The 144,179-nt window shown below is 41.2% G+C and overlaps 1 protein-coding gene across 4 annotated transcripts; it reads left to right on the top strand.

The window, feature by feature from the left end:
• The first annotated feature begins 36,271 nt into the window (after positions 1 to 36,271).
• On the top strand, positions 36,272 to 120,671 carry LOC134220555 (non-canonical poly(A) RNA polymerase protein Trf4-1-like). Of its 4 annotated transcripts, none has more exons than XM_062699642.1 (8): positions 36,272 to 36,735; positions 63,821 to 64,960; positions 76,599 to 76,622; positions 115,179 to 115,357; positions 115,433 to 115,882; positions 115,946 to 116,083; positions 116,143 to 116,768; positions 118,781 to 120,671. In XM_062699642.1, the coding sequence occupies exons 2-8, from the start codon at positions 64,422 to 64,424 to the stop codon at positions 119,333 to 119,335; spliced, it is 2,511 nt and encodes an 836-aa protein (XP_062555626.1). In that variant the 5' UTR covers positions 36,272 to 36,735; positions 63,821 to 64,421; the 3' UTR covers positions 119,336 to 120,671. The 4 variants fall into 4 exon arrangements, with proteins under 4 accessions (XP_062555626.1, XP_062555625.1, XP_062555629.1 ...); XM_062699641.1 differs by having other exon boundaries at positions 63,818 to 64,960; XM_062699644.1 differs by lacking the exon at positions 36,272 to 36,735 and adding an exon at positions 48,228 to 48,392.
• Positions 120,672 to 144,179: the final 23,508 nt, after the last annotated feature.

The raw sequence follows: 144,179 nt of genomic DNA, 5'->3' as shown, positions 1-144,179 counted from the left end.
ATTACGCAAAGATATTAGAATTTTACTGGAGTGTTGTAGGGGTGAATTTATTTCTTTTCAAAGGCAAAAGAAACGAAATTTGCTCAAACCCCACTGCAGAGAAATGCTAATAACTTAGCCGGGCAAACTCGAATCTTCTCGCGGTTTTCTGCATAACATTCTGTATTAAATTCTCCAAGATCTGAATGAGTATCGTAGTTCTTCATCGTAAGTTGTGTAGTCCAGCTGCAATTTACTGTTTTTATATGTTTCTGCATACATTTTTCCATATAAACTTCCAACGAGTTTAGCACTGGCCAAACGTTGACCGATTTGGCTGAAATTTTGTCCAGAGCATCAGGGCATCAAATAGAACCGAATAAGGGGGCGGCCTATCACAAAAATTGAACAAAGTTTTTCCCATACTAATTTGGGCCACCCTAATCCAGATGGTAGCTAAAGCTGGAAGGGTACGATGGGCAGGGCATGTTGCAAGAATACCGGACAGCAACCATGCAAATATAGTGTTCGTTTCCGGTCTGGCAGGTACGAGACGGCGTGGAGCGCAGCGAGCGAGGTGGGCTGACCAGGTGCAAAACCACTTGGCGAGCGTGGGGCGTATTCGAGGATGGAGAGATGCGGCCTCGAACCGTGTATTGTGGCGTCAAATTGTTGATTCAGTGTTATCTGTTTATATGTAGATTACATAAATGAATGAAACGGGAGACTGAAGGAATGACTGATCATAAAAGTACTTTATGGCAGGCAGAGAACAAAAAGACGTGTTGCGGCTGCAACTAGGACTTTCTTATTTTTGCTTAGCCAGCTAAAGTCTCGCAGCTTACAGACACGGACAAAACTAGCTCTGTAAACTTCGCTGATTCGTTCAGTCGTACAGGGCGTACGGCCATGAAGCATGGACGTTAAAAGACGCAGACTAACGAATTCTCGGAAGTTTTGAGCGGAAAATACTGCGTTCAATACTTGGTGGCGTGGTAGAAAATGGTGAATGGCACCCAAGTGTACAAAAATGCAGACATCACCAGACAGATAAAACACGGCAGATTACAGTGGGCTGAACAAGTAATCCGTATGCCGGAAACTAAACCAACAAAATTCATGCTTAGCTGAGAACCTCGCTGGCTGTGTGCAGTCGAGGAATATGCGCTTGCGCAGGAAGACTGGCAACTGGCCGCCCAAAATCGAGCGAATATGACATTACATTCGGTTTTGCTCCGGATAACACGAAGTGTACGACCATCATACACGTATATTTATGTAGGTCTTGACCCTTCACCAGCTTCGAGTTTATCGATACACCTCTAGCAAGTTTCTAGCAAGCAAATCCAGAGTCGAAGCCGGGTTTTAGTGCTGTCAAGAATTCCTTGGAAATTAACGTCTGGAATTTATTTCGTAAATTTTTTAAATATGTAATTCCTTAGGAAATATTTACACGATTTTTCCAGAATAATTTCAGAAATTGTTACAGGAACTCTTTTACAGTTATTTCAGGACGAATTTATTAGCACACCAACGCAAATTACTTCGGAGATAAATCCAAAAACTCTTCGTGACATTCATTTGAAAATTCAAAGAAAATTTCTAAAATTTCTTCAAAGAGTCTTTTAGAAATTCCTTAGAAATCTCCTGCAGTTCCCCCTTTTTTCAACTTAAAATATCCTGAGAATTTAACGGAAGAATATCTCTAGGAGATTTCGAAGGAATTCTTTGCCCAGAGAAATTCAAGAATATCGGAAGTTTCTTCGGAAATTACTTAAGGAATTTGTTCAGAAATTTCTGAAGGAAATTCCGGAGGAATTACGGGAGCCAAGGAAATGTCAAGAAAAGTTAATGGTATTTCTGATGGAACGCCTGAAAGATTTTTTGAAAATATTACTAAAGAAATTCTTGAAGGAAATTCCGGAAGATCCTCTAAAATAATTCTTAGACAAATTGTTTGAAGAAATGTTCTAAAGAATTCTAAAGAAATTTTTAAATGAATTTCTGGAGGAATTTCTAAAGGATTGCATAGAGAAATTTACGATGGACGGATGAATTCCTAAGGTATGCCTGAAAGAATTTCAGAATGGCTAGCCGCCATAATTTCTGGGATTATTTTTCTACGTAAAAATGTCTGGATGATTTTCCAAGTGAACTTTTGGATAAACACATACAATATCACCTACATGAATACTTTAAGAAATTTTCAAAGCAACTTCCGGAGCAAATTTACAACGAATTCCTTAAAATATCCGAAGAAGTATGATGATGGATCAATTGCAATCCCGATATTTTGATTTTTTGATGCAAGGCACAAAATTTTAATTCCAGATTCAAAACAGGGATTTTTTTATATGTACTGTCCGGATTTTCGAAAGCATTCCCGGATAAATCCCGAAGGATCCTGAAGTTATTTCCGAAGGAATTTATGTAGAAATATAAAAAAAATTGAATCTCTGATAGGTATTTGTTTGGAAAGTCCACTGGAAATTCTTTCGTGGATTCCTTTCATAATTATTTAGGAAATTCCTTAAATAAATCCCTTAGGAATTTATGTTTTTCTTTTTTAAATCTTTTCAGGTTGTTTTTCGATTTTTTTTTTCAAGAATTCATTTTGAAATTTCTCCCGAAATACATTTAGAAATACCTCCAGGATTTTTTTCTAAAATTTCTTCAGAAAATCCTCCAAAAATTCTTTTGGGAACTCCTCTAGGAATAATTTATAAAATTCCCACAGTAGTTCCTTTGAATATTCTTTCCAGGATTCATTTGGAAAACATGCATAAATTCTTTTACTGAAACTAATAAATTTTGAAAGAAATTTCTAAAGAGATTCAGGAAGGAATTCCCAAATTAAATTTCTGATGGATTCTGATGAGACTCCCAAAAGAATGCTCAAAAGAAATTTCAAACGGAATCTCCCAAGGTGTGTAGAAATTTCTGGAAGAGTTGCTTAAAAACCGAAGGAATTACTAAAAGAACTTTCAAAAGAACTTCTGGAGGAAGTTCTGAAGAAATTCTTGAGGGAAATTTCGAAGGAATTCAAAGAATTTCTTCCTACAGTCTTCGAAGGGATTTCTTGAAAGAAGAATGGAAGTCGAGTCAAGTACGAGACACTGATGACGGCCTTACTGTAGAGGTCGAAATACGTATCTGTCAAAGGTACAATAAAGTAGTGGAATTAAATGGAATAGTACAAACTCGTCTTTTAACAAGTAAATGTATTCCATTAAAAGCTTAGAATAATTTTCATATAAGAATATGAAATTGTTTTAAGATAAATACATTCCGAAATTCCTAAAGGAAAAACTCATAGATAAACTTTTCTTATTCCTTCTTTAAGTTTTCGAAGGAAAAGCTTGACGAAATTATTTCCGCAGGATTTTCTGCAGAAATTCCTGGAGGAAATTCCGAAAGAATCCATGGAGGAATGTCAGAAGAAATTCTTGCAGAAATTTAAGAGTATCGGAAATTCCTTTAGTATTTAGTTTGAAAGTTCCTTTCGGAAATTCCTTTGCGAACTTTTCTAGGAATTACTTTGATTTTTTTTTCGGAAATACCTATGGAAAATCCTTCGAAAATTCCTTCAGGAACACATACGGAAAAGTTTAAGGAATATCTTCAGAACTTCCTTCAGGAGAAATCTCTCAGAATTTTATTAGAAATTTCTTTTGGAAATTCCTTCAGGAATTCCTGTAATTGGCCCTACCCCACCTGTCGGAGATTATGGTTTGCGTGGGTGTGCCATCGACGTTTGAATCTTTGTTTACCAAATCACATACATCCTTTTGAATAAGTACCCGAGATGTATGGTTTTATTGGAAGGAAAAGGAAGTTCCGAATGAATTTCTGGAAGAATTTTCAAAGGCCTTTCCAGATGATCTTCCGAAGGAATTCCCTAAGGATTGTCGAAATTTTCTAAGTTATTCCTGAAGGATTTCCAGGCAGACTCTTAATATGGGGCACACACTTGTGGTATTTGTACCATGGTACAAGGCGACAAGAAAATAATTTCAAGGCTATCTTTAATGAAGACAATAATTCTAGAGTGCTTTGAAAATAGGTCGTATGTGCAAAAGAGAGTCTCTCTTTGGATCTATTCTCTTTCAATTATTACAAAACTTTACATAAGTTTACTTCGAATTTCTCGGCAGATATCCAAAGACAATAGCTTTGTCTATCATGCTGAAGTGGAAATGTTGCAAAACATGCAAAACTAGCCGATATATTAGCGAAAGAGAGCGTGATCAAAGAGAATTTCTCGTTTGCACATACGACCTATTCTCAAAGCAATTGGTATGGCACTCATTTCAAGATTTTTGTACCATGGTATGAATACCACAAGTGTGTCCCCCATATAAGGTGAGGGGAGAGAGTTCTAAAAAGTCTACGTTAGTCTACGAAAGGGGACGGAGGGCAATACCAAAAGTCTACGTGGACTTTTTTGTTTTATATATATTTTTTTGAAAATAATTTTACAGCAGCTTAGTGCGAAGTTCACTTGTTTGATTTTTTAAAAGGATTTTTCCGATTTTTTCTTTGCAAGACTTCGCCGAAAAAATCTTCTTATTTTCTCCAGAAAAATCTGATGAATTTAACTGAAGTTATAGTCTGAACTACAACTTAAAACTATCATGGATTTTAATAGGAAATTCTTTTGTGTTGAAAATTCTTCGAAGTATTCTATTAAAACTATCGAAAAACTTTCTAAAAAAATGGTTGAAAATTTCCACGAGAAATTATATAAATTCCCACCAAAAACTCTTTGGGTTATCACCAAAAAAATAATTTGCAATTTCTGTAAGAAAGCCTTTGTAAATTTTATGAAAATTTATTCGATTTTTTTTACGAGAAATTCACCGAAATTTCAACTGAAAATTTTTCATAATTTCCACCGAAAATTATTCGCAAATTGCTTTGCAATATCCATAGGAATATTTGTTTTTATTTAGGTACTCAGAAAATTGCTCAAATTTTGCAAAACAACTAAAAAAATATCGAGGGAAACGAATCTAAAATTCCACGGGAAATATTTCGGAATGTCCACTTAAACTTAAAATTTCCTACATTTTGCTGAATTATTTTGGGTAAGTGTTCGAAAAGTGTATCGCTCAACTTATTTTTCAAAAGGACCTCAGTAACATTTTTTCATGAATTAATTTGAATATTGCAATCAATAGACCAATTAAATGTTACTTAGGTCCTTTTGAAAAATTATGCGACTATTCTCTGCGTCGCTTAATATATGAAATAGTTTGATAGACACGACATCAAAATTTTCCTAAGGCAAGTTCATCTATTGCATCATGGTTTGTCGAGCCATGCAATGTGGCACGATAATATGGAATCTGATTGTTCTCTGCAGCAACACAATCCATTAGCAAGAATGATCATGTGGAGCTAATTAGATTGTTCACTTTTGGTAGGGGAAACTGGACACACATGGTCCCCACTTTTTGTTTCAGATGTTTCTAGATTACAATTAATTGCATATTATTCGGCAACTCGGCCGTACGAAAACCATTTTTTTGTTAAATATCATGGCTGTGCATATGCACAGCACATGTTTCAAAATGGACAAATTGATATGAAATTTGCGAAAAAGTATCCACGTGTGATAACCCCTACACAATAAGACCACTTACGTTTACACAGGATTTTGTTTTTATACGATTTTTTTTTCGCTCGTATTTTTGTTCGTGTGACTTCAATTTGCCACCAAAAGCTTTGCAACATGTTTCAAAAAATCCTAAATAATTCAAAGAAAAATCACATGGTAATTAATATGCGTTAAGCATTTAGGATGGGCGAAAAATTAAGAAAGTGTAAATCGTGTAAAAACAAAATCCAGTGTACTCTGCACACGTGACCTTTAATTGGTCTTGTTGTGTGATTCCTAGAAGAACTTCTGTTGAGATACCCGAAAGAATGCTCGAAAGATATTTCAATAGGAATTTCCGAAGGTCTGTAGAAATTTCTGGAAGAGTTGTTAAAACAAAACTTCCGGAGGAATGACCGAAGGAATTCCTAAAAGAACTCCTGTAGGAAGTTCTGAAGAAATTCTTGAGGGTAATTTCGAAGGAATTCAAAAAATTTCTTTCTACAGTCTACGAAGGGATTTCTTGAAAGAAGAATGTAAGAATTCCTAAATGATAGGGTAAGTGTACCGGCTTTGGCCACCTTAGTGCCTAATTTGGGAGACTCCAGTAGCCTTGTGAGCAAAGGAGTGGGATTACCAATCCGGAGATGGCGAGTTTGATTATCTGTCCGGTCTAGTATATTTTCAGGTTGGAAACTTTCTCGACACCCTGCGCATAGTGTATCCATTTTACTTGCCACACAAGATACATATTCATGCAATAGCGGGCATAGAAAAGCTTTCAATTAATATCTGAGGAAATGCCAATGGAATACTAAGTTGAAAAGCAGGCCAAGTTCCAGTTGGGATGTAGAGCCATAGAAGAAGAATAAAAAGAAGTGCCTAATCTGGCCAACCCTGAAAAATGCATATTTTCCAAAATATATCTATCAGTTTCAACAGTGAAGAAGCATGAGGGATATATCTCCTGTTAGAGCTAATAAAATCCTGGAAAATTGCTTTATTTTTGAAGTTATGCGAGAAACTGGTCAAATTAGGAACATGGCCAAAACTGGTACAGTCCCCCTATTCCGAAGAAATTCCCAAAGGATTTTCTGAAGAATTTCGTAAAAAAAACTTGTAAATAAAAATTTCGTATAATTGTTTCTTTAAGTTTACGAAGGCATATCTTGAGGAATTTCTCGATGATTTATCTGCAAAGTAAATACCGGATGACAGCGCCGTAGCGTGCGGTTGGCCAGGTTAGCCCCCATCAAGGGCGCCAGGCTTTAGGGGGCGCCGAAATCAAGGAAATCACTGATTACGCTATAAGAAAAAGACACATTTATTTAGTTTAGGGCCATTTAAGTAATAACTCAACTGACTATGAGTTGTTTCAATGGTAGAGATATGTTGAATAACAGAGCTTTCAACAAATATTGCTTTATTTCCACATCAACATGTTATATGGCTTGGTTTCAGTTTTGACTGCTATTCCAATTTCTCAAAGGCTACCGAAATCGGTTACAAGAGGTCAGTTGAATAAAGAAAAACCAAAAATATCGTATTCTACATAGTGTTATTTGAAAATCATGGATTTTGATACCAACATTGTGTGAATCGGATTATTTCAAATTTCAGCTATTACATATTAGGGTCACCGAGCGATTTCCGGAACCATAATGTTTGATAGCAGTGTGTACAATTTACACTCTAATTCATTGGTTTGAATTTATTCAGCTTTTTTTAAGGGGATATCTAGTGTCTCCAAACCATCGACAGACACAGTCCATTGTTAAATTTTCTTTGATCCGATTTCACTAATCAATCTACTTACTATAAAGTTATTGACCAATTAGTTACTTCAAACCATCGTCCAAGCCATCCCAGGTTTGCTTTTTTCTTGATACGTCAGATAACGATTTTGAACATCGATCAACCAACCGCGGTTGCAACCGTTAGAATTTGATTTAATTTGTCCCAACTGGATCCAGTTGTTCAAGCTTTCGAAAGACCCACTCCAAAGTTGAATTTTACTTGATCCTAATAGGTTCAATGGCAATTCCTGGCCATCACTCCAAAATATGCTTTTCCCCGATTCAACTAGATCTGATAGAGACTCTGACCTTGGACCATCTCACTTCAGAGTGGAACTTTATTAACCCAATTAGGTGCAGAAGTGGTTTCAAGGCAGAATTTGATTTCCCTTGACCAGAATAGGTCCGATAACGATTATGATCATCGACCGATGCATTTCACAGCTGGATTCTATTGAACCAACTAGACCTAGCAGTGCATAGGCTCTGCAAAAAAAAACCTCACCATTTTTAATGAACTTCCAGCACGGCTCTGGAACTGCCGTAATCTGAAAAAGTGACGTAAGCGCAAAATTACAGCATGGTTTTTTTTTCATTTTTCCGTTGAAGAGCTCGATGAGCACAACGCGTTAACACCATTTTTGCAAAATGGCATATACGCCACTTTTTAAGATTACGACAGAGAAGGTCCCTTACATAATGTGGATCACCAAATTTAAAACATCTCAGGAGAATATTCTGCAATCCACGTGAACTTCAGGAACTGATGATCGCAGAATGTGAAACCACTGAACCTACTAAATTCTAAATGTTAAATTTTTGCATTTTTTTTCTCATTTGTAAGAGAGGGGCACCAAATCATGGTTTCGCCAAGGACGCTGACAGTCCACGCTACGACTCTGCCGGAGGATACTCTGAAGAAATTCCTGGAGGAAATTCCGAATGAATTCATGGAGGAATGTTTGAAGAAATTTTTGCACAAATTAAAGAGTGTCGATAATTCATTTAGTATTTAGTTTTGAAGTTGGAAAATCCTTCGAAAATTCCTTAAGGAATACCTACGGAAAAATTCCTTCGGACATTCCTCCGGGAATTTATTAAGAAATCCCCTAAGACTTGCGGAGATTCCTTTAGAAATTCTTCTGGAATCTCTTCAGCATTTTTTTTAGTATTATTCAGAATTAACTCCTTTAGGATATTTCATCTGGAAATTCCTTTGATATTTCCGTTAGAAACTCTTACGAAAATTCCTTCAGGATTTCATATTTCATTCTTTAATAAAATTCCGGAAAAATCTTCCAACAAATTTTTCGGAACAATTCCTACAGGATATAATGTATGGTTTTGGTAAGTAAGTTCCGACGGAATTTCCGGATGAATTTATAAAGGCCTTTCCAGAGGATTTTTCGAGGGGATCGAGAAGATTTTCAAAAGAAATTACCGGATAAAAATCCTCGATAAATTTTAGAAATTCTCGAAGAAATTTCCAAAGAAAATCTGAGAGATTTTTAAATAGTACTCTGTGCAACTAATCGCAAAAGCATGATTTTTTTCAGCTCGAGTAATATGTTTATCCAAACAGGCTTGTCGAGTTGGACACACGCTATTTTTTGCAATAACGAAAAATGAACTAAAATATGATAAATCTGTACCAAAATTGTACAGTCTAATTTACTCCACATGATCATTCTTATCAATAAATATGTTTCTGTAGAGAGCTGGGTAATGATGGGTAAATTGTCTTCTGACCATATGAAAACCCCACGATAATAGTTAATTTCGAAATAAGCCCAAATTCAACTCCATAAGCCAAGGGTGAACATTTTATGAATTTGTGATACAATATATGAAATCGATAGTTGATTTTGTTATCTTTGAATATGCATTGAGTTTGAAATGATTCAATAACAAATTTGAAGAATATTCCAAAGATATCATACCGTCGTGCGGGGCTTTATTTGACAAATCGGGGGCTACTATGGACATTTTGAAATAAGAATTATAACGTATATTACTATCAAATTACCATTATCACCATTCAGGTGCATTGCAGATTGCTAGATGGCAACTTTCTGTTTAAAATTTTGTATTTATTTAGTTTATTTTTTTCAGAAAAAAGAAAAAAGAAAAGAAAAAAAAATATAGTAGCCTCCGCAATCAAAAGAAGCCCCGCACGGTACTTCAAATGTATATACAGTGAACTCTCCCTTACTTGATATTGAAGGTACCATCGAGTTAGGGAGGTATCGAGATAGGGAACACATTTACGTTTGATTAAATGCCGTTTAGCCGAACAGTTAAAATTTGTATCCTTATTAAGTGAAGTGAGAAGTGGGATGTTCGAAGCGAATGGTGAGCAGCGAGAACTAAGAAGTGAGATGAGATTTTCGAAATTAGTATAGAGTAGTGAGAAGTGAGTTCTGAGAAACGGAAGTGAGTATTTAGTAGTGAGATGTATGCAGTAACATGTGAGAAATGAGAAGTGAGAAGAAAGTTATGAGATGTGAGATGGGGTAGTTGCGAACAAGTTGTGAACAAGGATGTGAGTAGTGAGAAAAACAGAAGCAAGGGGTAAGATGGAGAGTTGATAATTATGAGGTGAGAAGCGAGATGTTGAGTAGTGAGAAGTAAGTGGAGTGATATAATACTGGAGAAGAAAGATGGAAGAAGGAAGATGAAAAAAAAATAATCTCTTTTCTTATTGTTGTCCCTCGGTCCTCACTTCTCACTTCTTACTACTCCATTCTCACAACTTATTTTTCACTCCTCATTTCTCACTTTGCAATCATTACTTACTTCTTACTTCTCACTTCACACATCTCGTTTAACACCTCCCTTTTCTCACTACTCACATAGCACTTCTCACTTCTAACTATTAATTTCTCACCTCTCACTTCGTTCATCTCATTTCTCACTTCTCATTTTTCACTTATAACTTCTTATATTTCACTTCTGACGCCTCATTTCTCTCTCATCACGTTTCACTTCTCACTTTTCTTCTTACTTTTCACTTCTCACTATTCGCTTTGAACTTCTTACTTCTCACCTCTCATATCTCACTTCTCACTACTCGCCTATCACTTCGAATTTCTAACTTCTCATTTTTAACTTCTCATTTCTAACTTCTCATTTCTAACTTCTCATTTCTAATTTTTAATTTCTCACTTCGCAATTCACATATCTCTCTCACTTCGTATTCCTCACTTTTAATTTTTCACTGTTCACTTTTCACTGATAACTTCTTACATCTCACTTCTGACTTCTCATTTCTCACTTATCACATTTCCCTTCCAACTTCTAACTTTTTACTTCTATCTGCATACTTTTCACTTCTCATTACTCTCTTCGCACTTCGAATGTCTCACTTCTCACTTCGTATTTTTCACTTCCTACTACTTATTTCTCACTTCTTACTTCGCACCTCTCATTTCTCACTTCTCACTTTCCACTTTTTCACTTTCCACTTCTCACTTAGAATTTCTCACTTCTAACTTTTTCTTTTTCACTTTTAATTTCTCACTTCTAACTTCTTATTTCTCACTTCTTATTTCTCACATCTCATTTCTCACATCTCATTTCTCACTTCTCGCTTATCACTTTTTATTTCTAACTTCTAACTATATCGTGCATGTACTGTTTCTGAAAACATCGAGTTAGCGAGGTGAAAATGCATTGAAAAATCACTTCGACTTAGAGAAAATCGAGTAAGGGGGATATCGACTTACGGAGGGAGCGCAGTATGCTAGAGTAAGGGAAAATATCGAGTTACAGAATATCGAGTTAGAGAGAGTTCAGTGTATTATCAATGGTATAAAAAAATAGTTTTCATGCTAACTTCAAAGGACCTGTTTTATTATGTATTTTATATTTAAAATATTTAAAAAATAAAATAAATTGTTTTAAAGAATGACCTTTTGACGCAGGGAATACAATATTTGAACACGTACCCAAGCTAATTTATTTCGTTGGTATGGAAAAGTGGGCCGAATAATTCGTTATTGTAATTATTGTAAACCAGGTATTATTGTACCGCGCATAAAAAATACTGCGGAGAAATTATGCAGATCTACGAGAGCCTTGGAAAATGACCACAAAGGTTTTTTTTTTTTTTTTTTTTTTTTTTTTTTTTTTATGCGACCCTCCACTCTCCCCCACACCAAAAGGCTCTACGATTGAGCCTCCTGGAAATGGACGCATCTATGTTCTCAGCAAATTGGCAACACAAAAAAAACTAACAATTAGACTAATTGCTGAGAACTAAAATTAACAAAAATAATAAGGGCAGTGGAGCAAAAGGACATGAAAACTGCCATTGTGTTTTCAGTGGACATTAGTCCTTTTAAGAAAACACATTACTTAATTTAATACAAATATTTAAACAAAAATGAATCTTTGGAGGGTTAATATATTGCCTTGGTAATTTATATCAAAAGTGTACTAATGTTATTTTTCAAATAATGCCTGACACTATTTTTAAAGGTGTATCTATTTGTTATGCGCTGCAAGTCTTGGGGAAGACTGTTAAACTTTGATGGGCCAATAATTGAAAATCGTTTCTGACCAAAACTGGAGATTGCTCGAATTTGTACAAGATTATTTACTCGCCTTGTGTTATGAATTCGTGAAGTTGTTTGTAATACAAAATTATGATGGATAGTTGTGTTATTGATAACATCATGAACAAGCATAAGAGCTTGTAGTTCACATACTCCAATTAGTGGTAGTATTTTATGAGGTAGGTTCGAATATAGGTTCACTGTAGGATAAAGTATGGGTAGCTTGAATATGGTTTTTATGCATCTATTCTGTAAAGTTTGTAACCTTTTGAGTTTCGATTTACATGCACGGCCCCAATTCAAAATCAAATAGCTCAATATTGAGTGAATATGTGCATTATAGAATTGTAGAAGTTTTTTTGAGGGACAAAACTACTGACACGTCTTAAAACTCCACACAATGATGATACTTTATTACAAACATGTTTTATATGGACATCCCAAGAAAGAATATTGTCCAAATGAACGCCCAGATATTTGAAAACTGAGACACATTCAATTTTATGAGGCCCAAGTATTGGATCCTCTAGTTGCAGCAAAAGATCTTCTTGACGAATGGAATATCATGTACTTTGTTTTACCAATATTTAGTGATAACAGGTTGCTAGACAAATATTTTTGTAGTTTCTCTAAATCGTGATTGATATGCGAAACTATACTTTGGGGATTACTATTGGGGTAAAAAAGAGCAGTGTCATCTGCAAAAAGTCTAGGGATTCCTTTCAGACCAATTTTGTATAAATCATTAACATAAATTAAGAAAAGTAACGGTCCAATATTACTTCCTTGTGGTACACCCGTGTTGATTAATTTGAAAGAGCTTTCACCATCTAATGATACGAACTGCTGACGATTATGTAAATAGCTACAGATTAAGTCATTAGCTCTATCTCTGATACCATAACGATCAAGCTTCTTAAGTAAGATTTCATGATTCAATGTATCAAAAGCCTTCTTCAAATCGAGAAACAGAGCGCCTACGTGTTTTTTTTTGAGTCGATATCAGATATCAAACTATCAACTAACTCAGTAATGGCTATAGTTGTACTACAGCCTTTTCTAAAGCCATATTGCATACTATAAAGTACGTTATTCCGTTCAATGAATGTTAACAGATGGTTGACTAAAAGCTTTTCAAGAATTTTGTTAAAACTGATAGCGTGGATATGGGCCGGTAATTATCCGGTTTGCAAGGATCACCATTTTAAAAATAGGCACTATTCTGGCTAATTTGAGACACTGTGGATAGCACCCAGTTTCTACTATTTTATTGAAGCAATCAGATAAAATTTTGGCAAATAAGTCAACATTGTTTTTTACTATACTAGATGGAATGTTATCCGGTCCAGGACTTTTATTATTTTTTAAATCCCTAATTAAAATTATAAGCTCATTAATGCTAGCTGGTTGAATGAAAATAGATTCCGTGATGGAATCCACTACTCTCAAAGGGTCTTCTCCATTAATTGGAATCGTGCTGGCTAATGCAGACCCAATACTTGCAAAGTGGTTATTTAGAACTTCACAATCTTCTACTTTCGACGTTGTTTGAATTCCATTTAATATTAAATTTGGTGGTGAAGTTTTTTTCGGAGAACCAAAAAGAGCGTTGATATTCTTCCAAAGTTTAGAATGACATGTGTTGGTTAGCAGATTTTCATAGTACTGTTTCTTTACTTTCTTTTTAAGAATTTCTACTTTTTTTGAAACGTGTTTTAGTAACTCTAAAGTATTCTCATCTGACGGATTTCTACGGTGTCTCTTCAAATAATTGTTTATGATTTTAATTAGGGACCAGATTTCAAAATTCATCCAAGGACAATGTGTGCCTTTCAGTTTTGCAGCTCTAGTTACCGTAACAGTGCAATTTGCAAGAAGCTCGTTATACTTATCTATCAAATTTTCAATGCATGAATCGACATTTTCCACTTCCCTAATGCTTTGCAAATATGCTCTAAATTCATTATGCAGAGTATTATGATCGACAATGTTCCTCGAGAATGTTACATGATTGGTATCGACAGTTAATTTAAACTCGGACAACACTATCAAATGGTCACTAACCATCGAAAAAATTGTATGATTACGAATACGAGATGCATCTTCAATTTTACAAATAACGTGGTCTAAGATATTAGAACTCGCCGGTCTTGTTACAAAGGTATTAGCACAAATAAAGTTGTATGATTGTAATAACAGCTTATATCTTTCAACGACATTATTATTGACTAAGTTGATTGGAATATTCATGTCTCCAAACATAAAACAAGAGCGGTTGCTCTTGTGGACGATAAACACCATGGATGTCGTAAACAATTTTATTCATATTCAATTGAACATGAATATGATGCATTCCATTTTCAACAATATTAACAATTGCCTTATATGCTAGAGCATTTCTCAAGTAAACTGTTAAGCCTCCATTGGATGTTTCTCTACAAGAAAAAATACATGAAAAACCTGGAATGATATACAACGCAGTATTCCCTTCTTTTATCCATGTCTCACCCACAACTATAATGTCTAAATGCACTTTCACTTCATCCAAAGTTAGTAAAATAGTATCAAACTTTTGAAGATCATTCATTCCTCGTATGTTCCACTGTAGAATTCGTAAATATTTACTTCTAAGTTCTATATTATTATTAAAATCATCAATATTATCATGAAAATAATTTATGAAATTAGCCATTGGTTATTTTTTTCCTCAAAACAAAAAAACAATTTTTAATTTGATTACTTATTAAAGATTCTCACTTAACTGGATATACACGAAGCACTACTTAGTTTGTTGACTAACAAATTAAAATCATTTTTTGTTTTAATTAAAATAGGTATCGATTCATAATCTTCTTTAACAAGTATAGCACCGTTTCTTCCAGGCCACACATATCTAATTTTATATTTGGACTGCAGTTCTCTTATTTTATTAAGAAGATTCAAAGCAAGTGGCGTTAACTCATCACGAATAATGACATTCGTATTGTTTGGATCAGGTTTCTGTATGATTTGGGCAGTTTTAACAGTACCAAAGAATTTCTTTTTGGCGAAAAGCAATTCTTTATCGCATAACCTCTTAAAAACAAGCCTGATAGGTCCAGTTGCATTGACTTTATGGTTAGTTTTTACCCTTGTTGCGGATACCAATGACTCTGGGTTTAGATTCACACCAATATGCGAAGCGGTCTTGCAAACTATATCAGTTAGATTTTCGTTTTTCGTAGAGGGAATTCCTAAAATTATGGCATTATTAGATATATCCTTCAGTTCCGATTTATTTATTTTCTCCTCCATATCGTTTACAGTGCTTTCGAGTACTGATAGCGATTTTTCCATTATATTAATATGTTGTTTAAGAGTTTCGTTTTCTTTTTTCAACTGTTTGTATCCCTCCAGAATGTCATCGAATTTCGATGACATAAAGGTTGTCATTTTGTTGCAATGCACATTATGATCCGGAATTTCAAAAAGAACTTATTTAGAAATAATCGAAGATTGCTCTCAGCTGAAAAATGGTAAACGAAAGGCATAAACCTCTCTAAATCATAGCAAGCTATGGAAACAAGTTAATCGCAACCTGATACAAATGCGAAAAAGCAGAATTTGAGAAGCAGTCCCCACCGACGAGCTATGATAAAACGATACGATCTCGTTGCATATCGACCATGGGTCGAGGTAATGAGATTCGTAATCTGCTAGTATTACAGCTTGCAATAAGCTTCTTTCACGATATGTTTCACATCGTGAGAGTATTCAGAGATGAAAAAATATACATTTTTATCCTTTTCTTAGGATTCAATCCCCAACTATAATTGTAGCGTTTTTAAGAGAGGTTTTTAAAATTTGAATACGATGCTGAAGCATGCGTTCATTAAACGATACACCTTGAACTAACGAAAACTTAACGTTGTTAATCAGTAAGGCCATTATCATCCTCAACGCAACTAATTCTGATGTCCGCGCGGTGATGATCCGTTATCGTTCCGATGATAACGGACAATTCAAAGGAATACATAAACCACACAGTAAACAAACCCCTCCAAATTTCACGCGGCATCCTTGTATCAACAATTTCAAAACTTATCAGGAGTATTCATGGAGGAACCCCACCTATAGTTTATAGACGCCTCTCTATAGACTAGTACCTATGTTAACTCGAAACTATTAATGAAATTATGAATGTTTGTCTATACTATACCTACTGCTATACTTCTTCTTCTTCTTCTTGGCATTACATCCCCGCACTGGGACAGAGCCGCCTCGCAGCTTAGTGTTCATTAAGCACTTCCACTGTTATTAACTGCGAGGTTTCTAAGCCATGTTACCATTTTTGCATTCGTATATCATGAGGCTAACACGATGATACTTTTATTGTAGATCCAGTTGAAAACCGAACTGAGCTCTCGCGTCGCGACAATCGCATTTTCTCCCGTTTCCGGATGTCGCAACTGCATCGCGAATGGTGCGCATGTATGTCATAGCCGTGCGCCATCATGCGCACCACTCGCGATGCAGTTGCGACATTTGGAAATGGGAGAAAATGCAATTGTCGCGAGAGCTCAGTTCGGTTTTCAAGTGAATCTACAATATGCCCAGGGAAGTCGAGACAATTTCCAATCCGAAAATTGCCTAGACCGGCACCGGGAATCGAACCCAGCCACCCTCAGCATGGTCTTGCTTTGTAGCCGCGCGTCTTACCACACGGCTAAGGAGGGCTCCTCCTACTGCTATACTACTGCGGGATAATCTTATATTTGGTCAACGAATTGGCTGCTCACATTGATATGATTGACGCATGCTTCAAGAACTAACATAATAATATTCTTACAACGATAACACGCAGTTGATTGTGAATAGGTAGGTACTAGTGATGATTAGAGCATTTTGATTAAAATTACTTCGACAGTTTGTTTGAACTTCCTTTTCTGAGTGCCAGTATTCAGTAATTCCCTCATCCAAAAAATAGTCGTTATCGTAGTACATTATCTCCTGTCCATTTCCTATTTACTATTCATGTCAATTTTGAACAATTCGCTGATGAATATGCTATTTAGCAAAAAATATGCATTCATACCTATATTACATTAGTTACACAAAATCAGCAGCCAAATCATGATCTAATATTAGTTCTGATCTCTTCCGGAAATCAGTGCAAGGCACTCTTCAGATCATAACTGCAGAACGTGTTTTTCAGCATGGAAGCAAGCAGAACCAACAGAAACAGCAACAGAGAAGGACTGTTTCGGGAATCCCAACCATCTACGCTACCTACCTACGTAGCAATATAATACTCCCGGGCGGTTTTCCGTTCGCACGTGGCGCAACGACAGCCAGTTTCGTTTCGGCAAAGCTGGTTGGTCCAACTCAAACACACCCACCACCGGTCTCACAGTCATGGATTCCAATAGAGCTTGCTCATGGAACTTTCAAATAGGAACGAACAATGTAATTTGGGTAAAAATAATTCCCATTAGACAGGTCTGTTGTACAGTACCGGTTCAATTTTGGCAGCATGATCTCATTGCAGCCGTAACGGAAAAGATGCGAAACTGCATTTTGAACGGTTTTCTTCTTCAATGACATTACATACTTACCCCACTTGGACATTGTCGCCTCGCATCCCGAGCAGGAGCGACTACCTCGATACCACACTCTGCTATGAACTAGCCTTGCTAGCCAAAAAAATAATACCAAAAATTAATATGCAGAATACTTTAGGCATAACATGCTTAGGTATTTCAATATCAAACGAAAAATAAATGAAATTAAATTTAATAACTTAGTATGTTATGGCTTAAGTATTGTGCCTATTAGTTGTTGGTAGTATTCCTTTGGTATTTTACCTCAGGTGCAGGTCTAGTTCATAACAAAGTATGGTATCAGTAACAGAATTAGGCATTATTGAGCCAATTTCTCTTGCTCGGGAACAGAGTATGTTATACCTGAAGTATTGTGTACATTAATTTTTATTATTGTTTTTTGGTATTATGCAAGGCTGGTTCATAACAGAGTAAGGTATCCATAACAGAATGAAGTATCATTGAGGTAATTTTTCCTGCTCGGGATCTTAGCTTGTTAAGCGCTTCCACAGCTATCAACCGCGATGTTTCCAAGCCAAGTTAGTATTTTGCATTTTGTATACCATGAAACCCACACGATTATATTCTGATGATGAAAAATTATATGGGCTGGGAATCAAACCCAGCCACTTTCAGCATGGACTTGCTGTTGAAGAGTGACTAATTTCAAATCCTACGTGCCGGTAGGTAATCGGATCACCTAGTCGAATCAAGAATAACCCTACTTTGGAGTGGACTGAAAAGACCTTCTGAATCACCATTAGACTTATTGATGAAGAAAAATATTTGAGGTTATGGCTTTCAAACTTCTAATGCTCAAAAACAGGTTTTTCGTTTTTATCCGACGTTTTGGTTACATATATTGTACCTTTATCAAGGAGTAAAGTAAGTCCCGTTTTAATGTTACATTAAAACGGGGCTTAGTTAACTCCTTGATAAAGGTACAATATATGTAACCGAAACGTCGGATAAAAACGTAAAACCCGTTTTTAAGCATAAGAAGACTGAAAGCCATAACCTCAAATATCACCATCATAGTCGATCTCTCCTAGAAAGATGAAGAAAAATCCATCCCTAAAGTGGCTTGGTCGGTGGTTTGAAAGAACTACTGTAGAAGTCAATATTAACTAAATATATAACTTTGTAATACTCAACTTTGGAGTGAATTTGGTAGAAGGTAGGAATATCGATTGGACCAAGTCGTATAGAAAACCTACGGGGTTGGTCTGTCGTTAGTTTGGTGACACTGGTTAATTTGGTTAGACCAATAAATTTTAATTTAAAGAAGGTCAGATCATTACTAAAATCTCTCGATGCAGATTCTCGTATTCACCATGCCGTTAGGTGAGAGTCATCATTTCAAATACTCATCCTCGTTTAAAGTTCTATATACTAGATTATACAAGCCCAATAGAAAAGATTAAATTCAAATTATCATTGCTCATCGAATATTCAACGTGTGTGGTGTGTGTAATGGAATCGGAAATGTCACTGAATCAAACTGGATCGTAATGACCCGTTTACGGACCTCAAATAGGTTGCCTACCTAAAAGAAGAGAAATTATATCAAATCCACACAAACTCTTTATCACTATTTCTATTATTTGAAAACAGTTTTGATCTATTAGTCGCGTTTCGTCTTTGGCATAATGAAATCCTCATCTAGGGATTCTTCCCCAATATTCTTACCATTTGCATATCCTGCTCTTTTCTATTTTTTACTTCCTTCTCCGTCATGTAAATGATGAAAAAGACAGTAGAGGCAATGACACAAATCTCCCAAATTATGGAGAACATATGCTTTCTGAGCAGACGTTGTAAGACCTTTATCAGTTATTGATAGAAAAGGGCTTTTCGAAAGGGCTTTTGATTGCGAATGAAATACTTTGAATTTGTGAATTTGAGAATAATTTGTCATTATTTCATATAGCGCAATTCAGAATTTTGGCGCCCCTCTAAGAGCTGGCGCCCTTGGCGGGGGCAAACCCGGCCAACCACACGCTACGGTGCTGAATGTATCCATACCTCAATTACATGGGCACAATTTGTCCATTGTATTTGTCACATAAGATACATATTACATAGTCATCCAATTGATCGCCATGGAAAAGTTTTCGATCAATAACTACGGAAATACTAATAAAATACTAATTTGAGAATCATTGAAGAAAAAGAATAAGACAGATGCGGAGGGTGCTTGTAACAGGAGCGAACACTTGGTCCTAAAACTGTGATGGCAGAAACTTTTTGCAATGAATCTTGCTTCAAAACTGATACCTTTCATATCAAAGTCACGCTTTATCTTAAAAAGTCATATGGAACCTTGGAATCGACCGGTTTTCGTCCCTGTAGTAGAATTTTAGTTATTTTTAGACTAAGGTTGGAGTGGCCTGTGCAGTGTATAAAAGTCTCCTCCATTCTGCTTGGTCCATGGCTGCACGTCGCCAGCCATGCAATCTGCGGAGATTCCGCAAATCGTCTTCCACAATGGATCCACCTTGCTCGCTGTGCCACTCGCCTTCATGTCCCCGTCGGATCGCTGTCGAGAGTTATTTCCACCGGATTGCGGTCCGACATTCTGGCAACGTGCTCGCCCTACCGCAGTCGTCCGATGATTGCGGTGTGCACGATTGATGGTTTTCCCAACAGTTGATGCAACTCGTGATTCATTCGCCTCCTCTACTTTCCGTCCGCCATCTGCACCCCACCCCATTTGAAAACTCCAAGTGCGCGTTGGTCCTCCAGGAGCATCGTCCAGGTCTCGTGACCATGGAGGACTACCGGTCTAATGAGCGTTTTGTTGATAGTCCGTTTGGTACGGCGGCAAACACTATCCGATCTGAGCATCTTACGGAGTCCGGAGGACGACGATTTCCTGCCACGATTCATCTTCGAATTTCTCTGTAGGTATCGTTATAGCAGGTCACCAGAATTTATCTAGCCCAAGTACACGAATTCTTTAACCACCTCGATTTCGTCACCACCGATACACACTCGTGGTGGTGGATGGCTAACATTGTCCTCTCTTGAGACTATTCATATCATGTCCGATCCACTTTTTAGTCACCATTTTAGTCTGATGTAGGTTTCAAAGTTACGTGCCGTAATATCAATGTCGTCGGCAAAACCAAATAGGTGAACTGACTTCGTAAAAATTGTACCACTCGTATCAATATCTGCTCTTTGTATTAAGGCTCCCCCAGACCTAAGTGATTTTATCGCCGCGACGGCGACAACTAGTCGCCGCGATTTTATCGTTGGGTCGCTGCAGGCAATGTTCTATTTACGCTTCCATACCAACGGCGACAGAATCGCTGTCGCCAAGCGCTAGAATCGCGTCGCGAATGTCGCATCGCGTGTGTTTATTATTATTTATTATTTAATCAGACTAAGGCCGAAGTGGCCTGTGCGGTATAAAAGAGTCTTCTCCATTCGGCTCGGTCCATGGCTACACGTCGCCAACCACGCAGTCTACGGAGGGTCCGCAAGTCATCTTCCACCTGATCGATCCACCTTGCCCGCTGCGCACCTCGCCTTCTTGTGCCCGTCGGATCGTTGTCGAGAACCATTTTCACCGGGTTACTGTCCGACATTCTGGCTACGTGCCCGGCCCATCGCAGTCGTCCGATTTTCGCGGTGTGAACAATGGATGGTTCTCCCAACAGCTGATGCAATTCGTGGTTCATTCGCCTCCTCCACGTACCGTCCGCCATCTGCACCCCACCATAGATGGTACGCAGCACTTTCCTTTCGAAAACTCCAAGTGCGCGTTGGTCCTCCACGAGCATCGTCCAGGTCTCGTGTCCGTAGAGGACTACCGGTCTAATTAGCGTTTTGTAGATTGTCAGTTTGGTACGGCGGCGAACTCTATTCGATCGGAGCGTCTTGCGGAGTCCAAAGTACGTACGATTTCCAGCCACTATGCGTCTCCGAATTTCTCTGCTGGTGTCATTTTCGGCTGTCACCAGTGAGCCCAAGTACACAAATTCTTCTACCACCTCGATTTCGTCACCACCGATGCAAACTCGCGGTGGGTGGCTCACATTGTCTTCTCTTGAACCTCTTCCTATCATGTACTTCGTCTTCGACGTGTTGATGACTAGTCCGATCCGCTTAGCTTCCCTCTTCAGTCTGATGTAGGCTTCCTCCATCTTCTCAAAGTTACGTGCCATAATATCTATGTCGTCGGCGAAACCAAATAGCTGGACGGACTTATTGAAAATTGTACCACTCGTGTTAATCCCTGCTCTTCGTATTACCCCTTCCAAAGCGATGTTGAATAGCAAACACGAAAGACCATCACCTTGCCGTAACCCTCTGCGGGTTTCGAAGGGACTCGAGAATGCCCCTGAAACTCGAACTACGCACATCACCCGATCCATCGTCGCTTTGATCAACCGTGTCAGTTTATCCGGAAAACCGTGTTCGTGCATTAGCTGCCATAGCTGGTCCCGATCGATTGTATCATATGCGGCTTTGAAGTCGATGAATAGATGATGTGTGGGCACGTTGTATTCGCGGCATTTCTGCAGTACTTGGCGAATGGCGAACACCTGGTCCGTGGTGGAGCGTTCGCCCATAAAACCCGCCTGGTACTGCCCCACGAACTCCCTTGCAGTTGGTGCTAGTCGACGGCATAAAATTTGGGAGAGTACCTTGTAGGCGGCGTTCAGCAATGTGATTGCGCGGTAGTTGCTACAATCCAGCTTATCGCCCTTTTTGTAGATGGGACACACGACACCTTCCATCCATTCCTGCGGCAAAACTTCCTCCTCCCAAATCTTGGTAATGACCCAGTGCAGCGCTCTAGCCAGTGCCTCACCACCGTGTTTAAAAAGCTCTCCTGGTAGTTGGTCAACCCCAGGGGCTTTGTTGTTCTTCAGCCGGCCAATCTCCTCCTGGATTTCCTGGAGATCCGGAGCCGGTAGAATTATGTCCTGCGCGCGTGCTCCCAGGTCCATCACCATACCGCCATCAGGGCAGCAGGGACTATGTCCAAGGGCTTTACGACCCCTCCTCACTGCGAGTTAGGGGACCTGCCTAGGATGTGGTGGGGTTTGACAGTGGGCTCTGTTAAACTTCTACAAAAAGCTGCATGTATCCGTAAGCAGGTCCTATCAAAGCGACCGTGCGCCGCTCAAAGCACACTAGCCCAACCCAGTGGCATCGACAACGGCAACGTCAACGGACACGAGCGGAAATCGAGATATACAACGAATCTAGGGCTGACAGTTGTGTCATTCCACTCCTTGAGTAAAGCCAGGTGACACCGTCTTGAAATGGCGGGTGGGCTAATGCCACAGCTGCCTTCCGTCCCGTAAAACCGTGGCAGGCCTTGGGGCACGCCGTCCCAATCCAGCCGTCTGGCTTAACCAACCAGATGGGAGTAGGACCAGTTGATTCCTTCCTGGCTTACGCCGATCCGGCTCTGAACACCGAGGTGTCAACCCTCGCATGGCATCACTGCATCAGCAAAGATAACCATGGGATCAAGAAGGCGACTATTTTAGTTCGAGGGCAGCGTTAAGGGGAACCCAACAAACATGAATAAAGCTAAAGTAAACAAACAAGCATCGGAAGTGAACCCTTCGCAAGGAGAGGTTTGGAGAGATCTCCACCCAACGCATCGGGTGCGAGAGAAATGGAGACGAAGGACACGAGTAGCGAAGTAGTCGTCGTGGAGAGCGATAACGATACGCCAATAGTCGATAAGCAGCAGCACAATGCAGTGGAGATAGGGTCGAGTGGCATCCTGCCGAGCTTGACCGTCGTCATGGTGCAACTCGATGACATTATCGACTTCACCAATGAACGGGGCAATATGTCGAGGGAGCTGAAGCTGAAATTGCTTAAGCTTCGCAATTTGGTTCTTGCTGCCAAGCAAGAACAGGAAGTGCTTGCGGCCAGGCTGGAAGGCTGTGGTAAAGCGGAGAAGAGTGCACAGACTGCTCCCTTCTCCTTCCATAGTACCACAACCATGGCACAGGAGGCGTTAGATTTTGCCCTCAGAGACAGAGCGGTAGAGAGGAGAACAGATAAGCGAGCCAGGGACTCGCCTGGCATTAAGCGCTTTAAACAGAACGCAAAAAGGCGTCGGGAGAGCGCAAATCAGAAGAGCGGGCCCACGGAAGTTGCAAACATGGGAGAACGGCGTAAGAAGAAAGCGAGGACGAAACGAGCCAGTCGGCCACCGGAGGAGGGAAGCCAACCCGACCAAGACAACCTGCGGTCGGACGGTCCCTGGCAAACGGTAGTAAATAAACCGAAGGTGAAAGCGGCAATCACGCGCCCGGCGAGAGCCAGACAGAAGGGTGAAGCACTTCTCATTAAAACAGAGAAAGAGCGCTACGCCGACGTGCTCAAGGCGATGCGCAGCGCCGAGAAACTGGCGGACCTTGGTAAAGAGGTTTGTAGCATAAGGCGGACGAGAGCGGGCGAGATGATCCTTGTCTTAAGGAAGGGCTCACAGACGAACGGTACCTCATATGGAGCGCTAGCCCAGGAAGTCCTAGGCGAGAGCGTAGAAGTGAGGGCTCTACACGACGAAGTGACTCTCCAATGCAAGCAGCTGGACGAGGTCACGACATCGGAAGAGATCGCCTCGGCCATCAAGGACCAAGGTGGAGTGGTGGTAGCAAATGCGTCCATCCGTCTGCGAAGAGGACCGCAGGGGACGCAGATTGCCACGGTGAAGTTACCGACCATCGACGCTAACAAGGTGATCAAAGTTGGTAAGCTGAAAGTTGGCTGGTCAGTATGTCCAGTCAGCCTCTACCAACCACCGGTAGTCGACAAGTGCTTCCGCTGCCTCGAACCGGGACACAAATCGTGGGCGTGCAAAGGGCCGGATAGGAGTAACCTATGTAGGCGATGCGGCGAAGAGGGCCATAAGGCGCACACGTGCGAGAAAGCACCATCGTGTACGCTATGCGCGAGCAGGAAGCAGGAACATAACCACGCTATGGGTGGACCTGTGTGCCCGTTGAGTGGTTATACGAGGAAGCCGTGCAAGTAACGCAGCTCAACCTCAACCATTGTGCGGCCGCCCAGCAGTTGCTGTGGCAGTCGGTAGTAGAAGCGAGAACGGACGTCGCTATCTTGTCGGACCCGTACCGCATCCCCGCGGATAATGGGAACTGGGTAGCGGATAGATCCAAATCAGCGGCGATTTGTACGACGGGAAGATACCCGATCCAGGAAGTGCTGAACACAAGAGCGGAGGGTACTGTTATAGCGAAAATAAATGGAGTGTACTACTGCAGCTGCTACGCCCCACCAAGGTGGCCGATAGAACAATTCACCGAGATGGTCGATCGGCTAACATCAGACCTAGTGGGTAGCAAGCCAGTAGTAATTGCAGGAGACTTCAATGCGTGGGCGATAGAATGGGGAAGTCGCTTTACTAACCGGAGAGGGCAAACGCTGCTAGAGGCTTTCGCCAAGCTGGATGTCGTGCTGTGCAACGAAGGCTCCAAAAGTACCTTCCAGCGAAACGGAGTGGAATCGATAATAGACGTAACGTTCTGCAGTCCAAGTTTGGTCGGTGATATGCAGTGGATGGTCGACGACGGTTACACCCACAGTGACCATCTAGCTATCCGGTACAGGATAGGCAGCGAGGCAAGAAGAGAAAGCCGGAGAGCTACTCCCACAACCCGGTCGTGGAAGGTCGCCCACTTCGACGGTGGGACCTTCAGTGAAGCTATGGGTCTGGAAGAAAACACGGGAAGTTTAAGCGGCGACAAACTGGTTGCGGTCCTGTCTCGAGCTTGTGACGCGACCATGCCGAGGAAGGTGCGACCACGGAACTGCAGGCCACAGGTATACTGGTGGAGCGATGAAATTGCAGCCCTTCGAGCAGCCTGTCTCCGGGCTAGAAGAAAACGCAAAGGACACGCTTGGCGGAAGTGAGGGAGGAACGCATCGAGCAATTCAAAGCAGCGAGACTGGCTCTAAACAAGGCCATCAAAGAAAGCAAGAAAGCCTGCTTCGACAGACTGTGCCAGAGCGCCAACTCGAACCCATGGGGAGACGCCTATCGGGTGGTGATGGCCAAAACAAGAGGAGCACTGGCTCCTCCCGAGCGATGTCCAACGAGGCTGAAGACTATAATCGAGGCACTATTCCCGCACCACGGCCCAACCCACTGGCCGCCAGCAGCGAGGGTAGCAAATGATGAAGCGGTGGAGAGGGTGACGGTAGAAGAGATATTGACGGTGGCAAAGTCCCTCGACCCGAGTAAAGCACCTGGTCCGGACGGGATCCCGAATATGGCATTGAAGGCAGCCATAACGACTAACCCGAACATGTTTAGGTTGGCCATGCAGAAGTGTCTGGACGAGAGGACATTCCCGGATATATGGAAGAGACAGCGTTTGGTCCTGTTACCGAAACCTGGCAAGCCACCAGGAGACCCCTCAGCGTACAGACCAATCTGTCTTATAGACACGGTAGGGAAGCTACTGGAGAAGTTGATCCTGAACAGACTGTCGCCGTACGTCGAGGAGGTAGGAGGATTATCGAGCGAGCAATTCGGCTTTCGGAGAGGAAGGTCCACTCTGGGTGCCATTAAATCGGTGGTTGACACTGCAAAGGTCGCCATCGAATGCAAGCGGCGCGGTATACGTTACTGCGCAGTAATAACACTCGACGTGCGGAATGCATTCAACAGTGCGTGCTGGATGGAGATCGCGAACTCGTTGCTTCGGCTGGGAGTACCGGTAGGGCTGTATAAGATTCTGGGAAGCTACTTTCAGAATCGATTATTGATATACGAGACAGACGAAGGCTTGGCTACCGCCCCTATCACGGCAGGTGTCCCACAGGGATCAATTTTGGGTCCATTGCTGTGGAACGTGATGTACGATGGCGTGCTGCGGTTGAAGCTCCCGCCAGGAGTCAAGTTAGTGGGATTCGCCGATGACGTAACCATGACCGTGTACGGAGAATCCGTCGAAGAGGTCGAATTGAATGCAGCCTATTCGATCAGCCTAGTGGAGGAATGGTTGCGCAGCAAGAAGCTACAGTTGGCGCATCATAAAACGGAGATGATAGTCGTTAACAATCGGAAATCGGTTCAGGAGACGACAATTAGAGTCGGCGGCTGTGACATCACCTCCAAGAGATCTCTGAAACAATTGGGGGTGATGCTCGACGATAAGTTGAGCTTTAAAAGTCATGTCGACTACGCCTGCCAGCGCGCGTCGACGGCGATAGCGGCACTATCGAGGATGATGGCGAACAACTCTAGGGTGTGCTCCAGCAAGCGCAAGCTGCTGGAAAGCGTGGCGGTTTCAATACTACGATACGGAGGACCAGCTTGGGTGTCAGCGTTGAGCGTAAACTGCAACGTGCGAAAACTGGAGAGTACTCATAGGCTAATGTGCCTGAGAGTTATCAGCGCATATCGCACCGTATCTCGCGAAGCGGTATGTGTACTCGCGGGCATGATGCCTATCAAACTGGTGGTAGAGGAAGACGAGGAGTGCTACGCCCTCAGGGGCACCGATAACGCTCGAAGGAATATAAAGGCAGCAACGGTAGCCAAATGGCAGACAGAGTGGGACAACTCGCCTAAAGGAAGGTGGACCCATCGCTTAGTCCCAAGTGTGTCGGCATGGATTAGCAGACCTCATGGGGAGCTAAACTTTGGCTTGACCCAGTTCTTAACAGGCCATGGATGCTTCAAGTGGTACCTACACAGGTTTGGTCACGCGGCTTCTCCCACCTGTCCGCAATGCCCAGACGTGACAGAAACGGCTGAACACATCCTGTTCACATGTCCTCGGTTCGAAACGGAGAGGAGTGCGATGTTGGGGGCATGCGGAACGGACACCAACACCGATAACATCGTCATAAAATGTGCCAGAACCCAGAACAGTGGAGAGCGGTTGCAAGAGCGACGTCCAGGATAGCCGACATCCTGCAACGAAGTTGGCGCATAGAGCAGCAGCAGGCAGCCGTTACGGATAGCGGACCATGAGTCGTGGAAGTCGTGAATATATATGTCGATAATGGATGGGAACGACAGCGTCGCAACTGTATTCAGCTTGCGGCGAGCGCGTAGCCGCAGAACGTGGCGAAACGGCCGGGTTCGGAGGAGCTCCCGCTTTCGGGGAACTTCTCGTCGGAGTAGGTTAGATCCGCCGTCGGGGACTATCCGAGTCGTTCGCGATCGCGACCGAGGCGGGAGCTAAATGGCTCAATGAATAAGGTGAGAGCTGAATGGCTCAAGGCAAATGAAACTCGGTTATCGGAGTAGGCTAGGTCCACCGCCGGGGATCAGCTGAGTAGACCGTGGCGTGCGAATGTACCGGCTTCGGGTCGTCGGGCACCATTGAACTGGAAGTTATCTCCACCGGAATCTTTGGATTGACCTCGGCACTCGCCCGGTCACCCGTTGAGACGGGTCGTCGGTTACGGGGAGCTTCCGACGTCGGGGAACTCCCTGTCGGAGTAGGATTGATCCACCGCCGGGGACTATCCGAGTAGTCCGCGACCAAGGTGAGAGCTGAATGGCTCATCGGTTAAGCAAGAAGCTGAAAGGCGCAGTTCATGGGAAATCGGTTAATCGGGTAGGCTGGGTCCACCGCCGGGGACCAGTTGAGTAGATCGTGCCGCGTGAATGCACCTGCTTCGGGTCGTCGGGGCACCACTGAACCGGAAGCTATCTCCACCCGGAATCTCTGGCCTGACCTCGGCACTCGTCCGGTCACCCGTTGAAGTGAGAATGTGCGTAGGACTTGAGCGGATCTATGAACATGCATACCAGGTGAATGTGTAGTGTTGGTAATGTAACAGCCATCCACGAATGCGGGTCGTCGGTATCGGGGAGCTTCCGCCGCCGGGGACTCCCCGTCGGAGTAGGGTAGATCCGCCGCCGGGGAACTATCAGAGTAGCTGGCGAGCACGTTGAGAGCTAAATGGCTCTAAAAATAAAGAGGAAAGTAGATGCGTTGCTGAATGGCACAAGGAAAAAAAAGTAAAGGGCTTAAGGGCCCACGCTTTTGTGTGCTTGCTGGCACCAATAAGGGAGCCAAAGGGCTCAGACGTATGACAAAACATCGAAGAGAGGCACTGTGAAAGGTGTTGTTTTGGGAGGAGTACTTTTAGTACTGCTTTTCCCCACAGAAGTAATACTGAAAGGTAGTCCCGGGGGGAATTGTGCATTAGAAGAGAGGGTAACTCAAGTAACCTTCTGTTGCTTGGGTGGGTTTAGTGGGTCCGGCGGTCTGGCCTTCTGCCAACCGCGCCAACCCCACTCCCTGAGTGATAATTTCAGGTGTCTGTATGCAGATTTGCCTTCATCCCTCTATAAAAAAAAAAAAAAAAAATACCGCCATCTTCGTCTGCCACATCGCCATTCAGGTGTTCTTCGTAGTGCTGCCGCCACCTTTGGATCACCTCACGCTCGTTCGTAAGAAGGTTCCCGTTTATGTCCTTACACATATCAGGCTGTGGCACGTGGCCCTTACGTGAACGGTTTAACTTCTCATAGAACTTTCGTGTGTTATTAGCGCGGTACAGTTGCTCCGTTTCTTCACGGTCTCGATCTTCCTGCTGGCGCTTTTTCCTCCGGAAAATCGAGTTTTGTCTGTTCCGCGCCTGTTTATATCGTGCCTCTTTCGCCCTCGTGCGGTGTTGCAGCAATCTCGCCATGCTGCATTCTTCTCTTCTACTAACTGCTCACATTCGCCGTCATACCAGTCGTTTCTCTGATCCGGGGCACCGTGCCAAGTGCAGCGGTTGCGGTGCTACCAATGGCGGATCGAATATCTCTCCAGCCATCTTCAAGAGACGCTGCGCCTAGCTGCTCTTCCGTTGGGAGTGCCACTTCCAGCTGCTGCGCGTATTCTTGGGCTAGTCTACCATCTTGTAGCCGCCCAATGTTAAGCCGCGGCGTCCGACTTCGACGCGTGTTGTACACCGTCGAGAGTTTTGAGCGCAGGCATACTGCAACGAGGTAGTGGTCGGATTCAATATTCGCACTGCGGTAAGTGCGGACGTTCGTGATGTCGGAGAACGTCGATTAGAACGTGGTCGATTTGGTTTTCCGTTTCTTGGTTAGGTGATCTCCATGTGGCCTTGTGGATATTTTTGCGGGGAAAGAAGGCGCTTCGGACTACCATTCCGCGGGAGGCTGCGAAGTTTATGCATCGTTGGCCGTTGTCATTCGATACGGTGTGCAGACTATCCGGTCCGATGACCGGTCTATACATTTCCTCCCTTCCTACCTGTGCGTTCATGTCACCGATGACGATTTTAACGTCCCGCAGTGGGCATCCATCGTATATCTGCTCCAGCTGTGCGTAGAACGCTTCTTTCTCGTCGTCGGGTCTCCCTTCGTGTGGGCAGTGCACGTTGATGATGCTATAGTTGAAGAAACGGCCTTTAATCCTCAGCTTGCACATCCTTGCGTTGATTGGCTGCCACCCAATCACGCGTTGGCGCATCTTACCCAGCACTATGAAGCCGGTTCCCAGCTCGTTGGTGGTGCCACAGCTTTGGTAGAAGGTAGCCGCTCGATGCCCGCTTTTCCACACTTTCTGTCCTGTCCAGCAAATCTCCTGCAGCGCCACGACGTCGAAGTTGCGGGGATGTAATTCATCGTAGATCATCCTGTCGCAACCTGCGAAACCTAGCGACTTGCAATTCCATGTTCCAAGCTTCCAATCGTGATCCTGTATTCGTCGCCCAGGTCTTTGCCGATTATATCGAGTCGCATTATCTCTTATATTGTTCGTAATGATTGGTTTTCTAGGCGGCTTATTGGGCCAGCGCAAACCTCCTGTCTCGTCGGAGGGCCGTCGTGTCAGGGCTGTTTAGCGTCCCACCTAACACCAGGACTTGGGCTTGTGCGCTTTGAGCGGCACACGGTCGCTTTGGTGGGGCCTACTTGCGGATACATGCAGCTTTTTATAGAGGTTTAACAGGGCCCACTGTCAAACCCCACCACATCCTAGGCAAGCCCCACAACTCGCAGATGGCCTGGGGAGGGATCGTCAAGCCCTTGGACATAGTCCCTGCTGCCCGTAAAATCGCGTGTGTTTGGGGGAACCTTTAAGGCCAATAATTCATTGCAACTTTTTCATGAGTTTTTCATGTGTGCTGCAAACAACAAAACGATTGACAGTTTAACCGAGAAGAAAAGCAACCCGAGCGAGATCGGGCAGGTTTTTCAAGTATGTTATATTTGTTACTATGTCCATGTTATATTTGTTACTGTACGAAGAATGGTAAAAGATTATGCGTAGTTGATGTCGTTACCCATTAGCATTAAATACTTCTTCTTATTCTACTTCAATGGCTCTACATTCCAACTGTAACTTGGCCTGCCTTTCAACTTAGTGTTCTATTAGCATTTCCTCATTTATTAAATTGAAAGCTTTTTTATGCCCGCCATTGCTTGAGTATGTATCTTGTGTGGTAAGTACAATGGATACACTATGCCGAGGGTGCTGAGAAAGTTTCCAACCTTAAAACATCCTAGACTGGACCGTGAATCGAATTCCCCATCTCCGGATTGGGAATCCTACGCCTTTGCTCGCAAGGCTACTGGAGACCGCGTACAATACATATCTATGGTAACACAATTCACTCAATCTTAATCAATGAGGTTTACGGTCTACGAATCATAATCATTATAATACTGATAAAATATTTCGCTTTAAAATATACGATGAAAATCTTTTTTTCTTAGGTCAACATTCTTAACAATCCGTTGCTCATACAGTCCGGGCTACGAAAACCGTAGCCACTATATGCTGCCGTAATTTGGCAAAGTGACGTATGCGATGTCCCAGGTACCCCAATTCAGGCGCTTCACGAAAAGTTTTCCCCTTACCGGGGCAGGACTCGAACCCACACTCCACAGCACATGCGCCTAAACATCTGACGTCGCTAGCGGCCACGAAGATCAAAGTAATATAACAGTGCGTTACCGTTGGTGTAAATCCGGTCATATCGCCAGGCTCGGTACAACACTAAAGTTGACAATATGACGTCCCTAACCCGAATCCCAAGGTATCAGGCGATCCGTGCCTAGGGAATGGCCGGGGGGTGAAACAATTAGCCAGGCAGTTAACAGAGCCTGTAATGCTGAGTAGACACCTTTTCGTGGTGCATTACAGAGCAAGATCTACCACACTGTGCTTTAGTTCTTACTATTCTTGTTAATACTTGTTAATGAGTGATGGTCGGAAGAGTATGGAACGTCTATAATTTGCTTTTAGATGACCCACCTTTTGCTCCTTTTGGATAGAGTCAATGGAGTAAATTATAAAAAAAGTAACTCAATCTTTGACTGGTTTCGAAGCTGACGACATGATTCTTCAAGCTCCAGAGCGCTGAGGAAAGAAGCGGATACGAATTTGGTGGATCTGCTGAATCCTCTGACTGATTAGAGCTCTGTGTAAAGGTGAAATTCAAAACGAATTCGGAACTCATCAGAAAAAGCAAAAACATATTTGAACTTCAGTACCGATGCATGGTCAAAATCAATATTATCCCATTTATTGTTGAGCCGAAACTGATTGATGGGCGCGCTTTGAGAGTTGGTACAGTGGCGTAGCCAGAAAATTGGTCTGGGGGGAGGGGGGTTTCTGACCTTTTTTTCGAAAAAAAAAAAAATTACTCTGACAAATTTGTCTCTGGAGGGTGTTTTATGTCCAAAACCACCCCCGCGGCTACGCCACTGACTTGGTATAAGCCAGGGCTGCCCAACTTACGGCCCGCGGGCCGGATGCGGCACTTGGCTACATTTTTTTGTGGCCCGCGGCATATTAGAAAAAATACCTCAAAACGACCCGAAAGCGTTTCTGTCTGGCTAAGGAATACCTTCCTATTTTTAATTAATAATAATGTTGTTACTAATTAAAAAATTTAATCTGAGCACGCACGAAGTCGAAGATGAAGGAGCTTCAACTCTTCTTTGAAAACTTAAGGCCTAACAACTGATAGAGCACCGGCAATGACACGGGCGTTGTGACAGTTGAAAATCAAGGCAATTATGTTTATCTGTTAATTGATTGGTTGGACGAATCCGCCATTGAATGGCGGTGCGACATTCCGTTTCTAAAATCGTCAATAAACTGACGGTACACCTCTCGTTGAAGCGATACTCAATCTCGCCTGCTCTGATCTCACCCACACCAACTCTCCCACATCGGGTTCGACGCAGCACATATTCAAACAAAAGTGCTGTCCAATGAGCAGCTCGAAGTAGCTCGAAGTTGTTCCTGTCACGCTCATGCCCGTTTGTTGACAAAAAAGAACGAGCAGGACGGGAACAACTTCGAGCTACTTCGAGCTGCTCATTGGACAGCATTAAAATCATCCTCATCATATATCGCATGAACAAGTTTGCGATACGTCTCTTACTTTCTTTTACCCCCGTTACTCAATCTTGAACGCATACTTTCGTAGTAGTGTATGGTGTGTTGTGTATGTTCGACAATAGACCTGTGCAGCGGTTCAATAAATTCACTCATCCGATGGATTTTGACATTTGAGCGGGTCGTCTTCTCGAACAAAAGTTCATTTTGCGTTCATTATGCGACCCGCTCAAACGTCATAATTTCTTGGGGGAGTTCATTTTGCGTTAGTCTATACAAGTCAGGCGGGTGCTAAGGTGTCAAATATTTGTTGCCTCAAATTAAGCGAATGCCGACGGCACTAACACTACGTCGTAGTCTATGAAAAATAAACACTGCAGTGAGTGAGAATGTTCTGAAACGCACAAAGTTTGGATAATTCCAGAAACAACTGTTTCTGCTCAGCACAGAGTTTTTTCTACCAACATACTTATTTATCTGCATATTTCGCGTACGGAATAAAGTGAAAACACTACATTTTTTCAGATTTGGTGTATTTTTGTTCGTTGCAATCTTTAATTTAATATGTGCTTTCGACACCACTCTCTCTTGTAAAAATGGTAAACAATACAAATTTTCACAAATACCACGACAATTTATGTAAGTATATGAGCATTTTGACATTGGAGTATAAATTTATCAGGCGGGTGCTAAGGTGTCAAATATTTGTTGCCTCAAATTAAGCGAATGCCGACGGCACTAACACTACGTCGTAGTCTATGAAAAATAAACACTGCAGTGAGTGAGAATGTTCTGAAACGCACAAAGTTTGGATAATTCCAGAAACAACTGTTTCTGCTCAGCACAGAGTTTTTTCTACCAACATACTTATTTATCTGCATATTTCGCGTACGGAATAAAGTGAAAACACTACATTTTTTCAGATTTGGTGTATTTTTGTTCGTTGCAATCTTTAATTTAATATGTGCTTTCGACACCACTCTCTCTTGTAAAAATGGTAAACAATACAAATTTTCACAAATACCACGACAATTTATGTAAGTATATGAGCATTTTGACATTGGAGTATAAATTTATGCGCCAAATAAGAGGGTACTGTCATACTTGCCAAACTCCATATGAAAAAAAAATCGTTGTCCCCCCTCTGAAATTTATGCGCCAAATAAGAGGGTACTGTCATACTTGCCAAACTCCATATGAAAAAAAAATCGTTGTCCCCCCTCTGATACAAGTACAAGATTTTACGGTAAATTGGGGCTTCCGAATCATAACACTCTTATAGGAACAGATAAGGTAATAAAGGAAATTACGAATAATTTCCAAAAGGTTTAACATTAACTCCGAATACTACAGATTAATCACAAAAGTTAATTTTTTGTCTTTATTTTAGAGGTCAATATTCGTTATGTAGCGACAAAAATCAACCCTTCAAATTATTAAAAAGAGAGATCGACTGGAAGATTTGTTCGGGATTTTTTTTTGGCTTTCTCAGTCTTATGTATTCAACATGATGAGTTTTGTTTTGCCCGACGTTTCGGCCTCGGAAAAGGCCAAAATAAGACTGACATAAGACATAAGACTGAGAAAGCCAAAAAAATCCTCCAAAAAATGTTGACTAAAATGAAATCAGAATACCAATGCGCAAGCTGCATGATCCTGAATGATTGAGTGGCCTTTATAGTAGATGTCACCAAACATCTCAATGAATTGAACATAAAGCTGCAAATTAGGGATCATCACGATGAACTTTTATTATCCTACATGCAAACTATTGAAACAATTTCCCACAATTGATTGTCGAAAACTAGTACATTTCTTTAATCCTGTAGAAAACAGTCGATACCTTGCAACAGAAATATTCAAACCTATTCGCTAATTTTTGTGAACACAGTTACGCAACATCGTTTATTGATGTGAATAATATATTTGGAATGTTTTAAATGGAGATAACTGACCACCAACGGGGGGTCAATTTGAAATTTCAGAAAGACATATCTTTCGTAAGATATTTTCTCTTCCCAGAAGTACATATCTGTGTGAACAACTCTCATGAATAATGAAAGCAGATAAAAGTAATTGTTGATCTTCATTATCTGCTTGCGAAATATGATCACCGATTGCGAAATCAATATGCGTTGAGTATTGGAACAATTCCATGTCCTGTTACGTAAAAAGAGAAAGAAAATAACACACACAAAAGAACGCAATGAATTGTGCTCAGTTTTTCTTCAATTTAAGCCATTCTGTAAAACTAAATGCCATTCTAAAAAAAAGTATTTTACTTTGGTTGTTTTGAAAATATATAAAACATATGTACCGAATATTTTCTGGCCCGCCAGCAAGTGGCCATTTTAAAAATTGGCTCGTGGCTTGCAAAGGTTGGGCAGGGTTGGTATAAGCCATTTCTCGAAGGGTATAAATAGCAGTATCTTAATCTAAAGAGGCCTTACATTAAGTTTGAGTAATCTTCTTCTTCTTCTTCTATATACATAAAAATGAATTTCTGTCTGTCTGAACCTTATAGACTCGGAAACTACTGAACCGATCGGCGTGAAAATTTGCATGCAGAGGTTTTTGGGGCCAGGGAAGGTTCTTGAGATGGTTCGAGACTCCTCCCCTCTTTGGGAAGGGGGGCTCCCATACAAACGGAACAGTATTTTCTTCATAACTCGAGAATTAATCACAGGAATTAAACTAAATCTGGCATGTGGGGGTTTTGGAAGGGAAGATATGTTTCTGTGGTAGTTCGAAACCCCTCCCCCTTATGACAAGGGGGGCTCCCATACGAATGAAACAGAAATTTCTGTATAACTCGAGAGCTAATCAGGGAATAAATCAATTTTAGGCGAAACGAAGTTTGTCGGGTCTGCTAGTATCTGAATAAAAAACGACTACTTCATTTCTTCTCAATAGAAATGGAGCAAAAAGACATGCACTAAACAAATGAAACGGGTATACTACAAAAGTTCAATGAAATGGATGCAGTGGTTCATCCCGAAAAAACTGTGAGTAAGTGCACCGGTGGTGATTGTTTGTCAATCTCATAAATATTTGAATTTGCAGTTCAACAGGTGAACTGTGATACATTTAGGAAGGCAATGTTTGTTTGTCTGTGGTATAAATTGAAACAGCCATTTCAAACAGCAACACAACAGCTGCACAAAATGCATTCACAAACACACAGTTGACTGTGTTTTACTTTCATGCTCCCAGCACCAGGTGCCACTGCAATCGCAAACCTTTTAAAGTTCATGAAAAGCACGTCGTCTTTTTTCCACTTTCTTACAGTATGGATGTGTCAGAAGGAGAGCCATTTTTATCTATTTCCCTTTGGATGTGCCTGAGTGCATCAGATGCGTTATGTTGCTGTGCTTCTCACTCCTTCACAGGTTGTCCGCTGAGTCGCAGCGCAGTCGGAGAATCCCAAATCCATTCATTCGTTTCGTGCGTGTTTCTCGCGCTCGACGGTCGGTGTGCATTTTTCTGATTTGTCGCCATCATTGTATTGTGCCGAGAAGTGCAATATTTCTGGTGTCTTTTTCTCTCGCGATCGGAGGTGGAAAATTTCCTTTCTGCGGATCAAATCGCTGTTCACGTTGTCGTCGGTCGGGATATCCGCGTTCCGTGGCTAGCAAGATTCTGAGGAATCGCGTGTGAAATATTTTGGTTGATTTCTAGCCAAATAAGTGCGTGCCGTCTGAACGTAGTATTCGTCGCGGTGCACACCATCTTTCTTTTCGCGAGTGTGGCGGAAGAAATTTCACATTCCGCGGGCGTGTAACGTGAGATTTTTTTTTGTGGATCATTCCGGACACTGGCTGCTGGATTATAGCCATCCGGGTTGGTGGTGAAAACATTCGAGTGGAAATATAGCTGCAGTTCAAAGTGAAGCAAGTAAATCCTTAAAAATCACAAGGCTGAAATTAAAAAGATTTTTTTTCCTTTTGTTCATTTTGTGAGCACAGAGCAGAGGAGTTTCTTGGTGTGTGGAAGGTGAAGAAACAGAAAAAGAAGAGTTTGGCGCGGGTGAGAGCCAGGGATATGGTTCTGTCTTCTTCACACACCTCGCATCAAAGCAGAACATGTGTGAGTGCATCATGTGCACTTGCTATGCATGTGTGAGTGTTACGAACAGTGGAAGGAAAAGTGTCAAAAATCTGAGGTGTGTGTTTGTGGATTGCGGAATCGAAACGTAAATTTGCAGTGTTGCTTGTTTGAACGGTTTGAACAGAGTCGTTTATGTATAATATAATATTATTATTCTGTTGTATTTCCTCCCATTCAACTCTGCAGCAGGATGCATTTATGGGGGGGTGTTCTGACCTCTGACTTGTCAATATCACCAACTCACCCATCTTGGATTTTTGTATGGAATTTATACTCGTTTGTTTACGTTTTGCACTGAAAATTAATGCCCCCCCCCTTTTCTGACAAAGTCGAATAACCTAAACATAAAAAAAAATTGTTCTGCAGTTTGATCATTGCAATGAAACTAGGAACTGAGTTGTGATATAGGTAGTATATTTTTTGGTAATCCTTGCGTACAATTCTGAGTCCTAGGGAATGAATGCTAGTAATGAACACCGACTGAAATTTACTTCTGTCTCTTGACAAATTTTTGTAGTTTTACTGCAACAAATGACAAGCTAAAGGTATCCGCAACGTGTTTCGAACATCAAACTCACCAAAAAAATATTTTTTACTAAAGCAAGCATTTTAAAATTATGTCGCTAGTATGCCTATTATGGCTACCCCCGGGTCCATAATACGCAACGTCGAGTTTGTTTATGTATACGTATTAAATATGTCCCTCCCTTTTGATTTATATGTTCCACTAGCAGACCCGACGAACTTCGTTTCGCCTAAAATTGATGTTTTCTCTGCTTGATTCTCGTGTTATGAAGGAATTGATTTCTATGGGAGCCCCTCTTTGCAAAGGAGGGAGGGGTCTCGAACCATCTTAAGAACCTTCCCCGGCCCCAAAAACCTCTGCATACAAATTTTCACGCCGATCGGTTCTGTAGTTTCTGAGTCTATAAGGTTCAGACAGACAAAAATTCATTTTTATGTATATAGAAGTCCCTTGTGGCTATTATGAACCCCCCTTTCTATTATGTTCAAGTTATGGACTTTTTAGCGTATTTATGTACGTTTACAAATGAGTTAATATCTTGTTTAACATGTGAAAAGGGCATACATCCATAACGTAAACATTGAGAAAATGCTGTTCGAAAAAAAGCATCACAATTTCAATTCCCATTTCGCAAGTTTATGATATTTTGAGAAGCATAAACTTCTATAAGCACATAATCACATTCATAAAATTGCATACAAAATAAACAAAATAATAATAATAATGAATGGACGAAAGAAAAATTTAAGTCTATTTTAATTTTTTTCTCCGGAATAGGGTAAAGTGCCCAATAGTGGACCCCCAACCAATAGTGGACCTTCCAGTCGTTTTTGCATTATTACATCACAATGTGAATATTTTGTTATGAAATTCCATCGGGAGAACAAACCTTACAGTCCTATGATTTGATTACATGCATCGCAAATGCTATGGAAAGTAAAATTAGATGATTTTTTCCAATTCTTTATAAAATAAACACAAGAGTGTCCATTAAAGGAATATTTTGGGGGGTCCACAATAAGGAAGAAGAACGAACTATAGGGCGAACTCGGTCAGAATTTAAAATGTTAATTTCAACGAATAACGCCGTGTATTCGAGCGTTTTATGTATGTATCGTGAAGAGGATACGCAGAATTTGTTATTAGATATAAAACAGAATTATGATGTTGAAAATTTCTACTCCTTATGACAGGAAGAACAAAACTCCGCAAAACTCAGGGCAGCAGGGACTATGTCCAAGGGCTTGACGATCCCTCCCCAGGCCATCTGCGAGTTGTGGGGCTTGCCTAGGATGTGGTGGGGTTTGACAGTGGGCCCTGTTAAACCTCTATAAGTCTGATTAAATAATAATAAATAAAACAAAACTCCGCTACTATTTATTTATTTATCATCAGACTAAGGCCGGAGTGGCCTGTGCTGCACATAAAAGAATTCTCCATTCAGCTCGGTTCATGGCTGCACTTCGCCAACCACGCAGTCTGCGGAGGGTCTGCAAGTCGTCCTCCACCTGATCGATCCACCTTGCCCGCTGTGCACCTTGTCTTCTCGTTCCCGTCGGATCGTTGTCGAGAGCAATTTTCACCGGATTACTGTCCGACAATCTGGCTACGTACCCGGCCTACCGAAGTATTCAGATTTTCACGGTGTGAACGATGGATGGTTCTCCCAACAGCTGATGCAACTCGTGGTTCGCCTCCTCCACGTACCGTCCGCCATCTGCACCCCACCATAGATGGTACGCAACACTTTCCTTTCGAAAACTCCCAGTGCGCGTTGGTCCTCCACGAGCATCGTCCAGGTCTCGTGTTCGTAGAGAACTACCGGTCTTATAAGCGTTTTGTAGATAGTCAGTTTGGTACGGCGGCGAACTCTATTCGATCGGAGCGTCTTGCGGAGTCCAAAGTACGTACGATTTCCAGCCACTATGCGTCTCCGAATTTCTCTGCTGGTATCGTTATCGGCGGTCACCAGTGAGCCCAAGTACACGAATTCTTCAACCACCTCGATTTCGTCACCACCGATAGAAACTCTTGGTGCGTGGCTCATATTGACCTCTCTTGAGCCTCTTCCTATCATGTACTTCGTCTTCGACGTGTTGATGACTAGTCCAATCCGTTTAACTTCGCTTTCCAGTCTGATGTAGGCTTCCTCCATCCTCTCAAAGTTACGTGCCATGATATCAATGTCGTCGGCGAAACCAAATAACTGGACGGACTTCGTGAAAATCGTACCACTCGTGTCAATCCCTGCCCTTCGTATTACTCCCTCCAAAGCGATGTTGAATAGCAGACACGAAAGGCCATCACCTTGCCGTAACCCTCTACGGGTTTCGAAGGGACTCGAGAATGCCCCTGAAACTCGAACTACGCACATCACTCGATCCATCGTCGCCTTGATCAACCGTATCAGTTTATCCGGAAATCCGTTTTCGTGCATTAGCTGCCATAGCTGGTCCCGATCGATTGTATCATATGCGGCTTTGAAGTCGATAAATAGATGATGTGTGGGCACGTTGTATTCGCGGCATTTCTGCAATACCTGACGTATGGCGAACACCTGGTCTGTGGTAGAGCGTTCACCCATAAATCCCGCCTGGTACTGCCCCACGAACTCTCTTGCAATTGGTGTTAGTCGACGGCATAAAATTTGGGAGAGTACCTTGTAGGCGGCGTTCAGCAATGTGATTGCGCGGTAGTTGCTACAATCCAGCTTATCGCCCTTTTTGTAGATGGGACACACGACACCTTCCATCCACTCCTGCGGCAGAACCTCATCCTCCCAAACCTTGGTAATCACCCAGTGCAGCGCTCTAGCCAGTGCTTCACCAACGTGTTTAAACAGCTCTCCTGGTAGTTGGTCAACTCCAGGGGCTTTGTTGTTTTTCAGCCGGCCGATCTCCTCCTGGATTTCCTGGAGATTCGGAGCCGGAAGTCGCATGTCCTGCGCGCGTGCTCCTAGGTTCATTACCATACCGCCACCATTGTCTGCCATATCGCCATTCAGGTGCTCTTCGTAGTGCTGCCGCCATCTTTGGATCACCTAACACTCGTTCGTAAGAAGGTTCCCGTTTATGTCCTTACACATATCGGGCTGTGGCACGTGGCCCTTACGTGAACGGTTCAACTTCTCATAGAACTTTCGTGCGTTATTAGCGCGGTACAGTTCCTCCGTCTCTTCACGGTCTCGATCTTCCTGCTGGCGCTTTTTCCTCCGGAAAATCGAGTTTTGTCTGTTCCGCGCCCGTTTGTATCGTGCCTCGTTCGCCCTCGTGCGGTGTTGCAGCAATCTCGCCCATGCTACATTCTTCTCCTCAACTAACTGCTCACATTCGCCGTCATACCAGTCGTTCCTCTGATCCGGTGCCACCGTGCCTAGTGCAGCGGTTGCGGTGCTTCCAATGGCGGATCGAATATCTCTCCAGCCATCTTCAAGACATGCTGCGCCTAGCTGCTCTTCCGTTGGGAGTGCCACTTCCAGCTGCTGCGCATATTCTTGGGCTGGTCTACCGTCTTGTAGTCGCCCAATGTTAAGCCGCGGCGTCCGACTTCGACGCGTGTTGTACACCGTCGAGAGTTTTGAGCGCAGGCATACTGCAACGAGGTAGTGGTCGGATTCAATATTCGCACTGCGGTAAGTGCGGACGTTCGTGATGTCGGAGAAGAATTTACCGTCGATTATAACGTGGTCGATTTGGTTTTCCGTTACTTGATTAGGTGATCTCCATGTGGCCTTGTGGATATTCTTACGGGGGAAGAAAGTGCTTCGGACTACCGTTCCGCGGGAGGCTGCAAAGTTTATGCATCGTTGGCCGTTGTCGTTCGATACGGTATGCAGACTATCCGGTCCGATGACCGGTCTATACATTTCCTCCCTTCCTACCTGAGCGTTCATGTCACCGATGACGATTTTGACGTCCCGCAGTGGGCATCCATCGTATGTCTGCTCCAGCTGCGCATAGAACGCTTCTTTCTCGTCGTCGGATCTCCCTTCGTGTGGGCAGTGCACGTTGATGATGCTATAGTTGAAGAAACGGCCTTTTATCCTCAGCTTGCACATCCTTGCGTTGATTGGCTGCCACCCAATCACGCGTTGGCGCATCTTTCCCAGCACTATGAAGCCGGTTCCCAGCTCGTTGGTGGTGCCACAGCTTTGGTAGAAGGTAGCCGCTTGATGCCCGCTTTTCCACACTTTCTGTCCTGTCCAGCAGAGTTCCTGCAGCGCTACGACATCGAAGTTGCGGGGATGTAATTCATCGTAGATTATCCTGTCGCAACCTGCGAAGCCTAGCGACTTGCAGTTCCATGTTCCAAGCTTCCAATCGTGATCCTTTATTCGACGCCTAGGTCGTTGCCGATTGTATCGAGTCGTATTATCTTCTATGTCGTTCGTAATAGTTGTTTTTAAAGGCGGTTTATTGGGCCTGCGCAAACCTCCTGTCTCGTCGGAGGGCCGTCGTGTCAGGGCTGTTTAGCGTCCCACCTAACACCAGGACTTGGGCTTGTGCGCTTTAAGCGGCACACGGTCGCTTTGGCGGAGCCTACTTGCGGATACATGCAGCTTTTTATAGAGGTTTAACAGGGCCCACTGTCAAACCCCACCACATCCTAGGCAGGCGCCACAACTCGCAGATGGCCTGGGGAGGGATCGTCAAGCCCTTGGACATAGTTCCTGCTGCCCTCGTCTAGGGCGCTACTAGGGGGTCCACTATTGGGCATTTTACCCTAGGCCTTTTTGATAAGTCACACTGTTGTGTCATTTATAGACCATTTATGGCATTTTTCAAACGTAAACATGGAATAAGGCTTTTCGGGAGAGAGAATCTCCGAGCTCGGGCCGATGTCGATTCAAAAAAAAAAAATTTTTTATTAGAAGATGCTATCGAAGGGTATGAAAATTGAATTTGTTTACTTTTTATTTTAGCCCCTATCAATTATAAAGCGAGATATAACTAAATCCCTGTTTCCCAGTGCATTACAATTGTACGGAACTGTTTTCCTGATATATGAAGCAGGAAATCGCCGATTTCAGCGTTTGATTTGGGTGTAGTATGTATATGAGATAGGGTGAATAAAAGTTCGTTTGTAATAGTACTTAAAAATTAAAATGAAAAAATATTTATATGAAACATTTTAATGAAATTTTTGAAAACATTGTCAATAAAAACTGCTCAGTTGCATACGAGTTCTAAGAGCAATATAGCTGTACTGCATACGAACCTCCAACTGAAAATATACATCGAACGATTAACAGCGATGACCACATCGCTAACGTTACATGCTCTTGCAGAACGACAGCGCTTGCATGATAGCGAATTAGTCACTTTTTCGACGGATGCGGAACGCGACGACGACTGCTCCGCTCTATTGGCCTGAGCGTGGGAGCCGCCTGGAGGACCAGCTCCGCTTCGATCCGGGTAAGCGGGTGGCACCGCCCCTGGAAGTCGAAGCGTGGGAGCCGCCTGGAGGACCAGCTCCGCTTCGATCCGGGTAAGCGGGTGGCACCGCCCCTGGCAATCACAATAGCTCCCGTGGCTCCCGTGGGAGCCGTCTGGAGGACCAGCTCCGCTTCGATCCGGGTAAGCGGGTGACACCGCTCCTGGCAATCGAAGCGTGGGAGCCATCTGGAGGACCAGCTCCGCTTCCATCCGGATGATCGGGTGGTACCAAGCCGGCCATTGAAGCATGGGAGCCGCGTCGGTATACGGTATACTACGCGAGTATGAGGTAGCCAAGCTCCTCGCTAGTCGAAGCGAAGGGCGTCAGATCACGACATTGGGGTTGTTCAATCTCGGATTTTTTTTGCTGTGATTTTGAAAGATTATATTAGGGGAAGTGTACCGGTTTTGGCCCTATCGATCAGTTTCCACAGCGAAAAAGTGTAAGGTATATATCTCCTGTTAAAGCTGATAAAACCCTCGGAAATTGCTTTATTTTCGGAATTCTGCGAGAAACTGGCCAAATTAGAAACATGGCCAAAACTGGTACAGTTGCCTGGTACATTTCAAAGATAGTAACAATTAGACTACTTGAGTTGTTGCTATTAAACCGTTTTTTTTTTTCATTTGTCGATCTGCGTGTTCATTTCATTCATTTATTTAGTTAACATCTAAACAGATAACACTGAATCAACAATTTGACGCCACAATGCACGGTTCGAGGCCGCATCTCTCCATCCTCGGATACGCCCCACGCTCGCCAAGTCGTTCTGCACCTGTCTGCCCATCTCGCTCGCTGCGCTCCACGCCGTCTCGTACCTGCCGGATCGGAAGCGAACACCATCTTTGCAGGGTTGCTGTCCGGCATTCTTGCAACATGTCCTGCCCATCGTACCCTTCCGGCTTTAGCTACATTCTGGATACTGGGTTCGCCGTAGAGTTGGGCGAGCTCATGGTTCATTCTTCGCCGCCACACACCGTCTTCTTGCACACCGCCAAAGATGGTCCTAAGCACCCGTCTCTCGAATACTCCGAGTGCTTGCAAGTCCTCCTCGAGCATTGTCCATGTTTCATGTCCGTAGAGGACTACCGGCCTTATTAACGTCTTGTACATGACACATTTGGTGCGGTGGCGAATCTTTTTCGACCGCAGTTTCTTCTGGAGCCCGTAGTAGGCCCGACTTCCACAGATGATGCGCCTTCGTATTTCACGACTAACGTTGTTGTCAGCCGTTAGCAAGGATCCGAGGTAGACGAATTCCTCGATCTGCGTGTTCAGTTCCCCGTGAATTGATCTTATTTTGATTTTTCGAATTATTTTGCTGAGGAACGTCCTCGTATTCGTAATTAAGTCCATATCATCCGCGAAACAAATAAATTGACTAGATCTGTTCAAAATCGTACCCCGGCTTACCGCATTACATCTTCTTGCGCAATATTGAACAACAGAGACGAAAGGTACCTTGTTGTAGTTCCAAGCGGAATTCGAACGAACTGGAGTGTTCGCCCGAAATCTTGATACAATTTTACATTGCATGCACCGTTGCTTCGATCAGTCTCGTAAGCTTCCCGGGACACCTGTTCTCGTCCATGATTTTCCATAGCTATACACGTTCTATTCCAAGATGAATACATACAGGTATTCCAATCTGTCAAATTCATTTGGATCTTGGATTTTTGTATGGGGTAGCCAGCGAGTTTACATTTTGCACTGACAATAATTTTTCAGCCCCGCGCTCATCTTTTTCATCTACTGACGAAGTGATTGAACCTTGTTGTTAGAACCTTGGTCTATACTATCGTATAGATGGAAATCGATAAACAGATGTAGCGTTGGAACCTGATATTCACGGCATTTTTGAAGGATTTGCCGTACATTAAAGATCTGGTCCGTCTCCGAGCGGCCATCAACGATGCCGGCTTGATAACTTGTCACGAACTCGTTCACTATTGGCGTCTTGTACATGACACATTTGGTGCGGTGGCGAATCTTTTTTGACCGCAGTTTCTTCTGGAGCCCGTAGTAGGCTCGACTCCCACAGATGATACGCCTTCGTATTTCACGACAAACATTGTTATCAGATGTTAGCAAGGATCCTAGGTAGACGAATCCCTCGATCACCTCGAAGTTATCCCCGTCTATCATAACACTGCTTCCCAGGCGGGCCCTGTCGCGCTCGGTTCCGCCCACAAGCATGTACTTTGTCTTTGACGCATTCACCACCAGTCCAACTTTTGTTGCTTCACGTTTCAGGCGGGTGAACAGTTCTGCCACCTTTGCAAATGTTCGGCCGACAATGTCCATGTCATCCGCGAAACAAATAAATTGACTGGATCTGTACCCCGGCTGTTAAACCCGGCTCTCCGCATGACACCTTCTAGCGCAATGTTGAACATCAGTTCATCACTATATTGGACTAAGAGGAAAGGAATATATTTTAAGAATATTTCCTTCGGGTCCATCCTTGGGGGTCCCGCCTAATTCTGCATAAACCTATTTAGTTTAATCCATTAAAACTAGTTTGTAATAACAATTTTAAAAATTCAAGGAAAAACCTATTCACAATTTTAAATTTTTACCACTGAATAGAAAGCAAGTCAGTCTATTGCTTTGGTCCTTCAATCCCCCAGTAGAAACGGCCTGTGTACGGTCTCGTTTCGTGCTGAAAACTCCCTAGAATCCCTAGTTCCCTTGACAAAACGGAAGAACTTTAGCGGGTAGATTTCTGATTCACTTTCTTCTGACGTTTGAGTTGAATAACTTCTTAGATAGCGAGCGTTAAGATGGCGTTGAGTTGCAATGTTGGTTCCTCGTTGTGCTGTTGGGATTGATTTGGTTTCATTTTCCTTGGAAAATACTGCCGAGGGTTTTGGTTGCGTGCCAGTATAGGCCGGGAGGTAAACTCCATTTCGGCTTGTACAGTTCCAGAGCTGGGAGATTCTTGTAGCAGGGGCAAGTGCGACTCGAGACACTGGTCGATGGTTTCATAAGCTTTGCAGAAAGTATCGGAAGGGCAAGAACGGTCCTCGGAAATTCCATGTTGGCCTGAGCATTTCCCACACGGCCGCAAGCTAAGGTTTTTTTTGGACCTGGTTTTGGTGTGCCTTGCTTCATTAAAAGCTCCTTCAATTTTTCCGGCGAATGCTTCAATCGACTTCCTGGTGAGGAAAGGGAGATTCGGTAGTGAAGTATCGTTTTTGCCGGACAGTCGTAGAAGATAGAGATCACCGTAATTCTTATCGGGATTCATATAAGAAGGTAAATTAGGTCCGACGAAGAAACCGTCAATAGATCGCATGTTCCAATTCTGAGTACTATTTCTCGGGTACTTTTTCAAAACGACGTATGTCGCAAATTGTAAACAAACCCGTTTTCAACAGCATATGGTATAAAATTCATATAAAAATGTGTATATCTTCAAAGCTAGATAAAAATGTGTTATTAAAAATGTAAATCAATTTTTTGCAAAACGGTGTAACATCATTGTTGAAAATATTGCACATACACCGCTTAGCAGAAAATGTACTTTAAAAAGTTTTTTCGAACAACTAAATAGTTTAAAACGTGCGTCTGTTTGTACTTTTTCATCACTGATTTCAAAATTAAGCTTGTTGCTGGTATATTCCGATTTTCGTTAAGAAAAACATTTTACGTTGTTGTTCTGCATCAAATGTTGTTACGTCGTGTTGTAAGTGTTGCAACTTTTTTGTCGCATGTACGTGAAACGTTTCAACTTGACGCAACATTTCGACGTATCAACAATGCAGCTGACGGAGCAGCGTAACATTTCGACGAAAGTAGCATGACCTCGGTCATGCTGACTTATCAAAACGACGTATGTGATTTATCTGCTGCAGAACGTTGTAACATAATTTTTTATCAAAATAACTGAAATGTTCACACGCAGTGCAAATGTCAGAGTCAGTGACGGTGAACCTTTTCATAATGTATCGTAGGGGTGAATTCAATTGCAATTAAAATGTTTAGTCTCTAAATAGGAATAAAAATAAAATCTGAAAACTTCCAAGCCCATTTTCTCAGCTTGATCAAAATGTTACATACTCCGATTTGAAAAAGTACCCGAGATTTCATCTGGATGCGTTGCTGAAATGATTTTCGTTTCCATACACTCATGGTAAGCAAATATATTCCCAGAGGGTTCGCCTCTCGAAGTATTACACGAAAGAGCCAGGAAAAAAGGACACTCAACATCCTTCATTCGATCATGTAAGCAAACCCGACAGTTGTTGGACCCGGCTGGTAGATTGTAGCCCTCCAATGAATCGCCTGCTTTGAGCGTGCTTACAGCGGCACACTAGGAGTTAACTTTCTAAAATCAGTATGGCGAAAGGCATCTAAGGTTCGATTTCTCAAAATTAAGCACCTACATCGAAAAAATATTTGGTAGGCGTAGTAGCAGACACCTTCCTACATAACCGATACCAAATAGTTTTTCATGAAAAGTTTCTATTTTAGAGAAAACCCGCGTTAGATGCCTTTCACCATACAAATTTCTGGGGGTTAACTCATGCTGGCTATTTGCGCATATACGGTAGCGCCTGGATGTGGAAGCGGCGAGTAGAAAATCAGCCACTGCCAATAATTCATTGATGGTAATGAAATCCAAATCGACCTCAGCAGCGGTGACGGGCGTTCTCTAACACCTCTTTTTTGTGAGGCTCTCCAAAAGAGATGGCCAGCTAACTTTGTGAACCGAGCTCGTAATCGGGCTCTTCCTACCGTCCGCTTTGCGCGGGAATTCCGATCGCGTTTTATCTTCCCTTACTCCGCTGAGCCACCGGATGAGATTTTCAGATCTATCTCACCCTCAATCTGAATTCTGAACAAAAATAGATGAACATTGATTAACATTTAATAATTACATCGAAATTTCCAAAACTGGCATCCCTGCGCCGCACACGAACACTGAAAAACTGCCCATTTCTGTGATTGGGGATCCCTCTGGGGTTGGGTAGGTGGTTTATGGGGACCTCCACCATCTGTCAAAGTCTGACTGTTCCGATGGTTCCGATCCGTTGCAGGCAGACAGCCATCATCATCAGCACCGTTGCGGACACGGCCGATTGCTGCCTCTTTGAGTCTGCGAATAAAGAGACGGAAAAATTACGTGAGGTGTAGCCGAAAACTCGTTCCGCAAAAAAATCTCACTCGCTCGGTGGTTGTGCAGTGCGGTGGTGATTAATCCATGTGTACCTCTCACAAAATCGAGAACCTGGACCATTCGCGAAGTGTGGTGGGGCCGAACGGAATCATTGTGTGCGTGTATAATTAGCTACCAGTCTCGTCCAATTTAAAGGGCATTTTTATTTCGCTCGTCGATTATCTTTTCGGTCTGACATGGTGTGAAATTGCTTATTGTGTCGAGTGCGACCTCCGATAAAACTCGTCATATCATCTGGTGCTCCTGGTTCAGTGTCGGGGTTACTCGGCATTGAAAGTGGCTTAAAATTTTCCTCCTGCGGTAAGACACAAGTAAGGGAATTAGAAAAAGGAAAATGAAGACCAAGTGAAGAAAGAAAAATACCCATCTCGGAAGAGAAATAAAAAGAGTTAATTTCGCATACACCATTGGGTGGTATGGGAGAAAATTGGCGATGGTGAACTTGAACGGTGGAGCACATTGGTGTTCCTATGGGGTGATACACAGTGGGGAAGTGTGTGACGTCGTTGGGAAACGCAATAAAAAAAATTCAACCAATTCTCAAAGTGATAGTAAATTAATATGTGCACATGTGCTCGCGATCGAAGTACCGAGCCGTGTCGACCGACAGCAGGAGAGAAAGGGATCGTACAAACCGGATCAAGTGGCCGGCACATGGCCGAACGAAAGAGATGGACTAAATTGGAAGTAGTGCACACATGCTGCTAGTGCGGCTAGGCGAACGTCCACGGGTACTGCTGCACTGTGGGAGGTATTCGATGTGAATTGGCCAAATGTAGCAATAACGCATCATCATGCATCACTGCTGTGGATGCATGTATTCGGAGGTTGAATCACTATAATTATACGGATAAAACATGCATAAAATCCATTGGAGATTTATGGAATGCTTCCAGCAATATGAACGGATGATCAGAATTTACTTTTGGAATTCGTCGCTTTTAGAGAGTTTACATTTAGCAAATGTTTTGATTTTAGAAGTAAATACCATTATGCAGGACGTAGGTATATGCTACATCAAGCTTCACAATTGATTTTCTGACCTTAAATTTTGTACATTGAAAACCAGATAATTGTACTTATATTCGGCCTTATGTCCATTTCAGCCAAATGACATTTTCAGCTAAGTGATCCTTTCGTTCAGGTAGATTTCAGCCTAATGGTTTATCCGGTTCAATGATATTTCGGCCTGAAGACCATTCGTTCGAATGCTACTTGGTGGAAAACATATTAAACCGAAAGTGATCTAGTCACCTTCTATTTGGCCGAAACGGTTATTAGGTCGAACATGCTTTGATCGAAAATATCATTTGGCTAAAGGCTACTTAAGCCGGAACTGGAAATTTGACAGAGAGTGTCGTTTGCCCTTACTCAACTGAACTGCCCTCATCCGCTGAACAGGTAAAAAATGTCGACTTGTTCGGCCGAATGGTTCTTCCTGCCAAATGATCATTTCGGCGAGGCGGCGTTTTCGACCAAATGACTTATTAAGCCAAACGAATCTTTCAGCAAAAAAATTTGGGCAAAAGAATGAAAAGCAATCGAGAAAGTAGAAAAGTTTTACGGAAAAAGTCAATAAAAATTCCTTTTTTCTCGGCTTCAGCATCATTTAGCAGTTTATTAACGTTTAGCACAAATACAACTTTTACTGGGCTGATACAACAGTCGCGGATTTCGTGATTTTTGCGGATTTTCCCTCTCAGTCGCAAAAATCGCGTTTCTTCTAAATTTTGTCGCGGGTTTTTCGAGTTTTTTTTTTCATATTTGTTATTGGATCGAATACAAATTTTAATGTTTTTCCTGTTATATAAGTTTGTGGAGAATAAGCAAAGCGTTGGAATCCAGAAACGTTGCATATCCGAATAAACATTTAGTTATCGTGTTGTTGGTGTTGGTTTGGTTGTTATTTACACGATAATGTTTGAGCTATCAGACTGATCCTATTTCATTTATGGATTGGCGGAACGCTGTTTATGGTTGAAGGCTCGACGATATAGTCGGATCAAACAAATTGAAATTTTCACCTACGACCGCCATTATCGGTTAAGGTGGCCTCGCACCTCGGGCAAATTTTCCGCCGGATTTTGGAATTTATTTACTTTAAAATGGTGCCGGATCTTCGGTTTAGTTTTATTGCTTCGTGATAGGTAACGAACAAATTCCACGTACACAACTTCTCTTCGATAAGACTCCTGCGCAGTGATATTGAAATATTTTTTGACAGCGCGGATAGAACACCATATCGCCTAACTTGTTGTACAATTCGCAGACCTTACAGACGTTTCTGTCCGTCACTGGTATTATTTAGTCAGAACGTGTTGCAAGCACATTTTAGTTGTTGATCTTGATTTTCGGACCTACACTGGCCGGCATAATAAAGTGCCCACTTGCCGTTTTTCATACAAAATGGTCAACTTTGGAGCTCTAGATCTTGGGTTCCCGTGAACCGATTTGGCTGAAAATTTTACCAGAGCTCAGATATAACTTGAATTTTAACATATCTAAGTTTCGACCATATTGATTCACAGGTTAAAAAATTATTGCGGTATTACCAAAGTGAATTTTTTGGCAAAAATTTATTTTTAAATATCTTGAATTCTATAGGTTGTAGACTGATGACATATTCAGCAAAAACGCGTATTTTGCCAATACAAAAAGTTTGCTATATATACCTGTACACTTAGAGATGTAGTTTTCGAGGTATTTGAAAAACAATTTTTGCCAAAAATTCACGTTGGTATTACCGCAATAATTTTTAACCCTGTGAGTCAATATGCTCGAAACATAGATATGTTAAAATTCAAGTTATATCTGAGCTCTGGTAAAATTTTCAGCCAAATCGGTTCACGGGAACCCAAGATCTAGAGCTCCAAAGTTGACCATTTTGTATGAAAAACGGCAAGTGGGCACTTTATTATGCCGGCCAGTGTATACACAAATTGTACAAAGTTTGAAGCATCGAGTTCTTAAAGAATCTAGTTCTCTCAATCCTCTTCCGAAATACCACAAAAATCAATTCTAGCTACCCATTCCCGGATGGATAAAAGTATACAATACGATGACCGATCGGTTGATAGCCGATCGTTTTTTTTCTTTCTCGTTCAACAAAGTTGTACCGATAGGTTATAAGATCACTCCAAAAACGAATATTTGATAGGAGGCCCGGAGACCCATAGTGTTATAAACCGATCGACTCAGCTAGGCGAACTGAGGTGATGTATGTATGTGTGTATACAAAATTTTACGACACAGTTTTTGGCTAGCTATAGGATCACTAAAAAAACAACTTTTGATAGAATGCTCGGAGACCCATAGTGTTATATATCGGTCGACTCAGTTCGACGAACCGAGTGGATGTCTGTATGTGTGTGTATGTGTACAAATTTTGTAAACATACTTTTTGGAATTTAGCATTACCCGATTTACTCGTAACAAGTTGCATTCGACGGGGAATGCGGTCCCATAGTTTGCTATTGAAAATTAGCCCGATCCGACATTTAATTTCAGAATTATACAGGGGATGGACAAAATAATTAGGATAGGCAAATTTTAGGTAAAATTAGTTGTGTTGTAACTACCTAAGTTATCATCCGATTTTGACAATTCAGGCATGCCTGAACTAGAAAATTAATGCAGTTTGACGGTATGTCCATGGAACCGACTATGGCCACCGGATTCCGGAGATATTCCGGGTTTTTCGGAGGTAGGTTCTAAACCGTAAATTTGAGGTGGATATTAGGAGAAGTTGTAGATAAAATTTGAGTAATATTAGTACACACAAATGAAGTAGGGCTCTTGCTGATTGGAACCATATATTGAGATTTGGAATCGGGTCAGAATCGAGTGAGATATGGCCATTTCTTTAAAATCGGTTCCGATCGATACTTATCAAAGGGGTCAGGCCACAACTTCATTTGAATCTCGCTTTTGATAGATCGTCCACTATGATTTTATTCTAGAAGGGCTAATGTGTCCAGAATGAAAAACCAATTGAATAAACGAATCCTGGAGTCGCTGGGATGTCCCCGGGGAACCTGTGAATGGGGACATTTAAGTTTTAGCACCAAAATCAGTCATTCGACGGCTCTTTTTTCATGGTTTTCGATCAGGAAGCGAAGTATGAATAGAAAATGATCCATTGATGGCTCTGACCGCTTCCAGGATCTACGGATTGGCCTCGGGGAACCTGGGGAAGGGGACATTTTAGTTTTACCAAAAAAAAAACAGTCGTTCGACGGTTCTGTTTTCATGGTTTTCGATCAGGAAGCGAACTATGAATATAAAATGGTCAATTTACGGTTCTGACCGCTTCCAGGACCTACGGATTGGCCCCGGGGAACCTGTGGAAGGGGACATTTTAGTTTTACCACCAAAACCAGTCATTCGACGGCACTTTTTTCATGGTTTTCGATCAGGAAGCGAAGTACGAATATAAAATGGTCCATTGATGGCTCTGACCGCTTCCAGGATCTACGGATTGGCCCCGGGGAACCTGTGGAAGGGGACATTTTAGTTTTACCACCAAAACCAGTCATTCGCCGGCTCTTTTTATGGTTTTCGATCAGGAAGCGAAGTATGAATATAAAGTGGTCCATTGACGGCTCTGATTGCTTCCAGGACCTACTGGTTGCCTCAGAGGAACCTGTGGAAGAGGACATTTAATTTTTGGCACCAAAACCAGTCATTCGACGGCTCTTTTTTCATGGTTTTCGATCAGAAAGCAAAGCATGAATATAAAATGGTCCATTGTCGGCTCTGACCTCTTCCAGGACCTACGGATTGGACCCCGGGGAACCTGTTGAAGGGGATATTTTAGTTTTAGCATCAAACCCAGTCATTCGAAGGCTCTTTTTTCATGGATTTCGACCAGGAAGCGAAATATGAATTAAAAATGACCATTGACGGCTCTAACCGCTTCCAGGACCTACTGATTGCCTTCGAGGATTCTGTGAATGAGGACATTTTAGTTTTAGCACTAAAACCAGTCATTCGATTTTTGATCAGGAAGCGAAGTATGAATATAAAATGGTCCATTGACGGCTCTGACTGCTTCCAAGACCCACGGATTGCTCCTGGAGAATCTGTGTAAGGGGACATTTTATTTTAAGCATCATAACCAGTCATTCCACGTCTCTTTTCTAGTGGTTTCGATTAGGAATCGAGAAATGAAAATAAAAGGGACCATTAAGGGCTCTGACCGCTTTCTGGACCTACAGATTGGCCCAGGAAACCTGTGGAAGGGGGCACCAAAACTAGTCATACAACGGTTCTGTTTTCATGGCTTTGGATCAGGAAACGAAGTATGAAGTAGGCAGGTTCCCCGTGAGCTATCCGTAGGTCCAGAAAACGGTCAGAGCCGTCAATGGTCCATTTCTTGTTCATACTTCACATTCTGATTGAAATCCATGAAGAAAGAACCGTCCATTGTTTGTTTTTTTGTGCTGAAACTAAAATGCCCCCTTCCACAGTTCCCCCGGGGGCAATCCGTAAGTCCAGGAAGCGGTCAGATCCATTAATGATCCAATTTATACTCATACTTCGCTTTCTGATCAAAAATCACGAAAAAAAAGCCGTCGATATATTGGTTTTGGTGCTGCAACTTAAATGTTCCTTTCTACTGGTTTTCCGGGGGGAATCTGTAGGTCCTGGAAGCGGTCAGAGTCATCAATGGTCAATTTTATATTAATACTTTGCTTATATTATAGAAGAGCTGTCGAATGATTGATTTTGGTGTAAAAACTAAAATGTCCCCTTCCATAGGTTCGTCGTGGGCAACCAGTAGGTCCTGGAAGCGGTCAAAGCTGTCAATGGTCCTTTTATATTTATACTTTGCTTCCTGATCGAAAACCTATGAAGAGCCGTCGAATAACTGATTTTAGTGCTAAAACTTATATGTTACCTTCCACAGGTTCCCCGGGGGCAATCCTTGGGTCCTGGAAGCGGTCAGAGCCGTCAATGATCCATTTTATTTTCGTACTTCGCTTCCTGATCAATAACCATGAATGAAGAGCTGTCGAATGGCTGGTTTTGGTGCTAAAACTAAAATGTCCCCTTCCACAGGTTCCTCGGGGCCAAATCGTAGATCCTGGAATCGGTCAGAGCCGACAATGGACCATTTTATATTCATACTTCGCTTCCTGATCGAAAACCATGAAAAAAGAGCCGTCGAACGACCGGTTTTGGTGGTAAAACTAAAACGTCCCCTTCCACAGGTTTCCCGTGGCCAATCCGTTGATCCTGGAAGCGGTCAGAGCCGACAATGGACCATTTTATATTCATACTTCGCTTCCTGATCGAAATCATGAAAAAAGAGCCGACGAACGACTGGTTTTGGTGGTAAAACTAAAATGTCCCCTTCCACAGGTTCTCCGGGGCCAATACGTAGATCCTGGAAGTGGTCATAGCCGTCAATGGACCATTTTAAATTCATACTTCGCTTCCTGATCGAAAACCATAAAAAAAGAGCCGTCGAACGACCGGTTTTGGTGGTAAAACTAAAATGTCCCCTTCCACAGGTTCCCCGGGGGCAATCCTTGGGTCCTGGAAGCGGTCAGAGCCGTCAATGATCCATTTTATTTTCGTACTTCGCTTCCTGATCGAAAACCATGAAAAAAGAGCCGTCGAACGACTGGTTTTGGTGGTAAAACTAAAATGTCCCCTTCCACGGGTTCCCCGGGGCCAATCCGTAGGTCCTGGAAGCGGTCAGAACCGTAAATTGACCTTTTTTTATTCATACTTCGCTTCCCGATCGAAAACCATGAAAAAAGAGCCGTCGAACGACTGGTTTTGGTGCTAAAACTAAAATGTCCCCTTCCACAGGTTCCCCGGGGGCTATCCGTAGATCCTGGAAGCGGTCAGACCCGTCAATGGACCATTTTATATTCATACTTCGCTTCCTGATCGAAAACCATGAAAAAAGAGCCGTCGAATGTCTGATTTTGGTGCTAAAACTTAAATGTCCCCATTCACAGGTTCCCCGGGGACATCCCAGCGGCTCCAGGATTCGTTTATTCAATTGGTTTTTCATTCTGGACACATTAGAGCCCTTCTAGAATAAAATCATAGTGGCTGATCTATCAAAAAGCGAGATTCAAATGAAGTTGTGGCCTGACCCCATTGATAAGTATCGATCGGAACCGATTTTAAAAAAATGGCCATATCTCACTTGATTCTGGTCCGATTCTAGATCTCAATATATGGTTCCAATCAGCAAGAGCCCTACTTAATTTGTGGTTACTAATATTATTCAATTCTTAACCACAACTTCTCCTAATATCCACCTCAAATTTACGGTTTTGAATCTACCTCCGAAAAACCCGGAATATCTCCGGAATCCGGTGGCCATAGTCGGTTCCATGGACATACCGTCAAACTGCATTAATTTTCTAGTTCGGGCATGCCTGAATTGTCAAAATCGGATGATAACTAAGATAGTTACAACACATCTAATTTTACCCAAAATTTGCCTATCCTAATTATTTTGTCCATCCCCTGTAGAAATCATTGTTTTTTCCCATCAAATTTTCACGGTCATCATTCAATGTCTAGCCTAATGACCATGATTTTTTTTGTCTTTCTCGTATACTAAGTATACGTAAAGGCTATATGATCACTCCAAAACCAAACTTTTGATAGAAGGCTCGGAGACCCATAGTGTTATATACCAATCGACTCAGCTCGACGAATTGAGGTGATGTCTGTTTGTGTGTATGTATGTATGTGTGTGTATTTGTACAAAATTTAAATTTAGCATTAGCCGAATTACTCGCAACAAGTTGTATTTTACTGAGAATCCTGTTCCATTGTTTGCTATTGAAAATTGGCCAGATTGGACTATGGGATCAGAAGTTATCACCAGGATACTATTTTCTATGCGCAAAACACGCTCAAAAGCACTCATTCTTATTTTTTAGTATTTTGTTTTTTGCACGAGAAAGGCACCAACACCGCTAGGTGGACTAATCAGAGTTTTAGCGAGACTTTCAGCCCAAGGCTGGCTCGTACCGTGACATTTATGAAAAATCTATGGAAGACCCATTTAAATTTCTGTATTTTTGTCGATAGAAATTGCTCCGCATTTTAACTCATCAGGGCAAACAGAAATGCGTGGAGCGGGGCAAGTTGAATCAACGATTCAAAACGTAACCCTCGGAATTAAAATTAATATTGTTTCCAGAATTCAACATGGTCCGCAAATATATTCGGAAAGGGTTCTTTCACAAATTACGTCGACGTCCACTCTCCCCTTCGTAACACTTTTTGTATGGAAGCACAAAACAGATAGGTATCATAGAACAAACTGCAAATTTCAAAGAAGGCTTTTTGTGTAGCAACAATCGACGAACGGCACTCCCGTATATCCAAGGCGAAAGATAGAGACAGCAAAGCATGCGATGCTAAAGCTTGCTTCAGATAGAATTGGAACAAAAACAATTGCCCGTATTTCAGTTAATTATTATTGAATTCAAGATCTTTTTTTTTATACAAATGTAGCGTTTTCTTCATACTTTTAAGAAAAATTACGGATTAAATTATTAGTCACGGTTTCGAAGGAATTCTCGAATTTTTCCTGTATCACGGCTCATTAGGCGGCGCACACCTTCTTCGTCCATCGTTTTAGCTATCTTATTCCACCAGGTCTTCATCTGACTGATGTCTTTGACAACCTCTACCTTTGCCTTGAGTCTCCTCTTCATGATTGCCCAGTATTTCTCAATAGGGCGGAACTGGGGGCAGTTGGGTGGGTTAAGGTTTTTCGGGACAACCTGGACTCCTTTCTCTGCATACCATTCTTGGACGACTTTGCTGTAATGACAGCTTGCCAAATCTGGCCAAAACATTACGGGATGGTCGTGGGATCGAATGAACGGCAAAATTCGTTTTTGGAGACACTCTTTTTGGTATAGTTCCGACGTCATTGTCTTATTTGTAACGAAAACTTTCGTTTTTTTGCCACAGCTGCAAATGCCCTGCCAAATCATAAATTTTCGTGCTAATTTGTCGGCAAAAACAAATTTCAATTTCGCTGGAACATCCCCCCGAGCCGTTGCCAAGTAAAATTTTTGACCTGGGATTTGCCCGAAGTCAGCCTTGACATAGGTTTCATCGTCCATCAGAAGACACCCGTCGAACTTTGTCAGTACCTGGTCGTATAGCTTCCGAGCACGGATTTTGGCCACACTATTCTGTTTTATGGTCCGATTTGGCTGTTTGCTAGCTCGATACGACTTGATTCCTTCCCGGAGTCGAATTCTCCTCACGGTACTATGGGCAGCACCGAATTTTCTGGCCAAATCACGGTCCGACAGATTGGGATTCCTCTTAATCGTCTTCAAAATCTTACCACGCAGTTTCCGGTCGACAGTTCCACTCCGACGATTGGCTTGAGGCTTCCGAATTGTCGTCAATGTTTCCTTATACCGTTTGATAACGTAACATACGGTATTTCTGGGTAATTTCAGCTGTTTAGCTAGCCTAGATGCACAATGACCACAATGGATTTTCCAAATAACTGTGCACAATTTTTTCCCTTCTTTCGGCTTCCATGTTGATTGTTTACAAAGTACAGTCAATTTGCGGAATGTCAAAAATACATACGTGAAGCTGACAAAATTCCCGACACGTGGGCGTCAAGAACTTCCAAATCCGTCCACCAGGAGCGCCACAATATGAGCAAAAGTTTGTTCCAATTCTAAATGAAGCAAGCTTTACTCTGTCTTATGCGCGTTTTTCAACGCGCTTTACTTCCTTCCTTCTGCTTGACTTCCACCGCTAGGTTCGCTAGCGTTCCAAAATCATGGAAGGACCACAATCCACAGCAAAGATGCCTATATGTTATGTGATGGAAGTTTACATTTTTGCCTTTCTCGTACACTTAGTGTACCAAAAGGCTATATGTTCGCTCCAAAAACAAACTTTTTATAGAAGGCCCGTAGACCTATAGTGTAGGTGTATGTATGTGTGTGTATGTATGTGCGCAAAAAACTCACTCATTTTTTAGGTAGAGTAGACTGGGACAAGAGTACGCGTGGGGTAAGAGTACGTTTTCGATTTTTTGAAGTTATAAAAAAAGGTTAACTAGCATCACTGCATCAGTTTGACAGGTATTCTGACCAACTATTGTCATGTGTAATTGTAAAAGATTTGGATAAACAACAAGGGAGATATGAAGTCTCGCTTAACTTTTCTAAAGGTCCTAAGTAACATTTTTTCATGAATTAATTTGAATAGCGCAATCAACAGAAAAACATGAAAGCTTTTGATTGCAGTATTCAAATTAAATCATGAAAAAAATGTTACTTAGGTCCTTTTGAAAAGTTAAGCGAGAAGTAAGATAATTTTTTGGTCATTTTGCTAAAAATAATTGTGTTTCCGCAACTAGTATTCCATTACCATATATATGTTCAATCAGGTGAACACTATACCATTTCGATAACCTATTGTATAGGGTATTTTATGGTGCAGAACATCAATTGGGTTGGTTTTCCAAGAGGTCAAAAATCAAAATCATTGACTGTATAAATTTTGGGGCTGTGGGGTAAAAGTACGCAGGAACGTGTGGGACAAGAGTACGCATATTAATCTTCAAGTTCTGATGCCGAACCCGTATCTTCGGCCGAAATAAGACTACTTCCGAAGCGTAAAGATCCACAACAATGAAAAAGGGATAGAAAAATTATTAATTAAGTTCTCCTTCTAAGGATAAGCTGAAGTCATTTGGTGCTAGAAGCGACTAAGCGAACAAAGCGCTGAAGCGAAATCATGAAATTGTATTAGTTATTGTTTTACATCTAAACATAGTCTGAAAACACAATTTCATCTGTATGATTATTTCATTTTATCAAAAGCAACATCAAAAAATTACGCAACGCTTAGGAGAGTGTGGATGGGAGAGGGAGGGGGGCATTGCGAGATGTATGACGATTTATATGCAATTTTTTAGAGGATTCATTCAAAAATTGTAAGATATGGAGAGGGGTGATGAAATGGTCAAATTTTGCGTTAATACGTCTTTAAGGAAAATTTCTTTGTTTACACCACGCGAAACCTGATATATTTTTACCTCCATAGTTTTTTGGTATTAAAAAAACACAACGTTTTTATTTTTTTTCTTTCTTCTTCCCCTCGGATATGTTACCTTGCCGCGGTGGGTCGGCTTACGCCATTAGCACTGATATGGCAACCAAAGACATATCCTGTCGGGGTGGTATCACATGTTGACTATTTTTGTTTGGTGCCGCTTTACATATCTGGCATTGACGCACTAATTTACGGCATTTGCATGTGATCCAACGGACATCGTGTCTTGGAGCCTTGAATGGTAGTGCAGTCAGGCAGAGGCCTTTTTTATCAGTGATAATGATGTGAGTTCTCTTCTTTTCGACAATACTTTTCTGATGCGTTCCCTGTGACGATGAGTCGTAGCCACGCTTATACTTAGCTAGCTAGGCATTTATTGATACACAATGTATTCAAGACATTCGTAGGGAAATGACTACTGGATTCACTGAGTATAAGTTTTTGCCTTTCTCGTATACAAAGTATACGTAAAGGCTATATGTTCGCTCCAAAAACGAACTTTTGATTGGAGTCCCGGAGACCCATAGTGTTATATACCGATCGACTCAGCTCGACGAATTGAGGTGATGTCTGTGTGTATGTGTGTGTGTATGTGTGTGCGTATGTGTGTGTGTATGTGTGTGTGGATGTGTGTGTGTATGTGTGTGTGTATGTGTGTGCGCAAAATAATCTCACTCATTTTTCAGGCACTTATCCTTAACCGCTTAATTTGCTCGCAACAAGTTGCATTCAACGTAGAATCTTGTCCCATTGTTTCGTATTGAAAATTGGCCCAATCGGACTATGGGCTTCGGAATTATGGCCAAAATATATTTATGTATTAGAAAAATTCTCACTCACTTTTTAGGCACTTACTCTAAGCTGATTTTCTCGCAACAAGTTTCATTCGACGTAGAATCTTGCCCAATTGTTTCGTATTGAAAATTGGCCCAATCGGACTATGGGCTTCGAAGTTGTGTCCAAAATTCATTTTTGTACATAAGAACACGTACAAAATTCTCACTCATTTTTCAGGTACTTATCTTTAACGGATTTTCTCGCAACAAGTTGCATTCGACGCAGAATCTTGTCCCATTGTTTCCTATTGCAAAATTGGCGGAATCGGACTATGGGATTCGGAGTTATGGCCAAAATATATTTTTTATAAGAAAAATTCTCACTCACTTTTTAGGCACTTACTCTTAGCTGATTTACTCGCAACAAGTTTCATTCGACGTAGAATATTGTCCAATTGTTTCGTATTGAAAATTGGCCCAATCGGACCATGGGTTTCGAAGCTATGGCCAAAATTATTTTTTTTACATAAGAAACACGTACAAAATTCTCACTCATTTTTCAGGCACTTATCTTTAACTGATTTTCTCGCAACAAGTTGCATTCGACGCGAAATCTTGTCCCATTATTTCGTATTGAAAATTGGCGGAATCGAACTATGGGATTCGGAATTATGGCCAAAATATATTTTTTATAAGAAAAATTCTCACTCACTTTTTAGGCACTTACTCTTAGCTGATTCACTCGCAACAAGTTTCATTCGACGTAGAATATTGTCCAATTGTTTCGTATTGAAAATTGGCTCAATCGGACTATGGGTTTTGAAGTTACGGCCAAAAAAATTTTTTTTTTTCATGAGAAACACGTACAAAATTCTCACTCACATCAGGCACTTATCTTTAACGGATTTTCTCGCAACAAGTTGCATTCGACGCGGAATCTTGTCCCATTGTTTCGTATTGAAAATTGGCGGAAACGGACTATGGAGTTATGGCCAAAATACATTTTTCAAAATCTCACTTATTTTAGTCACATATGTACCCTCAGCCGATTTGCTCGCAAGAAGTTGCATTCGATGCAGAATCCGGTCCCATTGTTTTCTGTTGAAAATTGGCCGGATCGGACTATAGGCTCAGAAGTTATGGTCAAAATACTTTTTTTTCACCAAAAGTGCGTAGATATTACTCACTCGAAAGAAACGAGAAAGGCACCATCACCGCTAGGTGGATTAATCTGGGTTTTTTTTAACTAGGAACGTAGTGCCAGTCTATATAAAAAATACTACACATTATAATGATGGTATATGAGCAATCTTATGACGGCTTCATTCTTGATAATTTTTACTAATAGTAGGGAATAGGCGTGATGAAGCTTTACTTTGCCACCGAAAAGTGAATCCTATAGCTGACTTATAACTGATCATTAGTACATAATAGATAATGACAGTTAGTTTGGAAACGATCAAGCTACTTTTTAGAACATGATAATAGTAATACCTTGACAAAGGAATAACAATAGAATAGACTAAATGCACGAACAGTTCCCACTCTTTGTGTTTGATAGTATTGACACAGGATGAACCAATAACATAGGCAAACAAAGTAATTCAAGGAACGCATACTTCATACCTTCTGGCCATAAAGACAATAATGACATCGTACAGATCAATCTATATGATTAGGAATGAGCTAATGGGAGAGAGTATCTATTAGAGTTGTACACACTCAGTTCAGCTCGGCATTTTTTGATTCTTTTACCGAGATCCACACAGCCGAGTGCTTGGTTCCTGACTTTCTGCTGATATTTCAGCTGAAAAAGTAGTTTGTTTACTGCGGCACTCGAAGAAGCCGCCGTAATCCATTCAGCTGATATTTCAGCAAAAGAACTTAAACCGAGAATCGCACAGCCGAGATCGGTGAAAAAATTTAAGTGTGATAAATGTAATGTCTTTTGAGCCAGTTCAACAGTGTCTTAATGGACGACATAATCCTTTTACGGCTGGAAAACTGCTTCAAAAGTTATTAACTTGTCATTTTTTATTAATCGGGGATTGAACACTTTCTTATACTTGACAAAAAAAAACTTTCGGCTCAGTTTTTACGATGAAGCATTGGGTAACATATTCCATGTGTGTCGGATAAACTGCTTCGGTCGATTTTGAGCGCGTACAATGACAATAGACGTATAAATAGCATAAAAACTGGCTAAATAATTTGACTCTGACAAGAAAATGACAAAAATGACTTTAAACTATTACGATGTTAGTTAGCATGAGACCTCTCCGACTATTTATGAACGTAAATCCCTCTGATTCAGTTGCAACAGCGTCTTCTTGAACGACATGTTCTGTGTACGGCAGGCAAACTGCTTCGAATGGGATTATGCTACGGTATCATCAAAGGCCTGGTGCAGAGGTTTCTACTCTATTCAGAGTCCCGCCAGTAAACCTTCATAAAAAAACAACATTTTTTCGTTTGAAAGTTCACGTTCCAAGGACCCCCTTCCTCTTTCAGAGTTACGTAATTTTTAAATATTCCACAATATACTTTCAGTAAACTACAATTAAATGTTATTAAATTCTTTTTGTGTTAATAAATACTTAAAACCCATGATTGGAAAAGTGCGTACTCTTACCCCACCCAGGGGAGGGAAGAATATCACCTTCATACGGGAGTTTGGCAGAAGGAAGGTCGTGCGATATATGCCATCACAAATATTGCCCTCCGCTCGCTTTCAAATCAACTTCTATAAAAACATTCTTCATGCCTGCCGTATCCTAACGGAACTATCAATTTTATACTTTCGCCTCTAATTCTATCATTAACATGTACGTCTAAGTTTGGAAGATGATATTAGCATTTGCATATCATTGTTAATCGTTTTACTTCACGTAGAAGTAATACACTCAAATCATTAATTAGAGTATTATTGAGTTAATTTCTCATGTTCATGGCGTGTCTCACATTTTCGATTTGTATCGATTGGTTCGATAACACTTTGGGTCTCCGAGCCTTCTATAAAACGTTTGGTTTTGAAGTGATCCTGTAGTATTTAAGCAAGCATTCTCACTTTTGTTCCACCACCATTAGTGAGGAGTCGCTAATAGTGTTGATCACACTAGATACTAGAGCAGCCTGTAGTTGACTGGGCTAGGAACTAGGAATGCAAGAACCCATTTATTTAAAAACCATTAAATTAGTTCTGCTTTACCAATCATTACATTATTGCAACAGTAACGTAGAAAACAAAATAAAATTTCAAGTTACTTTTTTTACTTCGGGCGTAGTTTTTGTTTGTCGCGGTTTTGTTTTGCAGTCGCGAATTTTGCGGAATGGAATTTGCTTAGTTTGGGGTCAATCGGGTCAACACTGTTGTACTAACTGAGAATTTCCTTGTTCTTTTTCAATTAGGCATAGAGAAGTTGTAATAGTTTATTGAATCGAGCACGCAAACCTTTTACAATATTTGCATCAGTTCAGTAGGGTCAAGGAAGGATGTTCAATCTAAACGGTTCTTTTTCCACAATTATTCCACAACATTTCCATTTTGACCACTTTTGCACAACGCTCGCCTGAATGTGCTGCCCAGTGTCGTGCATGTGCGCAGCACCCATCCGTCCCCGTGATATGCTGCTGGTGCTGCGGGGTGATATTTACACTCGTACATACGGCCCCGCACGAATCACGGCAGCGCCAGTCTGCGCCGTACTACGTTGCTTGCCTATCACCGCCGAGCCGAACCGACAACGGCGACGCACGGCCACTGGCTCGCACACTCACACTTGATTCGTCTCTGCTCTGTGCGATCAATCGTGTATATTCCTTTTGCCTTAACCAACCAACCAACTTTGAAATCCCTCTCATCTCTTCAAGCAGCAGTAGCAGCAAGGAAAGGTGGTGCGACGAATCACGGTGCTTTCAGTGTTAAACTTTCCTGAAGAAAGTAGAAAGGACTTTATTGAAGAGCTCGCCGGGAGAAGCAGTGTCTTGTGAAAGTGTTGCACTCTTCCGAGTTGACAGGAATGGACATTAGTGGAACATTTTAGTGTGTGCATTTTTTCGTTGATAACTCACGACGCAAATAGCGCGACGCGTAGCAGCGGAAGAGGAAGAAGCATACGCAGAAAAAGAGGACCTGAAGCATGGATGTGTGAGTGAAGTCCCGACGATTCGGAAACAATCGAACTTGAATAGTACGACGGCGGTGTGGTTAGCGAAGGTCTTGTCTTGTTTGAGAACTGACCTGTAGTGTGGTATCTGCATTGGGCGGAAGTCAATCAATCGAACAGCGAAAAAGTTTCCATTGGGTGGGTGTTGGGTTTACAGAACAGTGCATTTTGGTGATTGATCTGTCGGTGTGAAGAACAAGAAGAAAGAAGAAAAAGTGAGTGAGTTGTTGGTGCGGTCTTGGAACCACCAACAACAACAACCGGCCGAGTCAAGCCCGCAAATCCAGACGCGAGTGTTATTTCGTGAGATGGATCCGGCGGTTGCTTGGTATCAGGAAGAGCAAGAAGGACCAGCCAAGTATCAGTGGATGAAAATCTGGGAGACTATGTCTGAGTTAAATCCTCCATTGACCGCTCCGGTTGAGAACCAAAAGCCTCAACGAGCCGGAACGGAGAAACCGAACCGTGGAATCGAGAATCGACTCATCGTTGCCGCAGGAGGTGGCGTGGGCGGTGGTGGGGGTGGCGACGATCATCATCACCACCATCATCATCTTCATCACACTAATGCGCTTAGTGAGAACAATAACAATAATAACAACAGTAACAGCAACAACAATAACAACAATGGAAACAACACACCGACCGGGGGTGGGAATGGCGGCGGCACTATTCTAGTCAACAACAACGAGAAGAACTACAATCCGACCAGGAAGAAAGCCGGCAGCACGGTGGACAACAAAGCCAGTACTTACAACATGAACAAGCAGCCCATGCGATTGATTGGAGTGCACGGCGGGTGCCCGTGGCGTCCAACCAATTACAAGTACGGACGAGGAATCCTTGGGTAAGTACCAATCAACCGATTCGCTACCTTTCTGTTTCCATTGAGCAATTTCACCAATAAATACGACGTAATTTCGGCGGGTCGCTGACTGACTGATAAGAATGACAAATTGCACCACCACGAGGGGGGTAACTTTTCATGAGCTGATGCAGATGCTGGCATATTTTGCCACGACACGACCCCGTCAGGTGGACGTGCTTGCCGTAGTGTAACACAGCTGTTGATGATTGTCGAGACCATATATTAGAGAGTGCAGCAAACGAGCTGTTCGACGCGTGAAAAACAACCTGATTACGATAGATGTGTGATTGGTGTGATTTAATGGGTAGTATTTTCCTCTATCATGTTTGCTCGATGGTGTGTATTTGTTTGCTTTCTCGGACGTAGACTTGGTTGTGGCTGATATTTTGGCATAGATAATTTAATCATTTGTTTTATCGAATTCAACAATAATAGATTTTATAAAGTTATGTACCGTTATCCGGGGGAACATTGATCATTTTTTTAATTGTTTTGTGAATATTTCCCCCGTAAATGAAATCATAGATTTTTTCATATTTTTAAAACGAGTACTGCTACATGTAGAACATATTAGGCTGTTGTTCTTGATTATTTGCTATTTTTAAACTTGTTTTAAAAATGTTTTTTGTTGAGGTTTTTAGTTTTTCAATTTGGGGTAACTTTGATCAATCATTTATCTATAGAGAAAGCGTATGCAAACACCTTAAGGTAGGCGATTACAGTTGGAATCTCTTACGCTGAAGCGAAATACATCGATTGTTTCGAGAAAGACATCATCACCGCTAGTGGAATTATCTGGTTTTTCAACAATATAAATCAAAATTTCGAAACAAAAACTATGGACTAATCAAGAAAATAAGATTGCTTATCACATAACTATAGGTACAAGCTTATTTTTTTGTTATTATACTTGTTAGTGCTTTTTTTGGCAGCTTGCTGTACGTTCAAAACATATTGTTGATTTTATTGTTCAAATTTTGGCGAAAAATAAATGCAAAAAAAAAAATCATTCAGCAGCAAATTTAATCAAGATTAAGATACCTAATTCACAATAAGAATTTGTGATAACAGGAAATAATATTTTATTCATTTCTTGAAAAAAACTGGTGAAACTGATCAATGTTCCCCCGGACTACGGTATTGTAAAAACATGCCGCTTCGGAAGACTTGTTTCTATTATCGTCTAAGGGATCGTAATTACGTAAGCATTTTTCTTGGTTTTTCGGATCCCCCTCCCCTCCTTGTAAGATTTTTCTCATACAAATTTTTTTTTGTTTATATGAAGAGTAAGAAAATGACAGACCCCCTCCCCCCATATGTGCTTACGTAATTATTGAACGACCCCTAACTTGAAAAACGATTGTATCATCTGAATAACTTTAGGGTTAGCGGATTTTCAATCTCACTAAAATCGAAACGACACGTCGGGACGTTTCTCAGGGATTTAAAAATGTGCTTTACGAGAGACGGTGCATGTTTAAATCCCTAAGGAAGGCCAAAACCAAAGGACGAAACCTAGGACACTAAGCCAAGGTGTCGTTTCGATTTTTGTGAGACTGAAAAGCCGCTAATCTATTACCGTCAATGAGTTTTCTAATATTTCTTGTGCTCAAATTAAAAAACAAAATATTCTTTGAAATTCGACCAATCTAAACGGCCTGGGAGGGAAGTAGAATAGTTTTTTTTATATACAGATGCGGGTGTACTCGCAAGCTTAAAATTATTACTTAAAGTTGTTACTAGCAGACCCGACGAACTTCGTTTCGCCTAAAATTGATTCATTCTCTGATTTGATGAAGCAATTCGGGTTTCATTTGTATGGGAGCCCCCCTTTCCAAAGCGGGGAGGCGTCTCAAACCATCTTAAAAACCTTCCCCGGCCCCAAATTGTCATGCCGATCGGTTCAGTAGTTTTCGAGTCTATAAGGTTCAGACAGACAGGAATTCATTTTTATGTATATAGATTTTATCATTATGATAGACTTTAGTAGCCTAAAATAAACGACATTTTAAACTGTTTTTCATTTTTTTCCTACCAATCGATTATAAATTTTCGTAAAAATCGATTTTTTTTATCCTTTGGTTTATTTGAAAGGCTCAATCATATTGTAATACAATTTCCCATGGTTGTCCTGACCTAAGATGTTAGTAACAATGCTTCCAATTATTTGAAGTTACGAAAACGTGTTCCATTAAATGGGGCCACAAATTCTATAGTGACCCCATAGATAGTAAGAACGGTGGGTATCTGTTTGTTAATGTAAAAATTAAATGACCTGTGTTAGTATCCGTATAACCTAAGAATGGCTGGATGAATTTGCTTCACTGCATCAGTAAATCTGTTCGTTATAATCACCGACGGGTCAAATTGTCAAAATCACGAGTAAAATTGAGAAAATATCAAAAAGCGACTCAGCACAAATTTTGCTTGCTTTTGATATTCATAAATAGAATCATTTACCATTACGATCGAATCGAGCATGGAATGTGAATTCTTACTCAATAACAATAATAACTTGACATGACGACGAAATTATTCCCGAGCACGTGGCACTGTTTGTAAACAAAAAGCCTCGCAACATAAGCTTCCAAGATTTTTTTGCCTTTCCTCATGCTGCTGCATTAATTGTCTACAAACTGAACTTGTTATCATCTGATTAACGAGTCTAATCAACATGATAGTAAACTAGCGCCAGAATTTAATACTACACAGATCTTAAACGAAATGTTTTCAAACCACGAACAACTAACCACAAATATGCTAGCGCTGCAATGCGAATGAATTACAAACTAAATTCTAAATCTTCATATTGTATAAATTGTATCTTCATATTTTATAAAAAAAAAATTAAAAAAAAGGATCATCGAAGTATTCCAACCGGAATCCAGAAGAATTCAATATTTCGTTAAATTGTTTCGGAACTCCTCCGGAGTCGTTAGATTGTAACGGAATCGTTTGGAGATTTAATTCGGAATTCCTTGACGATTTGTTTCAGAATACTTCGACGATTTGCTTCAGAATCCCTTGAATATTTTATCCGGAGTCTTTCGACGTTTTGCCTCGAAATCCCACAATGTTCTGCTTTGGAATTCCTCGACGAATTGCTTCGGAATTATTCGATGATTCGCTTGGGAATACAACGACGGTTTGCTTCGGAATTCCTCAAAGATTTAGTTCGGACTCTCTCGACGATTCACTTCGGAATCATTCGATGAATTGCTTCGGAATCCCTCGAAGATTTGCTTCGAAATCCCTCAACGAGTTGCTTCAACATCCCCGGAGAATTTCCTTCGGAATCGTAGAAGGATTCTTTACGGAATCTCTGGAGGATTAATTCGCAGTCCCTCGACGATTTGCTTTGGTATCCATCGACAAATTGCTTCGGAATCCTTCGACGATTTGCTTCTATATCCCTGGAACATTGCCTTCGAAATCCCTGAACATTCACGTTGGAATTCCTGGAGGATTTCCGATGGAATCTCTGCAACATTCCCTTCTGGAATATTCCCGTCGGAATTTCTGGAGGATGGAGGATATCTAAATGACATCCTACTTATTGGTCGAATCTTTGTCGCCACGAGCCCCTGGGTCTGCCTATGCTGCGATGTTCTGTTAGATCACAGTTCAACACTTGCTAGCAGATTTCTTCTTTGCTCTTCCGTAAAGTGTTGCCAGAACAATGACTTTTTCTTATTTCCTTCCGGAAAACGACTCCTTCTCTCTTTATTCTTTATTTACCTTATTTTCTTTAATTTTTAACATATTTTATACTTAATTATTTGATATTAATTGCTGAGGCTTGGTGATCCTTTCAGCAGTAGTATTACAATTGGATTTAATTTGTAATTTCAAAAAGGAAAATTTACAAAAAAAAAACTTTGCCAGTAGATAAATAGAAAAGATACGCTTAATTAAATATTACAGAACAGGCTAAAACATAGTTTGCTATATGGGATTCCAGGAGGTGAAACAACTATTACGAAACTTGACAGTAGACGCCAATTTCTGCAATTCTGTTCTGTGAGATTATCTGAAGGGCAGAAGGAATCGAGGTCCACCATCATTTTTAGTAATACGATTACTTTATTATTATTTAGTATACCAGGCCTGGTAGCGGGTCACTTTTTAGTGACTTAGTCACTTTTTTCGGCTCAGTCACTAAAAAGTCTCTTTTTTCGGCCTCAAGTCACTAAAGTCACTTTTTCTCGGAAAAAGTCACTATTTTTAACTATTTTGAAACTATTGACTAGGTTCCGTGAGCATCGTCGTGAAATGTGAAAAAATGTTGAAACTTTATCCGTCGCAAGATGCTTTATTCACAACGGACATGAAATGACGAATTTTAAAAAAGTGACCACTTGTACTTTTTGGCCCGAACGCTGTTCGGAACTTCGTGACTCCAGATTCGCTGTGAATCTCGGATTTTCAACAGCGATTAATTGAAGAGGTTTTGTGTCACAGTTTATGATTGGGTATATAGTAATGAAAGCAGGATGGGCACAGCGGATTGAGGATCTAAATAAATTCACAAAGCCAATAGTTGACCCGGCTGAGTTTTAAAAACCTCTTTCAAAAACTGTTAAACTCTACACTTTATTAATTGATAAAGTGTAGAGTTTAACAGTTTTTAATGGAGGTTTTAAACTGTTGAATATTCAGATTGATCTTTTTAATTTTAGATACATTTCCTGTTGTTTCGGGGAAATCATTAGTGAGCGAGATCTTGCTCTAATGCTCATTGAGGCATACTCAAAACAAACAAGCTTTTCAGCTTTTTTTATAACAAACACTTATATATTTTGAAAAATGAAATAAAAATATTCATTTTCAAAACAAAATGGAGAAATTTGCCACTCTAATTGATACCGCAATGGACTGCTGAGATTTCTGTCAAACTTGCTGAAAATCACATCATTTTTGCCGGGATATCAGTATTTATTTTGCTGGGCTCACGGCTGCGCGGATTTTTGCCGAGCTGCACAAATAAAAACTTAGTGTGTAAGGGATCCCCATAGAAAAATTGATGTTTCCGTAAGGAGCAAAATGAATGGTCTCTCGACATCTGCTCAGATAAATTCTTAAGAATTTTTCAAAATATGTTCTGATTTAAACATTTAATATGGAGTTTTAACGATGGATATTCTATCGAGGAAAATCGGTAATTTATTGGTTGGTAGTTAGAACAAACTCTTCGGGTTTTGAAATAATTCTTAGGTTTCAGATTTATAAACTATGTAAGTCGAATTAAATTTATGTCTAAAAGTTAATTATATAAATGTCTGTCATAAAAATGTGCTATTTTTGAACACAAGCGAGGATTTTCCGAATAATTTCGAATCCATAATAAACATTGCACATTATTCTGTATGACTTGCCTCAAAGTTGTGCTTTTCCAGAGGTGAAGGGGTGGAAAGAATCAAATAAAACCAACTTATCAAATTTCACTTGTCAATTTCCTTTTCATCGGATTCGTTGAATAATGTTTTTTGGCAATTTTAGAATTTACCGCCCATTCAAATTGAAATTTTCGACCAAAAGATATTAGGGAGAGACTTAATTTTTGAAAATTATTTGTTTCAGCACATTAACTTCAAATAAAAGTCCATTTCTGTCACTGCAAATGAAATTAAAAGTCACTATTTGGTCACTTTTTCAGTATATGAAAGTCACTATTTGGTCCCTTTTTTCGCCAGTGTTGGTCACTAAAGTCACTATTTTGAGCAGCATTGATCGCTGCCAGCACTGGTATACGATTTGCTTGATTTTCTGCTCCTTGCGATGCACTCTGGTACAATTGCACCACGCTGGAAGGCCATACATGACGGCAGGTAACATGATGGATTTATACATCAGTAGTTAGTTCGCATCACTCAGGCGGGATCGCCGACAGCTAGTGAAAAAAATTTCTTGGGTTTTAATCGTTGATATTAACTTTTCACTTTTGATGGAACATCTCCAGCGCATTCTTATTTCTATGCAGCTTGCAAGAGAGTCTCCTGGATCTGCGTCTGTTGCTACAAAAGCTGTGTAGCGAACATGGAATAATGCGCCTTGTCGATTCCCGTACTTCTCCATATGGGATGCTTTTCTTTATTATAGCACCAATGATTAATTTTGAAAAAAAATCACAAAAATAAGAAACAAACCAAATTTCTTTTCATTGTTTTGTTTTTGATGAGATGAATATGCCGAAACGTTCTCCTACAAACAATTTTTTTTAAATATTCATCAAAGCTAAAATCATCAGGGTTGGGCTTTATTAATAATCTACTAAGGATTTCCGTAGAAGAGTCTACATTAACAAATGGCTAAATCTTCTCAATTTCGACTGATTAAATCATACTTGTTAATATATTAACTGTAATAGCAGTGATTTTTGTATAAAGTCTCTATAAATACCATGTTTCTACGAATTATTTATAAAACATGGATTACACAATACTTTGACACGCTTTGTACTTTCGGTTCTCTATTTAGTATTACTGTACCTTTCGAATGAAGTTAAAATTTATATTATTTGTCTATTTCCGCTCAATAGAAGTTATTTGTGTTTGAACAACTGGCCGGGGTTCTGCTAAATCGAACCAAGCGCCAACAAAAAATTACCCATTCTTCTGCCCAAGCTTTCGTTTAGCAGATCTAATTGATTAAAATTGTATTGGATTTCCCACTACCCCTTAATATATATCCTACAACAAATGTGTGGATAAAGTGATATGAAATGATTTCCGTTATCACAAGTCAGCCAATAAGCCGTTTGGTGCGTTGTGGCAGAACCCCAACCAAATGAAGTACATAATGCATTCAGTGTCAAAAATTTTCACTTGCCCCACCCGTGGTAAGAATCAGACAAAGTCAAAAAATATTTTTTCACGATTTTTGTTGTTGATATCAATATTTTTGTTGCTGGTATTCAAAACTATATATGTAGAAAATAAACTTATCAATGCACTAATTGAACGTGTAACCTACTAATTCGAATTCGAATGTTTGAATTTATTGCAAGCAAAACAATTTGTGCAAAAGATAAACTTGGCAGGTTAAAAATCTTCTACTCTCATTTGTTAATTGGCTCATTATTTCATGTTTTACTCGTACAATACATTGATTTGAATGGCCATGTATGATTGTGAAGTGAATCGGATTAATTCTATTCTATATCATTGAAACAGTTTTTTCACTTACCCCACTGTACCTTACACTGCGAAAGGAAGAAAAACGGCACCGTCATGCAACTGACAGCGGTCTATCTGCACACTGTGCCCGGGACATGGTGGCTATTTTTAGGCTAAGGGAGTTAGATAGGGATGTCTATAGCCTGCAAGAAGCAAATCAATTCAAGCATAATTTTTCATAAGGACGTATGTAACAAATGTAAACAAAACCAGGTTTTTAATACAACATGACAATCACACACGACTTTATATAATACGCATCGATTTTACTGATTTTAGATCTTAAAATTCTTTAATTTTATCTTTTTACGAATCGACGTATGTAGAATTTTCTATTTTTGAAGTCTCACTGTTACATACGTCACTTTAACATATAGGAACTAAGAGCAACCTATGTACCAAAAAACCAAAACAAAACAAAACTGCAGTTGCGCCAATCGTGCACCATAGAAAACCGACCAATGTACAGCGACGTATGTATAATTTAATCGTTTTTCACAGGGAATTTGAATTAACTGAGCTATGACGTGAAGTACGCTTATTAAGTGCCATGCAAGGATGTTATCGATCATTTAGTAATTCGCATTCGATCATTTAGTAGTTTGTCAATAACTCATTCCAAAAGCTGAATTTCAAAATGTTTTGTATGGTGGACTTCTAGTGTGAAGGTTTTTCGACAACTCTGCCTCATGGTTCGTTGTTTGAATTCCACTCGTAACGGAGCTATAGTTTCAGTAACTTATTATTATTTATTCAGACTAAGGCCGAAGTGGCCTGTGCGGTATATAAGAGTCTCCTCCATTCGGCTCGGTCCATGGCTACACGTCGCCAACCACGCAGTCTACGGAGGGTCCGCAAGTCATCTTCCACCTGATCGATCCACCTTGCCCGCTGCGCACCTCGCCTTCTTGTGCCCGTCGGATCGTTGTCGAGAACCATTTTCACCGGGTTACTGTCCGACATTCTGGCTACGTGCCCGGCCCATCGCAGTCGTCCGATTTTCGCGGTGTGAACGATGGATGGTTCTCCCAACAGCTGATGCAATTCGTGGTTCATTCGCCTCCTCCACGTACCGTCCGCCATCTGCACCCCACCATAGATGGTACGCAGCACTTTCCTTTCGAAAACTCCAAGTGCGCGTTGGTCCTCCACGAGCATCGTCCAGGTCTCGTGTCCGTAGAGGACTACCGGTCTAATGAGCGTTTTGTAGATTGTCAGTTTGGTACGGCGGCGAACTCTATTCGATCGGAGCGTCTTGCGGAGTCCAAAGTACGTACGATTTCCAGCCACTATGCGTCTCCGAATTTCTCTGCTGGTGTCATTTTCGGCAGTCACCAGTGAGCCCAAGTACACAAATTCTTCTACCACCTCGATTTCGTCACCACCGATGCAAACTCGCGGTGGGTGGCTCACATTGTCTTCTCTTGAACCTCTTCCTATCATGTACTTCGTCTTCGACGTGTTGATGACTAGTCCGATCCGCTTAGCTTCCCTCTTCAGTCTGATGTAGGCTTCCTCCATCTTCTCAAAGTTACGTGCCATAATATCTATGTCGTCGGCGAAACCAAATAGCTGGACGGACTTATTGAAAATTGTACCACTCGTGTTAATCCCTGCTCTTCGTATTACCCTTCCAAAGCGATGTTGAATAGCAAACACGAAAGACCATCACCTTGCCGTAACCCTCTGCGGGTTTCGAAGGGACTCGAGAATGCCCCTGAAACTCGAACTACGCACATCACCCGATCCATCGTCGCCTTGATCAACCGTATCAGTTTATCCGGAAAACCGTGTTCGTGCATTAGCTGCCATAGCTGGTCCCGATCGATTGTATCATATGCGGCTTTGAAGTCGATGAATAGATGATGTGTGGGCACGTTGTATTCGCGGCATTTCTGCAGTACTTGGCGAATGGCGAACACCTGGTCCGTGGTGGAGCGTTCGCCCATAAAACCCGCCTGGTACTGCCCCACGAACTCCCTTGCAGTTGGTGCTAGTCGACGGCATAAAATTTGGGAGAGTACCTTGTAGGCGGCGTTCAGCAATGTGATTGCGCGGTAGTTGCTACAATCCAGCTTATCGCCCTTTTTGTAGATGGGACACGACACCTTCCATCCACTCCTGCGGCAAAACTTCCTCCTCCCAAATCTTGGTAATGACCCAGTGCAGCGCTCTAGCCAGTGCCTCACCACCGTGTTTAAATAGCTCTCCTGGTAGTTGGTCAACCCCAGGGGATTTGTTGTTCTTCAACCGGCCAATCTCCTCCTGGATTTCCTGGAGATCCGGAGCCGGGAAGATTATGTCCTGCGCGCGTTCTCCCAGGTCCATCACCATACCGCCATCTTCGTCTGTCACATCGCCATTCAGGTGTTCTTCGTAGTGCTGCCGCCACCTTTGGATCACCTCACGCTCGTTCGTAAGAAGGTTCCCGTTTATGTCCTTACACATATCAGGCTGTGGCACGTGGCCCTTACGTGAACGGTTTAACTTCTCATAGAACTTTCGTGTGTTATTAGCGCGGTACAGTTGCTCCGTTTCTTCACGGTCTCGATCTTCCTGCTGGCGCTTTTCCTCCGGAAAATCGAGTTTTGTCTGTTCCGCGCCTGTTTATATCGTGCCTCGTTCGCCCTCGTGCGGTGTTGCAGCAATCTCGCCCATGCTGCATTCTTCTCTTCCACTAACTGCTCACATTCGCCGTCATACCAGTCGTTTCTCTGATCCGGGGGCACCGTGCCAAGTGCAGCGGTTGCGGTGCTACCAATGGCGGATCGAATATCTCTCCAGCCATCTTCAAGAGACGCTGCGCCTAGCTGCTCTTCCGTTGGGAGTGCCACTTCCAGCTGCTGCGCGTATTCTTGGGCTAGTCTACCGTCTCGTAGCCGCCCGATATTAAGCCGCGGCGTCCGACTTCGACGCGTGTTGTACACCGTCGATAGTTTTGAGCGCAGGCATACTGCAACGAGGTAGTGGTCGGATTCAATATTCGCACTGCGGTAAGTGCGGACGTTCGTGATGTCGGAGAAGAATTTACCGTCGATTAGAACGTGGTCGATTTGGTTTTCCGTTTCTTGGTTAGGTGATTTCCATGTGGCTTTGTGGATATTTTTGCGGGGAAAGAAGGTGCTTCGGACTACCATTCCACGGGAGGCTGCGAAGTTTATGCATCGTTGGCCGTTGTCATTCGATACGGTGTGCAGACTATCCGGTCCGATGGCCGGTTTATACATTTCCTCCTTCCTACCTGTGCGTTCATGTCACCGATGACGATTTTAACGTCCCGCAGTGGGCATCCATCGTATGTCTGCTCCATCTGTGCGTAGAACGCTTCTTTCTCGTCGTCGGGTCTCCCTTCGTGTGGGCAGTGCACGTTGATGATGCTATAGTTGAAGAAACGGCCTTTAATCCTCAGCTTGCACATCCTTGCGTTGATTGGCTGCCACCCAATCACGCGTTGGCGCATCTTACCCAGCACTATGAAGCCGGTTCCCAGCTCGTTGGTGGTGCCACAGCTTTGGTAGAAGGTAGCCGCTCGATGCCCGCTTTTCCACACTTTCTGTCCTGTCCAGCAAATCTCCTGCAGCGCCACGACGTCGAAGTTGCGGGGATGTAATTCATCGTAGATCATCCTGTCGCAACCTGCGAAACCTAGCGACTTGCAATTCCATGTTCCAAGCTTCCAATCGTGATCCTGTATTCGTCGCCTAGGTCTTTGCCGATTATATCGAGTCGCATTATCTCTTATATTGTTCGTAATGATTGGTTTTCTAGGCGGCTTATTGGGCCTGCGCAAACCTCCTGTCTCGTCGGAGGGCCGTCGTGTCAGGGCTGTTTAGCGTCCCACCTAACACCAGGACTTCAGTAACTTAGACTAAATGATTACAAAACTCCGATCATTTAGTCTAAGTTACTGCAACTAGCGCTATAAATCCGTTATTAGTTGAATTCTAACAACGAACCCTTAGGCAGAGTTGTAGAAAAACATTCGCACTAGAAGTCCACCATACAACACATTTTGAAATTCAGCTTCTGGAATGAATCATTGACAAACTACTAAACGATCGAACGCAAATTACTAAATGATCGATAACATGCTTGGTGCCATGTATTGATGCATGCCAGCGGAAAAAAATATTGAAAAAAGATTTGGTTTTAAAACAGTTTTAGAAAAAGTTTTGCCAACTTTCTGCAAAGGATTTCTCGAATCCTAATAATTGTTACATACGTCGTTATAAAAAATTATGCTTGAATTACTGTTTTAATTGTTTTGTTTTTGATGGGATGAACATAGGATATGAAACCCAGCAGCAGTAACCCTACGCGGTGAAATCTGCTTAACAGAAGCGGTCGACAGAAAACAGACTGTGTTGCCAGATAATGAATTTCCGTTGCGAAAATATCACTATTCATATATTAATTAAACTTTCTCTTTCATTTCTTTTCAGCATCGATTTAGCAGCATGTGCAAGGTACAGTCAACCCACAGATATGAATTAAGCGATCTATTGATAGAAAACTAAAAAAATGTTTTTTTTTTTCGGTACAGATCTTGCTCCTGTCATATACTTTCCCCGGAACTAGCAATTAGAAACTGACATTTTCTACTCAGCTTGATACAAATATTGATAAACAATTATTTTTCCATAATCAACTCAAAGAAAGTCCAATGTTGGTCTCTAATTTCTACTGTAGCTTCTGAGCATTAATGGGGTATCAGACTTGACAATAAGATTTTCTGTATTTCCATGTGCCTCAATTAACGTAGTATAAATATGCTTAGTTTTATCAGAAGTCCAATTGCCTACTGCGCTTGTCTATTTGGGCAGCGCCTACATTCCCGGTCTCGTAGCTTCCGCTCTCTTCATGATACTTTCGGACATGTTGACCTATGACCTGCCAATGACAAGGCAATGAGATGAATTTCATCTTATTTGAAATTCGTCATTACGCAAGTATGTATGTTGCAATAAAGTGATTCATGGCTGTGGGATGACCGTATCTTTTACAGTCTAATTGATTCAACGTACGTCGTTGAATACTGCTTTGACAGTCAAACACTGTTATTGTATATCAGCCTTATAACATTAGGGTAGATGTACCAGTCGTGGTCACAACACCAATTGTCGCACTAGTGCATTATACACCGAATGATACATCAAACCACCACAAAACATGTTCTGATAAGTGAAACATATCATTAGGATACGATAACACCTTCAATCTCCTCCAATAGACACAAAACATAATTGTACAAATTCATTTCACTTAATTTTCATTTGCACCAGTTGTCTCACTGGTGGTCCCATTATGGCCAATCCCATAAGAAAACAATGGGATTTGCCATAATTGGAAACCGAATAAAATAAGGAAGAGTGTTACAACTGATGCATGCGTTCTTGTTAAGCGATTTTGAAGATAATACAGATTTTTTTTGTGGTTTTTCTAAGGGGCAGGAAGAGAACGCTTTGGTTTGACATACTAACACCAGTCATAAGCCTTTTATTTATTTTTCAAAAATAAGTTGTTCTGAAGTATAGCGGTGATTGGTACACTTACCCTAGTCTTCATTCCACTCGACTTATGACCATGGTCGATTGATTTCAAGAACTATCAACACGTTGTATGCAGACCGATAGTTTTTGTCTGTTATCGCATCGCCATTATTTTGTTTTAAGTGTTAACAATACTCTTATTATGTCCGCAGATCAGCTTCCATAATTCCACAGCAATCGCTAGACCATGGTAGACATGTTAAACCAATAAGTGAAAACTAAACTGTTAAAATCAAAACCCTAACATTAAAATGTCAACTAAATTAGCTTAAGTTTTATAAGCTGGTGTAGTTTTATTGATTTTGATTTAAAATAACGATACATTTGATTGACGATGATCGAAATTCTATACTAAATTGAACAAAAAGGTGCTTTGAGGCCTTGATAATATTTCTAAAAAAAAAACATAATGGTTGTTGTAGTTGGAAAATTAAAGAGGATCATTTTCACATCGTTGCTTGTTTTGCAAAGTCAGCAACAAAACACTTGTTCAACCTCGATTGTCGTCAGTTCATTACATTTTTTACGTACATATCTCACTCTCACTCGCAGCATGTCATGCCACAGAAGTACGTACGACAGACAACTATAGGCATAGGCAGACGACCCAGGAAATCTTCTCGCGTGGTGTCCTCTTTTTATGCGCAGATCGTTTTCACCGGTCCGCAAAATTTTCATCCACTGCTAGTTTTTAGACCGATGAATTACATTCATGAGCGTAACAAAACGACACGATGATTCTTTGAACCACACATCATCGTCACTCATTATCGGTTCCTCCGTCCAGTCCACTTATAGGGACGATCCATCAATGCCGCCAAAGTTTACAAATTCTAAATCCCGACTCATCTGCTTCGGTTCATATAGGGAGCTCCCTAAAATATGTATGCGCAGTCACCTCCCCCTCAAAGCGTGACATAATTTATGGACAATTCCATATGTGTGCAGCGATACTGGTGGCACCTCGGTCGCCGCGAAACCAACGTCATTCGCTAATCTTTCATTATGGTCAGTTGTTGTTCACGTATTCGGTATATGCAAATGCCGCTTTGCACATTCCAGCACAAAACCATTGACGAGGCAGCAGGCAGGCAGTGTTACGAAATGTAGCCACATCTGCCCATACATATAAGGCGAACTGGAAGACAGGCCGTGTGGTGGCCGATCGATAGGATTGTCATACCTATATTTTGTTGTTTTGTTCTTAATGCGTTCCTTAACGAGATCGTGGCCCTACGAAGCAGCCACGTTAGACCAACATCTGGAGGAGGCAAAACGAATCTGTTTACAACTTGTCGTTGCCTAATCTTTGATGTTTGGCCTTACTTCGAAACCTTGGTGAGCGCGTGCGTGTTTTTCTTCTACGTTTTATAATATGTGAGTGATAATTGTAGCAGCAGAGGGCCGAGCACGTGAATTTAGTGCTACGTAATAGATTCGCTTGGGAAGAATGACGAGAAGTTCCGAGCGTTTATCTACAAAACGAGAATAATCGTTTCTGCACGTTATCAGCTTCCTGCTGTTTGCATCACGTGAAAGATATTGACATTGAATAATTTAAATAGTCCGGATGAAACGTCTATAGCTGACAAGAGGTCTGGAATGAAAGAAATTGGTATAGCTTCTTGAAAAATTATCTTATCGCCGAGACCGGGCCACTATTTGCACGAGTTTCTAAAAAATGCACTTATTTATGTTCATTCGAAATTTTTCGGAGAGTTTATAAAGGGTCATAGTTAAATTCCTCAGAAAGATGGACCCCTCGTTAATTATACACGAAATCACTTTTATGGACCGATTTTTGACAATTCTTGACTCACCAAAACTATCATAACTCAATCATTTCTCAACCGATTTCAGAGGTCAGCATATCGTTGGAAAGAGGAAGAGTGTGGCCTCAAAACTCTGAAAACTATTTTTTTGCTAGGTTTGCAACCACCGATTTTGAATATTAATACATTGTTGGAAAGCTTAGCCTATATTGTGCTTTGTGTTCAAAAAACTCAGGTGTATAATTTTTCTATCAAAAGTCATGTAAGATTTACTATGCATGCATCTGAGCAACGAACATTATTTTTATGGGTAATATTTTATACTATGACTTCAGTTCCTTGATTTGACACACTATTCTACGCCAAATATGTTTTGAAAACGAAGAGCATAGTGCCGAGATCTACTTTGGTATTCTGCTAATCTACACAGAATCTATTTTTAGATTTTGCACTAAAAAGCACAAAATAATTTTCTTAACAAGACTGACGAGGGTTTAGTTTAATGAAGGGGCTGGGAATCGAACCCATGACCATTCGCTTGTAAGGCGAACGTGTAGCCAACTACGCTACGGGACCCACCATTGTTTTGTGGTATGTTACACCTTTCCAGAAACTTCGCACTATTTTATACAGATACATGTTTTTCCACTAACAGTGAGGTCATCTTCAGTGTTCTGTAGAGCTTCAATATTTTGAAACTCGCCCACAACATTCTTTGACGTGAAAAAATTTCGATCCAAATTCGAGTGCAATAAGTATTAAAACCGCCATATCAATAATGCAGGCATACCTCGATTGTACGTACATTTTACCTCGATAGTACGTACACCAAAAAACTTTTTTTTTTGTTTCATTTTCTGAACGATTTTAGTTAAAAATTGAATTTGTTTTGATCATGACACTTGCGTCGGGTTCTTCATATGCTACGTAATAATTTTCCATCTGAATTAAACAATATTGTGAGCTTATAATGAATTTACTAGCAAAACATAAAAAATGCAGCGTGTCATAAATTTTAACAGTCTTACGTAACACAAATTATACTTTTATTTTAAACAACTCAAGGAACATCTGAAACAGCTGATTACATACTCTAAGACAGCAGTTCTCAACCTGGGGTACATGTACCCCTGGGGGTACTTTCGCTGACCCCAGGGGGTACCTCGGACAAATATTACGGCAGATGTAATACAAATGAGGGAGTTAGAAGCAGATGGGTGTAAGTATCATTTTGATCAACATTGAGTTGACTACAGCAAAAAAATACTTTGGTTCTAGAGCTTTGCGCCAATATGTTGATATAGTTTGTACGCTGTTTATGAAAAATGTGAAAATTGTAATTTGTAATTTGTAATTTTTTAAACTTCCACTCAATTTGTATGAATCTAAAACATATAGAAGCTATTTTTCTCAAAACTAAATTTTTGCACTTTCCTTTCACGAGACTCGGAAGCCTCCTTTCATAAGGCTTGGAAGTCTAATTTCAAGAAGCTCGGAAGTTTCTTTTAAAGATGCTCGGAAGCCTCCTTTCAAGAGGCTCGGAAGCCTCCTTTCAAGAGGCTCGGAAGCCTCCTTTCAAGAGGTTCGGAAGCCTCCTTTCAAGAGGCTCGGGAGCCTCCTTTCAAGAGGCTCGGAAGCCTTCTTTCAAGAGGCTCGGAAGTCTCCTTCCAAGAGTCTTGGAAACCTTCTTTCAAGAGGCTTGGAAACCTCTTTCAAGAGACTTTGAAGCCTCCTTTCAAGAGGCTCGGAAGCCTCCTTTCAAGAGGCTCGGAAGCCTCCTTTCAAGAGGCTCGGAAGCCTCCTTTCAAGAGGCTCGGAAGCCTCCTTTCAAGCGGCCCGGAAGCCTCCTTTCAAGAGGCTCGGAAGCCTCCTTTCAAGAGGCTCGGAAGCCTCCTTTCAAGAGGCTCGGAAAACTCCTTTCAAGAGGCTCGGAAGCCTTCTTTCAAGAGGCTCGGAAGCCTCCTTTCAAGAGGCTTGGAAGCCTTCTTTCAAGAGGCTCGGAAGCTTCCTTTCAAGAGGCTCGGAAGCCTCCTTTCAAGAGGCTCGGAAGCCTCCTTTCAAGAGGCTCGGAAGCCTCCTTTCAAGAGGCTCGGAAGCCTCCTTTCCAGAGGCTCGGAAGCCTCCTTTCAAGAGGCTCGGAAGCCTCCTTTCAAGAGGCTCGGAAGCCTTCTTTCAAAAGGCTCGGAAGCCTCCTTTCAAGAGGCTCGGAAGCCTCCTTTCAAGAGGCTCGGAAGCCTCCTTTCAAGAGGCTCGGAAGCCTCCTTTCAAGAGGCTCGGAAGCCTCCTTTCAAGAGGCTCGGAAGCCTCCTTTCAAGAGGCTCGGAAGCCTCCTTTAAAGAGGCTCAGAAGCCTCCTTTCAAAAGGCTCGGAAGCCTCCTTTCAAGGGGCTCGGAAGCTTCCTTTCAAGAGAATCGGAAGCCTCCTTTCAAGAGGCTCGGAAGCCTCCTTCCAAGAGGCTCGGAAGCCTCCTTTCAAGAGGCTCGGAAGCCTCCTTTCAAGAGGCTCAGAAGCTTCCTTTCCAGAGGCCTGGAAGCCTCCTTTCAAGAGGCTCGGAAGCCTCCTTTCAAGAGGCTCGGAAGCCTCCTTTCAAGAGGCTCGGAAGCCTCCTTTCAAGAGGCTCGGAAGCCTCCTTTCAAGAGGCTCGGAAGCCTCCTTTCAAGAGGCTCGGAAGCCTCCTTTCAAGAGGCTCGGAAGCCTCCTTTCAAGAGGCTCGGAAGACTGCTTTCAAAAGACTCGGAAGCCTCCTTTCAAGAGGCTCGGAAGCCTCCTTTCAAGAGGCTCGGAAGCCTCCTTTCAAGAGGCTCGGAAGCCTCCTTTCAAGAAACTCGGAAGCCTTTCTTAAGAGGCTTTGAAGCCTCCTTCCAAAAGAATTGGAAGCCTTATTTCAAGAGACTCGGAAGCCTCCTTCCAAGAGTCTTGGAAGCCTTCTTTCAAGAGGCTTGGAAACCGCCTTTCAATAGGCTCGGAAGCCTCCTTCCAAGAGTCTTGAAAGCTTTCTTTCAAGAGGTTCGGAAGCCTCCTTTCAAGAAACTCGGAAGGCTTTATTTAAAATGTTCGGAAGCCTCCTTTCAAGAAACTCGGAAGCCTTCTTTTAAGAGGCTTTGAAGCCACCTTCCAAGAGTCCTGGAAGCCTTCTTTCAAGAGGCTTGTAAACAGGCTCGGAAGCCTCCTTTCAAGAATCGCGGAAGATCGGAATAATTACAATACTCTTGGAAGCGTGCTTTCAAGAGATTCGGAAGTCTCCTTTCAAGAGGCTCGAAATTATTTCATTATGCTTGGAACCCTGCTTTTAAGAAATTCGAAAGCTTATCAACAATGATTGAAATTGTATGGATGCATAAATTTCATAGGAATTCATTTTTTATTTTTATTGATTCGATATAATAGTTATGGTCTATTCCCAGGAGTTTCTTCAGAAATTTATCTTTCTATTCCACTAGAGATTCAATCAAGAGTTCCTAGATTCCTCTAAGACGTCTTACTGGAAGTTTATCCAGGAAGCATCTCCAAGAATTCGTCTGGAAGCTCTTGCACCAGAAAACCATTCAAAAATTCCCATGTAAACAGTGTTAGTGTTATGTACTCATATAATTACGAATCATAATAAAGGTTCCTCCAAACCAACGCGATGCGACTGTTGCTATAGCTGGCAGTTTGATGTTTTGGTAAGGAAGCGCCAATAGAGTCGCAACGACAGTGACAGTCCAGGGCAACCCTAAGGTTTTTCATTCCCATGAAATTTATAGGAGAAATCCATAAATCTTTAAAACATTACTCCAACAACATTCTGTTACTCTTAAATAAACAAAAAGGCAAACTTTTTTTTTGCTTCGATAATAAGTACACTAAAATAATGTTAGATTTGGGAACCGCAAGACTATCGGTTTGGTAGAGGTTTTTTCAGTAGCTTCGTATTCTACGTCTACATTTCGTTCATCCAATCATAGGTTTATTCCTTGTAGTTTTTACTTATCCAATATATTTAAAAACACATGGTTTTTGCTTTGACTTATGAATGGTGATATTAGAAGGTTGAGAAGCTGTGCCATGGAGAAGTATCAACATCGGGTTTATTAGATAGGGTAAATCACTAATTGGGCATATGGACCCGATTTTTAAAAAGTTTCCCATTTATTTCGCACAATACTCAACATCTTTCAACCATTTATTTCACATTGATTCAATTAGAGGAAATAAAAATGTAGATTCCGAACATTCGCTCTTCGTAGCAAAATCACTGAGCCGGAGTGAGTCTTTCCACTTTTACAAAAACTATTGATTAATATTTATAATCCTTTATCTTCAAAGAGGAAGTACTCTATTGAACAACAAATTGCCTAATTATGAGAAAGAAATATCACTAACATGTGAATTAGCTTGAGTTGGTAAATTTCTTGTTGGTAAATTTCTTGCTTCTCATTAACATCGACAAACTGAAAACAATCGTAACCAAATTAAAGAATGAAGAATGCGGCAGTGGCGGCTAATCAGTGCCAAACACGTCCGGAAAACAATATCCATACAATCTTTCCACAGCAACTGCCGCCACAACAACAGCGGTCGATATGTTTATCACCGAACACTTTCGTCACCTGAACTACTGCAATCATCGTCTGCAACGTCAGTAGTCAAACAAGTTCGGTTGATTTTCGAATGGCTTATCAAATTCTCCGATGTTTTGTATTTTTCCGTACAAGTTTTCGTCTTGCCTGAACAAGACATACATCGTCTGCCCGAGAAGCTATAAGATTTCTAAAAAATAAAGTGATAGGCTTTACGACAAACAATTTCGTTCGACTGAGGTGATGTCATTATGTGTGTACGTGCACACACATTTTGTAGACATACTTTTTGGCAAATAAAAAATTCAATAGGGGAACTAATCCTTTTAAATTGTTCCGATCGTTGGTTGCGTACAGGACGAAACACTGTTTTACACAAAGTTTGAAAAATGACATGTATGAAATTTTGGCCCATTTTTAGGTGGGTTAATCGAGATTCTATTATATCTAAGCTGTATGCAGCATCGTGTATGCTTACCGTCGTAGGTGGTTAGCATGGGGCGTCTAATTCGTTTCTGGTTAGCAACTCAAGCACGTTGTCGGTCGAAATCGTCTGCCTGTTTTCACTGGGATTTCGTTCCGCAGGCGCCACGGCCGACCATACGATTTGTTATCAGTTTTGTACTGATTGGAGTTTTTCTCTCGCTTTTTTGTGTTTGAAGATATTATATGCATTTTAATTTACTCTTTCCTTGCATATCGCGCTTCTTGAAGCTAGTTCAACTATCACGCAAAATTGTTACAATTATAGATTCGGCTCCCAACAGGTTGTACCTAAATGAATCATAGCATAGCAATTGGATCACGTTTCGCACCATACCCTTGCTCAATCCTGCCAAGCCAGAACAAAAAATGAAGCTCTTTCATTAGCGGGCGCAGACACCAAACACCGGTTTTCAAAATGTTTTCTCTCATTTTGTCGCCTTCGTACGAAATTGTCAAGGCTACCTGGCTATTATCACATTTTTTTTATGTATGTACAGTCTGTGTATGTGGTTGTGTGTTTTAATTGGTAGGTGCCTCTTATAAAAAAAACCTAGCGACGCAAATCTTGCGTTCTCACTCGCTGTCTCACATTCAGCCTTCTACATGTATTCTGCGTCGAACCTGTGCTGTTTGGTGGTTGGGGTATCTCTGTCATAAATTTAAATGCTTCGCTTATCTCACAGTTCCTTGGTGGTGCACCTTTCGGGGAAGCCTGTTTGCATCTGATCGGTATTTTTAGCGATCAGTTTTGTATCAGATCAGTGCGTTAAAGTTCGGAATGCCCGAATACTGATTCGCTACTAGAACTTATTCAAACGTCGCTTAAAACAGTGTTTTCTTTTATGATTGAAGCAATACGCATAACGACTTGACACCACAAGACAAGATTTTAAACCCAATGTGCTTGACCGAATAGGAATGTTTTTGTTTTTCGAAACAGAGTTTAAGTTTAATTTTTGTTTTGCAAATCGAACCATCTTTATGGATATGCATGTGGAAACAAAGTGCATTCCCAATAGATTCGGAAGATTTGGCTGATAGGGTGTGTTTTCGTTTTGCATTTGTATCATCCATTCTTGTGAATTATTTCCTCGTTCTGCAAAGTTAGTTTTGTATGTAAGCGGTCATCTGAACGAATAACACGGAGTGTTTGAAATGGATGATTGATCGTTGGTCACAAGTCTTACACTCAGCGAACTGGACTATCGAAATTCATAACTGGCGCCTTATGAATCTTCGACTGATTATCCCACCAACAGTGCTTCTTATACGCAGTTACCTTCCCGAGCAATCAAGCGTCGATGGGCGTGTGGTCTACATACCGGCCTCCCGACCCCGACGTCCATGGTTCGAACCCAGTCTGCCGCACTTCACTTTTTTTCAAATGAAAATCATCATTCATAAGGCAACATATTGAAATTCATACCGATTCCTTGTGGCAAATTTTCATAAGGCGTTTGATTGAAAATCATACGTCCATTTTCCTCAGTGTAGGACTTGGTTTTTCTATACTCACCTTGGCTATAATAGGTTGACGAAACACCTGTCACAGATAGGAGTCTGCAGTGATTCGATAAATAAAATACGGTTTGATTTTGGTCGACTAGGACATTTATTTTTTAATGAAACAATATATACTCCTTAATATACTAAAGGAGTGATCAATTATTATATTATGCGCTACTAGCACTTGTGGCAATAGTACTGTTAGAATAAGATTCAGAAAAAAAAACTGCTATACACTGAGCGAAATAAAAATAGCACCATCAAGTTTTTTACTAATATTTTCTAAAACGTAATTTCAGTTCAGAGTGTAAGCAAATTTTGTTTCACAATTTTTCAGACATTATATCGGACCATTTGTTTCATCAATTTTTGGTAATGTTTCAGCAAAAACCATCTTAAAATATGGGTCTCCAGTAGCCTTGTGAGCAAAGGCGTAGGATTGCCTTTCCGGACATGGCGAGTTCGATTCTCGGTCCGGTCTAGGATGTTTTTGGGTTGGAAACTTTCTCGACACCCTGGGCATAGTGTATCCGTTGTACAAGATACATACTTTTACAATGGAAGACATAGAAAAGCTTTCAAATAACACTATCCAACAAAAATGAACTTTTTTTCGCTCCCTTCGACCATTTTTAATGTACTCAATAGATTTTTTTACGCTGAATTCAGGTACGTATTCAGATTTTCTGTAACACGTCCAGTTTTTTAGAAAAACGCATTTTAATTAATGAAAGTACGTATTTTCATAGAAATTTGGTTTCTCTCCCCTGCAAAGCTGAATTTTGGCTCCTCACTTTTAGAATCAAGTTTGAATTTTGTAGAATGGGCCTTGTAGAATGCATGTGGGTTGTTGGATTTCATTTGGCACGTACATTTGTTGTGAAAAACGGAATTTCATTCACAAAAGTACGTATTTTCATAGAAATTCGGTTTCTCTCCTCTGCAAAGCTGAATTTCGGCTCCTCACTTTTAGAATAAAGTTTGAATTTTGTAGAATGGGCCTTGTAGAATGCATGTGGATTGTTGGATTTCATTTGGCACGTACATTTGTTATGTAAAACGGAATTTCATTCACAAAAGTACGTATTTTCATAGAAATTTGGTTTCTCTCCTCTGCAAAGCTGAATTTCGGCTCCTCACTTTTAGAATAAAGTTTGAATTTTGTAGAATGGGCCTTGTAGAATGCATGTGAGCTGTTGGATTTCATTTGGCACGTACATTTGTTGTGAAAAAAGGAATTTCATTCACAAAAGTACGTATTTTCATAGAAATTTGGTTTCTCTCCTCTGCAAAGCTGAATTTTGGCTCCTCACTTTTAGAATAAAGTTTGAATTTTGTAGAATGGGCCTTGTAGAATGCATGTGGGTTGTTGGATTTCATTTGGCACGTACATTTGTTGTGAAAAACGGAATTTCATTCACAAAAGTACGTCTTTTCATAGAAATTTGGTTTCTCTCCTCTGCAAAGCTGAATTTCGGTTCCTCACTTTTAGAATAAAGTTTGAATTTTGTAGAATGGGCCTTGTAGAATGCATGTGAGCTGTTGGATTTCATTTGGCACGTACATTTGTTGTGAAAAACGGAATTTCATTCACAAAAGTACGTATTTTCATAGAAATTTGGTTTCTCTCCTCTGCAAAGCTGAATTTCGGCTCCTCACTTTTAGAATCAAGTTTGAATTTTGTAGAATGGGCCTTGTAGAATGCTTGTGGGTTGTTGGATTTCATTTGGCACGTACATTTGTTGTGAAAAACGGAATTTATTTCACAAAAGTACGTATTTTCATAGAAATTCGGTTTCTCTCCTCTGCAAAGCTGAATTTCGGCTCCTCACTTTTAGAATAAAGTTTGAATTTCGTAGAATGGGCCTTGTAGAATGCATGTGGATTGTTGGATTTCATTTGGCACGTACATTTGTTATGTAAAACGGAATTTCATTCACAAAAGTACGTATTTTCATAGAAATTTGGTTTCTCTCCTCTGCAAAGCTGAATTTTGGCTCCTCACTTTTAGAATAAAGTTTGAATTTTGTAGAATGGGCCTTGTAGAATGCATGTGAGCTGTTGGATTTTATTTGGCACGTACATTTGTTGTGAAAAAAGGAATTTCATTCACAAAAGTACGTCTTTTCATAGAAATTTGGTTTCTCTCCTCTGCAAAGCTGAATTTCGGTTCCTCACTTTTAGAATAAAGTTTGAATTTTGTAGAATGGGCCTTGTAGAATGCATGTGAGCTGTTGGATTTCATTTGGCACGTACATTTGTTATGTAAAACGGAATTTCATTCACAAAAGTACGTATTTTCATAGAAATTTGGTTTCTCTCCTCTGCAAAGCTGAATTTTGGCTCCTCACTTTTAGAATAAAGTTTGAATTTTATAGAATGGGCCTTGTAGAATGCATGTGAGCTGTTGGATTTCATTTGGCACGTACATTTGTTGTGAAAAAAGGAATTTCATTCACAAAAGTACGTATTTTCATAGAAATTTGGTTTCTCTCCTCTGCAAAGCTGAATTTCGGTTCCTCACTTTTAGAATAAAGTTTGAATTTTGTAGAATGGGCATTGTAGAATGCATGTGAGCTGTTGGATTTCATTTGGCACGTACATTTGTTGTGAAAAACGGAATTTCATTCACAAAAGTACGTATTTTCATAGAAATTCGGTTTCTCTCCTCTGCAAAGCTGAATTTCGGCTCCTCACTTTTAGAATCAAGTTTGAATTTTGTAGAATGGGCCTTGTAGAATGCTTGTGGGTTGTTGGATTTCATTTGGCACGTACATTTGTTGTGAAAAACGGAATTTCATTCACAAAAGTACGTCTTTTCATAGAAATTTGGTTTCTCTCCTCTGCAAAGCTGAATTTCGGTTCCTCACTTTTAGAATAAAGTTTGAATTTTGTAGAATGGGCCTTGTAGAATGGAAACAAATTTCTATGAAAATACGTACTTTTGTGAATGAAATTCCGTTTTTCACAACAAATGTACGTGCCAAATGAAATCCAACAACCCACATGCATTCTACAAGGCCCATTCTACAAAATTCAAACTTTATTCTAAAAGTGAGGAGCCGAAATTCAGCTTTGTAGAGGAGAGAAAACAAATTTCTATGAAAATACGTACTTTTGTGAATGAAATTTCGTTTTTCACAACAAATGTACGTGCCAAATGAAATCCAACAACCCACATGCATTCTACAAGGCCCATTCTACAAAATTCAAACTTTATTCTAAAAGTGAGGAGTCGAAATTCAGCTTTGTAGAGGAGAGAAAACAAATTTCTATGAAAATACGTACTTTTGTGAATGAAATTCCGTTTTTCACAACAAATGTACGTGCCAAATGAAATCCAACAACCCACATGCATTCTTCAAGGCCCATTCTACAAAATTCAAACTTTATTCTAAAAGTGAGGAGCCGAAATTCAGCTTTGTAGAGGAGAGAAAACAAATTTCTATGAAAATACGTACTTTTGTGAATGAAATTTCGTTTTTCACAACAAATGTACGTGCCAAATGAAATCCAACAACCCACATGCATTCTACAAGGCCCATTCTACAAAATTCAAACTTTATTCTTAAAGTGAGGAGCCGAAATTCAGCTTTGTAGTGGAGAGAAAACAAATTTCTATGAAAATACGTACTTTTGTGAATGAAATTTCGTTTTTCACAACAAATGTACGTGCCAAATGAAATCCAACAACCCACATGCATTCTACAAGGCCCATTCTACAAAATTCAAACTTCATTCTAAAAGTGAGGAGCCAAAATTCAGCTTTGCAGAGGAGAGAAACCAAATTTCTATGAAAATACGTACTTTTGTGAATGAAATTCCTTTTTTCACAACAAATGTACGTGCCAAATGAAATCCAACAGCTCACATGCATTCTACAAGGCCCATTCTATAAAATTCAAACTTTATTCTCAAAGTGAGGAGCCAAAATTCAGCTTTGCAGAGGAGAGAAAGCAAATTTCTATGAAAATACGTACTTTTGTGAATGAAATTCCGTTTTACGCAACAAATGTACGTGCCAAATAAAATCCAACAATCCACATGCATTCTACAAGGCCCATTCTACGAAATGCAAACTTTATTCTAAAAGTGAGGAGCCGAAATTCAGCTTTGCAGAGGAGAGAAACCGAATTTCTATGAAAATACGTACTTTTGTGAATGAAATTCCGTTTTTCACAACAAATGTACGTGCCAAATGAAATCCAACAAGCCACATGCATTCTACAAGGCCCATTCTACAAAATTCAAACTTTATTTCAAAAGTGAAGAGCCGAAATTCGGCTTTGTAGAGGAGAGAAAACAAATTTCTATGAAAATACGTACTTTTGTGAATGAAATTTCGTTTTTCACAACAAATGTACGTGCCAAATGAAATCCAACAACCCACATGCATTCTACAAGGCCCATTCTACAAAATTCAAACTTTATTCTAAAAGTGAGGAGCCGAAATTCAACTTTGCATAGGAGAGATAATAAATTCCTATGAAAATACGTACTTTTGTGAATTCCGTTTTCCACAACAATTGAACGTGTCAAATAAGATTCAACAACTTACTTAGATCTTGTACGATTTCTTCTTTATAATTCAAACCTTTTTTTCAAAGTTATAAACCAAAAACCAGCTTTACAGAACAGAGAAACCAAATTCCCATAAGAATACGTAGTTTTGTGAATTTAAACCCGTTTTTATCAAAAACTGGACGTGTTACAAAAAATCTGAATACATGACTGAATTCAGCGGAGAAAAATCTTCCAAGTACACTAGGAATGGTTGAAGGGAGTAAAACACTGTTGACTAGTGTAATAATTGAATAAATGCTTATAGAAAACGAAGTTGAAAAGTAGGCAAAGTTTCAGGTGGAATGTAGAGCCATTGAAGATGAAGAAGAAGATCTTAAAATACATGATAAAGTACTTTGTGATGACAGTACGAGTCATTCTCTGAAATTACTCCAAAAATTTGCTATTTTATGGACAGAATCATTTTTACAGGAATGTTCGGCTCCAAATGATGCCAATAAAAGATTTACCCAGTGGTGTCGCGTAACCTCACTTTTTACTTGTGCACTGATACGAAAAATAAAAATTTTGATATTTTCACAGCCCATATTGAAAATAAAATTTTCATATTCGTTTAAGCTAATCAAAATCTAGTTATTCTATGCATTTTTGCACAAAAATCCCTCAAATTTAAAGTGCACAGGTAGATTGAGGTTAGGGAAACGCCACTGTAAATCTAGTTTTAAATTTAGAAAAACCTCATAATTATCGATAAGAAAATTATTTTGAGCTTTTTAGTGGAATGTTTTCACCTGTCATAAGACGAGTTTATACAATCCCATTGAATTCCACCACTTAATTGTATCTTGACAGATACGTATTTCGACCTCAAAAGTAAGGCCGTCTTCAGTGTCTCGTACTTGACTCGACTCGGCAAGTCGAGTCAAGTACGAGACACTGAAGACGGCCTTACTTTTGAGGTCGAAATACGTATCTGTCAAGATACAATTAAGTGGTGGAATTCAATGGGATTGTATAAACTCGTCTTATGACAGGCTCATAATTATCATTACTTCATCGCCATAAGTGTAGAAATCGATAAAAAAAAATTAAGTCTATTTCCCTTTTTTCCTCCGGAATAGGCCTTCTTGATAAGTCACTTTGTGTTTGCTCGTCACTCATAGACCCTTTGTTTATGGCATTTTTTAAGACTAAAATAAATACTCCCCCTAAACAATTAGAAAATTCCCATAAAAAATAGAAAATTGCCAATAAATAAATCAGGGTATGAGCAATAATATAAAATTTCCACAAATAAAACAAAATTTCCATAAACAATTAAAAATTTTCCACAAAACAAAAATAAATAAGCACTTTTAAAAGCAAAAATTGCAATTATAAAAGAAGAATTTTCCATAAAAAAAATAAAATTTTCCACGAAAAAAAAAATACAAAATTTCCATAAATAAATCAATATTAGCAATAAACAATTACAAAATTTTCCACAAAATAAATATATTTTTTCCATAAAAAAATAAAAATTTTCCACAAAATGATCAATAAAGAGGCAATAAAAAAATAAGAAAATTTCATCAACTTTATTGTATTTTTTTATGGAAATTTTCTATTTTTTATTGCTATTATTGCTATTATTGATTATTTTGTGGAAAATTTTTAATTTTTTATGGAAGAAAAATATTTATTTTGTGGAAAATTTTGTAATTGTTTATTACTAATATAGTGCTTATTTATTTTTGTTTTGTGTAAAATTCTTAATTGTTTATGAAAATTTTGTTTTATTTGTGGAAATTTTATATTTATTTATTGCTCATACCCTGATTTCTTTATTGGCAATTTCCTAATTGTAGTCGAGTCAAGTACGAGACGGCCTTACTGTTGAGGTCGAAATACGTATCTGTCAAGATACAATTAAGTGGTGGAATTCAATGGGATTGTATAAACTCGTCTTATGACAAGTGAAGACATTCCACTAAAAAGTTCAAAATAATTTTCTTATCAATTTCCTAATTGTTTATGCAAAACTTCTATTTTTTAATAGAAATTTTATTTAGCTGCCATTTTTCAAACGTAAACATGGAATAAGGCTTTTCGGGAGAGAACATTTTTCTCTCCGAGCTCGGGCCGATGACGGTTCGGAAAAAAATCCCGTTGTCGGCCCCGAAGTTGGAGAGGGCTTATTCCTGATAGAAAATAACGAGTGGCTTGGCCGTTTTTAAGGGTGGACCTACACATATTTTGAAAATAACACGTTATAGACCCAATCAAAAATTACTTTTTCCTAAGTAATTTAATTGAATATGCGGGACATTTTTATACGATTAGTAGCTATTAGAGGATGCTATCGAAGGGTATTCCAATTGAATTCATCAATTGTTATGCGAGAACTTTGCAAAACAATCCGTGTAAAAACAGAATCAGGTGTACATTATAGATAATAACAGTTAGTATGGAAACGATTAAGCTACTTGTTGGAACATAATAATAGTCTTGGTCCACCTAACAGTTTTTATTTTTTACAAGACATAACTTACATTGAGTTTGATATTGACACAGAACAAAAACCATGAAGAACCAATAACTTAGGCAAACAAAGTAATTCAACGAACGCATACCCCATACCTTCTGACCATAAGTATAAGGATGACATCATACAAATCCATCTATATGATTAAAAATGGGATAATGGGAGAGAATATCTATCAAAATTGTAAATATAATGTCTTTTGAACAAGTTCAACAGTATCAACAGTATCTGCTTCAAAAATTATTGACTTATCATCTTATGAGCCGGGGATCTTATATTTGTAAAAGAAAACTTCCGATTCAGTTTCTACGATGAAACATTAGGCAACATGTTCCATGTGAGTCCAAAAAACTGCTTCGGTAGATTTTGAGCGCCCATAATGACAATAGACATCTAAATAACATAAAAACTGACAAAATGATTTGACTCTGACAATAAAATGACTTTAAAATACTACGCAGTTAGTTAGCATTAGACCTTCTAATTTCCATCGATCCAGTTGCAACAGCGTCTTCTTGGACGACATGTTCCGTGTACGTCTGGCAAACTGCTTTGAAAGGAATTATGTAACGGTTTCATCAAAGAAGTTTCACCAGAGACGTAGATATCGACCATAAGACTTCCTAAGACCATCATCAAATTGAAGCGCATATAATGTTTGAAAACTCATTACCTGTTGAATCTTGTTTAAAGGCTTTTAATGTTTACCTCCGCTTTTTTCCAATATCTACAAAATAATGTAGGCAGTTATTTTGTGTACATATACATAACTAATTTATTATTTTTTTATTCAGACTAAGTCCGAAGTGGCCTGTGCGGTATATAAGTCTTCTCCATTCGGCTCGGTCCATGGCTTCACGTCGCCAACCACGCAGTCTTCGGAAGGTCCGCAAGTCATCTTCCACCTGATCGATCCACCTTGCCCGCTGCGCACCTCGCCTTCTTGTGCCCGTTGGATCGTTGTCGAGAACCATTTTCACCGGGTTACTGTCCGACATTCTGGCTACGTGCCCGGCCCACCGCAGTCGTCCGATTTTCGCGGTGTGAACGATGGATGGTTCTCCCAGCAGCTGATGCAACTCGTGGTTCATGCGCCTCCTCCACGTACCGTCCGCCATCTGCACCCCACACATAGATGGTACGCAGCACTTTCCTTTCGAAAACTCCAAATGCGCGTTGGTCCTCCACGAGCATCGTCCAGGTTTCGTGTCCGTAGAGGACTACCGGTCTAATGAGCGTTTTGTAGATTGCCAGTTTTGTACGGCGGAGTCCAAAGTACGTACGATTTCCAGCCACTATGCGTCTCCGAATTTCTCTGCTGGTGTCATTTTCAGATGATGTGTGGGCACGTTGTATTCGCGACATTTCTGCAGTACTTGGCGAATGGCGAACACCTGGTCTGTGGTGGAACGTTCGCCCATAAAACCTGCCTGGTACTGCCCCACGAACTCCCTTGCAATTGGTGCTAGTCGACGGCATAAAATTTAGGAGAGTACCTTGTAGGCGGCATTCAGCAATGTGATTGCGCGGTAGTTGCTACAATCCAGCTTATCGCCCTTTTTGTAGATGGGACACACGACACCTTCCATCCACTCCTGCGGCAAAACTTCCTCCTCCTAAATCTTGGTAATGACCCAGTGCAGCGCTCTAGCCAGTGCCTCACTACCGTGTTTAAGTAGCTCTCCTGGTAGTTGGTCAACCCCAGGGGCTTTGTTGTTTTTCAGCCGGCCAATCTCCTCCTGGATTTCCTGGAGATCCGGAGCCGGTAGAATTATGTCCTGCGCGCGTTCTCCCAGGTCCATCACCATACCGCCATCGTCGTCTGCCACATCACCTCTCATGTGTTCTTCGTAGTGCTGCCGCCACCTTTGGATCACCTCACGCTCGTTCGTAAGAAGGTTCCCGTTTATGTCCTTACACATATCAGGCCGTGGCACGTGGCCCTTACGTGAACGGTTTAACTTCTCATAGAACTTTCGCGGTACAGTTGCTCCGTCTCTTCACGGTCTTGATCTTCCTGCTGGCGCTTTTTCCTCCGGAAAATCGAGTTTTGTCTGTTCCGCGCCCGTTTATATCGTGCCTCGTTCGCCCTCGTGCAGTGTTGCAGCAATCTCGCCCATGCTGCATTCTTCTCTTCTACTAACTGCTCACATTCGCCGTCATACCAGTCGTTTCTCTGATCCGGGGGCACCGTGCCAAGTGCAGCGGTTGCGGTGCTACCAATGGCGGATCGAATATCTCTCCAGCCATCTTCAAGAGACGCTGCGCCTAGCTACTCTTCCGTTGGGAGTGCCACTTCCAGCTGCTGCGCATATTCTTGGGCTAGTCTACCGTCTTGTAGCCGTCCAATGTTAAGCCGCGGCGTCCGACTTCGACGCGTGTTGTACACCGTCGAGAGTTTTGAGCGCAGGCATACTGCAACGAGGTAGTGGTCGGATTCAATATTTGCACTGCGGTAAGTGCGGACGTTTGTTTATGCATCGTTGGCCCTTGTCATTCGATACGGTGTGCAGACTATCCTGTCCGATGACCGGTCTATACACACTTAGCTCATTTTACCAGTGAGTCGGGAAATCGGGAAATGCGGGAAATATGCGGGAATTGAAAGTCCATGCGGGAAATGCGGGAAAAAGTCGGGAATTTCTTGAAATTACACAAAAAATCGGGAAAAAAGCCACCAGGTGTTCATTTAATTAAATCATGTATAATTATTGTAGTGTATAACATGAAAAAACATTATTTACTATTTTAAATGCATATGTTTTTCCACGTAACGTTTAAAACTATTTGAAGAACTATTCGGAGATTTGTCGAATGTATAATAAAAATGATATTGAAATCAGAATTCTCTAATGTCGAGTCTAGAGCCCTCGGTACCCGAGTAGACGAGAATAGCTCAATAATATCAAATGTTGATAAGATAGCAAAATGAGATATGGACATGATTGATATAAGAGATAAAAGATCAGACGATAATATCAAAATTTTGCACTAAAATATCATCAGAAGATCAAGTTATGTTATTTGCAATAGATGATCAATATCATGTGCTATTAGTTTGTTTTTATCCATAGCATATCTTGATATTTAAATGATATTTCGGTGCAAATTTTTGATATTGTTGCCTGTTCTTTTATCTCTTATATCAATCAAGTCCATATCATATTTTGTTATTCTGTTCATGGCTTCTGCCCGGGTAGTGATGATGGAAAGTAACATGCCACCTACGCTTCGGCAGGTTTCAGAGACCATAGATATCTCCAAGAGTCCGAGAAAAAGCTAATTAGCATTTCGTTGCAGCTTGTGGATTCCTCAAGATGCTTTATCGATATTCTCTTGAAAGCGACTCGAGTTGTGTCTGGAGAGTTGTCGACATCGGTCGAGTATTTCCAATTATGTCCATTTCAAGGCACGCTTATCAACAATCTCTGGACATTCGTTGTTACCATCTTAATTTTAACACATGGTAACGCTGTACAGAAGAAGTGTTTTAGATGTTTGATCGTAAACCAGCAAGAGGATGAAAGAAAGACTGGAGTATGATGCCATAATAAGATCAGGATGTGTAGGTAGCAATAGTAGAAATAATCAAATCAAAAATACATCAGTGGTCAAAGTAAAATAAGTCTCAAAAACTGAAAATAGATTGAGGAAAAAAAATAGAGATGGATAATAAGCAAGAGCGTGAAGTTTATAATTATTATTTTTATTAAAGTGGTTTGCAGCAGAAGAGATGAGCCAGCCGATGGATGAAAAAATATTGGCAGACGCAAAAATGCTTATTCTCTCAACGGCTTCTTCACTTTATTTTAAGGTTTACTCTAGTCTAGACCAACATTTGAAAAGAGCGTAACAGTCATATTTATTCTTCTCGGTTCCTCGTCTGATTTGAAATCTTCAAAATTGCATCGGGAATTTTTCAAAAATATCGGGAAAAAGTCGGGAAATATGCGGGAATTTTAAAATGGAAGTTTAGTGGTCACCCTGTTTTACAGTATTCGGTAAATTTTACCGAAATCTCAACAGCAGAACTGTTCGGTAATTTTTTTCACATTTTTTTTTGTAATTTTTTCCATTGCTCAACTGTCAAAATCACCGAAAATCAGTAAAATTATTTACCGAACAGTTCTGCTGTTGAGATTTCGGTAAAATTTTACCGAATTCGGCGATTTATTTTAAGTGTGTATATTTCCTCCCTTCCTACCTGTGCGTTCATGTCACCGATGAAGATTTTGACGTCCCGCAGTGGGCATCCATCGTATGTCTGCTCCAGCTGTGCGTAGAACGTTTCTTTCTCGTCGTCGGGTCTCCCTTCGTGTGGGTAGTGCACGTTGATGAAGCTATAGTTGAAGAAACGGCCTTTACTCCTCAGCTTGCACATCCTTGCGTTGATTGGCTGCCACCCAATCACACGATAGCGCATCTTACCCAGCACTATGAAGCCGGTTCCCAGCTCGTTGGTGGTGCCACAGCTTTGGTAGAAGGTAGCCGCTCGATGCCCGCTTTTCCACACTTTCTGTCCTGTCCAGCAAATCTCCTGCAGCGCCACGACGTCGAAGTTGCGGGGATGTAATTCATCGTAGATCATCCTGTCGCAACCTGCGAAACCTAGCGACTTGCAATTCCATGTTCCAAGCTTCCAATCGTGATCCTGTATTCGTCGTCTAGGTCTTTGCCGATTATATCGAGTCACATTATCTCTTATATTGTTCGTAATGATTGGTTTTCCAGGCGGCTTATTGGGCCTGCGCAAACCGCCTGTCTCGTCGGAGGACCGTCGTGTCAGGGCTGTTTAGCGTCCCACCTATCACCAGGACTTGGGCTTGTGCGCTTTGAGCGGCCCACGGTCGCTTTGGTGGGGCCTACTTGCGGATACATGCAGCTTTTTATAGAGGTTTAACAGGGCCCACTGTCAAACCCCACCACATCCTAGGCAAGTCCCACAACTCGTAGATGGCCTGGGGAGGGATCGTCAAGCCCTTGGACATAGTCCCTGCTGCCCGCCATACATAACTAATGTTGTTATAATTTTGATATGAAATCAAACTGGCCAAAGACACATTTTTATCGAATTATCTAATTATAGCACAAGTTGTTTTAAATAACAACCATTGATAGGATTGAGTTATAATTTTGTTATGCATTGCTGATCGGGTTGGCCTTTTGATTTAGTTTCAGTAGCTTTCACTAAATAATCTTAATTTTTTTTTATCAAAATCTGATGCGATGTTATTTTTCAAAATACGTTCCAATTAGTTTTCTAATTCATCATCAACTAATAATAAAACTGACTCTTGTGAATGATGATTAACTCAATACCAAATTTTCAAAGAGACTAAGTTTTTGTAGACAGGGATGCGAACCTCGATTTGAAGTAGTCATCGAGCAAGCAAGTGCAGTGCGTGTTTTAGTCGTCGCAAAGTAGTTAAGATATTGAATCAGTCTTCGGAAAAATACGAGGGGCAGCAGGGACTATGTCCAAGGGCTTGACGACCCCTCCCCATGGCCACTGCGAGTTAGGAGGCCTGCCTAGGATTTGGTGGGGTTTGACAGTGGGCTCTGTTAAATCTCTAAAAAAGCTGCATGTGTCCATAAGCAGGCCCTATCAAACCCAGTCAACACATGAACGTATATGGTGTCGTGTAGGATGCTGAAGTGCAGGCGATAGAGGTACTTTTCCACACAACATGTATGTATATTGTCTCCAATTTAGCATCTTGTATTGCACCATGTGCGATTTTATGTAGCCTGGGAAGCGACCGTGTGCCGCTCAAAGCGCACAAGCCCAACACGAGTGCCAACCGGCACATCAGGATTAATACCAGTGAGACCCTGTTTACGGTATACTGGTCAAGGCAAGTGACACACACGCGCGCGCGAAAGTAATGCAAAATAAACGACATGTAAAATGAACGTAAATTTACATTCTTACTTAACGTCAAATTGAGATAAAATAAGGGTTGCTGAATAACATTAGCTTTCCGATTACTATCAATTATTTTCAATCCCGTTTCTTTTTTACTTTTCTTACGTTAATGAAATGATAACGCGGGCGCCTAATTTGAAATTCAAATGAACAATCGCTCACTTTGAGCGATTGATTGTTTATTTTCGCGAAGAATAAACAATTGAACAAATAAGGAAATGCTAATACTGCTGTGTAGAAGTTTCATAGGTCAAATCACTTTCCATGGTGAATCCCGATCTATGTTACTGATTACCCCACCCAACTAACACTACTTCCTTCCCGTGGTAAATGTGGAGATGCAGAGGTATTCTCGGTCTCTAGTAGCAACAATTACCACACACTCACATTCCCTCCCTTTCCCAACTGACTGTAAGGACTTGGCCGGCGCCGTTATTGATCAATATTTGCGAGCTGCTGAAACGTGCACTTCGAGAATAGTTGGTAAATCCCAACCACTATTTACTTGGATCCTAGTGCAATTTGCACCAGTTCTGATCAATCACGGAGTAGCAACCATTGATATGTACAGTCAGTCTAAGCTAAGCTAAGCTAAGCTGAATCAGTCTTCGGAAAAATACGTTAGACACGCGTTGTTTTTCCGTTTTTGTCTCATCAAGAATATGGCGTCGTTCAAAAGAAATAATTAGTCACTTACCAAGGCGACTTCCAATATATTTCCTTCCCAACTAACATACTATTCCTTTCCAGTGCGCTCATGGAGATGCAGAGGATTCCTCGGTCTCTTGTAGCAATGAGTGTCGAACTAATTTTCCTCCCCTTATCCTAATTGACTGTGAGGACGTGGCTGGCATCGTTATTGGTATTGAATCAAAGAAACTCCGTAGCATGTACAGTGAGAATAGCTTTCTAGTCCAGAGATAACTATTCAATTGGTGAGCTGTGCATTATTTCTTGTTTTTCGGCCAATCACGACTTGCAACTACGATGGGTACAGTCAACCAAGCTAAGCTAACCAGCTAAGTACCAGATACATCAATACGTAGTAGAATGCTTCTGTCTGCGAGGAACTGCTGTTGGATTCGTCCGAGCGACGTTTGAATTTCTGCCTGCAGAAGCGGATGCGTCGTTTTAAGAAATTGCGATTGACCTAATAAAATTTTAGAACAATCTTCTTTTGTGTGATGGGAATTGGGAATATGATTCAAACGCTATTAATAGGAAACTGCAAATTTAAAAAACTACTCCGGCACAAGATCTAACCATTGATTGCACACGATGTTCAAGTGTCCATCATAGGCTAGTCCATTGTCGGTTTGTGTCCTAGTAGGGGGAACGTAGGGACGGGTTCAGCCTTGCCAAACTAAGCTACCAGGAAGCTCCAACTGAATACCCAAAAAAAGAAAGCAAGATCAAAAGTACAAAAGAAAAAATTCCAAGACCACATGGTAAAATCAACTTATTTACATATTATAGGTTTTAAGAATCAGCCCAATTAAATCGAAGATGAATTAGAATTTCAAAAATAATATTCGTCTATTAAATTTATCAATAAAAGAAGAAGTTAAACATCTCATACTGGAAAATTATATAAATATAACGCAACTATTTTCCGCTTGTGTTGCTGGTTCGGTTTGAACCGGACGGCATCCGCCAGAGCCAACAGCTGAAAGAGTGAAAACTAACGACGCCTAATGAAAAAGCAAAGATACCGACAAGAAACAGAAATTTATAAATCATGCAATGCGTGACCGTGCTAGAGCCAAAAGCTTTAATTTAATTAGCGCTCTATTATTGCCCAGATAGGTAATTCGATCCGTGGTGCGCTGTAGATTTCCGATGTCCAAAATTCAGTCGACTGATCACCGATTTTGGAAATTGATGGTGTTTAAGCGACGCTTTAGCCTACCCCCCAAAAACGTTCGATAATTAAAACTTTTGCTTCGTTTCCAACTTCTTCCCTTGGTAGCCCTTCGGCTATGCAATCGACAACGGTGCACGGTGGCCGGCAACTGGATAAACCAAACTTATTATTGTTTGCTGATTTTACAAAAGTACAACTTTAATTCTATTTTTTTATTACTCCGTGATTTATTTCATGCATTTTGAACTTATTTACCTTGAAACTATTTCGAAAAATTTGAATTCTTAGAATTACAACACCTTTTAACAAATTAAATTGGATTGGCTATTGATCAACTGTGTGCGACAGTGCGGCTGCTAGCTGGGTAATTTCCGAATGCTTTCATCGTTACATTGTTGTTGGGCTTACGTATAGCGGTGCGGTGATGCCTGTGACTGTCTTTGGTTGTGCGATACTCACATCTCTAGAGCGCAGCGGTAAGACTTACCTAGCGAGGAAAGCCATGCTCACGTTATGCTCATCTGTCTCTCAAGCTGGTCACAGTCAGTGCTTTGATTTTTGTCCGCATGTGTGTCCCACCGTGCTCTGACATGGGCGAGAACAAGAAAGGGGAGAGCAAGTGAGCGAAGATGCAAGAAAAGTGTGCCCAGCAGCCGGAACGTCTGTCGGTATGTCTAAGCTCTATATAATGGTGAATTCATATCGGCTCCACCGAGCCAATTTGGAACATCAGCTACTAGCGACCACGTGGTTGAACATATTCAACCACAAGAGCACAAACGAACGATTTACAGTCATATTATTCATGATTCTCCGCTTGAATTGCTGTACAGTACGCGCTTCAGTACAGATCGAGAAAAATGGACACTTGACTAAGTCTGCTCGATGAAAGGAAGTTAACAAAAACCTGGTAACCATTCAAAACTTGCTCGAAGGGGGTGACATCGTTCGGTACATTTTAAAACTGGAAAACTGGAACACGTATCGCAAATCATCTATATCGCATCGTGCTCTACGCTGTTCTTTGTGCCAATTTTGTTGATATGCATACCAGATGATTATTGGCAGATTAACTAGTCAGCAACAATAATGCATCATTTTTTCGCTGTATCTCATTTATCATTATTGTTTGAATTATTTACACTATCGAACGGGGACAACAAACGACCGAGCAGTGCGCGCAAGCCGTGTGCAATTCAGATCAACCTTGATCTCTGGTTTTGTGCCGGCACTGTTTAGCGTTCGATGAACTTTTTACCCAGCCCGTTCAACTGGTTGCAATTTTCATGCGTTCGGGATTGATCCGTATCTGTTCTCTTATACTATACTACAATTGTAATCAGGTATATGTCATCGACAGGTGTTTTTTTTTTAAATTCTGCTAATTGTTTCTTCTCGAGGGCAAGGCGTAGATTATCACTCGCTTGTTGGACAAAGTAAATGAATGCTATATTTCGCGAACGAACTTGGATCATCCAGACCTGTATATATCTTTCCTAATGGGCTGCAATTGTTTCACATTGTCTGCGAACCAAGGATATTTCTTTGCCTCGCTGCATGGTCATATAATTAATATTTTCTGTCGTATCGTACAATATGTGGATAGAGGCAAAGAAGTATTAGAAGCAAAGCGTGAGAACTGTTTTCCTTTTTTCCTCTTCATTCTTTCTAGTTTTTTCTTTTTTATTTTCCTTCTTGCGTCTTCCTTCTTTTTTCTTCTTAATTTCTTCTTCCTGCTCCCTTCTTTCTTCTTTTCTTCCTTCTTTCATCTCCCTTCTTCCTCCCCGTAACGCTGGGTAGATACCTTTGCGTGGTGTGTTACGGTGTAAGATCTACCACGGTCACATTGTCAGCTACAGGCAAATCCTGACCCAACGAATACCTTCCCCAATATCCCACTCCGTGGTACTTAATGAGGGTGTCGCTGACTCGGGGGCCTCTCGTTAAGTAAGTACTACATCAACACTTCCTTCCCCTCCCAAGTTACGGTGAAATTGGGCGTGGCCAGGAGTAGAAATCCTCATGCTTTTGTGATTTTTATCCTAGATTGAAATCAAAGTCCAAACCCACCTTGATTTCTGATAGCAATCTGAATGAGGATTTCAAAAGAAAAACATGAGTATCACTAGTGTCCAATCTACGAAGTACACCGTAACTATGCTATACTATGCTATGCTTCTTTCATCTCCCTTCTTCCTCCTGTTTTCTCTCTTCATAGATCTTCCTTCTTCCTTTTTTCTTATTCCTTCTTCTTTCTCTCTTCTTTCTTCTTCCATCTTCCTCCTTCTTTCCTTTTTCTTCGTTATTCCTTTTACTTTCTTCCTTCTTTCTTCTTCACTTCTCACTTTCAACTTCTCATTAGGCCTAATGACTGTCGGCCAAATGGCCTTAGGCCTAATGACCTTCGGCACTGAAAGATTGGAATTAGAAAACTTTGAGTTTTTGAGATATTTTTTTTTAAGCTATCAGGTTTTGGGTTTTCGCGTCATACTCATGGGACTAAACTACCATGTGTCTCCATGGATTTATAGTTACTGTAACATAGTCATTACACACATTTTTGGGGCAGCAGGGACTATGTCCAAGGACTTTACGACCCCTCCCCAAATAACTGCGACTAGGGGGGTCTGCCTAGGACGTGGTGGGGTTTAGCAGTGGGCTCTGCTAAATCCCTCCCAAAAAACCACAAGTGTGCCGCCAACAAAGCACAAGCCGAGGGAGTGCCATCGGCACATCAGGGTTGATTCCAGTAAGATCCTGATTATAGTATACTGGATACATGTTATTTGACTATGTTTTTGAATATTGCAATATTGTGAAGCGAAGGCTGGTTGTCTGGAAATTCTATTCTCTTAATAAGGCCGGGTTTCACCGACCTGAAACGGCGAATGGGCTAATCGTCAGGCTGTCTTGCGACCCATAAAACTGTGGCGGGCCGGTACCGTAGCACACGGTACAATCCTGTCACACAGTTGTCAAACTGCGTGGGGTAGGCTCAGATGCTCTTTCAGAACACTGTTTGTCCTGGTGGGTGCAAGTTTGCGTGGTAGCAGCATAAAGGCTTTCGTTGGTAGCTGGGATGCTAGCGCTACGGCATACGGAACGGATGGGAATTTGGACGATAGCCGAAAGGAGGTATAGGGAAGCGAACAATGCGAAGCGGTGCTCTCTTGGTTTTCGGCAGTCAAAGTGGATAGTTCGCTAGCGATTTCCCTCCGAAAAGTCATTGTGTTAAAAGTTTTGTTGGCTGGAGAGCCTGCACTCCTTCTGAAACCGGTTGCTTTGGGCTAAATTGGGCGAGTTTTACCATCCGTTGGACAAGTCCACGCATCGCGCCATCCGTCGGCCATTCCGGCGAACCACGCCATCAGTCGGCCGAACCCTCCATCGGCAATTTGGAGAATTCCGTCATCCGTCAGCCCTTCAACCGGCCACGCCTTTCGTCGGCCGAACCATTCATCGGCAAACTTGCGAGTTCCGCATCGTGCCATCCGTCGGCCATTCCGGCGAACCACGCCATCAGTCGGCCGAACCCTCCATCTGCAATTCAAAGAGTTCCATCATCCGTCGACCCATTTTGGACATCCGTCCGCAAGTCTTGTAAGGACAACGTCACCCGTCAGACCTCCAACCGGCCACATCATCCGTCGGCCGAACCACACGAACGTCGAGCAGCAAGATGGCCTTGTAGGTAGTCTGACATTGTCACCTCCATACTTACCGTAAGTAAACTGTTTGTAACCTAACCTCCAAGTTTCCGATTTTTAGCAAGTCCGAAGACCTCCCCATTACCTCCATCGACCCTGGGACTCGAGGACTAAAAGAGGCCTTGCGTGCTCACCCCGTTGACTACCGTTGGCTATAGACCAGTAGTCTGGGGTTTAGGACGGTTCCTCTTCTAGGACCTGTCGACGGTTCCTCGAGGGCAAGAGGCCGTACCAGAAACGGTATCATTTATTTATTCATTTATTCAGACTAAGGCCGAAGTGGCCTGTGCGGTATATAAGAGTCTTCTCCATTCGGCTCGGTCCAAGGCTACACGTTGCCAACCACGCAGTCTACGGAGGGTCCGCAAGTCATCTTCCACCTGATCGATCCACCTTGCCCGCTGCGCACATCGCCTTCTTGTGCCCGTCGGATCGTTGTCGAGAACCATTTTCACCGGGTTACTGTCCGACATTCTGGCTACGTGCCCGGCCCACTGAAGTCGCCCGATTTTCGCGGTGTGAACGATGGATGGTTCTCCCAACAGATGATGCAACTCGTGGTTCATTCGCCTCCTCCACGTACCGTCCGCCATCTGCACCCCACCATAGATGGTACGCAGCACTTTCCTTTCGAAAACTCCAAGTGCGCGTTGGTCCTCCACGAGCATCGTCCAGGTCTCGTGTCCGTAGAGGACTACCGGTCTAATGAGCGTTTTGTAGATTGTCAGTTTGGTACGGCGGCGAATTCTATTCGATCGGAGCGTCTTACGGAGTCCAAAGTATGTACGATTTACAGCCACTATGCCACTATGCCACAGTCACCAGTGAGCCCAAGTACACAAATTCTTCTACCACCTCGATTTCGTCACCACCGATGCAAACTCGCGGTGGGTGGCTCACATTGTCGGTATCAGCATAAATAATTATGGGATAAATAAGGCGACTACACCAGCAGGATTCGACAGCAGCCGCAAGGGGGACCCAACAGCAATGATTCACTCAACTAGACCAAAAAAATTAGATGGAGAAGCGGTGTCTGTAAGTAAGAAGGACCCTTTCGCTAGACGAAGTGGCCTTAGTCGGAGTTTCGTCTCCTTACATAGGAGAAGCGGCTGGCGGAGAGCCAGGTTGCGGAACTCCGAAGCTAAGTAAGGTCACGCAGGTGGTGGACCTGAATGTAGCTAAAAGGGTTACAGTGCCGCCGAAGAGGAGAAATGCGAAAACTCGCCCGGAAAGGATTGAGAGGACAGTTGGCCCTAAGGATCAACGAAAACAGTGTACCAAAGAGGGTAACTGAGGACCGCCGGGAGGAGGACCTGCCGTGGACGGAGTTCGTAAATCCCAATAAGGCGAAGAGTAGTCGTCAATTAGCCGCAAGAAGTGCGGTAAATGGAGCGGAGCAGGCCACTGCTAAAAAGGTTATAGCCTGTGGAAAAAAGGATGCGCCTTCCAATGGCAGTGGCAAGCGAAAAGACAGAGGTGAGGCGATTATCGTCAAGACTGACGATAAAAGCTACGCCGACGTCTTGAAGTCTATGAGATGCAACGAAAAGCTCTCTAGTCTAGGAGGAGATGTTAACTGCATCCGGAGACCTGGTAGACGCACTGATTAATCAATGCGATGTCGAGATCCACTCCAGGAATCCAGGTTTTTGATATATTTTTTTTTTGAAGCTATCAGGTTTTGGGTTTTCGCGTCATACTCATGGGACTAAACTACCATGTGTCTCCATGGATTTATAGTTACTGTAACATAGTCATTACACACATTTTTGGGGCAGCAGGGACTATGTCCAAGGACTTTACGACCCCTCCCCAAATAACTGCGACTAGGGGGGTCTGCCTAGGACGTGGTGGGGTTTAGCAGTGGGCTCTGCTAAATCCCTCCCAAAAAACCACAAGTGTGCCGCCAACAAAGCACAAGCCGAGGGAGTGCCATCGGCACATCAGGGTTGATTCCAGTAAGATCCTGATTATAGTATACTGGATGCATGTTATTTGACTATGTTTTTGAATATTGCAATATATACCAGCGAAGGCTGGTTGTCTGGAAATTCTATTCTCTTAATAAGGCCGGGTTTCACCGACCTGAAACGGCGAATGGGCTAATCGTCAGGCTGTCTTGCGACCCATAAAACTGTGGCGGGCCGGTACCGTAGCACACGGTACAATCCTGTCACACAGTTGTCAAACTGCGTGGGGTAGGCTCAGATGCTCTTTCAGAACACTGTTTGCTCTGGTGGGTGCAAGTTTGCGTGGTAGCAGCATAAAGGCTTTCGTTGGTAGCTGGGATGCTAGCGCTACGGCATACGGAACGGATGGGAATTTGGACGATAGCCGAAAGGAGGTATAGGGAAGCGAACAATGCGAAGCGGTGCTCTCTTGGTTTTCGGCAGTCAAAGTGGATAGTTCGCTAGCGATTTCCCTCCGAAAAATCATTGTGTTAAAAGTTTTTTTGGCTGGAGAGCCTGCACTCCTTCTGAAACCGGTTGCTATGGGCTAAACTGGGCGAGTTTTACCATCCGTTGGACAAGTCCACGCATCGCGCCATCCGTCGGCCATTCCGGCGAACCACGCCATCAGTCGGCCGAACCCTCCATCGGCAATTTGAAGAATTCCGTCATCCGTCAGCCCTTCAATCGGCCACGCCTTTCGTCGGCCGAACCATTCATCGGCAAACTTGCGAGTTTCGCATCGTGCCATCCGTTGGCCATTCCGGCGAACCACGCCATCAGTCAGCCGAACCCTCCATCTGCAATTCGAAGAGTTCCATTATCCGTCGACCCATTTTGAACATCCGTCCGCAAGTCTTGAAAGGACAACGTCACCCGTCAGACCTCAAACCGGCCACATCGTCCGTCGGCCGATCCACACGAACGTCGTGCATCAAGATGGCCTTGTAGGTAGTCTGACATTGTCACCTCCATACTTACAGTAAGTAAACTGTTTGTAACCTAACCTTCAAGCTTCCGATTTTTAGTACGAATTTCGAAAACCTCCCCATTACCTCCATCGACCCTGAGACTCGAGGACTAAAAGAGGCCTTGCGTGCTCACCCCGTTGACTACCGTTGGCTATAGACCAGTAGTCTGGGGTTTAGGACGGTTCCTCTTCTAGGACCTGTCGACGGTTCCTCGAGGGCAAGAGGCCGTACCAGAAACGGTATCATTTATTTATTCATTTATTCAGACTAAGGCCGAAGTGGCCTGTGCGGTATATAAGAGTCTTCTCCATTCGGCTCGGTCCAAGGCTACACGTTGCCAACCACGCAGTCTACGGAGGGTCCGCAAGTCATCTTCCACCTGATCGATCCACCTTGCCCGCTGCGCACTTCGCCTTCTTGTGTCCGTCAGATCGTTGTCGAGAACCATTTTCACCGGGTTACTGTCCGACATTCTGGCTACGTGCCCGGCCCACCGCAGTCGTCCGATTTTCGCGGTGTGAACGATGGATGGTTCTTCCAACAGCTGATGCAACTCGTGGTTTATTCGCCTCCTCCACGTACCGTCCGCCATCTGCACCCCACCATAGATGGTACGCAGCACTTTCCTTTCGAAAACTCCAAGTGCGCGTTGGTCCTCCACGAGCATCGTCCAGGTCTCGTGTCCTTAGAGGACTACCGGTCTAATGAGCGTTTTGTAGATTGTCAGTTTGGTACGGCGGCGAACTCTATTCGATCGGAGCGTCTTACGGAGTCCAAAGTACGTACGATTTCCAGCCAAGTACACAAATTCTTCTACCACCTCGATTTCGTCACCACCGATGCAAACTCGAGGTGGGTGGCTCACATTGTCGGTATCAGCATAAATAGCATAAATAATTATGGGATAAATAAGGCGACCCAACAGCAATGATTCTCTAAACTAAACAAAAATTTTTAGATGGAGAAGCGGTGTCTGTAAGTAAGAAGGATCCTTTTGCTAGACGAAGTGGCCTTAGTCGAAAGTTCGTCTCCATACATAGGAGAAGTGGCTGTAAGGTCACGCAGGTGGTGGACCTGAATGTAGCTAAAAGGGTTACAGTGCCGCCGAAGAGGAGAAATGCGAAAACTCGCCCGGAAAGGATTGAGCGGACAGTTGGCCCTAAGGATCGACGGAAAACAGTGCCTCTACCAAAGAGGGTAACTGAGGACCGCCGGGAGGAGGACCTACCGTGGACGGAGTTTGTAAATCCCAAAAAGGCGAAAAGGAGTCGTCAACAAGCCGCAAGGAGTGCGGAGCAGGCCACTGCTAAAAAGTGTAGAGCCCGTGAGAAAAAGGATGCGTCTTCCAATGGCAGTGGCAAGCGAAAAGACAGAGGTGAGGCGATTATCGTCAAGACTGTCGATAAAAGCTACGCCGACGTCTTGAAGTCTATGAGATGCAACGAAAAGCTCTCTAGTCTAGGAGGAGATGTTAACTGCATCCGGAGACCTGGTAGACGCACTGAGAAATCAATGCGATGTCGAGATCCACTCCAGGAATCCGCGATTCGGTTACGCAAAGGCTGTGCGGGAATGCAGGTTGCCTCATTGCAAGTACCTGTGGCTGAGGCCAAGAAGGTGCTGGATAAGGCAAAACAGAAAGTGGGCTGGTCGGTGTGGTCGTTGAGCACAAGCCAACCAATTCAAGCCTGTTACAGGTGCCTTGGCCACGGTCATAAATCTCATGACTCAAAGGGCCTGACTGCAGTAAGCTATGCCGTAGGTGTGGAGCTGAAAACCACCAAGCTCGCACCTGTCAGGCTGCGCCAAGATGTCTGATCTGTCCTCCGGGCACAGACAACAGGCATCTTACCGGTGCTCAGGCCTGTCCGGCCTCTAGAAAGGTCCAGACATGCAAGTAACACAGCTAAACCCAAACCACTGCAAGGCAGCTCAACTGCTGCTATAACAGTCGGTTATTGAGTTGCCTTGCTGTTCAACCCATACCACATCCCTGTTGGAAACAGCAGCTAGATAGCGGACAAGTACGGTATGGTAGTAATCTGGACTTGTAAGCGATACCCCATCCAGGAGATAATATCATATCCTGTCGATGAGGGTTTTTTCTTAGTAAAGGTAAAGGTTTTGTAGCTGCTACTAGCGTAGTCGATATTCTTGCGGCGAGACTAACTGGTTTAAAACCAGTAGTTGTAGCAGGTGTGCAGTGGACTGGGCTTCCTGGTTCACTAACGCTAGAGGTCATATCCTGCTAGAGTCTTTAGCGGCACTAAATGTAGTCCTGCTGAAAGAGGCCAAGTGCCAACGTTCAGAGGACCGATGATTCATGCATCGATGTGACCTTCTGCAGCGCGGCATGGAAGTACGTTTTAGAGTTGATTGTGCCTGCGAGATAAAGATGCCAAGAAAGACCAAACTTCCCGGTAATCCACAACCAGTGTACTGGTGGTCGAACACGATCGCAGATCTCCGTAGAACCTGCCTTAGAGCTAAAAGAGGGTTGCGACGTGCTAGAACAAACACTGAAAGAGTGGATAGACGCCGAGTATTCCAGTCAGCGAGGAGAGCTCTGAACTACGAGATAAAATGTAGCAAGAGAGCCTGCTTTGAGCAGCTGTGCGGGATGGCCAATGACACCCCATGGGGGGATGCATACAGGATAGTGGTGGCTAGGACCAACAGCACGCCTCCTGAGAGATCCCCAGAGATGTTAGCCAGAATAGTAAAAGGGTTGTTTTCGAAACATGAATCATCGAACTGGCCCGCTACACCGTACGAGTCAGTCGACGTGGTACCGCTAGTGACTAACGAGGAGCTTATCGTAGCTGCAAGAAAACTTAAGCTCAATAAGGCGGCCCGGATGGTATTTCAAACCTGGTCCTTAAACACGCCATTCTTGCTGATCCAGATATGTTTTGGAGCTGCCTTCAACAATGCCTGGATGATAGAAACTTCCCAGACCGTTGGAAACGGCAAAAATTGGTGCTAATGCCGAAGCCCGGCAAACCTTCGGGAGATCCTTCGGCATACAGGCCAATTTGCCTACTCGACACAGCTGGGAAGTTGCTAGAGAAAGTGATCCTGAATAGATTGTCGGACTATACGGAGTGTGCTGGTGGCTTATCTAGCAACCAGTATGGTTTCCGTAAAGGCCGTTCTACCATCGAAGCAATTCGGTCGGTAACGGATACGGCAAAGGTAGCGCGTGGTTTGAATAGGCGAGGTATTAGGTACTGCGCATTGATTACACTTGATGTAAAGAATGCGTTTAACAATGCTAGCTGGGCAGGTTGAGCCGGCTCCTTGCATCGCTTGAGGGTCCCGGATTATCTGTGCAGGATACTGAAAAGTTATTTTCAGAACCGCACGCACAGTCAACTCCGTGAGGTAATTAAAGCATTTGGGTGTGATGATCGACGATAAGCTCAATTACACGAACGACGTCCAACAAATCGGCGGTGCATAGTCAAGTCCGTAGGTTGATAGCGGGTGTAGCATGGATTATCATCCGCAACGGCGTCTCAACAGATTATGTCGAAACTGGTGGCGTCTTGGACAAAACCAACAGCTGCGGTAGAGACTACTGTGATGCAGTGAACAGCATGCTCACCCCGACAACAAAACCGTTGCGGGTGGGCTGCGGTGACCTCCGTATGTAGATAAGAGGTTATGGCTAACCGCGCGGTGTTTGTTGTTAGGGTGCTCGTCTCCTAGGCGAGTTTATGGTACAGGCCGATATGTTACTATCATAGCTTGTGGTCGACGGGTGGTGAGGTTACCACCCTTGAAGTCGATGTTTAATAACGTCGAGTGCGTTAGCATAGGCGTGAGCGTTCTCAATAGTCCTCCCCTGATGTATTGCTTAATTGCAGACCGGGGGGTACGGGCTGGCGAAAGGGTTTTGGTTTTAGTGGGTCGGGTGAGCCCATCCCCACACTACCTGAGTTAACCTCCTCAGGTGTCTGTTTGCAGATTCCTGTTTACCCTTGCTCAAGAAAATAAAACACACACATTTAAAAGTGCCCCGATAACTTGCAAAAAGTGAACCCATTTTAAATGTGGGATATAAATATTTTGTGATAAGGAACAGAACCACCAATTTTCATGATATTCTGTGATCCACTATATAGATATCGACTTAAGTAGAGTCAATTACGAGACACTGAAGACGGCCTTACTGTTGAGGTCAAAATACGTATCTGTCAAAGGTACAATCAAGTGGTGGAATTAAATGGAATTGTACGAACTCGTCTTTACTGCGACGAAAAGCGACTAGCGATTGGAAACTCGGTTCGTGGAACTGCAAATCTCTCAACTTCATCGGGAGCACACGCATACTCGCCGATTCGGCATCGTAGCGCTGCAGGAGGTTTGTTGGAAAGGATCAATGGTGCGAACGTTTAGAGGTAATTATACCATCTACCAGAGCTGCGGCAACACACACGAGCTGGGAACAGCTTTCATAGTGATGGGCGATATGCAAAGGCGCGTGATCGGGTGGTGGCCGATCAATGAAAGAATGTGCAGGTTGAGGATCAAAGGCCGGTTCTTCAACTTCAGCATAATCAACGTCCATAGCCCACACTCCGGAAGCACTGATGATGATAAGGACGCATTCTACGCGCAGCTGGAACGTGAGTACGACAGCTGCCCAAGCCACGACGTCAAAATCATCATAGGAGATTTGAACGCTCAGGTTGGCCAAGAGGAGGAGTTTAGACCGCATATTGGAAAGTTCAGCGCTCACCGGCTGACGAACGAAAACGGCCTACGACTAATTGATTTCGCCGCCTCCAAGAATATGGCCATTCGCAGCACCTACTTCCAACACAGTCTCCCGTATCGGTACACCTGGAGATCACCATTGCAGACAGAATCACAAATCGACCACGTTCTGATTGATGGACGGCACTTCTCCGACATTATCGACGTCAGGACATATCGTGGCGCTAACATCGACTCTGACCACTATCTGGTGATGGTTAAACTGCGCCCAAAACTATCCGTCATCAACAATGCTCGGTACCGACAACCGCCGCGGTACGACCTAGAGCGACTGAAGCAACCTGATGTCGCCACTGCATACGCGCAGCATCTCGAGGCAGCGTTGCCGGAAGAGGGTGAGCTCGATGGGGCCCCTCTTGAGGACTGCTGGAATACAGTCAAAGCAGCCATTAACGACGCAGCGGAGAACAACGTCGGGTATATGGGTCGAAGTCGGCGGAACGATTGGTTCGACGAAGAGTGCAGACAGATTCTGGAGGAGAAGGACGCAGCGCGGGCGGTCGCGCTGCAGCAAGGTACCCGGCAGAACGTGGAACGTTATAGACGGAAGCGGAGACAGCAGACCCGCCTTTTCAGGAGAAGAAACGCCGCCTGGAAGAAGCGGAGTGCGAGGAGATGGAACAGCTGTGCCGTTCTCAAGATACACGCAAGTTCTACCAGAAGCTCAACGCATCCCGCAAAGGCTTCGTGCCGCGAGCCGAAATGTGCCGGGATAAGGATGGGAGCATCTTGACGGACGAACGTGTGGTGATCGAAAGGTGGAAGCAGCACTACGAGGAACATCTGAATGGCGCTGAGAGTACAGGCAGTGAAAGTCAAGGCAGCGGAGGAGATGACTACGTCAGTTCAGCGGACGATGGAAGCCAACCAGCCCCCACCTTGAGGGAAATTAAGGATGCCATTCAACAGCTAAAGACCAACAAAGCCGCTGGTAAGGATGGTATCGGAGCTGAGCTCATCAAGATGGGCCCGGAAAAGCTGGCCACTTGCCTGCACAAACTGATAGTCAGAATCTGGGAAACCGAACAGCTACCGGAGGAGTGGAAGGAAGGGGTTATATGCCCCATCTACAAGAAAGGCGACAAACTGGAATGTGAGAACTTTCGAGCGATCACCATCCTTAATGCCGCCTACAAAGTGATATCCCAGATCATCTTCCGTCGTCTGTCACCATTAGTGAACGAGTTTGTGGGAAGTTATCAAGCCGGCTTCGTTGACGGCCGCTCGACAACGGACCAGATCTTTACTGTACGGCAAATCCTTCAAAAATGCCGTGAATACCAGGTCCCAACGCACCATCTGTTCGTTGATTTCAAGGCGGCATACGACAGTATAGACCGCGTAGAGCTATGGAAAATTATGGACGAGAACAGCTTCCCTGGGAAGCTTACCAGACTGATCAAAGCAACGGTGGATGGTGTGCAAAACTGTGTGAAGATTTCGGGCGAACACTCCAGTTCGTTCGAATCGCGCCGGGGACTAAGACAAGGTGATGGACTTTCGTGCCTGTTGTTCAACATTGCGCTAGAAGGTGTTATGCGGAGAGCCGGGTGTAACAGCCGGGGTACGATTTTCAACAGATCCAGTCAATTTATTTGCTCCTCTACGGACATGAAACATGGACAATGCTCGAGGAGGACTTGCAAGCACTCGGAGTATTCGAGAGACGGGTACTTAGGACCATCTTTGGCGGTGTGCAAGAAGACGATGTGTGGCGGCGAAGAATGAATCATGAGCTCGCCCAACTCTACGGCGAACCCAGTATCCAGAAGGTAGCTAAAGCCGGAAGGGTACGATGGGCAGGACATGTTGCAAGAATGCCGGACAGCAACCCTGCAAAGATAGTGTTCGCTTCCGATCCGGCAGGTACGAGACGGCGTGGAGCGCAGCGAGCGAGATAGGCAGACCAGGTGCAGAACGACTTGGCGAGCGTGGGGAGTATCCGAAGATGGAGAGATGCGGCCTCGAACCGTGCATTGTGGGGTCAAATTGTTGATTCAGTGTTATCTGTTTAGATGTTAACTAAATAAATGAAATGAAAACGAACTCGTCTTATGACAAGTAAATACATTCCACTAAAAGCTCAAAATAATTTTCTTATTAAAAACAAGCACTTTACAAGGAAGGGCTTCTAAATGGTATATTCTTCTCATCCCATGTAAAACAGTGATCATATTCATAACAATGCATCGTTAAAGCCCAGTTAAAATGCTGCACTCGTTATGGGTTGAGGTTTGCGAATGTTTGCTGTAGTTGAATCATTCCATTTCGCGACATTCGTCCTTTTACCAGATAGAGCGTGATGTGATCTTTCGAATTTAAATACAAGTCAATAATTGATTGAAATTATCCTTTTTTGTTGTCAATTTTTTTTATCATTGAATCTCATCATCCAATCAGTCTTCAAAAGCAATATTACAAAAATTGTGCAAAAGTTGTAAAAAATATGAAGCGATTGTCAACCTAACATAAAGCATACAGCTTGAAAACCACTGCCCCTAATGAATGCTATACGTCACTCATCGGAGATCTCCTATCATAGTCCAAAAATAGATTCCTCTGAAGTCCATTATTTACAACAACGTGAGTCAATCCAAGAAAACGCCTCGGCATTTTACTCCGTTAGGCGGATGGAAGGTACGAAAACAACAACAAAAAATCGCCAGGGTCATCATTTTGGAAACGTAATCACTCCACACGAGGGTATTAAACTGGCGAGGGACGATTGCCAAAAAAGAAAGTGTTCATTGTGGCAATTGTCGATCCGCGATTGCAGATCGCCGTTTTTCTGTCGCATTTTTTTTTTGCTCATTTCTTTACTACAACCACTCATGTAATGCATACAATCGGACGTGAAACTTAAACCCGTGTTTCCATTTCTTTTTCGTCAATTCCAGATTGCACGAGGAAATCGAGCAATTCTACGCTCACATGGTGCCGACACAGACAGAGCATGCGCTGAGGGTACAGGTGGTTGCTCGGATAGAGCAAATCGTGTTGAATCTCTGGCCAGCGGCCCGGGTGGAGATGTTCGGATCGTTCCGCACCGGGCTGTACCTCCCAACTAGTGATATAGGTAAGCTGTTTTAATACGTTTCTTGTTTGCGCTGCGTTACCCAGCATATTTTCCGTTACTCGTTTCTTTTCAAAGATCTCGTCGTGATCGGGCTGTGGGAAAAACTCCCGCTAAGAACGCTCGAGATCGAACTGATCAACCGCGGCATTGCCGAACCGATGTCGGTACGCGTCCTCGACAAGGCGTCCGTTCCGATCGTCAAGTTGACCGATCGGGAAACGCAGGTCAAAGTGGACATCTCCTTCAATATGCAGTCCGGGGTGCAATCAGCTGAGCTGATCAAGGACTTCAAGCGCAAGTACCCGGTGCTGGCCAAACTGGTGCTTGTGCTGAAGCAGTTCCTGCTGCAGCGAGATCTGAACGAGGTCTTTACCGGAGGCATTTCATCCTACTCGCTGATACTGATGTGTATCAGCTTTCTGCAACTGCACCCGCGGGCCAACCAAAACCAGACCCGCAATTTGGGCGTGTTGCTGTTAGAATTTTTCGAACTTTACGGTAGAAAGTTCAACTACATGAAGACTGGTAAATTAGCTAATTTTACGACTGTTGTATCAGTTTTTAATGCCTGACTATTTTTCTACACAGGAATTAGTGTTAAAAATGGCGGACGATATATACCCAAAGAAGAGCTACAGCGTGAGATGATCGATGGTCACAGGCCTAGTTTACTGTGCATCGAAGATCCACTAACACCAGGGAACGACATCGGACGGTCTTCTTACGGTAATGTTTCTTGTCCCATCAACATCAAATCAGCGTTTAACTTTTCCTTCCCCCCGCAGGTGCCCTCCAAGTGAAGCAAGCCTTCGAATACGCATATATCGTGCTGATGCAGGCCGTCTCCCCGCTGAACAAATTCCTCAACGATTGCAAACGGCAGAGTATCCTCGGTCGGATAATACGAGTGACGGACGAGGTGATTGAGTACCGCAAATGGATCAAGGAAACGTTCGAATCAAGACTGATAGCGGCGCAAACGATAGTGCCGACGATACTGAACGACCCACTGAACCCGCATATTCCACTACACCTCCTACCGCAGCCGCAACAGCAAGTACAACAGCACCCGCATATTATCTACAACCGGCGGAGAAACAGTTTATCGAGTGTGGACACCTCCGAAGAAAGTATGGACAGCGACGCTGACTCGAATTCTGCGTCGAGGGACATTTCCCCGACGAGTATAAACCGATCTCCGGAGCTGGTGCATGAGCACCATACAATGCACCATCCGAACGGGACCACCGGGGGAGGTGGTCCCGTAGTTGTGCTTACCTCGCTCCCAGCCCATGGGCACGAAACTGATAACAATGTGATCAACCTGCAACTTGTCCAACAGCAGCAGCAGCAGCAACAACAGCAACAGATGCTCGATGGGATTAATGAAAATCAAATGATTAACTATACCGTGAGTAACACCTTAATAATGTGTCGTGTTATAAGTTTGTGTTATTTAGTAAAAAAAAAAACACTTGGAGATAGGTACATCTATGGGTCCTAAGCACCTCTAGGGGTAAACAGGGCTTAGGCGGTTACTTACTCCAGCCTTAATGTGGGTTCAGATCAAATTCTTATCAACATCCAGATCAAATTCTTATCAACATTTCTCTGTTGAGGCTTTGTCGTCAGAAGCCCCTTTGTTTGCCTCTGCGGCGATGATCTGTAGGATATTTGCCCGAAATAAAGCAAAGGCTTCTTTAAAAGTACTCTTTTGCCTGAAATAAGGCAAAAGAGTCAAGGATGTTAACGATCATTCAGTAATTTGCGTTCGATCATTTAGTAGTTTGTCAATAACACATTCCAGAAGCTGAATTTCAAAATATGTTGTGTGGTGGACTTCTAGTGCGAAGGTTTTTCTACAACTCTGCCTAATGGTTCGTTGTTTGAATTCCACTAGTAACGGAGTTATAGCTATAGTTTCAGTAAATTAGACTAAATGATAACAAAATTTCAATCATTTAGTTTAAGTTACTGCAACTAGCGCTCTAACTCCGTTATTAGTTGAATTCTAATAACGAATTATTAGGCAAAGTTGTAGAAAAACCTTCGCACTAGAAGTCCACCATACAACATTGAAATTCAGCTTCTGGAATGTGTTATTGACAAACTATTAAATGATCTAACGCAAATTACAGAATGATCGTTAACATCCTTGAATAGAGTAGATGATCCCTTCTTCAAAAGTACGCCTTCACACGGAATAAGTCGAAGCGTATATAATTCCTTTTCTCGCGTGCGCTCGAAATTAGGCAAATGAGCAACTTCCTCTTATAGCGCGAAAGATTTAATAACTCATTCTTAAAAAGCACGCTTGGAAGAATTATAATAATAAGTAGATCATTCCTCCATTTGATGCACCCATTTGTCGGTAAAATGGCAAAGGCATCAATGGCAACTTCAAAGGAATAAATGACTGCAAATCGCATTTGTCAAAAATAAGGCTAATGAATACATTAATTCTTCATTTAAATCACAAACTTGCCCGGAATTAGGCGAAAAGTAAATTTCTCCTGTAAACACGCATGGGCCTAGAATAAGGCAATAAGACAGAGGGTTCTTGTAAAGCACGCGTCTGTCTAGAGCTTTTATATTTTTTTTCAATTATTATCGCAAGTAGAAGTTAGATAAAAGGGCAGAACAGCTTTGAAACGCAACATAACAACCTTCTTGCAGTGCCCAAAAAACTTACACTTAGGAGTTTTGGACATAATCGACCCGATTCGGGGCATATCGATTCTCGATTCCAGGCATTTATTATGGCCCTAATATCATTTTGTGTTTATGCCTAATGGTCGTTATGCCAAATGGTATTTGAACTGGCTATTCAACTCATTTAGTTAAATGGCATTACAGTGATCGTTCGCTAATTCAGGTACGACCTCACCCCAACTATCGAATGCCATTCATAAATTGGAGCGTTTTGACAAGCGTCAATGTTGTTTACTTTTCGCATTAAACAAAGGAAAATTTTACGCGTCAACACGGAAATGTCAATGCGTTTTTGGCATCACATTTTGACGTTTAGCTGCCCCAATTAGCGAACCCCAACTTGAAAGCTCCCCAACTAAATAAAACCCAATTAGCGAATATTCACTGTATGCAAAACGGCCTTTTGCCGAACGGCATTATGCCATTTGGGGTAGCCCCTGTGTGGTCGACAATTTTTAATGCATCGTCGATGGAGATACGAGATCAAGTTCTTATGCCTCCAAGCCAGAATTGAAAAACATAGACAAAGATTTCACGATTTTTGATGCGTTGATTCTGTTGACTCATCTGATGATTTGGATGATTTGCAAACGAGCCAAACTGGACTAAATTATTGCAATGTGTCTAATTATTTCACTAACATTTGATTTTATTTTTTAAGGAGTATTTTCTGATGTGTTACATTGCCATACAAATGTTTTCGTTCCACAGATGAATAACCGACGAAGTACGTCCTCCCCGCATCAGATCATAGGCGGTGGAAAGAATGCACCTCTCAACATCTATACCCCAAGGAGTAGTTCCGAACGGATGGCATCTATGGGAGGCAACATGGGAGGCCGGCACGGCACGGTGGTCCCCAACAACAACAACAACAACAATCAATCGTCCGGTTTGGTGCGACATAATAGCAAGCAGCGACGGTCGCAGATGAGCAACATGTTAGAGCAATATTTGATTCAGCCCAACAACAACAACAACAACGCTAACATCATCAACCTTACTAGCAAGGAAGAGAATCTACATCAGACCAATAACAACACCAGTGGGAACAAGGATCAGAAACCGATTCAACTGCAACAGCAACCGAGCCAGCAGTTGTACAGCCTAAGCAAAAAGTCGTCGGCACAGAATGTGAATCCGGCGACGAGTTCTTCCAAGCGCAAGAAGACCATCTCTCCGACGGACAAGAAGGGCGGCCCGATCGGTGGCGGTGGCTCGGGAAGCGGTGGCAGTAACTCAGGAAGCGGCATGGAAAGCCGATGATATAACACCCGCCATCAGCACTGTGCACGATACGTGCATTATTGCTTCTAGACAGGAATGTGGCCAGCGCAAAGTCTACATGTAGGCGCCGAGTGCTCCCACCACTTTGTTTTAGAGAAACACATCAATGCTACTACTAAGTGCAAGTAGGTATACATTTGTGAACATTTCAAATCGCAAGAGAAATTCCTGACCCCCGAAACGTATGGTAATCCAACTATACGGTTGTAAACTTTCAAATAGATATTATTAGGTGTGTAGAGAGCAAGTTACTGCTTAAGGAAGTAATTGTTCTCTTGCGTACACTCTCTGAACGTCTACATGATTGGAATCATGATCATCGTCCACGTTTATCAATATTATTACCTATCATATATTCATATAATTTTGTCTCTAAATGTGTACAGCTGCCACTTGTATAGCGTTTTTTTCTATTACATGAATACTACTCGAGGGGATCCTAGAATACATGGTTGGCATACTTATATCTCTATACTTTCCATGCGTGTAGTCACTGCCCATCAACAGAATAAGGACGAAACTAATGCAATGAAAAACATAGAAATCCGCAAATCTTAGTCAAACAAAAAAAAAACATACCAGTTAAGAAATAGTAAGAGTTAAAAGCCTCCATTAAGCTCATTTAAACGCGCGTGATAGAACGTGATTATCGTTTAGGGATTACTCAATTGAGATAAGTAAGCAAAAAAATCACAAACCATAGGACGTAGCAACCGACACATACCCAAAAACAAACATTCGAAATTCTCAAAAAAAAATGTAAAGCAATTACAAACTTTGAAAGTGCGGTACCCCGGTACCCCAATCCGGTAGTTGAAATAGTCCCTTTCTCCTTTATGTAATTCTCGCCCATACATTTGATCCTTCGGATCAAAAGGGCGATAAACTACGTAATCAAGGAGTCGAGTTTTAAAAACAAAAAAAAAACATCTCGGGGTTTTAAGCCACGTTTGCGTGTCCTGAACCGACAACTTTAAGAAGCACCAAGTGATGTACTCTTCCTATCGACTGGTTATACCTTAAGAATCCAAAAGTAAATGAAAGCTAAACAAATTAGAAAATTAGAAGAACCCTCGTTATTTGACCATTGTCGGCGCGAAAGTGTAATTCAGCATAAAGGGAAAGTTTGAAGAGTATTTTAATTGAAAGCTTCAATATTGTAACTATGATTAGGCAAACTAGAACAGGATACAGACTAAATTGATAAGAGACAGGTAGAAAAGCAATCCAAAAAAAGAGGAAAACGTTCGTTGTGCACGAGAACATCCGGAAGATTGTGAAATAATGATAAATGATGTTTTAGGCCAGCCAAAAAGTCGCGTGAACCAATTTCATACACAAGAAAGAAATTCAAAATTTGGTTTCGCGGAACTGCTCGGAACGGTCCTGGCTAGGGATGGGAATGGTTAACATTTTATTTTTACCATTCATTCTGTCATACTCTGCCCATAAATTCATAACAGTCCCATGTAGAAATCAAGCAAACATGGGACTGTTATGAATTTAGAGGCAGAAACACAAAGCCACGGCAGCCGCAGCAGTACCCATGGCCAAGCAGACGGTTGTCAACACATGCTTTTACTATTTTCTAATCACAACCGTTATTCCCATCCCGCACGACTCTATTTGTTGACAAAAAAGAACACGATGAGAGCAACTTTGAGTGACTTTAACCTGTTCATTATACAAGATTAATATCTTTATATCCTTCTTATTGTTTCGTTTTAGCAGCCTCTGTTTCAGGTCTTTGCAATACATTCCACTCTTTTGATTAATTTTTGGAAAAGAATTGCTGTCACGGACATGTTAAATATGTCATCTCTTCAATAAAATTTCTTAAAAACTAAGCATATCCACTTTTTATATATTTTTGAGTGTCGTAAATGACGTATTTCTATGTGAATTACCTCCATCGTTATTCGCGTATTTCTTCAACAAATTTAATATTTATATTCTACGATAAAGCTCTAAAAAATGTTTTATAGATCATTTTGGTTCACTTATTCTTGTTTTCAATTTATCTTCACAATGCGCAATTCAAAGGGGACGGATGTGCAATAATTCGAAACCGACAACACCGTTTGCTAAAAAATATGAGCCTTTGTACGCACATATATTCATCTTTCTAATCGCTTGTCATATCAAGACAAAATTTTCAAAACGACTTATCTGCTTTTGTAAACAAAGATTCAAATGACGATTTGACGAATCTGATAGCTCTCCCACGCAAACCAACACCATCAATAGGTAGGTGATGGATTCCGCACCTGTTGATGGTGTTGGTTTGCGTGGGAGAGCTATCAGATTCGTCAAATCATCGTTTGAATCTTTGTTTACAAAAGCAGATAAGTCGTTTTGAAAATTTTGTCTTGATATTGTGTATCGAATTACTGAAGTGTCGGATACATTTCTCTGCTGAATAAAAAAACAATCCGACTTCTCCTTTTTGACGAAACAACACGTAGCCAAATTACTTAACGAGGGTGATTCTAAAACAAGCGACAGAAGGAATGCAAAAAAACAGTCATACTGAGTACAAAATCTAAAGGTAAATAAATTATAATAAACGCAAAACAAAAAAGCAGTGTAATTTATCTGTAAAATAATATTTAATTAAATTAGAAACAAATCAAAACAAAAAAAAAACGTTAAAACGATGTTGTAAATAAACAAGAAAAAAATGAAAGTATGTGGCAATCAAGCCAAAAAACACAAATAATATGCTATTCATGCGATTTTACTTTGACTGAAACACCCGAAACTCTAATTTTTCAACGTATTTCCGAGCCTCCTAGCTGCGATGTAACACTGGCCAATACGTCGTTAACATTAGACGTTTACTATTGAGCTGTGTGCTAAACCCCTCCGTTGTTGTATAAGGGCAAAACGAAAATCTGCAGCCAGACACTTCAGGTAACTCAGGTAAAGTTGGCGTTGACCCGTTACGTTGGAATATAGATACTCTGTAGTAGTGTGTAACGGTGTAAATCTGGTCATATCCTCAGGCTCGGTTTAATACTGAAGCTGACAATATGACGTCGCACCCGGGAGTGCTGAAAAGAGCATTGGGACTGATGCCAGTTAAGTCCCAATTGTGGTTCTGGCAGCGCGCGTTAATGGACTATACTGCCTGTAACCGCATAGTTGTCCCATCTTTGCTGGGTTTCCTATTCATATGGGACAGTTATGCGATTACAGGCAGTATATATTTTGGATACGAGGGCTGGCAGTCCAGACATTCTACTCTCTTAGTAAAACCGGATGACACCGACCTGAAACGACGAGTGGGCTAATTGCTAGGCTGTCTTCCGTCCGATAAAACCGTAGCACGCCGTTCAATCCTGCCACCCAGTTTTGCCAACTTGGTGGAAGTAGGCTCAGATGATAATTCTTGACTAGTGCTGATCTGCCTCTGAACACACAAGTGTCAAATCTCGCATGGCCTCCCTGCTTTCTCGGTAAGCATAGATAACCATGAGTGAGATCACATAGGCGACTACTTCAGTGGGATTCGACGACAGCTGCCGTTGGACGCATAAATGTCACATGTTACATTTTAACATTTTTGAGGTTTTGATGTCTAACGTCATAATTTGATACGTATTTTCGAAATATTTTGTCAAAACAGAGGTTTTATTCTACAAAACTCGAAAACAATCTGAAGTCAATTTGTCACATTCGAACAAATGGACGCATACTTGTCACACCGGGATAAATGGACGCATATTTGTCACACTAAAAAAAGACATATAACAATCACACAAAAAGACACATAGCACTGCGTGATGTGTCCTGAGGACCGTCCATAAAATATACCATGCTTTTAGGGTCATCTACAATCCACGTGGATAGTTTAGAAGGGTGGCTGGTAAGCATGCAAGGTCTTTACCTACTTTCAGAATTTATATAAAGAGTTGTCCATGAAAGAATAGGGGAGGTATTATGTCTAGAACCTCTCCAAGTATCTTTCGGGAGAAGACAATATGAAACTGTGACATAATTTAAATTTTCAAGGCCTGTAATAAAGTGATAAAGAGGAACCCTTTAGCAAACTCGTTTTTTTTGTAAAACTCATAATTATTGTGACATGTTATGGCGATAAAATGTATTCAAAGTATGAAACGAATACAAAGATTAATCAGAAGCTTCTTGTTTCATCAGAAGATCAATGGAAAACGATTGAACAGGTTGAACCACTTTCATTAGAGAAGTTTTCTTTTCTTCTTCAATTCCTTGAGGAGCATTTTGCTAACGTACATTTGTATCAAAAGAGGATGAATTCTTTACAACCAACTTAAATTGCTTCTTGGAAAACAACTTGCAGTATTTAAGGTCTTTACTGTTGATATTGTTTGCGTATCAAAACGGCCTGTTTAAAACTCCACTATTTGCATGGAATCTACATACGGGCGTGGCTTGCAGTGGTTTATCGTATACTCCAAAATGGTGTGCATTGATGAAGTCAATTGCTTGTATATCAAGTACGTCAACATTGTTCTTTGCATTGCCAACCACAGACTTGAAGTTTTCATAACTAACGACATGTTCATGGCCCATTTTGGAATCAAACGCCGCATGGCCATTAACGTATGTCCCGATTGAAAGTTCTCCAACAGTATGCGCTTGACTTAAATTTCATGACTATTCATCAGAAGGGTAATGTGATGGAATAAATTCTAGTTCTTATTTTGCGAACAACAATTATCCAACCAAAAGATAATTGTCTTCAGGTCAGTGTACTGTGTTCATAATAACTTTGAAAAAACAGCTAAGGATTTCGTTGGCTGTACGACCATTAACTGACTCGGCCCAAATGCACGCAAACCAGACCCGAGCCCCCACAAATCTTGTGTACCACAACCAACCTTTTTTGTACATTTTGGGGCCTCCACAAGCTGTCGGCCCCGGGGCTTCCTTCTGGCGCAGACAATGAGAATGCTCTTATGTAGGGGCCAACAGGCGCAAAGCTCTCATTAAAGACCAGCCGCCTTTACCAATTGCTTTTGAACCAATCCAACCGTGGAAGTCGTATGACCTAGAATATAATCCATAAATAATTGAGAACTTTTCGCAAATCCACAGAAAAACTATTTCACCTGGTAGCACTTTGTCACCATCATCTCGATAAGACAGTCGTGATTAGACCCGTAATGCTGGGTAGACACCTCTACGTGGTGTGTTACGGGATAAGATCTACCACGGTTACATTGCCAGCTACAGGCAAATCCTAACCCAACGTTTACCTTCCTCATTATCCAACTCCGTGGTACTTATGAGGGTGTCGCTAAGTCGGTGGCCTCTCGTTAAGTAAGTACCACACCAACACTTCCTTCCTCTCCCTAGTTACGGTGAAGATGGGCGTGGCCAGGAGTAGTAATCCTCATGCTTTTGTTATTTTTGTTTAAGACTGGAATCAAGGACCACTCCCCTTCTTGATTTCTGATAGCATTCTAGATGAGGATCTCAAAAGTAAAACATGAGTATCACTAGTGTCCAATCTACGAATTACACCGTAACAATGCTAATGCTAAAATCATCTCGATAAGACAGTCGTGATTCCTTTGGACGTTGAGGATGTTGTGCATGTCCTTGTCCAGGGCAAGGAAACTACGCCACTGCCGTCAAGAATCGGTTGATCAACCTCTGGGACCGGTAATGGAACGTTTGCCGGCTCCGCAAACAAAACACGATCACCTGTGTCATTTTTTAAATCGAACCCGAGGAAGTCCTCTTCCGATTCCGGCCACTGGATTGTCTGTATTGGATATTCCATTTCCGGTTCCACTTCTACCGACAGCAAAAATCACACCAAAGAAATACAATCGTCGCTAGCAAAATGTAAAAACAAATTAACAACAACTATCTCTCAGTTCACAGTGTGACAAATATGCGTACATTTTTCGCCTGGCCAGTGAATTTCGCAGCTTAAGTGTCACATTCGGGTTTTGATTGAAAAACGTGGGAAAAATAGTTGTGTTTGGCAATGTTTGAGTCTGGCCCAACGAATATGAATATTCTTCTATAGGTCATTGCGCGCGGCAAACCTAACCTCACTATTTTGACAGGTACTGGTCCTGTTGTTTACGTTTCGGACTTAGAAATTTTTTGATCCAAATTAAATCTGCATATTTCACTATGTTGAAGACATTCCGTATATTCCGCATTCAAATATTGGTAATTATCGATAAGCTTTAGGTAATCAACGATCAGAAAATCCAAAGAATGATAGAAGTATCTCAAAATCGAAATAAAGTCGTCTGTAAACAACAGGACCAGTACCTGTCAAAAGTCGTGTGTGACGTCACTGTGCAATGGAGTATAGTTTATTGGGTTAAGGTGAAGGTGGGTTGAGTACCAGAACAAAGCTTTGAAAGTATTGATACAATAAAAACTGTCATATACTGTAGAAATATTGGTGTAGTATTTATAAAAAACAAAGAATATTAGTAGGGTGGTTCAAAAAACGACCCAGCTCCACCACGCTCACTCGATGCCGTCCCATGCTCCGAGTGTCCTCCAAAAACCGATTTTAACAAAAACTGGATGAACACTAGCCGGTTCAAGTTTGTATGAAAACTAGTATGAGAAACTAAACCTTTCATTACATAAAGCAACATTCCGGAGACTTCACTGAACGAAAACCGCAAACGTAACGCAAAAAATGGCATTTTATGCTCACCCCAATATCACACTTTTTGTATGGAGTATCTGCCCCTGGTGCGATAGATATCACAATCAAGTTCTGGCTATTTTGTTAAATTACACGTTTCACTAATGCCTTCTGAGAAGCCCAGAGGCGTCGCGTGATCAATTCTTCAACCTGTGCACTATTTTAATATTTCGAGAAAAACACATAAAAGGGACCTGAAATGATAAACAAATAATTTTCCAGCGCGTTTCTCAATATGTTTGCTTATTTTGTTGCATCTAACTGGTTCTTAGCTACTTCTTATTTTCTGAATTAACTCAAACTTAACTAAGCTTCAAAGTGATTTAAGTAAAATTAAAAATTACTATCATCAGAATCGTTTCCAATGTGGCAAATAAGCAATATATCTATTCGGAAATTATTGAACTGGCACTTTCAATTCTAATTTGAGTTATTCGTAAAATGAGACGAAGTTTTAAATACAGAAAAGGAATATATCAATCATGCAAAGGCTCTAATAATAAATTGTAAAATTAGCATGTCATATCAGAAAAATAAAGTCTGTACAATAAAGAGAACAATGAAGTTCATAGCCCTTACTCTTCTCAATTAATAAATATTCTATTTACAATTTATATCTTTGATCAATATTCTGGACTGGACAGATGTCGAGAAGTTTTCCGTTCATCAGCATGGAAACTTGCTAATAAAAAATTTCATAAATTCGTTTGGACCATTGACATTTGACTTACCCCCTCTTTAACTAAATATATTGGATTTCTCAAAAAAAAACCTTTAAAAATAAATTTCTTTAAAAATGTTGACCCGTTTCATATTCGCTAATTCTGCGACAATATAGATTTTCATCAGAAGATGAAATGTCTGTTTACAATATGTTAATATTGTCGGATACTTCAATGTCTAATATAATAAACGTATTTGTAAACAGGTTTTATTGCGCTTATTAGAAGATGACAATTTCTGTTTAAATTGAGCTAATGTCGCGTTAGTATCAACGGACAGTAGGACATTGTAAACGGGCCATCCCATTAACATAAAAAAATATCAAAAGCGCTTTTGCTTCGCGTTGCTTATACAAAGCGGAACTTTCGTCATGGAACGCTTTGAGGAAGCAGAAATTCTCGCGCTTTACTCTTCTCTTTCGATTTTGCTCCGATCGCGCTCTCTTCACCGAATCGCGCATGCGCTGTTTGAAGCTGTTCTCGATAGGCACCAAACCGTGCACTGCCTGCGAGGAACGCTTTGACTACCTATACATCGCCGATTGCGGTTAGAGCAGATGATCCACACATACAAAATAATGCGTGTATAATGCATGACAAAACGTTCTCGATTAAAAGTTCCGTGTTGATACAACATGTGGTGTCGGTGGGTCGGTTCAGTATCGTAGAGAAAAATATAACGCGTCCCCATCGCAGCATTTGGTTGCCTCACATCACATGCCGCCTATAAAAAAATATGCATATTTTCCGTTTATGTATATTATAGTCAAATTTGCATGAAACATCTTTCAAATGCATACAATTCAAATACATGCTTGGATTAGAAAGACAAGAAATCTATCCAGAGTTTAAATGTTGGGGATAAAATTGCAACATGTGCAGTGCACAGGTTGCACATGCGGACGCGACGCCTCTGGAGAAGCCTAATTATTTATTTATTTTATTTATTTATTTATTTCTACTAGTCTTCGAACTATTCACTAATCCTATTTCTAAACATTAACTTGGACAAATTAAAATCAAATTTCGCAGACACTTCGTTAAAACGACGACAACAAACATTGAAAGGGTTGTTTTGCCCGAAAACAGTACGATGAACAGGAAGACGAAGGAATTCTGCACGTCGAGTATTTCTAGCCGGAACGTTGAGATCGATGTTGTTCAACAGTTCCGAGCAGTCGAAGTTGCTGCTTAATATGTCAAACACGAATAAGCGCTGCAAGAGAATCCTCCTGCTAGCCAAAGTTGGCAGATGTACCAAGGCGCAACGATGCTCATATGGTGGCAAACGAACGGGATCATTCCATGGCAGGAGGCGAAGAGCGAAACAAAGGAAATTTCGTTGAATTCGTTCGATCCGGTTGGTGTTAACGGCCTGATATGGTGCCCAGACCAGCACACCATATTCAAGAATGCTCCGTACAAGTGCACAGTAGAGTGACTTCAGACTATAGACGTCGGTGAACTGCTGCGTATTGCGCTTTATGAAACCAAGCACTGCCTAATTATCATGCTAAAGATTCGCAACCTCGATTAAAATCGACACCAAACCATTGAAACGACCATTCAATGTCCATTGTCTATGGAATTAAAGCTCTTGAATATTTTCATTCAGTCATATGGTCTCCCCCCTCGCCAGCGCCCAATGATGGAGCGCCACAATCAAAATAATGTAAAATTCAACTTCGCCATATCAACTGTCATACAAACCTGAAACGACCTGTGCACGGTAAGCCTCTATTCAAACCAACCCAAACCATCGGATGACACCTAAATTATGAATCATAATCGACTAAGCGCGGCGGAGCAAAATCATTTTTTGAACCACCCTATTGGGCCAAACACAATTGATACGTTTGCGTGCGTTTTGACAGTTTTCCCATTGGAAAACTGTCAAAACGCACGCAAACGTATCAATTGTGTTTGACCCATATGTATTAGTTTGCTGCTGCCGCTGCCGGTGTTTACATTCGCTCTGCGGTCAGTTTTTAATCGTTTTTTTTTTGGGCAAAAATAGCAGTTTATATTAAGTTTTCGGTTCAAACGAGTGACTGATTTCAAAAAGTGATGTTTAATTTGCATTCTATCAACATTTCGGGCTGCTCATGTGAGTGAAAACTTGATTTTTCTATGCCCTTTAAGAAGAAGTGAAGTGCAGTGATAACCCCACCAAATCGCGAACGGCTATTAAATTGGCACGAAACTGCTGATTTATGATATAATTCGAGCCGAAATAGATAGGACTCTATGGAGAAACATGTTCATTATCACGGGAAGTGAATAAATATGCTGTGAACAGGTTAGTAATTTGAATATTATACTTTTGTTCGATGCTGTTCGATGCATTCGAATGTTGGTGGGAGAGGAGTGCGGGAGGTGTGGGGTTGACCCGTACTCTTCCAACTATGTCCTTAAAGTCAATGAAAAAGCAAAATTTTGCGATAATAGGATGAATGCATTTTGAAACTTCAATAACGTTTTTCTCGTTTGTAACATGTGACATGTATGCGTTCGACGGCAGTTTAGATGTAGACTAAATAAATGAATGAAATTAGAAGAAAAAAACAAAAACAAAATAGAGCATGATAAAAAGAGGCAGTTTGAGACGGAACGGTGAAATAGGGAAAAGTTAAATGTTAAATGAAGTAGCAAAAAAAGTTAAATGAGGTAGCAGAGTCAGACTACTGCAAAGCTGTATACCGCGAAATACCAAGTCGTTGAGTAGCAATAAAAATAAAATAAAAATTTTGGGCAAACTGTGACATATCATTTACGGATGTAAATTGAAAATTTTCAGGAAAAAATAACTTTTATTTCAGTAAGTTATAAAACTTGCACAGGAAAATATATAAACCAAGGAAAAGCATTCTTTGACTTGTGCGTCATTTGTCATCTTTTCTATTCGTATGTTTTCATAATGCTTGCGTGCAAATCTTCATCCGTTTTCACGTATAAACAAATAATAAGAGAAATCATCAACATCCTCGTAAGTCTCATTCACATGCCACGTGATAAAATCGTTGGTACACCAATTAAGTAGGTTGATTACGATATAGCACTATTAAATATTACACCACACACAATGCTTTACAGTTTACAGTTTTGCTACGTTCCATTCCCAATTTCTCATCTTTGTTACAATTTGTTTTAGCTTTGTGGGCTTCTTAGTCGTTCACATGTACTTGTCAATTGTTTTATTTTATTTTATTTTTTTGCTGAATGTTTATGAAGTGTTATTTTCCGTTTAGTAATACTCTTGCGTGAGAGAAGACGCGATAGATTTTAAAACTTTAATATCAACGAAACGAAAGGGGAAGCAAAACCACATACGAATTAATGCAAACGTCGGAAATAATCTCTCACGATATAGAGCTGTACTTGTGGGTTTAGTTTAGTCTTACGGGTTTTAAATTTTAACAGGTGCCAGCTGAAATTACGAATACACATAGAATGAACATAAAAAAGAACAGAAAAATATGCATATACGTAGTACTTAAATTTCTACATAGGTAAAATCATTCGTTATGCTTTGGTTTTGTGCTTGCACTGAAATACAATCTCTTTCTTGGTAATTGAATAAGTTCAATTCAAAGCTGCCCCACCCTAGATCTCCTTTTGTAAAATAAAGGAACAATAATTTAGCTATATGTAACTGGGTGTTCAAAGCGGAGATTCACAATGACCTTATTTTACTAAATTTTATATATATTTAATGGTATGAATAATATGTATAGCTCAACATTTGAAAAATTTCCAACAATGAGGAAGAAAAATCAATTATTCGTTTTTTTTTGGTTTCAGGAAAGGCACTTTAATTGCATTTCGGGGTATTTAGCAAATGGCACATTAGTTTCATTTGAACGCTGCATCCAAACACGATGAGAATTTTCTACAACAAATCTTAAGTTCAATACGCAATGGTAGCCTTATGATTTTTTCCCTTGATTTTTTTTTGAGGTTTGAATCTACAGAAATATCTGACAAAGTATCAGTTGGTTTTAAATTACGGGTCATTGGTTACGGTTTTAAATAACACCATTGCGCATTAAAATATGATTTTTTGGATAGGTATTATATATTTACCTCCGGTTTTGCTTGCATCGCCTTAGAGAAATTGATCGTTCAAAGTAAAAAAAATCCTTATTTATTGTTCATAACAGGTATATATTGCATCTACCGTTTAACATGAGTATACAATAGACTTTTTTTGTGGTTTTTTAAGAACATAAGTTGAAATACTTGAATGCAAGGTGATGGAATAACGGTAGAAAACAGTTCAGATTTTAATTCAGCAATGGACTGTCCAGCACTACAAGGCCAGTAACTCGTTAGAATTTGGGTTTGAAAAATGCCTGTCGAAAATAATGCTTAATCAATTGTATACTCATCTTAAGCTATTCATATGTTGCTAAATATCTGAGTATATATCAATCGATGCTGGAACCTCATTTGGATTTTAACATGCAAGACATGAGCTATGATAAAAGCCTCGTTATTACGAATGTTGTAGAATTTAACAAAAGACTAGTAGCTAATCACAGAAACCCATGATTTATTTATGTATAACTGAATATAGAAGTTGTGTGGTCATGTGCCCTAATTCCAATCGGCTGAAGTGTCAGCCACTATTAACGCCACTAGTTTTACCCAAACCATCAGGGCCGAGTTCTTCACCTCAGCTTAGAGCTTAAACGTCCAGCACGCGCGCGGTCCTGGAACGCTTTGCATGCTCGCTCGTGCAGTGTACGGCGAGCAATGTTTTTTTTTCGTTAGTGTTGTCGGAAGTAAACTATGAAATGGTGTGTGGCACAAACGCATGGATCACGAGCTGTATCAAGTAAAAAAGAAAATAAATCTTACTTGTCGTTAGAAACCCTTTCCGCGTGCGTATATGAGCAAATCAAATCACCAAATTATCTTTCGAAACTGCATAAAAAATCCGAAATTGGCCAACAGATCTCGGCGAGTTTTACCAAACTACCAAAAATTAGGAGAATCGATTGAAAAATAGAAACTCAATTTAATTCGATACCGTAGTCGTCTGACTACGTCATTCTATTTTCTGAATAATCATGCGATGATTGTCAAAAATCGAATTGAAGTAGCTTCATGAAGTTGAATATTTTAAGATCTGAACAGGAAAGGAGGGAGTTGAAAATGCTGAAAAACAATGGACGTAATTTTTGAACGATCCCTTGGCCGCTAGGTGGTGGTATACATGAAATCATTATTTTAGACTACTCAAGGTATGGAATTTTCTACATTGTAAATATTCATATAATGCAGAGGTTCTCAACCTGGGGTGCATGTATCCCTGGGGGTACCTTCACCGGGCTCAGCAGGTATCTCGCAAAAATGTGTAATGGTGGATGAATTGCAATTTTAATCAAAACTTATTGATGAAGTAATAATAATTGTGTATGTTTTTTTAAATTTCTAAACTTTTTCTTGTACATAATATGCATGGCGATCAGTATACCAAGGCCTATTGAATCCTGCCCTCCACAACGCGCCCATTGGATGCAGGACAAAAGAACAAAAAGACAAAACGTCGAATGAACAAATTTAAAAAATCTTCTGTGCGATCTACCTGATCGAAACAGAATTTAGAATAATATGTTAAGAATATGCTTCTGAACTAAAATCTTGAGTCTAAAGGTTCGGAAGTCTCCAGAGACATGAGCGCGTTTTTCCGAACAACTCAGTTATTTCGTTGCAAGAAGATTGGAATGATCCTTCTACGCTTCTCGGAAGCCTCGGAGGATTTTCGCTTGGAGAACTTCCTTCAAGAGGTTAGGAAGTCTCCTTTAAAGAAGCCAGGAAGCCGTTTTTTGAGATGATCGGAAGTCTACTTTCAATAAAACCCGAAAGTATTCTTTCCAGAGGCTTGGAAGCTTTTAAACTTTTTTCTTTAACTTTCTCTTTGTTTTCTTTTCTCATTATTTTAAAAGGACCGGGAGGATATTTTGAAGAAGCATGGTAGGCCTCTTTCAAGAGGCTCGGAAGACTCTTTTCAAGAGGCCCAAAAGCCATCTTTCAAGAGCAGGGTGTCTACTCATCTGTAAAAACAAAATTCCCTGAGTTTTCCAGGTGTTTTTCATAAATTTCCAAGTAAAAACAAACGTGCCATAGCAGCAAAATAATCAATTCAAAAAAGTAAATATAGCAGACAATATTTTTTTTAAAGATTTTTTTGGTGGCCTCACAAAAACAATGTTGTAAATTACTTAAGAAATTCATCCAGGAATTCCTTCGCAAGTTTACCCAGAAATTGCTTCAGCCATTCAAACAAAATTCCTTCAGGTATTCCTTTGAAAATTTCTCCATCGAAAAATCCTCTGGATTTTAAAAATTCTTCAGAACTTTCCAGGATTGTTAAGAAAATTATTTTGAACTTTTCAGTGGAATGTCTTCACTTGGCATAAGACGAGTTTGTTCAATCCCATTTAATTCTACCACTTAATTGTACCTTGACAGATACGTATTCCGAGCTCAACAGTAAGGTGGTCCTCAGTGTCTCGTACTTGACTCGACTTAGTCGACTAAGTCGAGTCAAGTACGAGGCACTGTCAAGGTACAATTAAGTGGTGGAATTAAATGGGATTGTGCAAACACGTCTTATGACAAGTTTCTCCAGGATTTAAATTGAAAATTTCTTAAAAAACTTTATAAAACATTTCAAGGAATTGTTCTGGAAATTCCTTTAGGTGTCTGTTCGAAAATGTCTTATGAAAATCCCTCGGAAATACCTTTATAAAATACTTTGCAGATTTCTTCAGATATCCGGCTAATTTTTTTTTCTAGGAATTTCTTTGGAAAGTAGATTAAGAATTCTTTCGGAAATTTCTTTGAATTTTATTTCAGCTGTCGTGGGCTGTTTTTGGGGCATTTTATGCTTAACATTCTTTATGCCTAACGTCCTTATACCTGTTCGCGTGACCAACATCTAGTTTGTTTTAGTTTGTGACCAACATCTAGTTTGCTTGGACCTAGCAGCCAAGGTACCGGTACTATACATAAGTGTCAAACGCGGTTTCAGATTACGCCATTTATGATCATAAATATCATGATAAACAACAACCTGATGCCATCTCCATACATTCAATTTTCTTTCTCAGCTTTAACACGATATTTATTACGATAAATAATCTAATCGTAATCTGAATTAGGTATTAAGCTTATTAGAGCATATTTTGGCAGAATAATTTCAATGGCCTCAGGGCCACTAGCGTTCTATAAACTTTACGCTTTACTGTAAAAACCATTGAATATTTTTTTGAAATTCCTTGGGATTTCCTAGGAACTTATTCAGAAGTATCTTGAGGAAAATTTTAGAAAACACCTGGAGAAGTTTTTCCGGGTATTTTGCTTATGAGATTTTTTTTTGGAAATACTTCGAGAATACCTTTAGAAACTACTTTGAAAAATCCATTCGGGATTCCTTCGGCTAATCTGTCGAGAATTTCTTTAGCAAAAATCCTTCACAAATCACTCCACACTTTTTTTTTAAATCCCTTCAGGTTCCCTTTCGGGAATTTCTTAAAGAAACTATATGAAAATTCCTCCGGGAATTCTTTTCAGTTTTTATTATGAAAATTCCTCCAGAAATAATTTAGAAAATTGCTAATCATTCTTATGGACACTCTTTTAGTGATTTCTTTGAATAACTCCTTGGAAACTCCTTTTTTTATATAATCCTAAGGAATTTCCAAAGGAATACTCAAAAGAATTCACAAAGCAATCCCTAATTGATTTCCCGAATAAATTCTGTTACCGTACGGTAACATTGATTACTATTACGATGTGGGATGATAGGAGTATTTATTGTTCAGCTAGATAACGTCCGATTCAAATGAGGTGGGCGGCTGCACAACTAATGCTCCAAACGCAACGCAGATCGTGGGAGCCAGCCAGTGTGAATGCGGATGGCTCGTGGGGGCGGATATACTGAAACGGCGAAGGGGACGAATATAATGAGTGCCCGAACTTTTTGGGTGGTTGGAGCTCGCCCAAAACGAACGAAGGTAGTATGGTTACGACGATCACTGTGAAAAGATATATTTTGTAAGCGAGAGTATTGTGGGTTGATTGTTGACGAGCTCTAATCTTCTGTTTTTCCGACACGTTTGTGAAGTCCGGATTGGTTCTACGACCACCTAGTGAAGTTGACCACTAAATTCCGTCCAGTTGAGGAGTAGTTACCAACAAGCCCTTTACCCGGCATCTCGTGGACAAACTTACCATCGGCCGCAAGCTCAAGTTATTCGCGTTCGCGCCCTTTTGCGGGCACCAGGATTTCGGTCGGCAACCGGCCAGACGGAGGTGGATCACGCTCTTTCCTTCACACATCCGTTGAAGCCTTTGCACAGTCAGATCACCCGCTACACCAAGCTTCACCGTCAACCGCCAGCCAAAGCATCTACATCCGTTACTATCGACCGATTCGTTCGGTCTGTTCGGAGCCTCGTGGAGCCCGTCGCGACTCCCTCAGGGAAAGATCATCGGCCTCGGCTATTGTTGTTCCATCGCTTACGAAACACCTAACCACCAGAACGGGATTTCACCGGATCCTGTGCTTCGCCGACAAACGACGTCACTTCCCGGGCACCGATTCGTTCGGTCCGTCCTGAGCCTCGTGGTGCCCAGCGTGCACCTGCCAACCCTACCACGCCCCGTCGAGGCACCCGCTAACGTACTCGACGACGACGCTATCGATTTATGCGGCTATTGCTTGACGTCCCTTGAAGATACACCCCGCCGCCGCCCACCTCAGTCAATAAATCACCGTAAGTTGAAATACTATTTTGTTACTAGGACTCCCACATCCGAAACTCTCCCCTACTCATACCGCCCTGGGACCCGGGAGAAAAAAGAAGGCCTTTGGTGCCCACCCCGGAAGCGGCCGTTGGCTCAAGACCAGCTGCTTGGGGCTTAGGCGGGTTCCCTTCTGGGACCGAGCAATTTCTCCCGGGGTCAAATCGTTTCAATTCCTAGATTTCACCAAGAATAGATTTCGAAATTTTTCAGGAATTCTTTAGAAGATAGTAAAACGTTTTTTGCAGAACAACGATCCATTAACGTTCAGTCCAGTGCTGCAAAGTGTCACCGTACAAGTCACGCAAAGCGTGACAATAACAAAATCCAGGTCATGTGTCAAGTACTCAATTGTGATGCTCAATGTGGATCTCACATGCTTGGTGTAACGATCACCATGAAAGTGACATTTTAGCAACTAGCGTTTGGTCACTCACCATGTCTTCACTTCTTCTGCCTGTGATCACCAGCATGAATGATAGGAAAACTTTCCTGATGTTGTGGTTGTCATATCCATGTCATCTTGACTATCGTGATGATCACTTGACCTATGCGGTGTTTGGTTCGAAATAAACGCTCGACAGCAATGGAATAATCCACTTAGCGGAATTAATGGATTTTTGCTGTGATAAAAATGCATGAAGCCAAAATAGAATTTTTGGGAACATTTAAGTGTTCTTATTGTTTATTTGGACTTTTTGTGCAATATTTTAAGAGGTGCTATTAAAAGAAAAGTACATACATAGTTTTTCCAAATTTGATCCAGACTATCTTTTGAAAAAGTCCAAATTTTTTTTATTGAATTTTTCAAATGGATACAATCAAAAAACGAAGCATCCTACAAAAAAATGTTGTATGGGTGACTATCGCAAAATCAGTCAAAGTGTCTAGAAAAGATATGGGAAACAATTCAAATTGAGCCCTACACTGAAAAAGATCAGTTTAAAAAAATAAAACTCGATTTGCGAAAAAACGGCTTCTTTGTTTTGAATGAAATTGTGTCTCAATATAGGTGATTATGTTCCCTACCAACCGTCCATACATCGCAAGCTTGACACTTTCAAAAGAAAAAAGTTTTTCTAACAAAATTTTTTACTTGTCCGAATTGATTTTTTTTTCCAGTGTCAAGGGGTGTCAGTTGATTTAACATATTCATACATATATTTAAATATTCCTGTACAGTCAAGCAGAGTACAATATTTAGGTCGTAACTAATCGCAACGGATAAAAATACACTGAAAATAATTTCGACAAGAAAAAGTTTTTGTTAGAAAAACTTTTTTTCCTTCAAAGTGCACAGCTTGCGATGTATGGACGGTTGGTAGGAACATAATCACCTATCTTGAGACACAATTTCATACAAATCAAAAAAGCGTTTTTTCGCAAATCGAGTTTTAATTTTGAAACTGTTGGAACTGATTTTTTCAGTGTAGGGCTCAATTTGAATTGTTTCCGATATCTTTATTAGAAACTTTGACTGATTTTGCGATAGTCACCCATTTAACATTTTTTGTAGGATGCGTCGTTTTTGATTGTATCCATTTGAAAAATCAATAAAAAATTTGGCCTTTTCAAAAGATAGTCTGGATCAAATTGGTAAAAACTTAGTTAGAGCCATTCACAAATACGGCCCATACAAATTTCAGAACCCTCCCATACAAAATACGTTACGAGAGGGTGGGTGGGGGCTTTCAGCCCCCAGGTCCATTTTAGCGTTATGTAATTTGTGAATGAACCCTTAATTTAACTATTGATTTATCCAATTTATCAATTAATTCATCGACGTCAGTCCAATCAAACGACAACAAAATCAATCAATAACGGTGCTCACCTGCACTTTTGACAGCTGACCGACCTGATGCTCTTTATGGCTCTCAGCTTGTGGTTGTCAATCTGGGTGTCACGCTTACCGAAGGTACTCACGTGTCAGCTTCTACATGTCACGATGCGCTTGCAGTGATTGTCAGTAAAGAACATCGTTTAAAAGCGTGGTGGTTTTTGTTTTCATATCTGATCATCTGGTGATGTTCACGACATTTTGCAAGACTGACGTTCACTATATTTTCAATAAATTTGATTGGCATATTTATTCAAATACTTTTAAGGTTTTCTTACATATTTTGAGAGAATTTCACTCATGATCACCGGGTATTGAAATTTCCCTGATTATGTCAGGAATTCCCTGATAATTCCAGGTTTTCCAGGTAGTAGACACCCTGTTGATGTACAATTTTCTTTATAACTTTTAAACGCAAAGGTCGATTCAACGCCACGTGCTTGGCGTACAGTCAAATTGCAGCTCTAACGGATAACACCATATCACATAGGTAAAAAGCTTCTGCCAGTCGTACGATTCATGATGAAAAACCAACCAAGCCAGAAGTCAACCTCAAAGCTTTACGCCATGACAAATGATTTGAAATAATTTCCTTTGGTATTGTCGGCGTAGCACCAAGTTAGAATTCGGAAGTCGGGACTTCCGAACCGAACTTTCTTCCGAATTTTTATCTGTCAAACTTATTGATGCGTTGTTTAGCGCAACTTTAGGCGAATCCAGCACACTACTTCCAAAATTGGACAAGTTGCATGTATCTGGAGAAAAATCCAACTTCGGTATAAAAAGCGAAAAAAATGCCACTGGAAATCATTTCAGCTTCTCAATGTGTGTGCCTGATTGATCGTCACAATCTGGGGTCGTATCAATTGTTGATACCTGGGAGCTGCGGACTCGATCGAATCAAATTTTCAAGATATTTTGCTTGAAACTCGCAAATTTCCTCCCAGTGTTCACTGTACACGTTACGATTTTCTCACATTGAATTATCATTATGTTTATCTTTATAAAATTAATTACAAAGATTCCGTCAATTTACCGCATCGTATATATTAACGTGTAGAATGTAAAAATAATTCATACCCTCTAGTGATGTTGAATCCGTCGATATATTTAAATTGACGCCAGTAAATTGAAATTTGTTGAAAATGAGCTATATTTAGTATGAGTTGATTTATACGTGTACTCTCTCGTATACGCTCAAAATGCACAAAACCTCTCTCGATGCGATGGATACTTTTTGACAGCTTACTTTGGAGATTCTTTGACATTCGTTTCGACTCTATCCGCAGCTCCCAGGTTGATACTAATAACAGTTAATAAAACTTCTTTCATAACAATAAAATATGTGAGAGTTTAAATGTTAGCGGATATGGGCCCTGTGCACCCCGAATGGTAGAAAGAGCCGATTTGAAAGATCTCCATCCTAAGCAATATCAAGCTATCGCCAACTGTTACCAAGTTAGATTTCGGACGACTTGCGAGAGTTTAAATTTTAGATGCATGTCAATTCAAAATATTTTTGGAACAAAAATGATTAATAGGCTGTTCATTGTTTTGTAAATCCTTTCTATTTAAATTGTTTTTTTTTTTCAATATTTGGTTGAGATGTACAAGAAATGTTTGTAATATTAGATTATTAACAAATTTTTTGTATTTATTATTAAACAAATTTTATTTGAAACCACTCAGCATATTCAAGCATATTAGGATGGTAGAACATGTGTACCAAAAGTCCACGAGACGGCCCTGCCGTTAATTTGAGCAGTTGAGATAACACCCATCCAAGATCGCCATAGCCCACACGAATAAAACCAATGTGATGAACGTAGAGAAGTTTCTGGGACATTGCCGCTTCGCAGCTTAGTGTTCATTGAGCACTCCCACAGTTATTAACTGCGAGGTTTATAAGCCAAGGTATAATTTTTGCATTTGTATATCATTATGCTAAAACGATCATACTTTTATACACAGGGAAGTCGAAAAAAATCCAACCAGAATATTTCCTAGACCGGATCGAGAGTCAAACCCAGCCACCTTCAGTATGGCCTTGCTTTGAAGCCGCGCATTTAACCACACGACTAACTAAGGCCCCACAAGTAAGTTACCTAACATGTAGTTTTACAAAATTCTGTCCCTACTTATTTAAAAAAAAATCAGAATATCATCGTTCATAATATTTTAAAAGCATTTCAAAATATACTTCCTATCTTCAGGGAGCGTTCACAAATTAGGTAACGCTTGGAAGGGGGAGAGGGGTCGAGAAAAGTGTGACGATCTGTACATGTAGGGGCAGTAGGGGCAATATGAGCCAACCTCAATTTGAGCTTATTGACAAGTTTTATCACGTAGAAGTATTCCATAACATTCCCCATAGAACTGTTCCCCAGAAAGCCAGTCCCCAAAATGAAACATTCCCCCGAAAACCATTCCCCAGAATGTACCATATCCCAGAATTTTGTTTCATACCTTTAAAAAGATTCTTGGAATGAAGAAAAAAAAAGATTTTGGCAACTAAAAAGTAGAAGGTTGCATCAGAGACACGACCGCAAAATCAACGCAGAATTACGTATTAGAATGCAGCGACTCATAAAGTAATTATAGGTTTCTTGCCTTTAAGAATTTCTCGAATTTGATTTTTAAACATTTATCAATTCAAGCCTCAGATGGCTTATAGCCGAAATGTAGGCAAATAACTGTGTATAACAAGTTTTCAACAACCGACGAAATTCAATTGTTTCAAATAGTTGTGCAAAATCTTAAAGAGTTTGTTGATCGATTGATACAAAAATCATCAAAATAGGTTGGAAGATGGCTGAGTTATTCCTGACCACTTTTCCACTTTTCTGACCACTTATCGTGACGGTCTGAAATTTGATTCTGCAGAATGACCCCCCAATGTTTTCCCGAATGACGTATTCTACGTCAAAAACTGGAAATGAAAAGATTGGCTCGGGAATAAACTACAAAGAAGTACAGTTCAATCTGATATAATATATTATGTTATACAAAAAGTTGTCCTTAGTCTTCAAACTTAAACTAATGAATATTAGAATATGGTCCATGGTTTCGCCGTGCGGCGCAGCTTAGTCTTGGTGGTATGACATGACCGTTAGTTGACAGTACCACGTCGATTTTTGAAATGCAGTTTCTGATCCTGCTTATGAGTTGCTTCGTCACTTTGGCCTTACAATCACCTTTGCATACAATGGAGCTTAGTTGACCAAAAAATGCTATGACAGTTTTCGAAACATTTTCACGCTTAAAATGTTCGACCGTGTGCTTTTCCCTAGAGCAGAGGTTCCCAAACTGTTGGATATGCGACCCACCTAGCAGAATCCCATATTGCTTGCGACCCACCAGCACCAGGTACCAAATCCATTGATTTTGTGAAATTGGATAAAAATGAGTTCCCGTAAAATATAATAAATGGCTTTATATCCCATCATTGTATTTGTCAAAAATCCGCCAATTTTTTGGATTGGATGTGGATTGGATTTGGATAGAATTTGAATTGAATTTGGATTGGATTTGAAATTTATTCAGATTGAATTTGAATTGGATTTCGATTTGATGAGGATTAGATTTGGATTGGATTTGAATTAGATTTGGACTGGACTTTAAATAGATTTGGATTTGATTTAGATCGGATTCAAATTTGATTAGGATTGGTTTTTGATTGGGTTCGGGGCTTACATTTGGATTGTATAAGACTTCTTTCTACTTGCCCAAATATCGTATAACAAAAAAGGCCGTTACCCTGTCAGGTTTGTTGTTCTTTATTCTTCCAATCATTAGTTAGATCCTAATTCAAAATATGGAATAGATTTGTGGAACAAAATAGTAAAAAAATTATGAATGAAGATGTGTCTTTCGCGACCCACCACTGAACAGCCCACGACCCCCCTGGGGGTCGCGACCCACAGTTTGGGAACGTCTGCCCTAGAGGCCTCTACTTTTCCCATGATCTTGGTCCGCTTGATAAAATGTACAATGCGCAACGCAATACTTTATATTTCGTTGTAAGCAATGCTGGAGTGAAAGTGTGTGTCATGTTTCTGTGAAAGCATTATTATTCCCATAGAAAAGTATTGAAGTCATTCCAATTTTGTAGGTTGCCACCCGTTATAAGCCTAAATCAATGGACCTTATTATTCACGCCGTTTTAAGAATGACATGAATCTGACACGCTCTGATTTGGTATAAGCGAACTTTGCAGGAACAAATGTAGAATCTGCAATGAGATACTAAACGCATGCTATAAAAAGTAAGTTTGAGCAAATGTGTGCTTTTCTAGGAGCGTTCAATTATGATTTACCTTATTCCCGGCAAATGCTTATAGTAACCTTTATGTGGATTCTCCTATGCTGCCATCATACGTATATTTACCCCATCTTTGATGGGATTCCCATTTACATAAGACAGTTATGCGTGTAACGGCAGTATTTGTAAATTTAATTAAATTTTATCCAATGAACCAGTGGATTTTTATTAGTGCAGGCAAATTCATATTTCAAAAGCAGGCATCATCCACTTGTGTGCTATACTCTGGGAAAATGCGTGATTTGAATGAAGGCGTATTTCAGAAAATGTGTGAGTATTTTAAAAGAAGCAATCATTCGTTAACCTTATTTCGGGAAAATTCGTACCTTTAAGAAGGAATTATTTACAATTTTTTATATTCTTGTGCCTTATTCTGGACAAACGCGCGCTTAGCAGACAAAAATTATAGACTTATTTGCCCGCTTTTTGAAAGAAGGAATCATAGCCTTATTCCGGGCAAAATCGTGGGTCCCTATTTGTTTCCTCAATCAAAGCGTGCTTCAAAAAAAGAAGAATTTTTTTTCTGTTTTGGGGTGAAGCCTGAATAGACGTAACCGTATGCTTTGGTATGCTAATCCAAAATAAACGTTACCATGCGATGCGACGTGACGTGACAGTGCAGTTTGACAGTTCATTGATAATTATTTTTCCTTAGCATGAGTCGAATCGCACGTCGCGTTTACTCTATCGGGCACCTTATTATGGTCATTATGCCAAAAGCCACATTGGATTTGAAACTATAATTTCTAACAATTGCCACAATGGCCCTTGCACATCCAACTCATCAATCATGTTCATCTAATATTCTGTTTTCTGGGGAATGGTATATAACCCGTAAAAGTTATATGATTTTTAAGAGAATACTCCAAATATGCCTCAACGTGAAAACTGCATTAAAATTAAATTCAAACATGGAAATACATTTGAAAATATAAACTTCTGTTGCATAGGCTGAATTATTATAAGATTTGAAGTTTTTAAATAGGGTTTTGATACAAAACTGATTAAAATACAAGTCGAAAATGCATCTCAATCAAAAGATCTATTATAATTGAATATTGTGCACACATGTTTTTACTGATACAAATCTGAATTTATCATAAAACTTGTTTTTTTCAAAACCACTCTCTATGGGGCAATATGGGCATACCTGCACAGAGCAAGATATTAGGCCTCAATATGTTAACAAGTTCAAATTTCTTTTGCCGAATACAAGAATATTATCATCTATCTTAGATTTGTTACGGATAGATTACAACACTGCATTACTGCGATAAGAACAGAAAAAATGACTATTAACCAATGAATTATTGGCAGTGGCTGATTTTCTACTCGCCGCAGCCACATCCAGGCGCTATAGTATATGCACAAAATAGCCAGCAAGAGTTAACCGCCAGAAATTTGTATGGCGAAAGACATCTAACGCTGGTTTTCTCAAAATTAGGAACTTTTGATGAAAAACTATTTGGTACCGGTTATGAGGGATGGTGTCCGCTACTACGCCTTCCAAATATTTTTTCGATTAAAGTGCTTAATTTTGAGAAAACGAACCTTAGATGCCTTTCGCCATACTGATTTCAGAAAGTTAACTCCTAGTGTGCCGCTGTAAGCACGCTCAAAGCAGTCGATTCATTGACATGTGGCTGTGCAAACGGTGAAGAATGGTAAATCGGCTCGGTCCGCTGTTGTGCAGTTTATTAATCTTATTTTGTATGGAATACACTAAATTTGTTGTAGGAATATAATAATAATATTCATCCATATTACAACACTTTTCTCTCGCTGAAAAATATTTTGGATGGGTGGCCCATACTGCCTCGAATGGTGGCTCATATTGCCCCGTATAGCCGGGAGCACGCATTAAAATCAATACAATTTCAAAAGTGCATTCCAACTATTTCCAAACGCATTTTTCATCATTCGTCGACGTAATATGATACATGACGTAATATGTAACATTCCCTAGTATAAGTCAACTACATTTGAATGCTGATTTTTTGAGCTTTTCAGCGCTTTTCGGAACGATTTCCTTAGGTGGTCCATATTGCCTCGATCACCTCTATTAAACAATTCTAACCGTTCAGCACGCGCGCACTCCGGGAACGCCCATGAAGGGTCGGCGTGCTGAGTGTTAAGAATAAAATAAGTAATCCCTCACTCGCTATCTACATAGGGATATCAAAAGGAAACCCCTATTTAATCTACCTAGCGGTGATGATGTCTTTCTCGTTCGTTGAACAGGTTGAGAAACATAAAAGAAAATTTAAAATAACACAAATAGGTGGATAGCATACTCCAGATATCGAATTAGTGCTTTTTTAGGGTATCCTTATAGTGCAATTTAGTAATCGACGTTCAGCTCTACCCAATGCGGACATATTTTGATTCAAGATTAGATCAGATAGTAGTTATCGAGTGTATTAAAGTGGATTATGGCGTAAACTTAAATACAGTTGCAAT

The sequence above is a fragment of the Armigeres subalbatus genome, chromosome 3 (genome assembly GCF_024139115.2).
Source record: "Armigeres subalbatus isolate Guangzhou_Male chromosome 3, GZ_Asu_2, whole genome shotgun sequence".
NCBI classification, from domain to species: domain Eukaryota; kingdom Metazoa; phylum Arthropoda; class Insecta; order Diptera; family Culicidae; genus Armigeres; species Armigeres subalbatus.
The sequence above is the reverse complement of the archived record's forward strand: the minus strand, read 5'-3'. Positions and strand labels throughout refer to the sequence as shown.

Bases quoted from the DNA above. Each gene is read 5' to 3' on its own strand.
- LOC134220555 (XM_062699642.1), top strand. From the start codon at position 64,422: ATGGATCCGGCGGTTGCTTGGTATCAGGAAGAGCAAGAAGGACCAGCC. The intron at 115,358-115,432 runs GTAAGCTGTTTT...TTCTTTTCAAAG, and splicing joins CCTCCCAACTAGTGATATAG to ATCTCGTCGTGATCGGGCTG. The intron at 115,883-115,945 runs GTAAATTAGCTA...TTTTCTACACAG, and splicing joins GTTCAACTACATGAAGACTG to GAATTAGTGTTAAAAATGGC.